The sequence below is a fragment of the Hemiscyllium ocellatum genome, chromosome 9 (genome assembly GCF_020745735.1).
Source record: "Hemiscyllium ocellatum isolate sHemOce1 chromosome 9, sHemOce1.pat.X.cur, whole genome shotgun sequence".
In the NCBI taxonomy this organism is placed as follows: domain Eukaryota; kingdom Metazoa; phylum Chordata; class Chondrichthyes; order Orectolobiformes; family Hemiscylliidae; genus Hemiscyllium; species Hemiscyllium ocellatum.
In genome coordinates, this window is record NC_083409.1 from 6,950,800 (window position 1) to 7,057,107 (window position 106,308).

The following is a 106,308-nucleotide window of genomic DNA, read 5'->3' on the forward strand; positions in this document are numbered from 1 at the left end:
GTGTGTGAGGACCTACAGAGAGAGAACGGAAGCTATTACATTTTGTTGTGTTTCTGGCTGAAAGTCATCTGTTCGTTAGTGCATGAATGTTTGAGTGTTTATCACCTAGAGCTTGAGTCACGAGATATGTGTATTTGTAAATATGTTGAGACCCTGGGCTTCGTTGTTTCTCGTTTACTCCACCAGGGATTCCTGACTCAGACTCCACCTCTGGATTTCGCTGTGCACACTATTGAACCCGGTGAAGGAGTTTTGATCAAACATTGACAACAGCTAACTCTCGAACTTGTGTGGGACGGCCCGTTCCTAGTACTCCTCACCACTGAACGGCGGAGAAAGGCTGGCAAAGGGCCAGTACCCTCTCCAGTTAAGAAAGGAGTCTGGACAGCCGAATCAACACGTGACCCACAAACTCAGACTGAACAGACTTTGAGTAACTGATTATACAGTGGCGACGCGAGCGCGGGGATTATTTAACCTTGTTTTGCGTTTTGTTTAAGTTCTTAGCACTAGTCAGAATTATGCTGCTATTCCTGTTATTTCTGAGTTTTGCTCATATATCTTTTTCAGATGTTGTGTTAATGATTTCTGTTTCGGAATTTCCACAAGTTATAAAGGTCAATGCTTGCAGCCTAGTAGAATGCCCAGATGTAGAGTTTCAAAGGGAATATCTTTCCTCCAAGTTATTTCTTCACACCCTACCCAAGGTTTGGGTCGCAAAAGCCACCGCCTGGCATCACTATCCATAGAGCCCCCTTTAGCCCAGCCCTGAACTGTTTTGACAGGAAGTGTCATCCTATATATTTCACCATTAAAAATGCTTCCTCTGAAGACTCATTTCCTCATAAAAATGTGTCCCAACTCCTTAGTAAAGATTTAAAGATAGAGATGACAGCGTATGGGAAGCGTTTTGTGGGCTGCTGTTTTCGAATTGGCGTCGGACGGGGACAGCCTTTGGGATTCATTGATTCTAAACTGCAACCTTTAACCCCTTCCACTGATCCGAAATCACTAAAAATTATAGAGGTAAAAGACTTGAGACAGACTCTTGAAATAGAAACGGGATACGGAGATGCAAATGCCTGGGTTGAATGGGTTACATATACTGTAAAAAGCCTGAACAAAAGCAATTGCTATGCATGTGCCTCCGGTAGGGCAGTGTCTCAGGTGATTCCCTTTCCGCTCGTGTGTGAGCGAAACAAACAGGGCATGGAATGCATGATAGCCCTATATCAAGATGAGACTGCATGGAAAAATCCGAATTGTGCCTCTTTGTCTTTGATGTTCCCTCTTTTGGAGAAATGAAAGACACAAGCTCCCCCTGTATTTTCGGCTGCTGTTGGAAACCACACGTTGTGTGTGCATAGACAAGGTCGATCTAGAGATTTGGGGGAGCTGAGATTGTGTTCAGTAATTAAAAACGTTACTGAAGCAGTGGAAGGAAGAAACTACTCAGCTTTAAACGTTCCCGGAGCGGATCTGTGGTGGTACTGTGGAGGCAAACTACTGAGACCCACCCTGCCCCCAGATTGGAAGGGGATATGTGCAATTGTACAATTGGCAATTCCATTCACCTTGGCATTTGAGAGAGAACAGTTAGTTGGGAGAAAGGGAAAGGATTAGAGATCGCTGTTACCCACTTCTTTTGATGATAAGATTTATCTTGATTCAATAGGGGTCCCTAGGGGGGTGCCTGATGAGTTCAAAGCGCGGAACCAAATTGCAGCAGGCTTTGAATCGTCCCTGTTCTGGTGGGTTACTATTAATAAGAATTTTGATTGGATAAACTACATTTGTTATAACCAAGCACGATTTATTAACCATACTAGAGATGCAGTAAAGGGTCTGGCGGAACAACTGGATGCCACCAGTCGTATGGCTTGGGAGAATAGGCTGGCCTTGGATATGCTCTTAGCTGAAAAAGGGGGTGTTTGTGCCATGATTGGTTATCAATGTTGCACTTTTATTCCCAACAATACGGCCCCTGATGGTTCGGTCACCCGTGCCCTGGAAGGTCTCTAGGCACTGGCCGATGAAATAGCTGAGAATTCAGGTGTAAATACTGATTGGACTGGCTGGCTAGAGCGGTGGTTCGGTACATGGAAGGGGGTGATGGTCTCAGTGGTGATTACACTTCTGGTGGTAACAGGGATTTTAGTTGCCTTGGGCTGTTGTATAATTCCCTGTCTGTGTGACCTGATTACCCGCCTTATTGAGACTGCCCTGATGAAGGGGGACCCGCGTACAGTAGTGGGCATTCACCTCCAAACTGATGCGGACAATCCTGAGGCTGATTGGGATAGACAGGCCATGATTATGTTGCAGAAATTGCAGACTGTATAAAAAGACAGGGGGGATTGATACAATATGGTTAATGTAATTTCTGCAGTTTCATGCATTTATACACACACACACACATTCAACTCATGCATTCACACACACACACACAACACACACACACACAACACACACACAACACACACAACACACACACCTCACACATAACCCACACACATACACTCACCTACACACACACACATACACACACATACACATACACTCACTCACACACACACATACATACACACACACACCCACACACACACTCTCTCACACTCTCACACACATACATACACACACACACTCACACACATACACACACCTCACACACACTCTACACACCACTCACACACATACACACACACACACACACTCTCACTCACACACACACACACACACACACTCTTGGTATGAGTGGGGTAATGTCTGTACTAAAACTAAGGTTTAAATTATGGGACTAATGTTCAGCTAGGCCATAAAGAAGCATGAACTAGAAGTCACCTCTGTTATGCCAGGAACATAGTAACCCTGGGCAAGATACCAAGGAATGCTTCAGTTAGACACAGAGGGCAAAATACAATAAAAGCTCTTTTTATGACATACAAATAATCAATAAATGCTTTAACCAGCAAGAACATGGAGATAACAAAGGAATGTTCTAACTAGCAAAAATTGTTAAAATAATATAACATTTTAATTAAGGAATTGGCAGAGAAAAGCGTGAAATGTTTTAACCAATGGAATTGTCATTAATGATTTTTAATGTAAGAAAATCCATAGCGTGAGATGTTTTTAACCAATGGAATTATCACTAATGTTTTTGAATGTAAAAATAATGTATAAATATTGGTGCTGTAAAATCTTCCATCGCAACTCTTCCTATCATTTTGGAACTCGCCCAATCTTCGAAGATTGAATAAACATCTGTTGCTCCGTTTTTGTGTCTCGCAGCATTTCGATTTGCCATGGAAAAGCGGTAGCCGGAGGGGATAAGGGCTGGTGCTGAAAGCTTGGAGTTCGCCTCCTAGGACAGGACCTTGTGGACAGTCTCCCTTGAAGTCAAGGGTTAAAGGACAGTCCGCGGTCGGCAGAGTGTGGAGGCAGAACCCGGTTGATCTGAACCATAGCCCTAGTGTAGAGTAATTAGCCGAGTGTCAGGGACTATTCTCCAGAGATTTAGAATACCTAGACAGAATTCACTTATAACAACTCCCACTGGAATCCCCTGGAATACCTGTGGGTTTATTCACGGATAATGGAAGGAGTCATTACTCATTGTCCTCAGTTGAAGTGCACATTCTCCATAGTTACAAGAAGGCAGCTGTTTCACTGTGCCTGAACAATATAACGTCAGAAAGCACACAACACCAGGTTCTAGCCAAACAGGTTTATTTGAAATCACAAGCTTTCGAAGCGCTGCTCCTTCATTAGGTGTACCCGAGTCCACTATCGGCATCCCCACATCACTGAACGGAATGAATAAATGGGGCTCATGAGAATCTAATTGGCTCCATCTGCAGAAACAAGGCGAGAGAGAGAACAGCTTTCGGACCAGGATACTTATCGCACCACAATGAAAATGATCTGCAAGCTTTGATATATCAAAAAGAACTGTGATACACGGAGACTATGTCAGTATTGGGTTTCACAAAGTATGTTTCCTCCATTAAACACTTCCTAACACACTATTTCCATCTTGTTCTATTCCTTATTGACTCTTAGACATTGCCCCTGCTCCCTCACTCCGTCCCAGTCCCAGAGGAATTGATGGCCGGAGTTCAAGACCCCGCACTGTGTGAAGGTTGGTGTGAAATGAGGCCAGTGTGTTGGAGCTTGGGCACCTGCCTCAGGCCCAGGTGTAGGGGCCTGTTCAACAATTTGCACATTGTCCTTTTTCTCTTTCTGGATGAATTAGATTAGATTACATACAGTGTGGAAACAGGCCCTTCGGCCCAACAAGTCCACACCGACCCGTCGAAGCGCAACCCACCCATACCCTTACATTCACCCCTTACCTAACACTACGGGCAATTTAGCATGGCCAATTCACCTTTGAGACTGGGAGGAAACCCGCGCAGACATGGGGAAAACATGCAAACTCCACACAGTCAGTTGTCTGAGTCGGGAATTGAACCCGGGTCTCAGGTGCTGTGAAACAGCAGTGCTAACTGCTGTGCCCCTGTGCCATCGTGCCGTCCACAAGTTGCAGTAATGAACTGGATCAAGTTGCAGTAATGAGCTGGCAACAAGGTGCCTTGTCTAAAACGTTCCCAGCACTGGGCACAGAACTGGCTGTGTAGGAGGAGACAGAGGGCTGTGATGGGGGGATGGTTTTCAGAATGGAGGGTGATGACTCATGGTGTTCCACAAGGAACTCTGCTGTATATGGTCTACATAAATGATTTGGATGAAAGCGTAGCTGGTCTAATTCGTAAGTTTACAATTGATACAAAGACTGGTAGAGTTGCAGATAATGAGAAGGATTATCTAGGAATGGCAGAATAGAGATCAGTTGGATGCTTGGACAAAAAAATGGCAGAGGTATGAATGTGAGGTGATGCATTTTGAAAGAAAATGTACAGGTGAATGGCAGAATCCTTTGGAGTACTGATATGCAGGGGGATCTGGGTGTGTATGTTCACAGATCACTGAAGGTGCCAGCATAGGGAGGTAAGTTTGTAAAAAAAGGCTTATGGCCTGCTTGCCTTCATTGGAAGAGGCATTGAGTGTAAGGATAGACAAGTTATGCTGCAGCTTTATAGAACTTTAGTTCGGCCACACTTGAAATATGGCATACGGTTGAAATATGGTTGCATACAACTGCATACAGTCCAAAAAGAAGGATGTGGATATTTTGAAGATGGTGCAGAAAATGTTTACCAGGATATTGTCTGATATGGAGGAATTGTTATTCTGAAGAAAGATTGGAGAGATTGAGTTTGTTTTCACTGGAATGCAGGAAAATGAGGTGCATCCTGATAGAAGTGGAAAATATGAGCCATTTTCCCAGGGTGGAGGGGTCAAATACTAGGGGGCACAGGTTCAAGGAGCATGGGTTTGAGGGGAATTAATTATAAGGAGATGTAGAAACCAAGTATTTCACGCAAAGGGAGTTGAGTACCTGGAACAAACTGCCAGAGGAGAGGGTGGAAGCAGACACAATAGAATTCTTCAAGAAATATCTGCACTAATGCATGAATAGGAAGGGAATAGAGGGATACAAATCCTGTCGATGACGATAGTTTCAGTGAGGAAGGGCACAATGTGCCAGCACAGGCTTGAAGGGCCGAAGGACCTGTTCCTGTGCTGTATTGTTCCTTGTTCTTTGGTCCCTGCTGTTGAAATGGATTCTCGGGTGCCAGCTCCGTTTGAGGAGCCTGTTCTCATTCTTTTGTTGGAGTTCATGGGTCAGCTGCTCCTTCCTTGCTACGTCACTGATCAAACCAACAGTGCGGAAAGCCTCTTGATATTTTAAATACACTGTCCGCAGGAAAATGTTTGGCCGATGTTTTAAAATTGTTTAATAAGATAATGACATCAATATACCAGTGTTGTTTCCGGCTGGGAATATTTAACATCATAGTCCTTGTTTTAAATGGACTTTCAATCATGATAATCCAGTTTTCAATGTTTCTTTCCCTTTACGTGTTATGAAGAGATTTGCCAACATGTTTTGGTGAGGACAGTGCATCTTCATTGGAGGAGTGGAAGATGATATCTACAGGACACATGCACTAAACAACCCCACCACCCTGTGGCCGACCATTTCAACTCTCCCTTCCATTTGCTAAGGATATGCAAGTCCCTAGGCCTCCTCCACCGCCAAATTGAAGCCATCTAACAACTGGAGGAAGAACACCATGTCTTCCACCTTGAGACCCTCCAATGACACGGAATCAATGTTATAGAGTCATAGAGTCATGGAGATGTACTGCATGGAAACAAACCCTTCGGTCCAACACGTCCATGCCGACCAGATATCCCAACCCAATCTAGTCCCACCTGCCAGTACCCGGCCCATATCCCTCCAAACCCTTCCTATTCATATACCCTTCAAATGCCTCTTAAATGTTGCAATTGTACCAGCCTCCATCACATCCTCTGGCAGCTTATTCCATAAACGTACCACCCTCTGCATGAAAAAGTTGCCCCTTAGGTCTCTTTTATATCTTTCCCCTCTCACACTAAACCTATGCCCTCTAGTTCTGGACTACCCGACACCAGGGAAAAGACTTTGCCTACTTATCCTATCTATGCCCCTCCTAATTTTGTAAACCTCGATAAGGTCACCCCTCAGCCTCCGACGATGCAGGGAAAACAGCCCCAGCCTGTTCAGCTTCTCCCTGTAGCTCAGATCCTTCAACCCTGGCAACATCCTTGTAAATCTTTTCTGAACCATTTCAAGTTTCACAACATCTTTCCGATAGGAAGGAGACCAGAATTGCATGCAATATTCCAACAGTGGCCTAACCAATGTCCTGTACAGCCGCAACATGACCTCCCAACCCCTGTACTCAATACTCTGAATGTTGATGTTACTTGTTTCCTCATCTCCACTCCCCCAGCTTATCCCAGATACAACCCTCCAACTCGACACCACCCTCTTAAACTGTCCTACCTATCCATCTTCCTTCCCATCCACTCCACCCTTCAGTCTGACCTATCACTGTCACCCCTCGCCTCCACGTACCTATTGCAATCTTCACGACATTCCCCAGCCCCAGTTCCCTCCCATTTATCTCTCCGACTCCTCACCCCCTCCTCCCCATTCCTGATGAAGAGCTTATGCTCAAAACGTCGACTCTCCTGCTCCAGGGATTCTGCCTGACCGGCCGTGCTTTTCCAGCGCTACATGATTTCGCTCTGTGCTGTGGTAACAGTATGTTAAAGCCCAGCACAGGTCATCCGTCATCTCAATCAGGTCACAGGGCCGAAGGTTCGTCAGTAATGTCTGGCCCCAGAGCAATAACACTGACTGTCTGGAGACAACCCAGATCAAGTCTCAGTGACCTTCACCCTCAAAGCCCAACAAGGAGGTGGTGGTTGTTAATCTCAATTTTGCCACAGATTAAGTTCTCCCAGAGCTTCATAATTCATTCCAGATTTTAAACAAGGAAGGGATGTTGTGGGGAGACAGATGGGAAGGCATGGAGAGGAAACAAAAAGGAGAGAGAATTGCATTTCTGTTACACCGTTCATGAGCTCAACATGTTCAAAGATGTTTTACAGCTCATGGAATTCTTCCAAAGTCTAGTCATTGTTGTAATGTGGGAACTGTGACAGCACATTTCCTCTCAACAAGCTCCACGATAACAGCAAACTATTGACCAGGATCTCAGGGATAGGACACGGAGTGGAGAATAGGATGAAATGGCAAGTGATACCCAAGCAGCCAATGAGGCCTGAGTATTAGGCTGGGTGGAAGGGAAATGTCAAAGGAAATGGGCTTCTTAAAATTCCTTCATGGGATGTGCGGTTCACTGAATGGGCCAGCATTTATTAATATCCCTAGTTGCCCTGGTGAAGTTGGTGCTGAGTTGCTTTCTTGAACTGTTGCATCCATGTGCTGTAGATAGACTCATAAAGCCCTAAGAGGCGAAATTCCAGGATTTTGACCCAGTGGCAGTGAAGGAACAGTTCAAAGTCAGGACGGTGAGTGGCTTGCATCGAACTTCCATGGATTTGGTGTTTCCATATATCTGATGCCCTTGTCGTTCCAGACTGAAGCAGTCATGGGTTTGGAAAGAATTATTTTAAGGACGTTTGATGCGCTGGTGTTAGTGGTACAGCTGGCTGAAAATTCCCTTTTCTCTTACATCTGTCAAGAGACAACTCCTGGTCAGTGATATCAACAACAACTTGTATTAATACAGCATCTTTAATATAGTAACCATTCAAAAGGTGGGGGCACATGGTGTTTGTGATGGTGACCAAAAAGAGACAAAGAGCTCATTCTAAGAAGTGAGAGGGGTTTTTGGAGGAAATCCCCGTGCTGAGGGCCTGGGGAGATTGAAGACACAGCTGCAAGTCATGAGGGGGGAGGCCAGATTGGAAAGTTTGGGAGATGGGGGAGGGATTGAGGATAACCGAGTGGTCCATTATATCCCCTCACCCACCTGCTGCAGCAGGAGACTGGGGAGAGGAATCGGGAGGCTGGGCAAGGCACCACCCAGAGGCTGGAGGCAGCTACTGCAAGGAGGGTCCAAACCAGTTCTGCCGTGAGAAATTGGAGCAGGAGTATGCTTCCAATGCCAGTCCATCCTTTCTTAAATATAGGGACCAAAACGGCACACAGCACTGCACGTGCAGGCTTATTCACACCCATTAGAATTGGTACAAGGTTCCTCTATTTTTAAATTCCAACCCGCAGCAATAAAGGTTGAAATTCCATTCATCCCCACCCAGTGCCCGAGAGATTGGGGGCAGGGGGGAGTTGGGGAGGTTGGGGGTGGGTTGGGAGGGAGGGGGAATGACAGCAGTCTCCGACAGAAGGAATGCTAAAAATGCTATCACTATAAGAGTGAAAAGGTGGGGTGGGGACAGTGACAGTAACCCCCTCCACAGAGAGAAGGGAAAGTACACTGGCACATTTAAAACTGTATTATCACAAGTGAGAATTCAAACAACCACCCACTCCATCATGAGTCTTCCCACATTGTTGGTTTGATCAGTGACGTAGCAAGGAAGCAGCAGCTGCCCCATGAACTCCAACAAAAGAATGAGAACAGGGTCTTCATACGGAGTTGTTTCCCGAGAATCCAATTCAACAGCAGGGATCAAAGAACAAGGAACATTACAGCACAGGAACAGGCCCTTCGGCCCTCCCAGCCTGTGCTGACACATTCTGCCCTTCCTCACTGAAACGGTATTCACTTTCAGGATTCATATCCCTCTATTTCCTTCCTATCCATGTATTCATCCAGATGTTTCTTGAATGCTGCTATTGCGTCTGCTTCCACCACCTCCACTGGCAGTGTATTCCTGCCCCTCACCACCGTTTGTGTGAAATACTTACCTCACACATCTGTTTTAAACACCCACCAGCTCCCCCCCACCCCCCCCCCCACACCTTGAACCTGTGTCCACTAGTAACTGACCTCTCTACTCTCAGAAAAAGCCTCATATTTTCCACTCTCTCCATGCCATTCACAATTTCATAAACTTCTATTAGGTTGCCCCTGAAACCTCCTGCATTCCAATAAAAACTCCTGTCTATCCAACCTTCCTTCATCACTAAAACTCTCCATATCAGACAGCATTCATGGTAAGTCTTTTTTGTACCCTCTCCAAAGCATCCACATCCTTCTGGTCATGTGGTGACCAGAACTGTATGCAAATGTTCCAAGTGTGGCCAAACTAAAGTTCAGTAAAGTGGGGTAAAACTTGTCTATCCTAATACTCAGTGCTCCTCCCAATGTAGCCAAGCTTGCCATTGACCTTTTTTACTACCTTAGGTGCTGCGACCTTCAGTGATCTGTGAACATGCACATCCATATCCCTCTGCATTTCAATACTCCAATGGATTCTGCCATTCACTGTGCAGGTATTCTGCCACCTGTATTTCATCTTTCAAAATGCATCATTTCACATTTATCTGGATTAAACTTCACATGCCATTTTCTATCCATGCATCCAATTGATTTATGTCCTGCTGTATCCTCTGATAATCTGATCATTAACTGCAACTCCAGCAATTTTTGTGACATCCACAAACTCATCAATGAGACTAGCCATGTTTTCGTCCAAATCATTTATGTAGACCATGAACAGCAAAGGTCTCATCATTGATCCCTGTGAAATCCACAAGACACAGCCCTCCATTCTGAAATCCATCCTTCCATCACTACCCTCTGTCTCGTCTGACACAGCCAGTTCTGTACCCAATGCTGGGAACATTTTAGACAAGACAACTTGTTGTCAGATCGTTACTGCAACTTGATCCAGTTCATTCAGAAAGAGAAAAAGGACAATGTGCAGATTGTTCAACAGGCCCCTACACCTGGGCCTGAGGCAGGAGCCCAAGCTCCAACAGAGTACACATGAAACTGAAGAAAGAGTGGGGTCGTGATGTCTGGCCATATGTTCCTCTGGGACCGGGACAGAGTGAGGGAACAGGGACAATTGTAGCAGAGTCAATAAGGATTAAAGCAAGATGGAGAGAGTGTTTTGGAAAGGGGCTAGAGGAGGAAATAAACTTTTTGCCACCCAACGCTGACATACTCTCCGTGTATCACATCATGAATAAAACAGCACACTGTGAGGCAATCAAAAGTTATACCAAAGTAGTTCTTTTTGAGATATCATAGCATGCAGAGCATTTTCATTGTGGTGCAATTATGTATCCTGGTTCAAAAGATGTACTCTCTCCCTCTCCTCTTATGTACAGATTCAGCCAGTTAGATCCTCACAGAGCCCCAGTTTATTTGCACTGTTCAGTAATGTGGAAATGCCAATGCAGCACTGGGGTACACTTGATGAAGGAGCAGCGCTTCGGTAGATTGTGATTTCAAATGAATCTATTAGGCTAGAAGCTGGAGTAGTGTGTCCTCTGACGTTGTATTCTTCAGGCACAGTGAAACATCAACTTTCTAGTTACTATGGAGAATTTACACAGCTGCTAAAGACTACGGGTAGTGACTCCATCTATTAGCTGCAAACACACCAGTAAGTCATTCCAGGGGATTCCAGCGGGGATGACCAATCAGTTGCTTTGATCTAGTTTCCCAGTTAATCAGGTCATGGCTGACCTGAAATACATTCTCCGTTTGTCCTGTAAACCGTACTGACCTGCGTAAATGGATATTGAAACCCAACCTCAACAGCTTTTCATTTTGGATTGAGGGTTCCAGATTTCCATCACTCTGTCGGAAGGAATTTTTGCTGAAATCATCTGAGTTACAATTTTAACAACCCTCTTGTTCTGGACTCTGGGACTGGAGAAAGCAATTTACATCGACATTGTTCATCATCTCTGGGGAAAAGTCTCGCTGATGTAATCTGTTCCCTGTCATTAACAGTTTCTGATCTGAAGGTGACATCACAGACTGGATACTGAGAGGGTGGATCCTGTTATCGGGCAGACGAGAACTGGAGGGCTGGTTGAACACAAACCAGTCTCCCGTTTAAAGGGAAGGATGGGTTTTCTTGCTGAGGGTTGATAGTCTGTGGAATTCTCTTCTCTATATGGGAATGGAGGTTCAATCATGGAATTGGCTCAAGGTTACAGTAGACAGATTTTTTGATGAACTAGGCAATTAAGTATAATTGGAGGGGATGGGGAAGCAGAAAGTACAGGTGAGACCATAACCAGATGAGCAGTGATCTTCTTCATCGGCACAGCAGCTCCCAAAAGGCCTGCTCCTGCTCTTGGGTCCTATGTTCTGGCAGAGGCTGCAGCAATCCTGGACCCCCATCTTTCCTTTGTCACTCACTGACAGAAATATAATTTTAAAATGAAAATTATTTTCTTGAATAATACCAACTCAATTCTTGTTGTAGTCTTTTTCTTTGTTGGCTTTTAATTTTAACAGGGTTTTAGAAAAATGTCATTTGTCTTATGTTGCAGTGGAGACAGACACAAGGCAGTGAGGCTTCAGAGAACACAGAGAGCTTTCACTCTGTACAACAAGGCTGTCAGCACAAGCATCTGGTGACAGGATTGTAGGGGATGAAAAGGAGAGAGTCACGGAGAAAAGAGACTTTATAGTTCAAAATAAAACCTCTTCATATATTCCCACACTCCAACGAATTAAATTTAGAGGATTAGAAACCCACAATGGTGAGAGTGTGCTGGCTCAGAGGCTAAAAGGCAGACAGCAAGGAGCTGCATTATTCCTTCTTATTATTATTTCTGCTTCGTTATTGGCGGGCTTCATAATTATTGCACACCCCCAGTTGCTTGGACTAAATTCTTTGCTTAGCCAGATCATGGCGTCATTAGAAACGGATCATGTCACAGTGGGGCAGGAATCACAGACCAGTCTCTCTCGCTGAACGAACATTTGTGAACATCACATTCAATTTCATATCTTTTTTGGACAGATTCCAGCGCCTTCATTTCCAGATATTACATGGTTCACCACCGCCATCTCCAGGACAATTGGGGAAAGGCAACGCCCGCCCCATCCCAGGAGAAATCAGGAGAAATGATGTAAAATTAAAATGTTCAAACTGCTGAGGCTTGAATTCATCTCTTGAAAGACTGGAGGTTCGGCCAGAAATAGAACCATGACATGGGTGACCCTGGTTTTTCAGACTGAAAGGTAGGGTGTCCTCCGGATTGACACTGGGATCAGGCACAAAATGAATTACACTCAAAGACCGAACAAACGGCTCTCAAAGCGGGTCAGAAAACTGCAGAGTACAGCACTTGCAGCTATGCGTCCCCATCTATATCCTTGTTGTTGCCCTTCCCTAACTGTCCTGGAGAGGGCGGTGGTGAGCCATGTGTGTCTCAAAGAGGATCAGACAGAGGGACAAGGTCATGTCCTCGGCCTGAGCACAACTGCCTGACCTGCTGTGCTTTTCCAGCGCCACACTTTTTGACTCCGAGTAAACTATCCCTCAGGAGAATGAGCTGTGGCACAAGAGGAAACGTGGGAGTATTGGAAATGCACTGACAGCTTGGTCAGCCTGTAGAGGGGCAGAAACAGATTTGATGAATCAGCTGATATCCTTCCGAGCTTAGGTGCAGTCTCAGGCTTTCAGAGCTACACAGTTTACATTGTTACTGACTTGGCTCCATGGGCAATGCTCCTGCTTCAGAGTCAAAATGGTCATCGGATTGAAAGCCACCTCAGAAACAAGAGCACAGAATCCAGGCTGAGACTGCAGTGAACTCTGGCACCATGTTATGTATGGGATGTTCATTTAAAGCCCCACCAGCACCACTCAGACTACAATCCCTCCACCTCAGGGGGCTCTACAAGATCCCATTCTAAAAGAGATTCCCTCGGGTATCCTGCTCAATATTCAACTAATGCCACCAAAAAGTTTTGTCTCTTCATTCGTTTGCTGATTTTGGGACCTCAGCATTTTGTCTTGTGAAGGTGATTGCACTGTGCAGGCAGCTTTAAATATCCTGGGATGCTTAAAAAAAACTGCACCAACAAGAGTTCTCTTTCCATTATCACGTAAAAGGGGAGCAATGAGCAAGTGAAAATCCACGCTGAATGCAAACATTGAAGCTTCAGCTGAAAGGCTTTTTACACCATGTTAACCTGCTCCCTGGGCATTTCCTTCCAATGTCCGAGATGGTTATCAGGCAGGGATGGAGTCTTGCAGGAGGCTGGAAGAACACAGCAAGTCAGGCAGAATCTGGAAGTGGAGAAGTCAACATTGCAGATATAACTCATCTTCAGAACTGCAGGTGGGGGTAGGGGGAGCTGCAAATCAAGGTGGGATCAGTTGTTTGGGTGGGTGGAGGGGAATGGTGGAGTGGTAGGTATTGAATGATGAACACAGGTAGAGGGTTTGAAGTGGTTGGTTGATGGGAGGAATGAATCCATTTGGTGACTGGAAGGGAGGGTCCGTAAGTGGAATAGACTGGAGGACGGGGACAGGAAAGGGAGTCGAAAGTTGGGAAAGGGAGGCTTTTTGAAATTGGAGAATTCAATGTTGATTCGTCTGGGTTCTAAGCTACACCAGGCAAAAGATAATTGTTTGTTACACCGGTTTGCAATCTGATTGCTTGTGGCAATGGAGGAGGCAGAGGATGGTCATGCCCGAGAGGGAATAGGAAGGGGAATTGAATAGGCAGTGACTGGGAGGCCAGGTCGGCCTTTGTGAGCATGGCTGAGATGCTCAGCAAAACATGCCCTTAGTTTGCATTCGGTCTCGCCGATGCAGAGAAGACCACAATGGGTGCAGTGGGTACAATAAACGAGGTTGGAGGAGATGCAGGTGAACCTCTGTCTGACCTGGAAGGACTGGGGTCCTGCATTGAAATGACAGGCGTGATATGTCAGCAGGTTTTGCAGGGGAAGGTACCAGGGTTTTGTTGGTGGAGTGGATGTGAAGAATGGTGAAAACCAAGGATTGGCAAAGGGAACAGCCCTTGTGGAAGGCAGAGACGGTTGGGGAGGGGAAGATATTCTTGGTGGTGGGGTCTAGCTGGAGTTGTCAGAATTGTTTGAGGATGATACGTTGGATGTGGAGATTGGTGAGCCGTAAGGTGAAGTCAAGGGGGACCCTGTCTTTATTGCATTTTGGAGGGGTGTGTTTAGATTTCGAGAGCAGAGAATGGAGGAGGTGCGGTGGAGGGCTGTCAGGATGGCAGAAGTGGGAAAAGTACGTTGTTCAAAATAGGCGGACATCTGGGACACTTGGGAGTGGAGCATCTCCTTGTTCGAGCAGATGTGACGGAGATGGAAGAATTGGGAAAACGGGACGGTGTTCTTGCAGGATACTGGTTGGGAGAAGGTGTTGTCCAGGTAATTGTGTGAGTCTGTGGGTTTACAGTAAATGTCTGTTCCGAGACAGTCACCAGAGATGGAAATGGAGCGGTCAAGAAATGAGAAGGATTTGTCCAAGATAGACTACGTGAATTTAAGGGCAGGTTGGAAGTTGTTAGCAAATTCGATGAACTGCTCCAGTTCAGCCTGGGTGCAGGATGCAGCACTGATGCAGTCACTGATGTTATGGCGGAAGATTTGGGGAACGGTGCCTGTGGATGTACTGGTGAGGTATTGTTTGATGTAGCCGACAACAAGCAGACATAGCTGGGACCCATGGCCACCCATTGAATTTGGAGGAAATGGGAAGAGTTGAAGGAGGCTGACAGATCACTTGGAAATGTTTGGAAAAGGTTCACAAGGGCACAGTCCAGGCTTCCTGCAAATATCAGCCTTTCTTCTATTGAAGTGCTTCCTCATAGGAGCTTCTCTATGGCGGTTTCAAGTACACATCCTCCGTGGAAATATCACAGACTTTACTGAAATGGAATGAACTGAAAAAAAGAAAAGGAAATGGGAAGAATTAACCAGACAAGGGTGAGCATCAAGAGAGATGGGAGTGTGTGGAAGACTCTGTGCCATGAAAAAATCCCAAAGGAGTTTCACAAGAAAAGCTCAAATCTTTCCAAGGATATAACAGGGACATGACTTACTGACATCAAATAGGTTGAGTGTTAGGGATCCTGCACCTCTGGTGCCTAACTCTATATGAGACATTACAGTCAAGGATGGTTGATGCACAAATAAAGGGTGACTTGATGATGTGGAGTTATTTCATGATCAATGACCAGGGGCATAGATTTAAGGGAAATGGCAGAAGATTAAGAGGAAATATGAGGAAACACACTTTCGTGCAGAAGGTGGTGGTCATTTCTAACACGCTTTCTGTAAGGATAGTTGAGGCAGAAGCTCTCCCATAACATTGAAATATTTCACTGTGCAACTGTGATGCCAAGGCATACAGGGCTACAGACCAAGTACTGGAACATGGAATTAGAATAGTGAGGTGGTTGTGCGACTGGCTTTGGCTCATTGGGCCGAAGGGCCTTATTATGTAGACCTGTTGTAGATGTCTGACTCTGCCAGGACTCCAGCAAAGTGGCTGACCCTTATCTGCCATTTAAAAGGCCGAGCAAGCCACTCAGTTTCAGGGAAGTTAGAGATGGAGAGCAAATGCTGATCTTGCCAGCGAGACCCACATCCCAGGAAAGAACAGACGGCCTCAGTGGTAACACCGTCACATGAACCTGTAGGTTTCAAGCCCCACTCCAGACACTGGTGCACTATCCTGAGGCTGACAAAGACAAAGATGCCATTTGCTGGATGATCAGTTAAACCACTGCCCTCTCAGGTCGATGTGAATATAAGGGCTTTGTGACCATCTCAGAGAAACTCTCCCCAGTGTGCTGACCAATGCTTCTCTTACAACCAATGGCATTAAAACAGATACAAGAGTAAAATACTGCAAATCTCAAATAGTGTGCGAAGGGAACAGGTGCAGCTGCTTTAGAGAGAGTAGGGAGTAATGTTTTGGATTCGGTGATATTTTATCAAAAAAAAACACAGTTTTTGATGACTCTATTTAATTTTAAACTGTTTTATGTTATTTTGTTTTATTTAAATCTTGCTTATGAAATTTCAGCCGGCTTGATTGGCACTGCACCGACATATATCCATTGCCTCCACACTGATCCTCAGTAACAGCTGTGTGCACAATCTACAAGATACATTGCAGAGGTTCAGCAAAGATCCTGAGAGAGCACCTTCCAAACCCATGACCACTTCCAACAATGAAGGACATGGCAGCAGATACACAGGAATACCGCTCTTTGCACGTTCCCTTCCAAGCCATTCAGCATTCTGATATGTAAATATAGAACATAGAACATAGAACAATACAGCACAGAACAGGCCCTTCGGCCCACGATGTTGTGCCGAACATCTATCCTAGATTAAGCATCCATCCATGTACCTATCCAATTGCCACTTAAAGGTCGCCAATGATTCTGACTCTACCACTCCCACGGGAGGCGCATTCCATGCCCCCACCACTGTCTGGGTAAAGAACCCACTCCTGACATCTCCCCTATACCTTCCACCCTTCACCTTAAATTTATGTCCCCTTGTAACACTCTGTTGTACCCGGGGAAAATGTTTTTGATTGTCAACTCTATCTATTCCTCTGATCATCTTATAAACCTCTATCAAGTCACCCCTCATCCTTCGCCGTTCCAACGAGAAAAGGCCGAGAACTCTCAATCTATTCTCGTACAACCTATTCTCCATTCCAGGCAACATCCTGGTTAATCTTCTCTGCACCCTCTCCAAAGCTTCCACATCTTTCCTAAAGTGAGGCGACCAGAACTGCACACAGTACTCCAAATTTGGCCTTACCAAAGTACTGTACAGCTGCAACATCACTTCACGAATCTTGAATTCAATCCCTCTGCTAATGAACGCTAATACACCATAGGCCTTCTGGCAAGCTCTATCCACCTGAGTGGCAACTTTCAAAGATCTATGTACATAGACCCCAAGATCCCTCTGTTCCTCCATCTGATATGAACCCTACCGTTAACCCTGTATTCCGCATTCTTATTTGTTCTTCCAAAATGGACAACCTCACACTTGGCAGGGTTGAACTCCATCTGCCACTCCTCAGCCCAGCTCTGCATCACATCTAAGTCCCTTTGCAGCTGGTTTACTGAAACAGAGACTTCTGATGTTCACATTGTTTTTGCACAGCTGACAGTCTTAAGCATCTTCGAGATGTTTTACTTGACATCACAAGTTAACACTGTCCTCATCAAATACATCCAGGTCAGAGAAAGCATGGGCTAGATAAAGAGTAAAGTTTTCTCTACACTATCCCAATAACCTGCCTTCACCCCTGAAGCTCAGAAGTGTCTCCAAACCAGTCCTGAGAAGGAAGTGAGTTGAAATTCAGGGCTGACAATGACCTTTGTCCTGCCAGCTCAGCCCTGTCCAATTTAAAGTTGTGTCTCTTCTGTGGACTGTCTTGAACACTCTACACACATTCTGATCTCCTGATGCTCTTGCTGAGGGGCGAGGGGAGGGTCACATGGGTGAGGGCACAGGTGAAGAGAGCGTTGGACTCCCAGTCATACCCAGAGAGGGTCAGCAGGCAGCTGACACTGCAGGTGCTGTCCGAAGCTCGCAGGTAGTTGCTGGTCTGAACCCCGTCCGAAATGATTGCACCGTCCTTCTTCCACTGCACCTCCAGCTCATCGGGATAGAAGTGCTTGTCAAGGCACATCAGGGTGGCAGTGCCCTTGGTACTGATCTGCTCTGGGGAGGGGGGCAGCAGGGTCAGCTTGGGCTTAGAGTTGTCACGGCCTGAAAGACAAGAGAAAGGTACATCAACTCTCTCAACAGTAACTGGTAAAATGTTTGAACATTTGTATACACTACCTAGCAAACCTGACAAAAGCTCTGGCATTTTAACAATTGCTTTTTGGGACGTGTACGACACTGGCAGAGCCAGTTGCTGCCCATCCCTAATTGTCTCTGAGAAGGTGATGGTGACGCTGCAGAAAGATTAGGGACAGTTCTGCACCATAATTTAAAGAATGAATGTGGGCAGCTGGAAGGGCTATCAATATGGGAGCATTTTAGTGACAGTGATCGGAACTCAGTGAGACTGAGAATAAGGATGGAAATGGAGAACCATGGAGCAAGTGTAAAAGTTTTTTTTTGGGTACAACCCATTTTACCAAACAGTGTGGTAATTTGATAAAAGAGTACTGGAACCATCGACTTGATGGGAGATCAGTGACAGGGCAGAGGGAGGTCTCCAAGGATGAGACAGAGACAGAGATCATTCAGAATCTTTTCCCAAAAGAGTAAGAGTGGCACTCCCAAAGAGACAGTCTCAGCAAAGATGTGAAACTATCAATATGATATGGAGGCTCTTGTGTCCAATGGGTTTGACATGTTCAGAAGTCACATTACACCAGGTTACAGTCCAACAGATTTATTTATAATTACAAGCTTGTGAAACGCTGCTCCATCTTCAGGTGAAGCGACTTCAGTGCAGAAGGAACAGAGCTCTGAAAGCTTGTGATTTGAAATAAGCCTGTTGGACTATAACCTGGTGTCGTGTGACTTCTGACCTCAAATGAAGCCCAGTTAGAGCACAGTGAGAGAACTGTGTGCAGTTCTGGTCACCACATTGCAGGAAGGATGTGCTCCCTCTGGAGATGGGGACAGTGGAGGATTTTGTCAGGAATGAGGAGTATTAGCTTTGAGGAATGATTGGTTTGGCTGGGACTGGTTTCTTTGGAACACAGGAGGCTGAGGGGAGATTTGATCGATGGTGTGTAAAATGATGAGGGGTCTGGATAGAGTGAGTAGGAAGAACTGATTTCCATCAGCACAGAGGGCAATAACCATGGGTAAAGATTGAAATGAATTGGGGGCAGGGTTAGAGGGGAGTTGAGGAGTAATTGTTTCACCCAGTGGCTGGTGGGATCGGGACCTCACTGTCTGAAAGGGTGAGAGCGGCAGAAACCCTCATCACATTGAAAAAACACTTGGATATTCACTTGAAACACCAAAGACTCCAGAGCTATGGAGCAAGAGCTGGTATGTGGGGTGGAGTTCGACACCTCTTTAACAAACGTCCGATCACTCACAGCTTGGGAGAACTTTATCCAAGAACATTGGAGCAGAGCTGGATCAGCACACTTCAGGAAGGAGTCACGTTGGGTGTCCATGTAGAAGGTTCTAGATTTTTGTATCCAATCTTCCAGCTCAGCACTGGGGTAAGGTCAAATGTGAGAGTGCAAAGATCTCAGTGTCCTTGGATCAGACAGTGTCATTGCTCTTAATGATCCCATGTTCCCTGGAAGATGGAAGCCTGCATCCAATGGGCAAGGGTCAGATTCAGGAGACTCCAACCTCAAAGAAAGTCTTGCATTTATGTTGCACCTGCCTCCACCTAAGGATGTCGCAGTGGCTCTTTCCATCAGACTGTGCTCAGCAAGATCCCAGAGAGCTGGGTGACAATGAGGCGAGGATCCGATTTTTAGTGATGCTAATTAGGGAATCAATATTGACCAGGACACCAGGAGTCACCGTCCTGCTGTCTGTCTAATAGAGCCATGGAATGGCATCTCTGATATCTGAAAGGCTCCCAGTGCATCAAAAGACAGACTTGTATGTCAGGCTCACCCAAAGCATTTACAGAGAGTGAGGGACTTGTCTGGACACTGGTCACTGTTGTAAGCAGAAAACACAATTTGTACACAGCAATATCGCACAAACATAAATGAGATTACGGAGCATGTTCAGTGATGTTTCAGGGATAAATATTGACCTGAAGTCAACCCAAAGAGAAAGCAAATGGGTTCAGTTGCACAGACTGTGAGAAAATGAAAGTCACAGGAAAAGCTGGGATTCGTGGTTAGTGATGGGTTTGATTGTGACCAGAAAGTAAGAGGAAGGGTCAGGATTTGTGAATGTCATACTGTAACAAGGCAATACAGAAGTGCAGGGAAACTTGACAATTGAAATAACTTAAAAAGTCTTTGCATGATAACGCATGCAGCATTCAGAATTAGGTAGACAGCATGATGCCATAAATTGAGATAATTTGAGTTCCCGAGTTAAAAGTGAGGTCTGCAGATGCTGGAGATCAGAGCTGAAAATGTGTTGCTGGTTAAAACACAGCAGGTCAGGCAGCATCCAAGGAACAGGAAATTCGACGTTTCGGGCATAAGCCCTTCATCAGGGATGAGGAAAGTGGGATCGAGGGCGGGTAAGAGGCCAGCACGGGGTGTCCAGGTGGATGGGCTGTATTGGAGGCGGGAGAAGCAGTCATCAGAGAGTGGGCGAGAGTCTTGGTTTTAAAAGTAGGCACGGAGGTGAAGCAGCGGAAGAATTGTTCAATGTCTCGCCGCGTGTTGAACTCATTAATCCGAGGGCGTAGGGGAATGAAGGTGAGGCCTCTGCTGAGAACTGATCTTTCATCCTCAGAGAGGGGGAGGTCTGCAAGGATGGTAAAGAGACGGCAAGGCTGGGAGCTAGGACCTGGTGTTGGACTGGAGCTGGGAGTGGGGGCGGGGTTAGACGCAGGGGCGGGGACAGAGATCGACGTGGGGGCGGGGTTAGACGTGGTGACGAAAATCGGTGCGGGGTCGGGATTAAGCGTGGGGGCGGGGTCACGCGTGTTGATGGAAGTCGGCGTGGGGGCGGGGTTACGCACTTTGAGTTCCCAAGGACTTTAAAATCGTTAAAGAGACGCAGGGCTCAGGAGAGGTTCGTAAAGTTCCCAGAATAATTAATCGGACATAGATTATGGAAAGGGTCAGAAAAATAATTTTAGGCACAGTGCATAAGGGATGACAACGAACAGGAAGGCAGTCAATGCAGGACTGCTGGTGTTGTCCCTGAATGCAGGGAGTATCTGAAATGAGGTAAATGAGCTTGAAGTGCAGATTGGAATTAGAAGGTATGATGTTTTGAGTATCACAGAGACCTGGCTGTAAGGGGTTGAGGGCTGCGATTGAAATACTCAAGGATGCACATCCGATTGACAGGACAAGCTGATGGGCAGATGGGGGTGGGGTTACGTTCTTGGTAAGAAATGAAATGAGATCAATCACAAGAAGGGATTTAGAGTTGGAATGCATTCAATCTGTGTGGTAGAGTTGAGGAGTTGCAGGGGAGAAAGAGCATGATGAGAACTTAGCACAGGACCCCCCAGCAGCAGTCAGGATATGAGGAAGAAAATAAATTAGGTGATAGAGAAGGCCCTGCGACAATAGTCATGAGGGACTTCAATATGCAGGTAGACTGGAAAATTAAGTTGTTTGGGGATCTCAAGGGAAGGAATTAATGATATGTCTACGAGATGGTTTTTGGAGCAGCTTGTGGTAGAGATCACTATGGAAATGGCAATTCTGGATTGGATGATGTTTATTGAAGCAGACCTGATTAGGGAACTTAGTGTGCAGGAATCCCTTGGGGACATTCACCGTAATATGACAGAATTCACCCTGCAGTTTGTGACAGAGAATCTGGAGTCAGATGTACTGGTAATGCAATTAACTTAAGGTAACTACAAAGACATGTGGGAGGAGCTGGCCAGAGTTGGTAAGAAGGGAAGCTGAGCATAAGAGAGAATGGAGCAGCAATGGCAGGAGCTTCTGCGGGTAATTTGGGAGGCAGAGCAGGAATTCAACCCAAGGAAGAAGAAAGGTACTGAGTGGAGGCCAAGGCAACCATTGCTGATGAGGGAAGCCAGGGTCAGCATAAAAGCAAAAGAACAAACATGCAATGTGGTAAAGATTATTGGGAAGTCTTTAAAAAACAGCAGAGAGCAACTAAAAAAAGTAAGGGTGGGTGAGTAAATAAAATATAAGGGTATTTGAGCTAGTAACATAATTAGAATAATAAATTAGTAACATAATCAGAATATTGCAAAAGTTTTCTTTCGATATATGAAAGGCAAGTGGGAGTCAATAATACAAATTGTACCACTGGAAAAGGCAGAAATAGTAATGGGGAACAAAGAAATGGTGGAAGAAGTGCATCGGTGCTTTGAATCAGCTTTCACAGTAGTGTGACAATGCTGCTCATTTCACAAGTTTGAGTTGTCCTTGGATTTTTTTTCAAGAGGGGTTGTAAAGGCAGAGGTTCCAATTTGTCTGGGTTAGGGACTTTGCTCATGGCTAACAGATACTGCCTAAGGCAACAGTCAGGGAAAAGGCTTTTAGGTTTTAAATTAAACACTTGTCCAACAAGAGGAAAGTGGCCAGTTCTTCCAGTTTGCAGTTTGTGACAAACAGTCGGTTGGAAGCTCCTGGATAAAGAAAGTTCTCCAATTCAACATTTTCCAGTGGACTCACTGTCTGAAATTCCTCTCCTGTAAGAACCTCTGTGTTTACATTTACCTTTTCACCAAGGATGTTGCAGCAAATTGGGACAGCTCTTTGTCAAGTTGCATTTTCTCGACAGTTGTGTTTTCCAATAGTTAAGTTTTTTCTAAATTCTGTTTTCTTTTGATTGTGTGTAAATAAATTCTCTTTTCCTTCAAGCTGAGTGGTTTGGCCAGTTGTATCAATCTTGGAATATCCAGGTTACATTTGTTTAGCACAATTCGAAAAGGTAAGGTCTGGGCTGCATTCTTAAAATGTTTCGAGGGGCCTGGTCTGGTCCATAACAATGTCACAGAGTCCTACAGCATGGAGACAGGCCATTTGGACCAAACTGGTCCATGCCAACCAAAATGTCTATTTACACTAATCCTGCACTTGGCCCATATCCTTCTCAATCCTTTCCTTTCCTGTATTTGGCCAAATGCCCTTTAAATGTTATTAATGTAACCACGTCAAACAATCCTATGTGTAAAAAGGTTGCCCCTCAGGTTCCCTTTTATTCTTTCCCCCTAAATTTAAACTGATGCACTCTAGTTCATATTTGCAAACCCTGGGGAAAAGACTGAGTGAAGTCACCCTATCCATGCCTCTCATGATATTATGAGGTCCTCCATCAGTCTCCTACACTCTAAAGAAAAAAGTACTCTCACTTTAACTGAAACCATTGAATCCTGGCAACATCCTTGAAAATTTCTTCTGCACTCTTTCCAGTTTAGTAACATCCTTCATGTAACAAGGTGACCAAAACTGAACACAATATTCCGAGTGTGGCTTCACCAATGTCCTGTATAACTGCAACATAACTTCCCAACATCTGTGGGCAATGCCCTGACTGATGAAGGGCACTGAAGAAAAAGCTCTTTTCTCTGTTCTATCTACCTGTGACTACATTTTCAGAGAATTGCTTACCTGAATTCTAAGGCCCCTCTGTTCCACTATATTCCTTAAGCCCCTATCATTCACCAAGATATTGTTGATAAGTTTGTAGATGACACAAAATTGGTGAAAAGACAGGTGGAGTTGAGGAAGTCGGGGAGATTGCAGAAGGACTTGGTCAGGCTGGGAGAATGTGCAAAGAAGTGGCAGGTGGAGTACAGTGTGGGAACTTGTGAGGTTAGATCCTTTGGTGGGAAGAATAGAGGCACAGACTGTTTTCTAAGTGAAGAAAAATTTCAGAAAACTGAAGCACAAAGAGAATTGTGAGTCGTGGTCACAGTGGTCTATGGAAGCCACGGTGTTGAGAGTATTTAAAACAGAAACAGATAGTTTCTTGATCAGTCAGGAGATCAAAAATTAAAAGGAGAATGGGGTTGAGAAGCACATCACACAAGATCAAATGGCAGAGCAGACTCTCTTCTGACTGGCCTAATTCTGCTCCTATATCTTAAGTATTTTGGGTTTATGGAGAGGTTCCTTGAAACCCTGGAAAATTGGAAGTAAGGTCACTTAGTGGTTAGCCCTGCTGCCTCACAACACTATGGAGCCAGGTTTGATTCTAGCCTCGTTCGTCTGTCTGTGTGGAGTTTGTATGTTCTCCCTTGTCTGCGTGGGTTTCCTCCGGGTGCTGTGGTTTCCTCCCACAGTCCAAAGCTGTGCAGGTTCGGTGAATTGGCCTTGCTAAATTGCCCATAGTGTAGGTTAGGTACATTAGTCAGGAGTAAATGAAGGTTAAAAAGGTAGGGGAATGGGTCTGGGTGGGTTACTGTTCGGAGGGTCAGCATGGACTTGTTGGACCAAATGGCCGGTTTCCATACTGTAGGAATTACGTGATTCTATGGACATTAATAGTACTGGATTGTGAGCCCTGCTGTTGCTGTTTCTCAAAAGAACTTAGACAAAAGATAATCAGGAGTAGTGAGAGTGAGCATCAGGTTGCATGAGGGAACTGCTTGTCCTGCTTCCTGGAATACCATGAGCACAGGAAGTGTGGTCAGTGACAGTAGTTGCAACTCCGGGTTTTGGAGCTTGAGCAGCAGCTGGTGTCAGTGCGGAGCGTCCGTGAGGCTGAGAGCTCCGTGGAGAGGACGTTTCTAGATGTGGTCACTCTGGAGCTTCAGAGTATGCAGGGAGAAAGGGAATGGGGGAGCTGCAGACAGTCCAAAAGGATTAGGCAGCTAGTACAGGAATACCCTGAGTGTATCCCACTCTCCAACCAGGATTCAGTTTGGAATTCTGATGAGAATGATGGTTCATATGGGGAGTGCAGCCAAAGTCCCTGGCACCATGCGGGGCTCAGCTGTACAGCGGGTGCACAGGGAAGACTGGAAGAGAGATAGTGAGCGGGGATTCGAGAGTGAGGGCAATCGATAGCTGTTTCTGCAGCTGCAGATGGGAATCCAGGATGGTGTGTTGTCTCCCTGGTGCCAGGTCAAGTCTGTCACTGAGCAGCTGCAGAGCATCTTGAGGGGAGAAGGGGAACAGGCAGCAGTGGTGGTCTATATCGGTCCCAGTGACAGAGGGAGAAAAGGGACGTGGTCCTCCAGTCAGAATTAGGGAGTTCCAGAGGGAATTAGCAGCAGGAGCTCAAAAATAGGAATCTCCAATATTACCCCCAGTGCCCCACGCAACTGCGAATAGAAGGAGGAGGATAGCACTGATGACAGTGGAACTGAAAAGACAGTCCAGTAGGAAGGGCTTTTGGTGAAGATGGACATTTACAGACCAGATGGGTTGCTCCAGAACAGATCTGGGACTGAGTTCCTCTGGGATGATTAACTAGTACTATTGGAGAGGGTTTAAACTAACTTGGCTGGGCTGTGGGATCCAGGAGGTAATACCAGAGAGGAACACAGAGGTGCACAGAATCCTGGGAGAAATACAGAGCACCAGAATAAGGAATAGAACTTCTTAGCCAGTTTCAGAGTGAGGGACAGAGAGTAATAAATTCTAAATCAGTTTTGGGAATAAGACTGGGAAGATACAGCCACAGAGTGTTAAGTGGAAATCTGATATGTGTCTCTCACGTAGAAACATAAGATAATAAGAACATTAGAAATAGGAGCAGGAGTGGGCTATCTGACCGATCGAGGATGATGGACGTAAGATAGACTGAAGAAGTTAGGACTGCCTTCCTAAGAGAAGAGAAGGCAGAGAGGAGATTTGATCGAGAAATCAGGAGGGGTCTGAACAGAGGAAACCAGGAGAAAATGTTCCCACCTGAGAAAGAATTGAGGGGGAGAGGCCATGCATTGAAAATAATTGGTAAAAGAAACAAAAGAGATGAGTGAAAAACATTTTCAGCCAGTGAGTGGTTAAGGTGTGGAATGCACTGCCTGAGAGTGTGGTGGAGGCAACTTCAATTGAAATATTCCGAAGGGAATAAAACTGTATTTGAAAAGAAATAATGTGCAGGGTGACAGGGAGAAGGCAGGAGAATGACACTCAGTCAAGTGCTCATACAGAGAGCCGGTCCAAACAGAATGGGTGGAACGGCCTCCTTGTGCACTGTAATAATTCTGTGATTGTGTGATTGAGCAGAGTTAAAGCTGGGGGAGGTGGGAGCTAGGTGTCTCACTGTGCTGCTGCTGCTGCTGCTGCTGCTGAGGTCAGTGAGATCAGAGACTGGGACAGGGAGCCAGAGCTCACATCAAACTCTGCCCCGTGTCCGTCACACTGAGACTGGCAGGAGGCTACTCACTGATTTCACTCCATGCTGCAGGAATCGGACCACAGGCTGCAAATGGACAGAGCTCCTCCACACAGTGAGCAAAACTTACTGACTTATATCTTGTTTTTTAAAGGGGGCAATAGGATGATAGAAATACAGCTGGACACCCTGTTATACACAGTGCTCCTCGATCAACTATTTCATTTACTGCAGCTCCTCACTAACATCTGCAGCAATTCAGCATTTGTGATTTAGAAAGTTTCAGTATTGAAAGGGTTAATAACGGAGGATTGCAGTTTACTTAGTCTGAGCTTAGTTCCATTTCCGAACGTAAGCCACAGTGAGAGCTCCCAGTGCAGAGGCTGTACAAAAACCTCAGCTCTCTGCTTCCCCCGTCACTCTCACCCTCTCCCTATCTACCAGTCTGTCGATCACTCTCACCCTCTTTGTTCCCCTATCAGTCTCTCCCTCATTCACATGTCTTTCTGTCTCTGCCTCTGGGTTGTGAACTTTATTTTTCGTTGTTAAATCTTGCAGCTGTTCTTCACATATGGCCATGGAGTGGAAGGGGGAAACCTGAGGCCTTCAGTGAGCGGTGAATACCACAGGGACTGGAGTATGTAGGGGATATTGACAATTCCAGCACTGGGTAATGTGTTCAGTTTCATTTAGATCTAACTGTGGGATATGTCAGTTCAGGCGGTGGGACTGTGTGTCCATTATTATGCATTTTATATAACTGTGGGATGTGTCATTACAGGAGGTGATTCTGTGTGCTTAAGGTTTTTGTATGGCTCTGCATCATTGTGTAGAGGGTAGCTGCTACCGTGCTGACAGTAATAGTCAGCGACATCCTCATTCTGAACGTTGCTGATTGTCAGGGTGAAACTGGTCCCATATCCACTGCCGGTGAGTTGCTGGGAGACTCCTGTGAATCGATATGTTGCCTAATAGATCAGAAGAGTGGGTTTCTGACCTTCTCGCTGCTGGTAACAGTCAACATAGCTGCTAACAGATTGACTGGCCCGACATGTAATTGTTGCGATCTGACCCAGTCCCACTGACAGCACCGGGGGAGACTGGGTCATGATGATGTCCCCATTGATACCTGAGGGGGTCAGAGAGAAACACAGTGAAGTCAGAACTGTCACAGAAAGAGAGTGTCAAATGAGAGATTGTTGAAAACACTGAGCATTACACTGGTTTCTGTATTTTTCCTTCAATCACAAGTCAGTGGAATTGAAGTGAAATGGAGAACAGCGAAAGATTCAAGATCGAAGGAGAGAGATTTGTACCTGCGACACAGAATGCCAGGGGCCAGATCAGCTGGATGTGTCAAATCATGGTGTGTGCTCCTGTCCCTGTGCCTGGTTCCTGATAAACCCTCCCTTCACTGGGCTCTGTTTTATAAATCTGCAGCCCGTGAGATTCTGACTGGGTGTTCCTCAGTATGTAAATGGCATCAGGCAGAGAGAGCCACGTCAGCCTCTCACACTTCCTCTTCTCTCTCTCTTTGTCTCAGAGAGTCATCGATGTGAACAGCAGTGAATGAGGCAATTTGGTCCAATGTATCTGTCTGGTAAACAAAGATGTGATGACACTTATCCCATCCTCCAGGTCTTGGCCCATTTCCCAGGAGGCTACAGCAATACAAGGAAATATCTAAACACTGCTCCATTGTCATGAGAGTTTTGACTCAACCAGCCTTTCAAGCAGTTAGTTCCAGACTCCCACCACCCTCTGGGTGAAAACATTTCTTGTCAATTCTCCTCTCAGTCTGTAACTCAACTGGGCCTGGATTCACTCGAGTTTAGAAGGATGAGACAGGATCTGATTGAATCAGATAAAATTCCAACAGGCCCGAGCAGGGAGGAGGTTCCCCTGGTTGGGGAGTCAGAAACCAGGGACGCAGTCTCAGGGAGATACTGGGTAGACCATTTAGGACCGAATGAGGAAACATTTCTTCACTCAGAGGATGGTCAACCTGATGAATTCTCTACCACAAACGGCTGTGGAGGACAAGGAACTGAATATATTCAATAAAAAAAGAGAGATGGTTGTTTTGAATTTTAACAGCATGAAGGAAATGGGGAGAAAGCAGGAACATAGCACTGAGAGAGGATCAGCCATGATCATACTGAATGACACACAAGACTCAAAGGGCCGAATGGCCTACTCTTGCTCCAAGTTTCTATGTGTCCATGTCTGTGTTACCTTCGATCTTTGCCCCTGGTTATTGAGTCCTTTACTCTTGTATAAAGTGCCTTCCTATGCAACGTATCACTGTGAACAATTATCTTTTACCTCTCTCTCAGGTCCCCTCTCAACCTTCAATGCTCCAAGGAAAACAACACCAACCTTTCCAATGTTTCCGCAAAGCTGGCCCTCCATCTCAGGCAGCATCCTGGGAAATCTCCTCTTCCCCCTCTCAAGTACAATCACATCCTTCCCAGAATGTTGTGACCAGGACCTTTCTCTCTCTCTCTTCCTCTTTCTGTCTGTATCACATCTGCTGCTTTGATCTCTTGACATCTATCTCTCTCCCACTGTTAATCTCTCTGATATTCTGTCTCTCTGACTCTGTCTCATAGCCACTCTCTCCAACTCACTCAATCTTCCTCACTCCGTCTCATAATCTTTCTCCATCTCTCACTGTCTCCGTCACTTGCTCCATCTCTCGCTTCAATTGAAAGCCTCCAAATATTATCTACCCCTCTCTATTTTTCCCTCTGTCTCTCTCTCTCCTTCTCCGCATTCCACTCGGCCTCTATTTCTCTCTCTCTGTCTCGCTTCTCTCCCTTTCTCACAGTGTCCCAGGTGGTGACAGTTGAATTCAAGATAAATCTCTCTCTGCTCTGCCCCACTAATAGATGTTAACCCTTGACCCCAGAAGCATGTCTTCTCCTGGAGTAAAGGCCATTTTCCACATTGACCAGGTTTTGGTATCTCTCAGGAAGATCAACAGATTGTTGTTAAATGAAGGACAGTTTTGTGCTGTTGGCCTATTCTCGTTGGGGATTGGTTTGGACACAAACTTAATTCAATGAAGGCACAGTAGAGAGAGGAGATCCTCAGGCCATTAGTGTGACCTGGAGGGACAGGACAGGCTCTGACCCACTGACCCATACTGTCCATTCACAACATGCTCCAATCCCTTCCCCTCTCCTTCCCCTTCCACGATCAGTCTCTGAGTCAGGGTGTTTTACTGGGATGAGGTTTGGACCATCAAACAGTTACAACAGAAAGGAACTGAACCCCACACCCACCATGGTGTCCACGATGCACTGGACTCTCCAACAGAGTCCAGTAAACATGGACGTCAGTTCACGAGAGTGCCCCATGGAGAGACATGGGCCTCCTTCCCACTGAAGCTCCCAATAGAGACTAGTAAACATGGGCATCGTTCCTGCTTGAGCCTCCAATAAAGACAAGGAAATGTTGGCCTCTTTCCTAGTGGACTCTCCAAAGGAGACCAGTAAACATGGACCTCCTTCTGACTGGATACTCCAAGAAGACCCGGAAATGTGGCCTCCTATTCACTTGTCCTTCTAATAGAGACAAGTGGATAGTTGAGCTTTTGAAGAAATAAATAGATAAAGATAGATCAGGACACATCGTCGACATGGACTTTAGCAAGGCCTTAGACAAGGTTTCCCATGGTAGACTTCTGAGTAAGCTTATATCACATAGGATCCAGGGAGAGCTAACCAATTGGATATAAAATTGGCCTGATGATAGGAGACAGAGGCTGGTGAGAGAGGGTTGTTTTTCAGACTGGAGGCCAGTGACCAGCCTTCTGCCACAAGAATCGATCCTGGATCCACTGTTGTTCACCATTTACATGAACAATTTGGATGAGAAAATAGCAGGAATGATAAGTAAGTTTGTGGCTGACATTAAAATTATTGGCATCGTGGACAGGGAAGAAGGTTATCTAAGAATGCAATGTCATCTTCATCAACTGGGCCAGTGGGTCAACAAATCCAGATGGAGCTTAATTTCGATAATTGCTTTGAGTTGCATTTTGGTAACACCAACCAGGGCAGAAATTACACAATTAATTGTAGAGCCATGGAGAGTTGTTGAACAGAGAGACTGAGGGGTACAGGTACATAGTTTCTTGAAAGTGGTGTCACAGGTAGACAGGATGGTGAAGAAGGTATTTGGCTCGTGGACCTTCACTGGTCAAAGCAGGGAGTACAGGAGCTGGGACATCATGTTACAGCTGTACAAGGCATTGGTAAAGCCACATTTGGATACTGTGTACATTCCTGCTTACCCTGCTATAGGAAGGAAGTTATTACACTGGTTTGAATAAAAGAAAGATTAAAAGGGATGTTAGCAAGGTTGGTGAGTTTGAATTACAAGGCGAGGATGGATAAGCCGAGAGATTTTTCCAGTGAATGCAGGAGATTGAGGGGTGACCTTAGAGAGGTTTATAGAATCATTCGAGCCATAGATAAGATGAATAGCCAAAGTTTTTTTTTCCCCAGCGTAGGAGATCGAGTACGAGAAGGAATAGATTTAAGTTGAGAGGGGAAAGAATTAGAAAGGAACTGAGAGGCAACCTTTTCGCACAGAGGTTGGTGTGTATGTGTAATAAGCTGCCACAGGAAGTGGTAGAGGGGAGAACAATTACTGCACTTCAAGGACATTTGTACAGGAACATGGATAGGAAGGATTTAGAGGGGATTGGGCCAAACGCATGCAGATGGGACTCGTTCAGTTTTGGAAACCTGGTCGGCATTGATGAGTTGAGTAGAAGGGCATGCTGCCACGCTGTAAACCTCTATAACTCTACAATGATGTAAACATGGGGCACCTTCCCATAGGACCAATAAACAGTAAACATGGGCCTCCTTTCCACTGGACTGTCCAGTACCTGAGCTGTGAACCCCACATCCTGTCCATCACGTAGGTCTCTTATTACAACCTGAACAACATTGTTTGTCTCTGCACTACCTCAGCCTCTTGACCACAGAAACCCCAATTCCTACTCGTCCCACCTCCTGACTCTATGATTTCAATGTCCTCTCCCAGCTTCCTGAAGCCACATTCCATAAACCCCAACTTGTCTGATGTGGAGTGGTCCCTTCCCTGTTTTACAACTACAGTTGTTCCAGAATCTGACCTCACTGCCAGCCAATTGTCTCCATGGCTTCCCTCCTCCCTCACTCTGTGCCCTGCTGCAGACTCACATTCCCTCCCTCCCCCTTCCATCTTCTGTCTCTGGTCGCCTGCCCATTGCTGCTTCCTCCATCCCACTATTGACAGCAGAGCCTTCAGACCCCGAGAGCATCCTCTCTGCCCTCCTGCCCTTCATCCCTCCCACTCTCGTTTGTGATATTGAATATACTGTTCAGTTCCATCACTTTTGGTTCGCTGTTCCCTTGCCATTGATTTGCTGACTTATTCTAGTAAATCTAGACTGGTGTGTTCTCTGATTTGGTTCAAGAGTGTTTTGCTTGAGAAAACACTTCTGTGAAATGGTTTGTCTGTTTCTATCAGTCTTTGTGTAAAGGTGAGACTAAGTGTGTAAATGCTGTCATTTCATGGAGCAATCCAGTCAGTCCCACCCTCTCCCCTACTCGAGCCCCAGAGCCTTGCAGGTTTATTTCCATCAAGAGCCCATCCAATCTGCCATTGCAATCACTGAGTGTCTTCACCTGGCTCTCCTGAATGGGCACTGATTTCCAAGTCATTACCAATTGCTGCTGAAAAAACGTTCTTCCTGAGATTACCTATCCCTTGCCCAACAAAACGTAAGGTATTCTCAATGTGAAGATGGGATTTTGTCTCCACACGGATGTGCGGCGGTCACTCTTACTGATACTGTCATGGACAGATACACCAGCAGCAGGCAGATTGGTGAAGGTGATAGTGAGGATGTTTTTCCCTTTTGTTGGTTCCCTCACCACCTGCCCCAGGTCCAGTTGAGCAGCTGAATCAGGTGGAACTTGACCAGCTTGCTCAGTAGTGATGCCTATGAGCATCTCTTTGATGGTGGACTTTGAAGTCCCTTACACAGGGTATATCCTGCATCATTCCCAGCCTCAATGCTCCCTCCAAGTGTTGTTCAACATGGAGGAATACTGACTGCTCAGTTGAGGTTGGAGGGAAGGGCAGTGCTATGTGGTAATCAGCAGGAGGTTTCCTTCGCCATGTTTGACCTGCTGTCATGAGGCTTCATGGGTTCCATAGTTAATGGTGAGGACTCCCAGGGCAATCCCTTTCCGACTATACACACCACTGTGTTGCCTCCCCTGCTTGGTCTATCCTGCCAGTAAAAAACTGAATGAGGGAACAATTCTGTGCAGGTTTCACAACTTGGAGACAGAGCTGCTGCTGGATTCTGTTTCTGATCTCCGAGTGCAGATGTGTGTGTTTGTGAGAGAGTGACTGTCCTTTTTTCCATCACTGTGCTGTTTCTGAAAAAAAAAATCCCAGAACCAGCCTCCTGTGCTGTCAGGTTCCAGGCCGTGCAGACAGTTCACCATTTTCTCCCATCTCAGTAACAAACACCCAGCTGCTCAGAGCTCCTTCTTTCAGTTCCTCTTTTGGTGAAGTGTCAACCTTGCGATCTGACAGTCTTTGCAGTTATTTTTTTACACTGTGGCTTTCTGCTGTGGTCAGAATCTCTAATAATAAGTGTCCAATCAGTGACAATCGCAACAGCTAAGAGCAGTCAGGACTGAGGAGCCAGGCTCACTGGCAAACACATTGGGAAGATCAAAGCCATCCTCTTCAGATCCTGGTATAAATTCCATCCCTCTCCCTGAGCACTATCTGCTGCTAAACCAGACACTTTCCAACCTTGGCATCATCTTTGCGGCTGATCTGAGCCCCATATCCTCCATCTCACAAAGATAAGCCACTGAAAATCTCTGTCATTTCCATGGGACTCCAAATATGACCATGCCAATGTTGTGCTTGGACACATCACAGCCACTGCCCTCCGTAACCCTCATCTCATTCCAAATTCTGCTGCCCATATCCAAACTCGCACCAAATCCCATTCCTCCAACCCCCTGCACCCTGTGCCTACATTGGCTCCTGGTCCAGCAACACCTCGATTTTCAAATTCTCTTCCTTGTTCTCAAGTCCCTTCCTGTCCTCCACCCTCCCTATCTCTGTAACCTCCTCCAAACTGCCTCACTCAGTGTGATCAACAATCTTGGAAATATGGCTGTCTATTCCTTAATCCAAGTCATTTAGAAGTATCGTGAAATGCTGAAATTCCTGCCCAGTTCCCTGGGACACCACTATCCACATTTTGCTCATTGGAGAGCACACACATTATCACCCCTCTCTGTCTCCTACCTCCAAACTAATTTCTGACCAAAAATAAATACTTTTCTCTCACTAGCGAGAATGGGAGAAAGCAGAGGGACATAGTGAAAGGATACTTGTCAGACTGGAGGCCTGTTTCTAGTGGAGTGCCTCAGGATTGATGCTGGGACCATTACTGTTTGTTATCAATATCAATGATTAGAAAACATTACAATAGCCGGTATTGTGAACATTGAGGAAGGTCATCAGATATTGTAGCAGGAACTTAATCAGCTGTGGAAGTGGGAAAAGAAATGATAAATTGAGTTTAATGTAGATAAGTATGAGGTCTTGCATTTTGGAAAGTTAAATCAAGATAGGAGTTTCATGGTGAATGATAAGGCCTTAAGGACTGTGGTGGAATAGTGGGATCTCGGATTTCAGGTGCACAGTTCTCTGAAAGTTGAGTCATAGTTAGACAGGGCAGTGAAGAAGGCTTTTGGCACACTGGCCGTCATCAGTCAGGGCACAGGGTGTAGAAGTTGGGAAGTTATGTTTCAATTGTACACGACGTTGGTGAGGCTCTACTTGGAGTATTGTGTTCAGTTTTGGTCACCTTGTTATATGAAGGATATTATTGAACTGGAAAGAGTGCAGAATAAATTCACAAGGATGTTACCAGGTTTCAACATCTGAGTTTTTGGGAGAGGTTGGGCAAGCCAGAACATTTTTCTTCAGAGTGTCGGAGACGAAAGGGGAATCTTTCAGAAGTGCAAAACATCTTGAGAGACATGGGTAGGGTGAATGCACTCAGTCTTTGTCCCAGGGTTGGGGAATCAAGGACTAGAGGGCATCAGTTGAAGGTTAGAATAAACGGGAACCTGAGGGGCAACATTTTTACACAGAGGGTGGTACTCGTATGGAATGAGCTGCCAGCTGAAGTGATTGAGTCAGGTACATTAACAACATTTAAAAGGCATTTGGACAAATACATAGATAGTATGTAATTTGAAGGATATGGGCCAAGTGCAGGAAAATGGGGTTAGTGTGGATGGATATTTTGGTCAGCACGGTCCAGTTTGGGCCAAAGGGCCTCTCTCTGTGCTGTAGGACTCGATGACTCTATGACTCTATAATTCCATATGTTTCCATGTTTATGAACAGTCTCTCAAACATAGAAACAGAGGAACTAGGAGCAGGAGGAGGCCATTCAGCCCTTCGAGTCAGCTCTGCCAGTCGATATGAACATGGCTGATCATCCAACTTAGTCCCCTGTTCCCACTTTTTCTCCATAACCTTTAATCCCTTTCTTCCTAAGATCTATACCTGTCACCTTCTTGAAAACATTTAATATTTTGGGCTCAACTGCTTTCTGTGACAGAATATTCCACTAGCTTCCCACTCTCTGGCTAAAGAAATGTCTCCTCATCTCAGTCCGAAATGGCCTTTCCCTTTTGTATAAACTGTAATTCCTGGTTCTGGACTTTCCAGTCATCAGAAACACAATTCCTGTGTTTTCCGGTCTTGTCCTGTTAGGATTTTACAGGTTTCAATGTGATTCCATTCAAATTTCTAAACTCCAGTGAATATAATCCTACCAGTCCAGTTTCCCATCAGGTCTAATTGCTGTCCTCCCGGGAATCAGTCTGGTAAACCTTCGCTGCCCTCCCTCCACGACCAGAACATCTATCCTCAGATAAGGAGACCAAAACTGCACACAATACAATCATAAAATCACACAATGTGGAAGAGGCCCTTCAGCCAATTAACTGTGTACCAGCCAAACTGCACTAAACCTATACCAGTCCCACTTTCCAACATGAGGCCCATAGGTTGAATGTTATGATATTTCAACTGCGCACCCATTACTTTTTAAAGTTTAGGGGTTTCCCACCTCAACTACCTTCCCAGGTTATGCATTCCAGACCCCCACCACCTTCTGGGTAAAAAAACACTTTCCTGAAAACAATTTGAAACCTCCTATCTTTGACATTGAACGTGAGCCAACTTGCTATTGACCCTCCCAAGAAGGAGAACAACTGCTTTCTATCCACCCTGTCCATTCCCCTCATAACGTTATACACCTCTATCGGGTTCCCCCCACTCCCATCTCCTCTTTCTCTGCTCTGATGAAGGGCTTATGCCCGAAACGTCGAATTTCCTATTCCTTGGATGCTGCCTGACCTGCTGTGCTTTAACCAGCAACACATTTTCAACTCTGAAGAAAACAACCCGAGCTGATACAATTTCTCTTCATCACTGAGAGGTTCCATCCCACACAACATCGTGGTGATTCCCCTCTGCACCCCATCCAATGCAATCACATCCTTCCTACAGTGTGGTGACCTAAACTGCACACAGTATTCTAGCTGTGGCCTCACCAATGTTCTGCTTAACTGCAACATCTCCTCCTGCTTTTATAACCAATACCTGACATGACAAAGGCAAGTGTCCACTACGCCTTCATAACTGCTCTGTTAACCTGTCTTGCCATATTCAGGGATCAGTGGAGAAGCACCCAAGATCACGTTGTTCCTTTGTGCTTCCTCAGTTCAAAGAACAAAGAACAATGAAAATTACAGCACAAGAACTGGCCCTTAGGTTAGACTAGCCTGCACTGGTCCTTATCCTCCATCGAAATCTGTCATCAATTTTCCAAGGTTCTGATTCCCTTTGCTCCCTGCCCATCCATGTATCTATCGAGATATATCTTAAATAATGCTTTTGTGCCTGTCTCTACAACCTCCACTGGCAACGTGTTTCAGGACCAATCACCCTCTGTGTGAAGAACTTTCCACACATATCTCCCTTAAATGTTTCCACTCTCACCTTGAACTCATGGCCCCCAAGTAATTGATTCCCCCACTCTGGGAAAAAGCTTCTTGCTATCCACCCTGTCTGTACCTCTCATGATTTTGTAGACCCCAATCAGGTCCCCCCTCAACGTTCGACTTTCTAATGAAATTAATCCTAATCTACTAAACGTCTCTTCATAGCTAGTGCCCTCCATATCAGGCAATCCTGGTGAACTTCCTCTGCACCCTCTCCAAAGCATCCACATCTTTCTGGTAATGTGGCAACCAGGACTGTATGCAGTATTCCAAATGTGGCCAGCCAAAGTCTGACATAATTCTAATATGACCTTCCAACTCTTGTACTGAATACCACGTCTGGTGAAGGAAGGTATGCCATATGACTTTTTGACCACTCTATCTACCTGTGTTGTCACCTCCAGGGTACAATGGACCTGAACACCCAGCTCTCTCTGGGCATCAATTTTCCCAGGGTGTTCCATTCACCGTACAGTTTACTCCAGATTTGGATCTTCCAAAATTCATCAGATCGCATTTGCCTGGTTTGAACTCCATCCATCCGTCCGTTTCTCTGCCCAACTGTCCAATCTATCTATATTCTGCTACATTCTCTGACAGTCCCCTTCACTATCTGCTACTCCACCAATATTAGTGTCATCTGCAAAACTGTTAATCAGACCACCTATACCTTCCTCCAGAGCATTTATGTCTTTTCAGAACAAGAGCGGTACGAGCACGGATTCCTGTTCTCCATTTTGAGAAACTCCTTCCACTACTACAGTCTGTCTTCTGTTGCCCAGCCTGTTCTCTATCCATCGACTGAGTACACTCTGGACCCCATATGACTTTTTTTATCAGGCTACCATGGGGAACTTTATCAAACACCTTACTGAAGTCCATGTGTATGACATCCACAGCCCTTCCCACATCAATCAACTTCATCACTTCTTCAAAACATTTTATCAAGTTGGTAAGACATGACATTCCCTGCACAAATTCATACTGCCTATTACTGATAAGTCAATTTTCTTCCAAATGTAAATAGATCTTATCCCTCAGTATCTTCTCCAGCAGCTTCCCTATCACTACATCAGGCTCACTGGTTGATAGTTACCTGGATTATCCTGGCTACCCTTCTTAAACGTTAACAATTCTCCAGTCCTCTGGGACCTAATCCATGTTCAAGGTTGCTACAAAGATATCGATTAAGGCCCCAGCTATTTCCTCTCTTGCTTCCCTCAGTAAGCTGGGATCGATCCCATCCCGATCTGGGGACTTATCCACCTTGATGCCTTTTAAAATACCTTAAACCGACTTGACCTCGAGTAATCAAACATCTATGCCCAACTTCAACATCTGTCATTTCCCTCTCCTTGGTGAATACCGACGTAAGGTACTCATTAAGAATCTCATCCGTTTTCTCTGACTCCACACATAACTTTCCTCCTTTGTCCTTGAGTGGACCAACCCTTCCTCTAGTCACCCTATGAATAAAGAATTTGGGATTTTCCTTAATGCTGTAATGATATTTCGTGACCAGTTTTAGCCCTTTTAATTCCTCACGTCAGATTGGTTCTACTTTCACGATATTCTTCCAAAGCTTTGTCTGTTTTCAACTACCTAGACCTTATGTATGCATCTTTTTTCCTCTTAGCTAGTCTCACAATTTCATCTGTCATCCAGCGTTTCCTAATCCTGCCATTTCAATCCCTTATTTTCACAGAGACATGTCTGTGCTGACTCGAGTCAACCTCTCTTTAAAAGCCTCCCACATATCAAATGTGGATTTCCCTTTAAACAGCTGCTCCCAATCTACATTCCCCAGCTCCTGCCAAATTTTGCTATAGTTGGCTTTTCCCCAGTTTAGCCACCTTCCTTTCGGACCACTCTCATCTTTGTCCATGTGCATTCTAAATCTTATGGAATTGTAGTCACTGTTACCGAAATAATCCCCGACTGAAATTTCAACCACCTGGCTGGGCTCATTCCCCAACACCAGGTCCAATCTGGCCCCTTCCTGTGTTAGACTATTTCCACATGACTCTGTAAAATCCTCCTGGATGCTCCATCTTAACTTCTAACATTAAGTGAATCCCAGTCAATGTTGGGAAAATGAAAATCTTATGTCGCCCACCGCCTTGTTACTCCTACATCTTTCCATATTCTGTTTACAAAATTGTACCTCTATCCCACGTTCACTGTTAGGAGGCTTGTAGGATAGCACCAACATTGTTACTGCACCCTTCCTGTTTTTGAGCTCAACCTATATTGACCCACTGCTCGAGTCCTCCAAAGTGCCCTCCTTCAGCACACCTGTGATATCCTCTCTGACCTGTAATGCAACTCCTCCATCCCTTTTACCTCCCTCTCGAACCCATCTGATATATCTGTATCCTGGGATATTTAGTTGCCAATCTTGCCATTCCTTCAACCACGTCTCAGTAATAGCAATAACACCATACTCCCAGTTACTAAACCAATCCCTACATTCCTCTGCCTTATCAACGACACTTCTCACATTAAAACAAATGCACCTCAGACCATTTGTTCCTTTGCGTTCATGATCTGCTCCCTACCTACTCTTCACCTTAGTCACACTGACTTCAATGTCTAGATCCTGACAGGCTTTAGTTACTCCCTCCTTATTGTCCAATAACCTCCTCACTTGGTTCCCATTCCTCTGCTACACTATTTTGAACCCTCCGCAAGAGCGTGATCAAACTCATTCCACAGGACATTGGTTCCAGTCCCGCCCAGGTGTAGACTGCTCGATTCTTAATTGTTCCACCTCCCCAGCAACCAGTCCCAATGTCCCAAAAATCTGAACCATCTCTCAAGCCACGCATTCCTCCTGCCTATACTTTCATTTCGACTCTGACGAGCACATGGCACTGGTAGCAATCCTGAGATTACTACCTCTGAGATCCTACATTTTAATATGGCTCCTAACTCCATAAATTCTGCTTGTAGGACTTCATTCCATTTATTACCGATATCATCGGTGCCTTCATGAACCATCACAGCTAGCTGTTCACCCACCCCTTCAGAAGGTCCTGCAGCCGATCTGAGACATCCCTGAGCCGTACAACTGGGAGGCAACATGCTATTCGTGTGTCTTGTTTTTGACCACAGAACCGCCGATCTACTCCCCTTACAAAGTCCAAATCAATCATATCCATGGGCCCCCGTCTTATCAAATCCACTCACTACATCCTCAAACAATTCCAGTCGATTTCCCTTTCAACAATCCATGCTGACTCTGTCCAGTTCTGTCACTGTTTTCAAAGTGCTAAGCTATAAAATATTTTATAATGAACTTGGGCATTTTCTCCACTGCTGATGTCTGGCTAATTGGTCTAAAATTTCTTATTTTCCATCTCTCTCTCTCTCTCTCTCTCTTTCAATAAATTAGCTCCCGCCACTCTGTAGGACCTATTCCACAGTTGAGAAACAGATAACCATCAATGTTTCTAATATTTTTCAACCACTTCTTGAAGCACTCCTGACAATAGATTCTTTGGCCCTGCTGATTTAACACACTTTAATTTTCCCAGAACCATTTTCCTCCAACAACTGATTTCCTTCAGCTCCTTCCTCTGATAAAACCCCGCGTTCACCAACATGTCTGAGATTTACTTGAGAATTCATTTGTGCAGAAAGATCCAGAATATATTTATATGTCATCTCTTTGTTCCAACTATAACATTATGACACTTGTGTGGGACTTTCTTGAATGTCATCTGGACGTCCATATAAACAACACATTCCCTTATCGCACACATTAGTGACCTCGTTAAAACATGTAACCAGGTTAATTAAAGATGTCTGAACCTTTTTGAATCCATGCTGACTTACTCTGATCTGTGCATATATGTCAGACATTCTGTCTCTAAAACCAGATTCAATTACTTCCCAACAATAGACATTCAACAGAGATGTTCATTGTGAGTGAGGTTAGTAAACAGCTAGCACTGACATGACGGGCTGAACAGCCTCCTCCTAGAGCCATAGAGTCAAAGAGATGTATAGCATGGAAACAGACCCTTCGGTCCAACTTGTCTATGCCGATCAGACATCCCAAACCAACCTAGTCCCACATGCCAACTCCTGGCCCAGATCCCTCCAAACCCTTCCTATTCATATACCCATCCAGATGCCTTTTAAATGTTGCAATTGTACCAACCTCCACCACTTCCTCTGGCAGCCCATTCTGCACTCGCACCACCCTGTGTGTGAAAAAGTTGCTCCTCAAGTCTCTTTTATATCTTTCCCCTCTTACCCTAAACCTATGCCCTCTAGTACTGGACTCTACCACCCCCGAGAAAAGACTTGGTCTCTTTACCCTATCCATGCCCCTCATGATTTTATAAACCTCTGTAAGGTCACTCCTCAGCCTCCGACACTCCAGGGAAAACATCCCAGCCTATTTTACCTCTCCGTATAGCTTAAATCCTCCAACCCTGGTAACTTCCTTGTAAATCTTTTCTGAACCCTTTCAAATTTCACAACATCTTTCTGATAGGAAGGAGACCAGAATTGAACGCAATACTCCAAAAGTGGCCTAGGTGACCTCCCAATTCCTATACTCAATACTCTGATCATTAAAGGAAAGCATACCGAATGTCTTCTTCATTATCCTGTCTACCTACGACTCTACTTTCAGGGAGCTATGAACCTGCACTCCAAGGTCTCTTTATTCAGCAACACTCCCGAGGACCTTATCATTAAGTGTATAAATCCTGCGAAGATTTGCTTTCCCAAGTGCAGCATCTTGCATTTATCTAAATTAAACTTCATCTGCCATTCCTCAGTCCAATGTCCCATCGGATCAAGATCCTGTTTTAATCTGAGATAACCTTCTTCGCTGTCCACTACACCTCCAATTTTGGTGTCATTTGCAAACTTAGTAACTCTACCGCCTATGTTCATATCCAAATCATTTATGTAAATGACAAAAAGTAGTTGACCCAGCACCAATCCTTATGACACTACACTGGTCACAGGCCTCCAGTCTGAAAAACATCCCTCCACCACCACCCTCTGTCTTCTACCTTTGACACAGTTCTGTATCCAAATGGCTAGTTCTCCTGTATTCCATGAGATCTAACCTTGCTAACCAATCTCCCATGGGGAACCTTGTCGAATGCCTTACTAAAGTCCATACAGATTCTGTCTAACACTCGGCCCTCATCAATTCTTTCTGTTACTTCTTCAAAAAACTCAATCAAGTTTGCGAGACATGATTTCCCATACACAAAACCATGCTGACCAACCCTAATCATTTTTTGCCTTTCCAAATATGTGGACAATCTGTCCCTCAGGATTCGTTCCAACAACTTCCTCACAATCGATGTCTGGTTCATTAGTTTACAGTTCTCTGGCTTGTCCTTATCACCTTTCTTAAATAGTGGCACCAATTAGTGAACCTCCAGTCTTCTGGTACATCATCTGTGACTATTGAGGATACAAATATCACAGTAAGAAGCCCAGCAAACACTTCCTTAGCTTCCCACAGAGTCCTAGGGTACACCTAATTAGGTCGTGGGGATTTATCCACGTTTATGCATTTCAAGACATCTAGCACCTCCTCGTCTGTAATATGAACATTTTCGAGATGTCACCATCTATTTCCCTACATTATATATCTTCAATATCTTTCTCCACAGTTAAACTGAAGCAAAATACTCGTTTAGTACCTGCTCCATCTCCTGCGGCTTCACATAAAGGTCGCCTTGCTGATCTTTGAGGGGCCCTATTCTCTCCTTAGTTACCCTCTTGTGCTTAATGCATTTGTAAAACTCCTCTAGATTCTCTTTAACCTTATTTGCTAAAGCAATCTCATGTCCCCTTGTTGCCTTCCTCATTTCCCTCTTAAGTATACTCCTACTGCCTTTGTATACCTCTAATGATTCACTCGATCTATCCTGTCTATACCTGACAAATGCTCCATTCTTTTTCTTAACCAAACCTTCAACTTCTCTTGTCATCCAATATTACCTACACCTCCCAGTACTTCCTTTCAGCCTAACTAAAATGTACATTCTCTGGACTCAAGTTATCTCCTTTCTGAAGGCTTCTCATTTTCCAGCTGTCCCTTTACCTGCGAGCAACTTCCCCCAAAAAGCTTTTCATAGTTTTAGATTAGACTACTTAGTGTGGAAATAGGCCCTTCAGCCCATACGGACCCTCCAAAGAGCAACCCACCCAGACCCATTCCCCTATGTTTACCCCTTCACCTCACACAATGGTCAATTTAGCTTGGCCAATTCACCTAACCTGCACATTTTTGGACTGTGGGAGGAAACCGGAGCACCCGGAGGAAACCCACGATGACATGGGAAGTATGTGCAACATCCACATAGACAGTTGCCTGAGGTGGGAATTGAACTGTGAGGCAGCAGTGCTAAACACTGTGCCACTGTGCCTGATACTGGCAAAATTAGCCTTCCTCCAAATTTAGAACTTCAACTTCTGGATCTGGTCTATCCTCTTCCATCTCTATTTTAAAATGAATAGAATTATGGTCGCTGACCAAAAGTGCTCCTCCACTTGCACCTCAGTCACCTGCCCTGCATTATTTCCCAAGAGTAGGTTGAGTTTTGCAGCTTCTCTAGGAGGTACAACCACATACTGAATCAGAAAATTGTCTTGTACGCACTTAACAAATTCCTCTCCATCTAAACCCTTAACACTATGACAGTCACAGTCTATGTTTGGAAAGTTAAAATCCCCTACTATAACCACCTCATTATTCTTACTGATAACTGAAATCTCCTTACAAATTTGTTACTCAATTTACCGCTGACTACCGCAGGGGGGCTATAATATAATCCCAACAAGGTGATTATCCCCTTCTTTTTTCTCAGTTCCACCCAAATAACTGCCCTGGGTGTATTTCCGGTAATATCCTCCCTAAGTAGAGCTGTAATGCTATCCATTATCAAAAATGCCACTCCCCTCCTCTCTTGCCTTCCTTTCTGTCCTTCCTGTTGTATTTGTATCCTAGAACATTAATCAGCCAGTCCTGCCCATCCTTGAGCCATGTTTCGGTAATTGCTATGCTATCCCAGTCTCATGTCCATAACCACACCCTAAGTTAGTTTTCCTTCCCTGTTAGGACTCTTGCATTGAAATAAATGCATTTTAATTTATCAGTCTTACATTGTTCTCTGCTTTGTCCCCGCCTTCCCTGACTGTTTGACTTGCTTTTGTTCTCAACTGTACCAATCTCAGATTGAAATCTTTCCTTCCTATGTCCCTGGGTCTCACCCACACATCTTTCTAGTTTAAATCCTCCCGAGCAGCTCCAGCAAATTTTCCTGCCAGTGTATTAGGCCCCTTCCAATTTAGGTGCAATCCGTCTTTCTTGTACATGTCACTTCTACCTCAAAACAGCTTCCAAAGATCCAAAAATGTGAATCCTTCTTCCAAACACCAGCTCCTCAGCCATGCATTCATCTGCTCTATCCTCCTATTCCTGCCCTAACTAGCTCATAGCACCAGAAGTAATTTAGATATTACTACTCTCGAGGACCTCCTTTTAAATTCCTGCCTAACTCTCTGCAATCTCCCTTCAGAATCTCAACCTTTTCCCTTCCTATGTCGTTGGTTCCAAAGTGTACAATGACCTCCTGTTGGTCCCTCTCCACCTTAAGAACATTCTGCATCCTCCCTGAGACATCCTTCATCCTGGCACCATGGAAGGAACACACCATTCTGATTTTTCACTGCTGGCCACAGAAACGTCTGTCTGTACCTCGGGCTAGAGAGTCCCCTAACACAGTCAATCGTTTGGAACCCGACGTACCTCACATTACATTAGAGCCAGTGTCAATACCAGAATCTTGGCTGCTCATGCTAAGTATCCCTGAGCTTCTATCACCCCCTACATTTTCCAAAACAGCATACTTGTTTGAAATGGGAATAGCCACAGAACACTCCTGCACTACTTGCCTACCTCTCTTGCCTTTCCTGGAGTTACGGTAAGAGCCCATGGGAATCCAAGGCAATTTGGCAAATTGGATCCAAATATGAGGCAAGAGTGCTGGTGGAGGGTTGTCTTTGTGATTGGAAGCCTGTGACCAGTGATGTAAGACAGGGACTGGGGCTCGAACCCTTGCTGTTTGTAATGTACATTAACAAATTGATTGTGATTGTTTATTTAGAAAGTTTTCGGAGGCCACACAAATTGCTGGTGTTGTTCATATTGATTTGATTTTTATTTACGTTTATTGTCACGTGTACTCGAGTACAAAAGTATTGGAGTACAGTGAAAAGTATGTAACGTCACCTCACAAGGTGCCATCTTAGGTACAAGGACCTCAGAACAGAATCGTAAGAACAAGGTAGAAAGAAAGAATAAAGTTCAAAGTTACACGTTACACATCTTTTTACTTTTAAGTAGAAAATGAAGAAATAAAGCTGAAAGTTTAAGCATTACAGCATTTCTTAAGAACTTAGCTACCATGGGATCATACTTTAAGTCATCATCTCAAGACCAGAACTCCACGCTGAGGCCTTCCCGGGAGAAGAGACGACCATATACAGAAAGGACCACTATGTGGGCTGAGAGACAACCACTCTGGGCCACTCAGAACTCATTGAACTAGGCCGAGTGACCATCACACTGGGCTGACAGTCTGGCATGCTGGGCTGAGAGGCCACCACATCGAATTGAGAGGCCATCACATCGAACTGAGAGGCCATCATGTTGGACCAAAAGTCTGCCTTGTCTGGTTGGATGGTCTCCCTGCCAGGCCAGGACACTGCCACACCACCCAAGAGGCCACATCATTAGGTCTGCACTGGGTCAGAGGCCTGGCGACTGAGGCTGGGAGTCCAAGCCCTGGAGAAGAAATAAGGGAGAAGGACAAAAGAAAAACACAAAAGAAAAGGAAAAGAGAAGTGGAATAGAAAGAAGAAAAGGAAACAGACAGAGCAGATGAACTCGGTCTGAAGTATCCTACACTGCGACCATCTTGGATTACTGGGTCTCAGACTACAGTCTGATATTGGTCAGCTGGTAAATTGGGCAGAGCAATGGCAGATAGAATTTAATCCTGATACCTCTGAGGTGATCCAACTTGGGAGGTCTAATAAGGGAAGTTTATACACAATGAAAGGCATGTGCCTTGAGTGTCCTTATGCATGAATCACAGAGGGTTTGTCGACAGGTACAACAAGCAATTCGGAAGGCAAATGGAATTTTGTCCTTCATTGCTAAAGGGATTGAGTTTAAAAAGTGGTAAGGTTATGTTGCAGCTGTACAGAGTGCTGGTGAGGCCACAACTGGAGTACTATGTGCAGTAATGGTCTCCTTACTTGGAAAAGGCAATACTGGCACCAGGGGGGTGCAGAGAAAGTTCACTAGGCTGATTCTGGGGTGGAGGTGGTTGGCTTATGAAGGGAGACTGCGTAGACTGGGATATATTAATTGGAACTTAGAAGAATGAGGGGAATCTTATAGAAACAAATAAAATTATAAAGATAATAGATAAGACAGAAGTAGAAACGATGTTCTCACTGGCAGGTGAAACTAAAACAAGAGGGTTTAAGCTCAAAATTAGGGGGAGCAGATTTAGGACTGAATTGAGAAGGAACTTCTTCACCCAGAGGGTCATAAATCTATGAAATTCCTTGCTCAATGAAGAAATTGATGCTACTTCAGTTAATGTTTTAAAGCTAAGACAGATTTTTTTTGAACAATAAAGGAATTAAGAGATACAGTGAGAGCAAATGCCAGGTCTTGCAGTTTAGAAAAAAGACGACAGGCAAGGACAATTTTCTAAACGGTGAGAAAATTCATCAAGCCAAAATACAAAGGGATCTAGGAATGCTAGTGCCGGATTCTCTAAAGGTTGACTTGCAGGTTGAATCTGTGGTTAAGAAAACAAATGTAATATTGTCATTTATCTCAAGAGATGAAAAATGTGTTGCTGGAAAAGCGCAACAGGAATGAAGAAGGGTTTATGCCCGAAACGTCAATTCTCCCGCTCCTTGGATGCTGTCTGACCTGCTGCGCTTTTCCAGCAACACATTTTTCAGCTATGATCTCCAGCATCTGCAGTCCTCACTTTCTCCTAATTTATCTCAAGAGGGTTGGAATGTAAAATGAGATTTGCTACTGAGACTTTATAAAGCTCTGGTTAGGCCCCATTTAGTCCAGTTTTCGGCCCCTCACCTCAGGAAGGACATATTGACACTGGACCGTGTCCAGTGGAGATTCACATTGATGATCCCTGGAATGGTAAGTCTAATATATGATTAACGGCTGAGGATCCTGGGATTTTATTCATTCGAGTTTAGAAGGGGAAATCTAATAGAAACTTACAAGATAATGCATGGCTTAGAAAGGGTGGATGCTGGGAAATTGGTTCCATTCGGTGGGGGTACCGTGGACACAGCCTTAGAGTTAGAGGGGGTCAGTATAAAACATAACTGAGGAGACATTTCTTCAGCTAGAGAGTGATGAGCTGAGTCCATGAAAAGATCAGCTATGGTCTTATTGAATGGCAGAGCAGAGTTGAAGGGACACTTGGCCTACTCCTGCTGCTAGTTCTTATGTTCTTATGTTCCTTGGGAGTAGTGAGGAACAAAGGGACCTTGGTGTACAAGTCCATCAATCCCAGAAGTTATCAGCACAGCTAGGCAGGGTGGTGAAGAAGGCATGTTGTTACCTGACAGAGCACTGGTTAAGTCATGTCTGGAATATTGTGCACATTTCTGGTCGTGACACTGTTTGAAGGATGTTATTGGACTGGACAGGATGCAGTGGAGATTAACCAGAATGTTCCCTCGGATGGAAAGTGTTAGTTCTGAGGAGAGACTGCATAGACTAGGTTTGTTTTCGCTGCGGGGAATCTGATAGAGGTATCCAAAAAGTTGAAAGGCATAGACAAAGTCAATTGTGAGAATCTTTTCCCCATGTCAGACATGTCTATGACCAAAGGGAATAAGCTTACCGTGTGAAGAAGTGGTTTAGAGGGGTTTTGAGGACTGTTTTTCCCCCAGAAGGTGGTAGAAATATGGAATGTGCGGCTTGAGAACGTGGTGGAGGCAGCTCCTCTCACAACATTTGAGAAACATCCAGACGAGCACATAAATTGCCAGGGCATGGAAGGCTATGGACCAAGTGCAGGTAAATGGAGTTTGGTGATTACTGATTGGCATCGACATGTTGACAAACAGAAGGGCCTATTCGTTTGCTGTATGATTCTATGAAAATGATGAGAAGGATGTGGAAGCATTTGTCATGTCGTTAGAGAAGATAGAAACACAAGCGAGTTGGGAAAAACAGGTTGGACCTTGCCTGTGCAAAAATAAACTTGAGAAGCACAAGAGGTTTCTACATCCCTGTCAGAGGAATGTTCTCAGGATCACGAGGAGGTGAAAACGGCTATTCTAAGCACATTTGAGTTGGCTCCAGAAACATACAGACAGATGTTTCAGAACTTACACAAACAGCCTGGACCAACTTCGATTGAGTTTAAGAGAGTTCAACAAAATAATGTTGACAGGTGGATAAGAGCATTAACAGCTCAGAATTCTTACAAAGCTCTCAAAGAAGTTATCCTTTGAGAAGAATTTAAAACTTCCTTCCCTTCTGGAATCAGAATTCATGTCGATGACCAAACGACAGTAAGACAAGCAACTAGAATGGCTGATGATTATAGACTTTGTTAAAACCAAAGCCCTGAATCCAAAGTAGCCAAACAGGAGGCTGGAAGAGCACAACAAGCCAAGCCGCATCAGGAGGTGGCGAAGCCACTTGATGGGAGACTGATCCAGAAACCCTTTTCCCATCAGGCCCAGAAATGGGAGAAAAATAAAAATTGGGAGAGTCGAAGAAAGGTAGATACCCAGGGGAGAGAATGGACAGTAGGGAACAGCCCGAAAATTCTTCCTCAGATTAAGAAGGAAATTGCTGAGGGTGGAAGTGATGATTAGAAGCTGAAATGTTTCTCTTGGAATAAGGTGGGCCATGCATGTTTGGAATGTTGGAAGTTGTGAGGTGAACTCATGGGATTTATAGGAGTTCGTAAAAATGAGTCAGAGAAGGGAACACAGACAGATAACCCCACGGAACAGGTTGCAGCTGTAACTATAACAAAAAGACTGGAGGTAAATTATGTCATTAGTAAAGGAGGTTGTAAGGTAGGTGAGAGGTGGACAGGACTTTTATCAACTAAACCCAGCACCAAACTGTGACTTGCAGGAGCAACATAGTCACTTTTACTGGAGAAAGAATTGATTTTCCCTCCAGAGACCTCGATGGGAGCTAAGGTATTAATCACTGGATTGGTGAAGAATATATTCCACTTCCATTGTATACAGTACAACTGGAATGTGATTTGTTATCAGGAGAAGTAATTGTTGGAGTGGGGAAACCTTTCACTGTTGAGGGAGTCGATTTCCTTCTGGGGAATGATTTGCCAGGTCTAAAGGCAGTAGCTTCCCCGATAATTACAGAATGTCTAAAGGAGGTCCAAGAAACAGAACAATGATGGGAACAGGTTCCTGGTCTCTCTCCTTCGTGTGAGGCAACCAGGGCAATGGTTAAACAAAATCCATCAATAAGGGTTCATGTGACACCACAGCAAGTGAAAGGATCGCTGAAACTTTCCGAAAGGGTGAAGATAATCCAGGTGGAGTGGTGGGTACGATGTCACTAATTACAGAAGATCCAAAAAGCAGATCCTGAAAGAAATAAATGAGCAATCAGCTCATAGTGAGGTCGAGGCCGGAGGGGTTTCAGAGTGTTATTATCTTTAGAATGGAGCGCTGATGAGGAAGTGGAGCCCCCACCCCCACCCCCAACCCCTTCATGGACCCCCAGATGAAGAATAGTCGGTTAGATATTGGCTAGTGGTACCACCCAGCTATCATAAGGACATAGTACAAGGGGCACATGAGAGTCCCATGGCAGGTCACATGGGGTTTAGGAAAACACAGGCATCCAGAAACAGGTATTTTACTGAGCCAAAATTGGATAAAGATGTGGTGCAGTTTTATAAAACGTGTCCTACTTGTCAAGTTATAGGTAAACTTCAACATAAAACTAGCATCCTTAATTCCTCTCCCAGTTTTTGAGGAACCATTCAGTCATGTATAGGTTTTCAAGTAGTGAGTATAATGGAGCAAGGGATCAGAAAAAGCTTGAGAAAAAGAACTGGACAATTCTCAAAGTAAAATTCCTGTTATAGGATGAACAGATTCAGTGGTATTAGAGAATTCAGACACTTTTTTTTTGTATTTGGAAAACGATCAACAGGTAGATTTAGTGAGGTTGCTCAGAAAATACAAAGATGTTTGTATGAGGAGTCATTGAGGACTTTGGTTCTGTACTTGATGGAGTTTAGAAGGATATTTCGGAATGACATTTAAACTTACAGAATACAGAGAGGCCTGGATCGAATGGACATGGAGAAGATGTTTCCAATAATAGGAGAGTTGAAGACCCGAGGGCACAGCCTCAGAGGGAAGAGACAATCTTTTGTTCTTGTCAAAAATTGATTTGTTAAAAAGAATGTTGACACGAACTCACTGATAACTAGAACTAAGCGAGTGTCTGTATTTATCACACCAAATGAATTATACCCAATGGCAAGTTTTGCTATTTGGACTTCGCAATGCTCCAGTCACATTGGAATGATTATTGTGAAAGTGAACAAGGTCACACTCCCCCGCATTACACTCCAACTGCCCAATATTTCTCCAAAGCCCAGCTGTATCTAATATTCAGCAGGATGGACCTACACTGGGAAAGAGGAATTTGTAACTAGAATAATGACACATCTCTGAGAATCACATGAATAACCTCTTTTATTGAAGCTTTCATTAGTTCTATGTTGATTGACACAATGGTCTGGTTTGGGCTTTGCTGTTTGTACAAACCATCTGTCATGTCTTTGCTGCAATGGTTCACATTTACATCATCAAACTCACACTCCAAATATCCTGTCATTATTCTTAATGGGATCCACTGGAATTGACTCAGATCAGACTCCCAGCAGCTCAAATTGAGAGAGGGGTGGAGTTTGGAGAGAGCGAGAGCGCGAGATGGAGTTCAAAGAGAGAGAGAGAGAGAGAGAGAGAGCCGGAGAACTGAGAGAGTGGGGGATAGTGCTTGGAGAGAGAAAGAAGGGTGGAATTCAAAGTGAGACCTGTGCAGCTGAGGCGGAATCAGGGGTGGCTAGTGGGTGGGGGTGGAGAGGGGGGAGAGAGTAAGACAGAGAGATGGAGGTCAAGGAGTTGTATATCAAAGATAAATTATACTCTTTTAAAGACTGCACTGGATGAATGCTGTATGACTCTCTGACTCTATTTTCACTACCTGCAATGCTGCCGAACTTTGTGTCATTAGAAAACTAGAGTATCTGACTTTCTATGCCATTATCCAAGTCATTAATAAATATTGTAAATAATTGAGGTGTAAACACGCATTCCTATTGGACATCACTGGTCACATCCTGCCAATTTCAGCACTTACCTATTATCCCTATTTTCGGTGACCTGTCACTCAACCAATTTCCACGTGTGTCAGTACTTTAGCCTCAATTCTGTGGATTTCTACCTCAGTTGACGGTTTCTTACATGGGACTTTATCAAATGCCTTCTGGAAGTTCCTGTAAATAACATCCACAGACACTACTGCTTCCAGGACTTTTGTATCCTCTTCAAAAAAGTTCAATGAGATTTTTTCAGCGTGACCAACTTGTCATGAATCCATGCTGACTCTCCCTGATTAACTGACCACTTTCAAGGTCTTCAGTTACCCCAATCTTTGATTATAGATCTCAACAATTTCCACACTACAAATATTGGCTTAGTGACCTGTAATTTCCTGTTTTTTCTCTCACATCCTTGTTAAATGTGAAGTGACATTTGCAATTTTCCTATCCAAAGGTATGACTGCTGTATCCAGGGAACTCTGAAAGATTATAGCTGAAAATGTGTTGTTGGTTAAGCGCAGCAGGTCAGGTAGCACCCAAGGAGCAGGAGAATCGACGTTTCGGGCTTGAGCCCTTCATCAGGAATCATTCTGAAAGATTATAGTCAGGGTGTCTACACTGTGATCTGTTACTACCTTTATCACCCTCAGATGGAAACCCAGGTTCTGTGAATTTGTCACTCTTTAGTTCCATTAATTTCCTCATTATGGATATTTTACTGACATGAAATTTTGTTCAGTCCCTATCCCTGATCCTCTGTTAATTCGTTTGGGCCTTCAGGCAAATCCTTTTCTACTGCAAATCTTGAGGTAAAGTATTTATTTAACATGGCTGTCATTTCCACATTGTCACTGACAAGATCCCTCATTTTCAGTCTTTACTGGCCAACATTGCTCCTGACCTCCCAGCTTCCCTTTTATGGAACTGTAACATTTCTCCTTATTGATTTTGATTTCCCTTACATGTTCCCTTTCAGAATCCCTTTTGGTGGCTCTCAGAAGTTGCTTTGTGGCCCTTTGTATCTTTCCCATTCAGCAGAACCTGTTATTTTATTTGCTTTATTGTAAGTCCTTGTTTTTAGTTTTATTCTTTTCCTTATCTCTTTAATTGTCCATTGTTGTTTGTTCTAAGAAGTGGAGCTTTACCCTCTCAGGTATAAACTGGTTTTGTTTCTTGTTGAATATTTTTTGAAATATTCCCCACTGTTCTTCAGTTGTTTTACCCATGAGCAGATTTTCCCAGTTTACAGTGGACAGTCTCTGTCTCATCTCGTTAAAGTCGGCCCTTACCATAATCACAAATTCTAGCAGCTGATTCATGCTTTTCACTTTCAAATGTGATATTGAACTCGATCATGTTATGATCACTGTTTGATAAATGTTCATGCACAAATAGTTGCTGACTAAATCTAGGTCATTATTCATTACTAATTCCAATATTGATGGTCCCCTTATTGTATCCAGGACCTATTGCTGTGAGAAACTATTCTGGACTCATAGCAGCGATTCACGACCTTTCTGACAGAGTGCTTGTCTCTCTCCCAATCTAAGTTAAAGTTAAACGTCCCCATTAATAATACAGTGGCTTTGCTGCAAACTTGACTAATTTCTGTATATGCTGGTGGTGGTGGTGGTGGTGTGTGTGTGTGTGTGCGCACGCGCGTGCGGGGTGGCGGGGCAGTGGGGAGGCATACAATATCTATGACAGTTTTATATCCTTTTCTGCTCCTCAGTTGCACTGAATGCTTTCCCCTCATTATAACCTCCCTCAACATTGAAGTCTTTGTGTTTCTAATGGATAAAGCTGCCCCACCTCTTCTGCCATTTCCCCATGTCTATCCTGTGAACCTTCTAACTGGATAAATTTAGTTCCCAATCCTAACGATTCTGTAAATATGTCTCAGTAATTGATCCTATAGCAAAATCTTTAATTTGAATTTGTGTGTGCAGATTATTGTATTTATTCCTTACACTCAGTGCATTCGTATATTTCGAACTCTTATTTGGTCCATTCACTGGTATCTGTTCCTCAGCACTGATGCTGTATTCACCTCTTTCTTACTTCTCTCTTCTGATAGCTTTCCTGATATTGTCCAAATAGGACCTTTTGCCGATTTTCACTGAGGTTGTTGGTCCCAAAATGCACAAGAACTGGATCCTCCCCCATTTCCCCCACCCCCGCACTCCATTATACTTTCAAGCCGGTTCGAGATGCCCCTTATCTTGGCACCAGGCAGGCAACACACCATGCAGGACTCTCAATCCTGCTCACAAAGGATGTTATCAGTTCCCTCATTATCAAATCCCCCAATTTTCTTTGTGCTCCCCCAGCCTGAATGGCCTCCTGGCCCATGGTGCAGTGGTTTTCTTTCATTCATAGGATATGGGAATCTCTGGCCAAGCCAGCATTTCCTGCCCATAGGGCAGTTAACAGACAACCACATGAAATCAGAGAATCATAGGTTCCATGAGTCCACACCAAAATTCTGAGGAGCATCCCACTCAGATCTATCCCCTTATCCCTGCATCTCCCATGGTTAATACACCTAATCTACACATCCCAGAACACGATGGGTAATTTATCATGGCCAATCCATCTAGCTTTCACATCTTTGAATTGTGGGAGGAAACCAGAGCACCTGACAGAAACCCATGTAGACATCGGGTGAACGTGCAAACTCCACACAGACGGTAGCCTTAGAGTGAATCAAACTCGGGACCCTGGCAATGAGAGGCAGCAGTGCTAACCACTGAGTCACAATACCACCCATTGCTGTGTGTCTGGAGTCACATGTAATGCCAGGTAAGGATGACAGATTTTCTCCTCTAAAGGTTATTAGTGAACTGAATGAATTTTCTCCACAATCAACAATGGATTAACACTCACCGTTAGACTCTTAATTCCAGAACCATTCTTGAATTCAAATTCAACTGATTGCCATGGCAAGATTTGAACCCAAGTCCTCAGAACATTAGCTGAGTTTCTGGATTAATAGTCCAGCGATAATACCAATAACCATTGTCTCCCCCGTGTTAGCCTAGCTAATGATGCCAAAATTGGCCTTCCCCCTGTTTTGACACTTAATTTCTGCTCTATCATTATCTCTTTACTGAATGCAAGTAAAGGGTGGCACAGTAGCTCAGTGGTTAGCACTGGTGCCTCACAGCACCAAGGTCCCACGTTCTATTCTGGCCTTGGCCAGCTGTCTGTGTGGAGTTTGCACATTCTCCCTGTGTCTGCATGGGTTTCCTCTGGGTCTTCCGGTCTCCTCCCACATTCCAAAGATGTACAGGTCAGGTGAATAGCATATGTTAAATTGTCCATGGTTGTTAGGTTCCTTTTGTCAGACGAGGGTGGGTTACTCTTTGGAGGGTTGGTGTGGACTTGTTGGGCTGAAGGGTCTGTTTCCACACTGTAGGGAATCTAATGTAAACTAAATGACTTTGAACCTGATAGAGTTATGGTCACTGTCGCCAAAGTGCTCCAAACCATGCTTGCACATTCTGCAGTGTAACCGCAATAGTTTCCAAAAGCAATCCTTTTCCTCATTGACACAGGGCGCAAGTACCTCATTCCTGGTGGACAAGGAGCTGAGCTCCTACAATACTAAATTCAGTCTGCATCAACCTGCTCACTTATAGTTACACCTTCCTGTCCCTGACCACTGGCCATAATTTGAAGTATTTAACCTACAAGGTGTGACTGTCTCCCCAAACACAGTGTCCAGGTAACACCCCCCCTCCCTGATGTGTGGCAGTGTTTGAAGCTCAGATTCTAGATCATCAACTGGAGTGCTTTGAGCAACCAACACTTGCTGCAGATGTGGTCACTCTGAGCTGCAATGGGCTCCACCAGCTTTCCCATCGTGCAATTACTATACATCGCCTGGCCCTATATGTGGAAATTGTTTGAGGCGGTTTTAATTTGTATTTTTAAATTTCCTGTTAGCCTTTATTTTTTAATCTGTAAAATATTTCTGCCAAGGAGACAGAGAAGGCTCCAGCACAGGAGGAGACTGTTCAGCCCGTCGCGTCAGTGCTGGCTGTTTATTAACCTCATTCACAATGAACATCTCCATTGAATGTTTGTTGTCAGGAAGTGATTGAATCTGTTTTTAGAGACAGAATGACTAACAAATGACTAACTAACATGAACTATTCCGAGAGAGTCAGTATGGATTTACAAAGGTTCAGACATCTTTAACTAACCTGGTTACACTTTGTTAGGAGCTCACTCATGTGGGATACAACGGAATGTCGATGGCTATTGTCCATAGGGAATTCCACAAGACATTTAAAAAGAGACATGGATTCAGATGGAATTTGAGAAATGCATTTACCTTGGGTCAGGAATGGGTCCGGAGCTAGGAGACAGAGAGGAGGGATAATGTGCATGTCCTCCAATGAGCAAGATGTGAATAGTGGTGTCCCCAGGGATCTGTGCTGGAACCTCAGCTTCACACAATATTTCTCAATGACTTGGATTAAGAAATAGAGAGCCATATATCCAAGATTGTTGATCACACTGAATGAGGTGGTTTGGAGGGTGAGATATGGAGGGTGGAAGGACAGGGAGAGGTTTGAGAACAAGGATGAGAACTTGCAAATCAAGACGTTTCTGGACTGGGAGCCAATGTAGGTCAGTGAGCACAGGGGGAGGGAATGGGGGAACGGGACTTGGTGTGAGTTTGCATACTGGCAGCAGAGTTTGGGATGAACCGATGTTTACTGAAGGTGGTGGCTGTGATGTGGGCCAGGACAACATTGGAATGGTCATGTTTGGAGTCCCCATCACATAGCTGAGATTTTCAGTGTCTGACCTTTGTGATGTGGAAGATGTGGGGCTTAGATCAGCCACAAAGATGAGTCTAAGGTCGTAAAGAGTCTGGTTGAGCTGCAGACAGTTCTCAGGGAGAGGGACCTGAAGGGGATGGCTTTGATCTTTTCAATGTGTTTCCCAGCGAGCCAGGCTCCTCAGTCCTGACTGCTCTTAGTTGCTGTGATTGTCACTGATCGGACACTTATTATTAGAGTTTTCTGACCACAGCAGAAAGCCCCAGTGTAAAAAATAACTGTAAAGACTGTCAGATCGCAAGGTAGAAACTTCACCAAGAGAGGAAGTGAAAGAAGGAGCTCGGAGCAGCTGGAAATTTGTTACTGAGATGGGAGAAAACTGTGAACTGTCTGCACTGCCTGGAATCTGACAGTGCAAGAGGAGGTCATTCAGCCTATTGTGTCTGTGAGTGACCCAAGTAGCCCTACTGCTCCTCTCTCTCCCCATAATCCAGCAAATCTTTCCTTTTCAGCTCGATCTTAATTCTCTCTTGTAGACCTGGGTAGACAGCACAAGACTGCCCCTAATCTGGGTTCCAAATTGCTATCTCATTCATTCATTGGGAGACAAACTGCCTGGGCTGGGAAATGGAGCTCAGGATCCTGAACAATCCCTCTCCCCTCCTGAGGGACACTTCATTCGGTTTTGCATATTCACTCATGGGAAGTGGGCTTCACCGGCTGTCCCAGCATTTTCTACCCTGACCCTAGTTACCCGGGAGAGGGCGGTGGGAAGCTGCCTTCTTGAATCACTATTGTCCACAAGCTGCAAGTTGACCCACAATGCTCTTCGGGAGGGAATGCCAGCATTTTAACCCAGCAAGGCTGAGGGAATGGCAATATATTTTCAAGTCAGGATGCTAAGCTTTTCCGAGGGGAATTTGCAGCTCATAGTGTTCCCATGTGTCTGCAGCTCTTGTCCATCGTAATAGAAGTGGACGTGGGTTTGGAATGAAACCAAAAGAAATGCGGATGCTGTAAATCTGAGACAAATATCAAAATTGCTGGAAAAGCTCGGCAGGTTTGGCAGCATCTGTGAAGAGAGATCGGGTCAAACACAAAACGTTAACTCTGATTTCTCTCCCCAGATGCTGCCCGTCCTGCTGAGCTTTTCCTGCGATTTCTATTTTTGTCCATGGGTTTGGAAGGTGCTATCTGAGGACCTTTGGTGAGTTCCTGCAGTGCATCTTATCGATAATACACACTGCTGCTACTGAGCATCGGGAATGGTGAGAGTGGATGCTTTGAGAATGTGATGCCAATCAAGCAGGTTGCTTGGCTCTGGATGGTATCAAGCTTTTCGAGTGGATAAGAAAGACATAGACAGGAATGGATTAGAGGGATACGGGCCAAATGCAGGCAAATGAGACTTGTTCACTTCAGAAAACCTGGTCAGCATGGAGAAATTTGTCAGAAAGGTTTGTTTCTACGCTGTATGACTCTGTGACACTATCAATCTATGAATGTTGTTGGAGGTGTACCCATCCAGACAAGTGGGAAGTATTCGATCACACTCCTGACTTGATTGACAGGCTTTGGGGGAATCAGGAGGTGAGTTACTCAATACAGTATTTCTAGCGTCTAACCTGCTCTTGTAACCACTGTGCTTCTGTGGTGAGTCCAGTTGAGTTTCTGGTCAATGGTACCTCAAGAATGTTGATAGTGGGGATTCAGTGATGGTAATAGCATTGACTGTCAAGGGGCGATGGTTAGATTGTCTCTTATTGCTGATGGTCATTGGCTGGCATTTGCATGACACTGATGTGAAAGACTGCTCCTGAAGTGAAACCTGGATATTGTCCAGATATTGTTGTATTTGAACATGGATTGCTTCAGTATCTGAGGAGTTGAGAATAGTGCTGAACATTGTGCAATCTTTGGCAATCATCCTCTTTTATGAGCTTGAATTTAGTTGCAATATCTGTCCAAAGTCTGTCCTATTTAGTACGGTGATAGTACCACACAACACAATGGAGGGTATTCTTAATGTGAAGGTCAAACTTTGTTTCAACAAGGACTGTGTGATGGTCACTCTTACCAATACTGTCAAGGACAGATGCACCAACAGCCAAAAGATTGGTGAGGATGGGGTCAAGTACGTTTGTCCATCTTTTTGGTTCCTTCACCACCAGCTGCAGAGCCAGTCCCTCAGCTACATCCATTCGGAACCAACCAGCTCGATCAATAATGATGCTGCCGAGCCACTCTCAGTGGTGGACATTGAAACCCCCCACCGAGAGTGCACTCTCTGCTGTCACCACCCTCAGTGCTTCCTCCAAATGCTGTTCTACATGGAGGAGAGACTGATTCATCAACTGAGGGAGCAAGATATCGTGTAATCACCAGAAGGTTTCCTCGCCAATGTTTAACTTAGTTTTGTGAGTCTTCACGGGATCCAGAACCAACTTCGAGACTTCCCAGGGTAACTCCCTCCTGGCTGTAGACCACTGTGTCATCAGCTCTGCTGGGTCTGCCTTTCTGGTGGGACAGGACACATGCAGGAACAGTGATGCTGGTGTCTGGGGCATTGTCTGCAAGGTATTGTTCTGTGAGTATGACTGTGTCAGGCTGTTGCTTGACTAGTCTGTAAGACAGCTCTCCTGAATTTGGCACTAGCTCCCAGATGTTAGTAAGGAGGACGGAGCAGGGTACACTGGGCTTTCTCTGTCATTGTTTTTTCGGTGTCGAGATCGATGCCTGTGGTCCGTCCGGTCTCATTTCTTTGTTGAAACATTGTAATAATTGATACGACTGAGAGCCTTGCTCGGCCATTTCAGAGGGCAGTTAAGGGTCAACCACATTGCTGGGGTACAGTTCCATGGACCCTGCAGTACGTTCTGTCCTCTCCCACTTCCCCATTCTGTATGTGGAAGACTGGAGGTTGCCAGTAGGATATTCAACTGCAGGAGCTATCGCAGTCCCCTGCACAATTCTGTCCCCACATCAAATCCACACAAATCTTGAATTCACATAGCACCTTCAATGTTCAAAACGATCCAAGATGGTTCACCATGTTGCAGTAAGAGGAATGGGGAAGGGTGGTGGATGAACATAAGAACTAGGAGCAAGAGCAGGCAATTCAGCCCTTCGAGCCCGCTCCATCATTTAATACAATCATGGCTGATCCCATCTCAGACTCAACTCCACTTTCCTGCTCACTCTCCAGCGCCGATACAGTCATCGATGTAGCGGAGGAAAAGGTGGGGGTTGGTGCCAGTGTAGTTGCGGAAGATGGTCTGTTCCACATATCCTACGAAGAGGCAGGCATAGCTGGGGCCCATGCGGGTGCCCATGGCAACTCCTTTAGTTTGGAGGAAGTGGGAGGATTCCCCGGTCCCCAACGCCTTATTTTCACTATGGACATCCAGTCCCTGTACACCTCCATCCCCCTTCACGAAGGACTCAAAGCCCTCCGCTTCTTCCTTTCCCACCGCACCAACCAGTACCCTTCCACTGACACCCTCCTTCGACTGACTGAACTGGTCCTCACCCTGAATAACTTCTCTTTTCAATCCTCCCACTTCCTCCAATGCCTGCCTCTTGGTGAAGAAGGCATATGGGATGCTTGCCATCATTAGCCAGGGTGTAGAATATAGGAAGTAGAAATTCTTGTTGTTACCTGACAGAGCATTGGTTAGGTCATGTCTGGAATACTGTGCACATTTCTGGTCGTGACACTGTTGGAAGAATGTGATTGGACTGGAAAGGATGAGAGGAGATTAACCAGAATGTTCCCTGGGATGGAAATTATTCGTTATGAGGAGAGACTGGATAGACTGGGTTTATTTTCTCCTGGGGGAATCTGGTTGAGGTATACAAAAATATGAAAGGCACAGGCAAAGTCAATTGTGAGAATCTTGTCCCCATGTCAGACATGTCTATGATCAGAGGGAATAAGCTTACCGTGTGGAAAAGTGGTGTGGAGGGGATTTGAGGACATTTTCTCCCCAGTGGCTGGTAGAAATATGGAATGTGCTGTTTGAGAAGGTGGTGAAGGCAGGTCCTCTCACAACATTTAAGAAAAATCCAGATGAGCATATAAAATGCCAGGGCATGGAATGCTATGGTGCAGGTAAATGGACTTTGGCGATTACTAACTGGCATCGACACGTCGACAAACAGAAGGGCCTATTTATTTGCTATATGACTCTATGACAGTGAAGAGAAGGATGTGGAAGCATTTTTAATGTCGTCAGTGAAGATAAAATCACAAGTGAGATGGAGAAAACAGATTGGTCCTTGCCCATGCAAAAATGAACTAGGGAAGCACAAGAGGTTTCTACGTCCCTGTCAGAGGAATGTTCTCGGGATCACGAGGAGGTGAAAATGGCTATTCTAAGCACATACGCGTTGGCTCCAGAAACATTCAGACAGATGTTTCAGAACTTACAAACAGCCTGGACAAACCTCTACTGAGTTTAAGAGAATTCAACAAAATAATGTTGACAGGTGGATAAGAGCATTAACAGCTGAGAATACTTACAATGCTCTCAGAGAAGTTACCCATTGAGAAGAATTTAAAACTTCCTTCCCTTCTAAAATCAAAATTCATGTAGGAGACCAAAGGGGAACGACAGTAAGGCAAGCAGCTACAATGGCTAATGCTTATAGACTTTGTTAAAACCAAAACACTGCAGATGCTGGAATCCAAAGTAGACAAACAGGAGGCTGGAGGAGCACAACAAGCCAAGCAGCATCAGGAGGTGGAGAAGTCACCTGATGGGAGACCGATCCAGAAATCTTTTTCCCATCAGGTCCAGAAATGGGAGAAAAATAAAAATTGGGAGAATCTAAGGACGGTAGATAGCCAGGGGAAAGAATGGACAGTACGGAACAGCCCGAACTCATCCTCAGATTAAGAAGGAAATTGCTGAGGGTGGAAGTGATGATCAGAAGCTGAAATGTTTCTCTTGGAATACGGTGGGCCAAGTGTGTTTGGAATGTTGGAAGTTGTAGTAAACCCAGGCGATTTATGGGAGTTAGTAAAAATGAGTCAGAGAAGGGAACACAGACAGATAATCCCACGGAGCAGGTTCCAGCGGTAACTATAACATAAAGACCGGAGGTGAATTCTGTCATTAGTAAAGGAGGTTGTCAGGTAGGTGAGAGGTGGACAGGGCTTTTATCAAAAGGAATAGTGACTCCTTTTTTCTTCAGCTAAACCCAGAACCAAACTGAGAGATACAGGAGTAACACAGTCACTTTTACTGGAGGAAGAATTGATTTTCCCTCCAGAGAGCTTGATGGGAGCTAAGGTATTAATCAATGGGATTGATGGAGAATGTATTCCACTTCCATTGTATACAGTACAAATGGAATGTGATTGGTTATCAGGAGAAGTAATTGTCGGAATGGGAAAACATTCCCTGTTGAGGGAGTCGATTTCCTTCTGGGGAATGTTTTGTCAGGACTAAAGGCAGTAGGTTCCCCAATGATTGCAGAATGTCCAAAAGACGGCCAAGAAACAGAACAATGACAGGAGCAGGTTCCTGGTCTCTCTCCTTCGTGTGAGGTAACCAGGGCAATGGTTAAACAAAATCCATCAATAAGGGTTGATGTGACACCACAGCAAGTGAAAGGATCTCTGAAACTTTCCGAAAGGGTGAAGCTAATCCGGGTGGAGTGGTTGGTACGATGTCACTAATTACAGCAGATCCAAAAAGCAGATCCTGAATGAAATAAATGAGCACAGTCAGCTCATGCTGAGGTCGAGGCTGAAGGAGTTTCAGAGTGTTATTGTGTTCAGAATGGAGCGCTGATGAGGAAGTAGAGACCCCCTCATAGACCCCCAGATGAAGAATGATCGGTTAGACATTGCCTAATTGTCCCACCCAGCTATCATAGAGAGATAGTACAAGGGGCACATTTCCCCATTGTCACTGACAATATCCCTCACGTTCAGTCTTTAATGGCCAACATTGCTCTTGACCTCCCAGCTTCCCTTTTATGGAAGTGTAGCATTTCTCCTTATTGGTTTTGTTATCCCTTACTTGTTTCCTTTCAGAATCCCTTTTGGTAGCTCTTAGAAGCTGATATGTGGCCCTTTTGTATCCTTGCCATTCAGAGGAATCTGTCCTTTTTTTTGCTTTTCTGTCAGCCTTTTTTTAACATTTTATTCTTTCTCTGATCTCTTTAATTGACCATTGTTGTTGGTTCGCTTTTCCCTCTCAGTTATAAACTGGCTTTGTTTTGTGTTGAATGTTCCTCTAAATATTCCTCACTGTTCTTCAGTTGTTTTGCCTGTGAGCAGAGTTTCCCAGTTTACTGTGGACAGTCTCTGTCGCATCACGTTAAAGTCGGCCCTGACCTTAATCTCAAATTCTAGCAGCTGATTCATGCTTTTTACTTTCAAATGCGACACTGAACTAGATCATGTTATGATCACTATTTGAGAAATGTTCATGCACAAATACTTACAAACTAAATCTGGCTAATTATTCATTACTAATTGCAATATTGCTTGTTCTCTTGTTGTACTCCAGAAATTCGCTACCTTTCTGACAGAGGGCTTGTCTGTCTCCCAGTCTACGTTAAAGTAAAACTTCCCCATTAATAATACACTGGCTTTGCTACACACTTGTCTAATTCCTCCATTTATATAATCCAGCATCTCAGAGCTGCTGTCAGGGGGGTCTGTATCCAACATCTATTACAGTTTTAGATCCTTTCCTGCTCCTCAGTTCCACTGAATGTTTTCTCCTCATTATTACCTCCCTCACCATTGAAGCCATTTTTTCCCTCATCAATAAAGCTTCTCCAGCTCTTCTGCCATTTCCCATATCCATCCTGTGAACCTTCTAACCCGATGTATATCGTTCCCAATCTGAATGATTCTGCAACTATGTCTCAGTAATTGATCCGATACCACAATCTCAAATTTGAATATATGCCTGCAGATTATTGAATTTATTCCTTACGCTCCGTGTATTTGTATGTAGAACTCTTATTTAACCCATTCACTAGAATCTGTTCCTCAGCACTGATGCTGTATTCACCTCTTTCTTATTTCTCTCTATCTGTTTAATCAATATACTTCTGATAGCTTTCCTGATATTGTCCAAATAGGACCTTTTGCCGATTTTTGCTGATTTTGTTGATCCCAACACATACAACAACAACTGGATCCTCAACCCCCTCAAACCCCAAGTCTGTTATACTTAAAAGCCGCTCGAGATGCCCTTACCTTGAAACCAGGCAGGCAACACAACATGTGGGACTCTCAATCCTGCTCACAAAGGATGCTATCGGTTCCCCATATTATCAAGACCCCTCTTTTCTTTGTGCTCCCCCAGTCTGAATGGCCTCCTGGAACATGTTGCAGTGGTTTCCTTCATTCATTCATAGGAAATGGACATCTCTGGCCAAGCCAGCAATGACTGCCTGCATGAGTCTGCGAATCATAGAATCCATACCGTGTGAAACAGGCCATTCAGACCAATGAGTCCACACCTACATTCTGAAGAGCATCCCACCCAGACTTGTCTCCCTACCTTATCCCTGTAAATCTGCATCTCCCATGGCTAATGCACCTAACCTACACATCCCGACATTTTCCTCAGTTTAGACATTATAATTTCTGCTCGATCTTTATGTTTTTAAATAATGACTTTGAAACTTACAGAGTTATGGTCACGATCACCAAAATCCTCAAATTACATTTGCCCATTCTCCCGACAATGCTTTTCCTCATTGACACAGGGAGCAAGGACCTCATTCCTGTTGGACAAGGAGCTGAGGCACCTGTAAGGCTAAATCCAGGCTGCATCGACCTGTTCACTTTTGGTCACACCCTCCTGTCCCTGACCACTGGCCATAATTTGAAGTATTTAAACTACAAGGTGTGACTGTCTCCCCAAACACAGTGTTCAGGTAAGTCTCCCCCTCCCTGATGTGCCGCAGTGTTTGAAGCTCAGATTCCAGCTCATCAACTCTGAGCTGGAGTGTCTTGAGCAACCAACACTTGCTGTAGATGTGGTCACTCTGAGCTACAATGGGCTCCACCAGCTTCCCCATTGTGCAATTACTACACATCGCCCGGCCCTGTATGTGGAAATTATTTGAGGCGTTTTTAATTTATATTTTAAAATTTGCTGCTGGTCTTTAGATTTTAATCTGTAAAATATTTCCATCAAGGAGACAGAGAAGGTGCCAGCACAGGAGGAGGCTGTTCAGCCCCTCGTGTCAGTGCTAGCTGTTTACAAACCTCAATAACAATGAACATCTCCATTGAATGTCTGTTGTCAGCAATTGATTCGGTCTGTTTTTAGAGACAGAATAGCGGGCAAATATGAACTGGTTCAAGAGAATCAGCATGGATTGACAAAGGTTCAGACATCTTTAACTAACCGGGTTACACTTTGTTAGGAGCTCACGAGTGTGGGATATAAGGGAATGTCGATGGCAATTGTTTACAGGGAATTCCAAAAGACATTAAAGAATGTTTCACTAAAGAAACATTGATTCAGATCTTACACTCCACAACCATCTGATGAAGGAGCAGCGCTCCAAAAGCTAATGCTTCCACACAAACCTGTTACATTAGAACATGGTGTTCTGTGATTTTTAATATTTACACGACAGTCCAACACCGGCATCTACAAATTATGGAATTGGATGGAATTTGAGAAATGCATTTACCTTGGGTCTGGAATGGGTCTGTTTAGGAGATAGAGAGGAAGGATAACGTGCGTGTGTTCCAATGAGCCAGATGTGAGGAGTGGCATTCCCAGGGATCTGTGCTGGGACCTCAGCTTTTCACGATATTTCTCAATGACTTGGATGAAGAAACAGAGTGCCATATATCCAAGACTATTGATCACACTGAGTGAGGCAGCTTGGAGGAGGTCACAGAGACAGGGAGGGTGGAAGAACAGGGAACAGATTGAGAACAAGGATGAGAATTTGAAAATCGAAGTGTTGCTGGACCAGGAGCTTATGTCAGTCAGTGAGGTTTGTCGTGGTTATGGTGGGGTGGGGAGACGTGGGCTGGGGTATGGCGTGGACTTGGTGTGAGTTTGAACACAGACAGCCGAGTTTGGGATGAGCTGATGTTTACAGAAGTCAGTTGCTGTGATGTGGGCCTGGATAACATTGGAATGGTCACAAAAACATGGTTGAGATTTTCAGTGGCTCATAATTGTGATGTGGAGGATTTGGGCCTCACATCAGAACCAAAGATGAGGCCAAAGTTCTAAAGAGTCTGGTTGAGCAGCGGACAGTGCTCAGGGAGAGGGATGGAGTTTGTACCAGGAGCTGAAGAGGATGACTTTGATCGTCCCAATGTGTTTCACATTGAGTCTGGCTCCTCAGTCCTGACTGTTCTTAGCTGCTGTGATTGTCACTGATTGGACACTTATTATTAGAGATTCTGACCACAGCAGAAAGCCCCAGTGTAAAAAATAAGTGCAAAGACTGTCAGATCGCAAGGTAGAAACTTCACCAAGAGAGGAAGTGAAAGAAGGAGGTCGGAGCAGCTGGGTGTTTGTTACTGAGACGGAAGAAAACTGTGAACTGTCTGCACTCCCTCGCATCCGACAGCACAGGAGGAGGCCATTCAGCCCATCATGTCTTTGAATGACCCAGTTAGTCCAACTGCTCCCCTCTCTCTCCCCTTAACCCAACAAATATTCCCTTTACAGCTCAATCTCCAATTCCCTCTGATAGACCTCATGTCCACAGATTGAGACTGCCCTGAACCGTGGCTTCAAATTGGCATCTCATTCATTCATTGGGAGAAAAACTGCCTGGGCTGGGAAATGGAGTTCAGGATCCTGAACATTCCCTCTCCCCTCCTGAGGAACACTTCATTTGGTTTTGCATATTCACTTGTGGGAAGTGGGCTTCACCAGCTGGGCCAACATTTTTTACCCTGTCCCTAGTTGCCCTGGAGTAGGTGGTGGGAAGCTGCCATCTTGAATTGTTATCATCCACAAGCTGTAAGTTGACCCACAATGCCAGCATTTTAACCCAGCAAGGCTGAGGGATCAGCGACATATTTCCAAGTCCGGATGCTAAGCTTCTTTCAAGGGGAACTTGCAGCTCACAGTGTTTTCATGTATCTGCTGCTCTTGTTCTAAATGGAAGTGAACGTTGGTTTGGAAGGAAACCAAAAGAACTGCAGATGCTGTTAATCTGAGACAAAAATAGAAAGTGCTGGAAAAGCTCAGCAGGTCTGGCAGCATCTGTGAAGAAAAATCAGAATTAATATTTCATGCTCAACCCGAAATGTTAATTCTGATTTCTCTCCAAGATGCTGCCAGACCTGCTGAGCTTTTCCTGCAATTTCTATTTTTGTTCATGGGTTTGGAAGGTGCTATCTGACGATCAGTGATGAATTTCTGCAGTGCATCTTATCGATAATACAGCCTGCTGCTATGGAGCTTCAGTGACGGTGAGTTGGATGCTTTGAGAATGCGATGCCAATCAACGAGTTTGCTTTGCTCTGGATGGTATCATGCTTTTTGAGTGGATAAGAAAGACATAGGATACAATAGACATAGATAGGAAAGATTTCAAGGGATATGTGTGAAATGCAGGCATATAAGATGAGTTCACTTCAGAAAACCTGGTCAGCATGTAGAAGTTTGGCTTAAGGGTTTGTTTCTGTGCTGTATGACTCTGTGACACTATCAATCTATGAATGTTGTTGGAGCTGTACGTGTCCAGGCAAGTGGGGAGCATTTGCTCACACTCCTGACTTGGTTAACTGACTCTGGGGGATCAGGAGGTGAGTTACTCGATACAGTATTCCTAGCCTTTAACTTGCTCTTGTAACCACTATGTTTCTTTGGTGAATCCAGTTGTCTTTCTGGTGAATGACACCTCAAGAATGTTGATAGTGGGGATTCAGTGATGGTAATAGCATTTATTGACAAGGGGCGATGTTTAGATTGTCTCTTATTGGTGATGGTGATTGGCTGGCATTTTCATGGCACCAATGGGAAATGTCACTTCTCAGGCAAAACCTGGATGTTGTCCAAATATTGTTGCATTTGCACGTGGACTGCTTCAGTATCTGAGGAGTTGAGAACAGTCCAGAGCATTGTGCAATCTTTGGCAATCATCCCCATTTACGAGTTTGCCTTGAGTTGCAATATCTGTTCGGAGTCTGTCCTATTTAGTACGGTGATAGTACCACACAACACAATGGAGGGAATTCTCAATGTGAAGGTCAGACTTTGTTTCCACAAGGACTGTGTGATGGTCACTCTTACCAATACTGTCAAGGATCGAGGCATCTACAGACACAAGATTGGTGAGGATGGGGTCAAGCATCTTTTTCCATCTTTTTGGTTCCAACCGCAGAGTCAGTCCCTCAGCTACATCCACGAGGAACCAACCAGCTCGATCAGTAATGCTGCTGCCGAGCCACTCTCAGTGGTGGACATTGAAACCCCCCACCCAGAGTACAATCTCTGCTGTCATCACCCTCAGTGCTTCATCAGGAGAGACTGATTCATCAGCCGAGGGAGCAAGATATCTTGCAATCACCAGGAGTTTTCCTCGCCCATGTTTAACCTGGTGCCATGAGGTCCAAAGCCAACTTTGAAACTGTCTTTCTGGTGTGACAGGACACATGCAGGGACAGTGATGGTGGTGTCTGGGGCATTGTCTGTAAGGCATTGTCTGTGTCAGGCTGTTGCTTGAGTCATCTTTTTTAGATTAGACTTACAGTGTGGAAACAGGCCCTTCGGCCCATCAAGTCCACACCGACCCGCCGAAGTGCAACCCACCCATACCCTTACATTTACCCCTACCTAACACTACGGGCAATTTAGCATGGCCAATTCACCTGACCCGCAAATCTTTGGGCTGTGGGAGGAAACCGGAGCACTCGGGGGAAACCCACGCAGACACGGGGAGAACGTGCAAACTCCACACAGTCAGTCGCCTGAGTCGGGAATTGAACCGGCTCTCAGGCGCTGTGAGGCAGCAGTGCTAACCACTGTGCCACCGTGCCGCCCACATGCCGTCATCTGTGAGACATCTCTCCTGAATTTGGCACTAATCCCAAATGTCAGTAAGGAGGATGGAGCAGGGTAGACAGGACTGTTTCTGTCATTGTGTTTTCAGTGTCGAGATCGATGCCTGTGGTCCATCCCATCTCATTTCTTTGTTGAAACATTGTCATAATTGATACAACTGAGAGCCTTGCTCGGACATTTCAGAGGGCACTAGAGAGTCAACCACATTGCTCGAAGACAGTGCCGTGTACCCCGGCAGGAGATTCCGACCTCCCCCACTTCTCCATTCTGTATATGGAAGGACGAAGCCTGCCAGCAGGATATTCAACCGCAGGAGCTATCACAGCCCGTACGGAATTCTGCCCCCACATTAAATCCACACGAATCTTGAATTCACATAGCAACTTCAATGTCCAAACATTCTCACTCCTTGGTGTGAGACAGGGAAGGGACCACTCCATTTCAGAAAAGACTGACCATGGAAGGGGAAGGAGACGGGAAGGGATTGGAACATGCTGTGAATGGACAGGATGGGTCAGTGGTCAGAGCCTGTCCTGTCCCTCCAACTCACCTGAGGATCTGAGGATCTCCTCTCTCTGCTACGCCTTCACGGAATGAGGTTTGTGTCCAAATCAGTCCCCAGTGAGAATAGGCCAACAGCACAGAACAGCACAGAACTGCTCTTCATTTGACCAGAATCTGTCTATCTTCCTGAGAGAGACCAAACCCTGGTCAACGTGGAAATAGGACCTTCCTCCAGGAGAAGACAGGGGTCAAGGGTTAACATCCATTAGTGGGGCAGAGCAGAGGGAGATTTATCCTGCATTCAACTGTCACCACCCAGGACACTGTCGGAAAGAGAGAGCAGTGAGACAGAGAGGGAGATGGAGTCAAAAATAGTGTGTGTGTGTGTGTGTGTGTGTGTGTGTGTGTGTGTGTGTGTGTGTGTGTGTGTGTGTGTGTGTGTGTGTGTGTGTGAGAGAGAGAGAGAGAAATACAGAAACTGAGAGAGAGAGAGAGAGAGAGAGAGGGACGAGCATCTGATACAGTGTAAGATATGTGAGGGGACCAAGAGAGAGGTAGAAATGGTGAGGTTGAGGGATAGAGAGAGAATCAAGATGTGAGACAGTGTGACTGAGAGGGTTGGAGAGAGACAAAGAGACAAGGAGAGAGAGAGAAAGAGACAGGATGTGTGTGAGACTAAGCATGAAGAGAGTTGAGAGGGAGGGTAGGGTTGAGTGTGAGAGAGAGAGATGAGTACAGGTAGATTTATAATGACACAGAGAGAGGGAGAGAGACTGTAAATTGGGAAGTAGAGAGGGAACGAGAGAGAAAGAGGCAGAAATAGAGAGTGACAGATAACAATTGAGGGTTTTAATTGAAGTGAGAGAGGGAGCGAGTAACAGAGACAGTGAGAGATGGAGAAACAGATGATAAGATGGAGTGAGAAAGCATCAGTGAGTTGGAGAGTGGCTATGAGACAGAGTGTGTGTGTGTGTGTGTGTGTGTGTGAGAGAGAGAGAGAGAGAGAGAGAGAGAGAGAGAGCGAAAATGAAAGAGATTAACAGTGGGAGAGAGAGATAGAGATAGTGAGAAAGAAATGGCAGATGTGAGTCAGAGAGAGAGAGATGGACAGGTCCTGGTCACCACACTCTGTGAAGAATGTGATTGTACATGAGAGGGTACAGGGGGATTTCCCAGGATGCTGCCTGACTGTGAGGTTTGAGCAGTGAAGGCTTAAAAGGGACCTGATAGAGAGGGATAAGATTATTCAGGACAGTGATAGTATGGGTAGGATAGCACTTTTTTCATGAGTAAAGGACTTAATAACCTGGTACAGAGATTGAAGGTAACACAGACATGGACACGAAGAAACTTGGAGCAGCAGTAGGCCATTCGGCCCTTTGAGTCTGCTCTGTCATTCAGTATGATCATGGCTGTATCAATTTTTGAATGCCATCATTTCTTCGAGGGTCGGTTTGGGCTTGTCAGGTCAAATGGCCTGTTTCCACACTGTAGGCATTCTATGATCTATGGCTGATCGTCTCTCTTAAAGCCATATTCCTGCCTTCTCCCCATTCTCTTCAAGCTGTTAAAATGCAAAACAATAATCTCTCTCTTTTTCTTGAATATATTCAGTTCTTTGTCCTCCACAGTCTTCAGAGGTAGAGAATTCCACAGGTTGACCACCCTCTGAGTGAAGAAATGTATCCTCAACTCAGCCCTAAATGGTCTACCCTTTTCCCCCTGAGCCTGTGTACCCTGGTTCCAGACTGGCCAACCAGGGGAAATATCCTCTCTGCCCAGCCCTGTTACAATTTTATATGTTTCAATCAGATCCCCTCTCATCGTTCTGAACACGAGGGAGTCCAAGGCCAGGCGAGTTGGAGAGTGTGAGGAGAGTTGAGAAAAAATGTTTTCACCAAGACGGTGGTGGGAGTCTGGAACTCACTGTCTGAAAGGCTGGTTGAGTCACAAACTCTCATGACAGTGGAGCAGTGTTTAGATATTCCCTTGTGTTGCTGAAGCCCCCAGGGTAACGGTCCAAGAGCAGGAGGATGGGATTAGTGTCATCAGATCTTTGTTTACCACCACAGACACAATGGGCCAAATGGCTTCATTCAGTACTGTTGACATCACTGACTCTGAGACAGAGAGGGAGAGAGAGAGAGAGAGAGAGACAGAGAGAGAGAGAGAGAGAGAGAGAGAGAGAGTGTGTGTGTGTGTGTGTGTGTGTGTGTGTGTGTGTGTGTGTGTGTGTGTGTGTGTGTGTGTGTGTGTGTGTGTGTGTGTGTGTGTGTGAGAGAGAGAGAGAGAGAGAGAGACAGAGAGAGAGAGAGAGAGAAGAGGATGCGTGAGGGACTGACGTGAGTCTCTCTGCCTGATCCCATTTACATACTGAGGAACACCCAGTCAGACTCTCACAGGATGCAGCTTTATAAAGCAGAGCCCAGTGAAGGGAGAGTTTATCAGGAACCAGGCACAGGGACAGGAGCACACACCATGATTTCACACGTCCAGCTGTTCTGGCCCCTGGCATTCTGTGTCGCAGGTACAAATCTCTCTCCTTCCACCTTGAATCTTTATCTGCTCTCCATTTCACTCCAATTCCACTGACTTGTGATTGAAGGGAAAATGCTGAAACCAGAGGAATGCTCAGTGTCTCCAACAATCTCTCATTTGACCGGCTCTTTCTGTGACAGTTCTGACTTCACTGTGTTTCTCTCTGACCCCTCAGGTATCAGTGGGGACATCACCATGACCCAGTCTCCCCCACTGCTGTCAGTGGGACTGGGCCAGACAGCAACCATCACCTGTACGGCCAATCAAAGCATTCGCAGCAACCTTGCTTGGTACCAGCAGCGAGAAGGTCAGAAACCCTCTATCCTGATCAATTTTGCAACAAATCGATTCAGAGGAGTCTCCGATCGATTCACCGGCAGTGGCTCAGGGACCAGTTTCACCCTGACAATCAGCAACGTTCAGAATGAGGATGTCGCTGACTATTACTGTCAGCAGGGTAGCAGCTACCCCTTTACATTCGGTAAAGGAACCAAGCTCAGAATGAGTAAGTAAACCTCAATCCTCTGTTATTAACCCTGTCAATACTGAAACACACTTTCTAAAATACAGTTACTGATTTGTTGAAGGTGTTAGTGTGGAGCAGCAGTGAATGAAATGGTTGATTGAGGAGCACTGTGTCTAACAGGGTGTCCAGCTGTATTTCATTACTTTCATGCCCTCTTTAAAAAATGCAAGATATAAGTCAGTAAGTTTTACTCACTCTGTGGAGGAGCTCTGTCCATTTGCATCCTGTGGTCCCATTCCTGCAGCATGGAGTGAAATCAGTGAGTAGCCTCCTGCCAGTGTCAGTGTGATGGACACGGGCAGAGTTTGATGTGAGCTCTGGCTCCCTGTCTCAGTCTCTGATCTCACTGACCTCAGCAGCAGCAGCAGCAGCAGCAGCAGCAGCAGCAGCAGCAGCACAGTGAGACACCGAGCTCCTACCTCCCCCAACTTTAACTCTGCTCGATCACACAATCGCAGAATTGTTACAGTGCACAAGGAGACTATTCCATCCATCCTGTCTGGACTAGCTCTCTGAATGAGCAATTCACTGAGTGTCATTCTCCTGCCTTCTCCCTGTCACCCTGCACATTGTTGCTTTTCAAATAACAGTCTCATTCCCTTCGGAATATTTCAATTGAAGCTGCCTCCACCACACTCTCAGGCAGTGCATTCCACACCTTAACCACCCACTGGCTGAAAATGTTTTCCCCCATCTCACTTTTCTTAATATTCCAATTACTTTCAATCAGTGGCCTCTCGGTCTAAATCCTTTCACAAGTGGAATCATTTTCTCCCTATTTACGCTGATCCAGCCCCCTTCTGATTTTGAATTTCTGGAACAATTCTCCAAAGACTTGGAGGTGCCGGTGTTGGTCTGGGGTGGACAAAGTTAAATATCACACAACACCAGGTTATAGTCCAACAGAGGTTTTATTTGGAATCACTAGCTTTCGGAGCGCCCCTCCTTCATCAAACGGTTATCAGCGGCGCTCCAAAAGCTAGTGCTTCCACATTAACCTGTTGAACTATAACCTGATGTTGTGTGATCTGTCACTTTCTCCAAATAAGACAGTCCCAAATTCTCCAACCTATCTTCATAATTGATATTCCTCATCCCTGGAATGATCTTTGTGCATATGTTTGCCAGCTCTACAAAACATTCACCTCCTTCCTGCATTATTCACATTATTTATGTTCCTCATGATTTTATTAACCACTATAAGGTCAATCCTCAGCCTCCGGCACTTCAGGGTGAAAGACCTCAGCTTTTCCAGCCTCTAATGGTCACAGATTCAGACAGCGTGGAAACAGATCTTTCAGTCTAACTTCTTCATGCAAACTAGATATCCAAAACGGACCTCATCCCATTTGCCAGCATTTAGCCCACATCTCTCTAAACCCTTCCTATTCATGTACCCATCCAAACATCTTTTAAATGCTATAATTGTATCCGTCTCCAGCACTTTCTCTGACAGCTCGATCCGTACATGCACCACCCTCTGCGTGACAAGTTACTCCTCAGGTCCCTTTTGGATCTTTGGTCTCTCATCTTAAACCTGTACCCCTTTAGATTTTGATTCCCTTTCCCAAGACAAAGACCTGGGATATAAACCCTGTCCATGCCCGTCATGATTTTACAAACATCTATAAGGCCATCCTTCAGTCTCCGATCCTGCAGGAAAAGTAATCCGTGTACTGAGCCTCTTAAGACAGCTCAAACCGTCCAGTTCCAGGCAACATCCATGTAAATCTTTTCTGCAGAATTTTAACAGTATCCTTCCTATTACAGGATGAGCAGAATTGTTCACATTATTCCCAAAGTAGCCTCACCAATTTCCTATACAGCTGAAAATGATGTCCCAACTCTGACACTTAGTGCAGTGACCAATAAAGGCAAGTGTACCAACACCTTCTTCATCTCCCTGCCTCCCTGTGACTCCACTGTCAAGGAATAATACCCCTGCCCCTGCCCCTGCGCCTGCCCCTGCCTCTGCACCCCGAGGCCACTTTGTTGAACAACACTCCACAGGGCCCCACCATTAACAGTATAAATCCTGCCCTGGTTTGACTTTCCAAGATGCAACATCTCACATTCATCTAAATTGAACTTCATTTGCCACACGTTTAGATCAGAGTGGTGCTGGAAAAGCACAGCAGGTCAGCCAACATCCGAGCAGCAGGAAAATCGACGTTTCAGGCAAAACCCCTTCATCAGGATTTCTCTAGCCAAAAGGCGGATTTTTCTGCTCCTCGGATGCTGCATGCTGTACTTTTCCAGCACCACTCTGATCTAAACTCTGGTTTCCAGCACCTGAAGTCTGCACTTTTGTCCATTTGCCACACCTCTGCCCATTTCCCCAAATGATCAAGGTCCCACTGTACTCTCAGATAAGCTTCTTCACTATCCACTGTGCCACCAATTTTGGTATCATTTACAAGCTCGCCATTATTCCTATATTCACATTCAAATAATTTATTTAAGTGATGAAAAGACATGGACCCGGCACCAATCCTTGTGGCACACAGCTGACATCTGATCTCCAGTCTGAAAAGCAACCCCTTACCACCACTCTCTGTCTCCTATCTTGAAGTCTTTTTTTTTACCCAAATGACTAGCTCCCGATGGACCCCATGTGGCCTAACCTTCCTAATCAGTCTATCATGTGGAACCTTGTTGAATGCTTTGCCGAAGTCCATATAGACAGTGTCTACTGTTCTGCCTACATCAATCTTCTCTTCAAACAACCTCAATCATGTTATTGAGGCACGATTACCATGCACAAAAATGCATTGGTTGTCCAAATGCATGTAAATCCTATCCCTTAGAATTCACTCCAATAACTTGCCCAGCAATGACATCAGGCTCACTGGTTTATAGTTCCCTGGATTTTCCTTACAGCCTTTCTTAAACAATGGTGAATATTAGCCTACCTCTCTGGTTCTCCAGAACCTCACTCATGGCTTTCAATCAGAAACATACCTCAGCAAGGGGTCCAGCAATCTCTTTCCTAGCTTTCCACAATGTCCAGGGGTACACCTGATCAGGTCCTGGAGATTTATCTACCGTCTTCCACTTCAAGAAATCCTCTTCTGCAATGTGGACTTGTGTCAAGACATTACTATTTACTTCCAAAGTTCCCAAATTTCCATGTCTTTCTCCATGATAAATATTGACCTGGAATATTCATTTAAGACCTAAACCATTTCCTGTGGATCCACCCAGAGCTACATTGTTCATCTTCATGGGGCCCTATTCACTCTCGAGTTACTCTTTTGCCCTTTTCTTATTTACCATAATTCTACCACTTTTGCCCTTGAGTAAGTTCAGGAATTGTTTGCCCTCCTTCAAATGTATCTCGACTATACCTGGTCCACATCCTCTACTATTCTTTTCAGGACTTTCCTGCCAACCTTTGATCCCACTTTATTCAGATCCATTACATCCATATCCTATAGAAGCTGGCATTTTCCCAGTGAAGATGTTTGACCCTGAAAAGGCCTTTGTTCTTTTCTACCGTCACCCTCAACTTTGTGATACAATGATCACTCTTCCTTAAGTGTCCTCTCACTGACACTTGATCCACTTGGGCCTCCTCATTCCCAAGATCCAGATCTAGCAGAGCTTCCTTTCTGGACTGGAAACATGCGGCTGAAGATAATTCACATAAACACACTCTCACGACTCTGGCCCCTGCCTGTCCTTCACACTGCTACTACCCCTGTCTATATTCAGAAATTAAAGACATTCTCCACCACCACCCCCATCCATTTATAATAATTATAATATTTGCAGGTCTCTGTAAATTCCTTGCAAATGTATTCCTCTAAATCCTTCCCACTGGGTGGTGACTTATTGACTGCACTAATGATTCTGTGGACCTTGGTGTTCCTCTCTGACAGTCTCTCCTGGCTCCCACAGCCCTGCCAAGTTAGTTTAAACCCTCTCCAACAGCACGAGTAGATCACCTCAAAGGAGTTCAGTGCTATCTCTGTTCAGGAGCAACGCCGTCTGGTCTATCCAGGATCCATGTCCCCCATAACCAGTCCCAATGTCTCAAGAATCTAAAACCCTCCCTCCTGGATCCTCTTTCCAGCCCCACAGTCACTTGTGTTATCCGCCTGCTCCTCTTGTCACTTGCGTGGGGCACTGGAAGTCATCTGAAGATTCCTACTTTTGGGTTCCTAATGTTCATTCCCTTCTGAGCTCCCTAAATTCTGACTGCAGGACTACATCCCTTTTCTCCCTCTGTCACTGGGACCGATGTGGACCACGGCTGTTGCCTGTTCCCCCTCTCCCCTCAGGATGTTCAGCGGTCGCTCAGTGACATCCTTCACCCTGGCACCAGGAAGAAAACACACCATCCTGGATTCCCATCTGCAGCTGCAGAAACACCTATCGATGCCCTCACTCTCGAATCTCCTTTCACAATCACTCTTCCAGTCTTCCTTATACCACCACACTCACCGCCACCCCCCTCCACCCTACACGAATACAGCTGAGTCACCAGTAGTGCCATGGACTTGGCTCTGGCTGCACTCTCCAGATGAACCATCATTCTGATCAGAATTCCAAACTGAGCACATCTAGAAACGTCCTCTCCACTGAGCTCTCAGCCTCACGGACGCTCCGCACTGACACCAGCTGCTGCTCAAGCTCCGAAACCCGGAGCTCCAACTGCTGTCACTGACCACACGTCCTGCTCACACGGTATTCCAGGACCGGGGAAGGATTCTGAAATTCCCACATAGATGCACACCCTCTCCACTCTTTGTTTGTCTCTTGGCAAAGTTTTGATGACAAACAGCTCCAACAGGGCTCACAGTCCAGTGGGTTCAGTGTTCCAATGTTTTGGGAAAACTCTTCAGATGACTTTAAGAAATAGGAGCCGAAATCAGCCATTCAGCCCATTGAATCTGCTCTGCCATTTGATCTTGACAGATATGCTTCCCACCCCCATTCTCCTGCCTACTCCACGGGAACATTTCATCCCCTTAACAATCATGAACCTATCTATCTCTGTCTTAAAAACACTCAGTGACTTGGCTTCCACTGCCCTCTGTAACAATGAGTTCCACAGATTCCCCACCCTCTGGCTGAAGAAAGTCCTCCTTATCTCAGCTCGAAATGTTGGCCCTTTATTCTGAGCCTGTGCCTTGATTCCCGAGTCTCTCCTGTATTTTGAAACATCTTCTCCACATCGACCCTATCCAGGCCAATCTGTATTCTGCAAATTTCAATAAGATCCCTCCTCATCTATCTAAACTCCATCGAGTACAGACCCAGAGTCCTCAACCATGCCTCATATGACAAGCCTTTCATCCCCAGGATCATTCTTGTAAACCCCTCCAATGCCAGCACATTGTTTCTTAGAATATGGGTCCCAAATCTGCTCACAATATTCCAAATGCAGTCTGATCAGAGCCTTACACAGCATCAGCATTACATCTCTGCTCTTGTATTCTGGGGCGATTGAAATGAATGCTATCATTTCATTTGCTTTCCCAAGCACAAATTGGACCTGCCTGTTAACCTGAAGAGAAACCTGAATGAGGTTTGTGCTTTAGATTTCCAAAGGTTTTCCTCATTTAGAAAACAGTCTTTGCATCTATTCTTCCTCCCAAAGTGCATACCCTCACACTGTCACACATTATATTCTATCTGCCACTTCTTTACCCACTCTCCGAGCCTATCCAGGAGCTTTCAAAGCCTTCCCACTTCCTCAACACTACCTGTCCCTCCATCTATCTCATGTCACTTGCAAACTTAGCATCAATGTCTTCACTTCCTTCATCCAGATTGTTCATGTATAACGTGAATAGTTATGGTCCTAACATTGACACCTGCGGAAATCTACTCATCACCAGCGGCCATTGTTCCTCACGCTCTGATTTATGCCAACCTGCCAGTCCTCGGTCCATGCCAGTACATTGCCCCTAACACTGTAGGCACTTATCTTATGTCAAATGCCTTCTGGAAATCCAATTAGATTACTTTCCCGGACTCTCCTTTATCTGACTGGCTCATTGCCTCCTCAAAGAATTCTAACAGATTTGCCAGGCATGAAGTTTCCTTGATGAAGCCATTGCACTTCCTGGACCTCTGCAATTTCATCCTTAAATTGAAGTCTAAAACCTTACCAACAACTGAGTCCTGGCTAACTAGCCTACAATGTCCCATCTTCTACCTCCCACCCTTCTTAAACAGGGGTGGTATGTGAGCCATTTTCATGTCCCTTTCCCCCACCAAATCCGTCCCCACCCCACCTCCACACCCCGACTCCATTGATTCCTGAAAGATCATCACCAATGCCTCCACAATCTCCTCAGTGATCTCCTTCGGAACATTCGTCCAGTCTGGGTGCGTTATCCACATTCAGACCTTCCAGCTTCCCCAGTCCTCCTATTTAATGATGGCCACTACACTCCCCTCCGACCCCTGAAAGTCTTGAATTACTGGCACACTGCTGGTGTTTTCCATGGTGCAGACTGATGCAAAGTATCTATTCAATTCCTCTGCTATTCCTTCATTTCCTGTTATTCTTTCTCCAGCCTCATTTTCCAGTGATCCATAGTCTATTTTTGACTCCCTCTTCCTTTTTATACTCCTGATAAAACTCCTGCAATCTTCTTTTAAATTACTGGCTAGATAACTCCCGCATTTCACCTCATCCACCCTTAATGCTTTTTCAGTTATCCTCCGCAGGTTTTTAAAGACTTCCTAATCCTCTGGCTTCCCACTATTCTCCACCACATTGTGTGCTTTTTCTTTTGCTTTTGTGCAGTCCTTGACCTCCCTCATCAGCCAGGTTGCCTCGTTCTCCCCTTGGTATGTTTCTTCTTTTTGGGGATGGATTCCTGCTCTGCTTCCTGAATTAACCCCAGAAACTCTGCTGTTTTCTGCCCCACCATCTTACCTGCTCGGCTCCCCTTCCAACCAACTCTGGCCAGCTCCTTCCTCATGTCTTTGGAGTTACCTTTACTCAATTGAAATACTGTTCAATCTGATTGCAGTTTCTCTCTCAAACTACATGGGGAATTCTATCGTACTATTGTCACTTATCCATAGGGATACTTTCACGTTAAACACACTAATCATGTTAGCCTCAATACACATCACTGAATCCAGACCTGCTTGTTTCATAATGGCTCAACCACAAGCTGCTCCAAAATCCATGTCGTCGACATTCCATGAAATCCTTTCCTTGAGACGTGCTATCCAATCCACCTATCCACTGAAGTCTGCCCTGACATTTGGTGTATGACTTTTCTGTCTCCTGATTGATTTCCTTCCCCACACCCTGATTACTGCTTGGAGACCTTGTCATAACTTGCATCAGATTCTTTATTTCTTGCAGTTCCTCAGCTCTACCCACACAGATTCTACGCCATCTGACTCCATATCACTTCTTGCTATTGATTTAATTTAATTTCTCACGAACAAAGCAACTCTTCCCCCTCTACCCATTTGCCTGTCCTTTTGATAGGACATGCATCCTTGGATATTTAGTTCCCAGCCCGGATCCCCTTACAGCCATGTCTCTGTGATACCCACATCATCGTACCTGCCAGTTTCAATTTGCACGACAAGCTCATTGTGTATACTGTGTGCATTTAAGTATAACCCCCTCAGTCCTGCATTGACTGCCCTCCTTCCCATTATTGTCCCCTTATCTGCTGTGCTTTACGTTCGATTCCTGATCCTTTCTGTACTCTCTGTCCTTTTACATCTTCTAGAAACTTGAATAATCTTTCGTGAGCACTCCTCCACTTTAACTTGTTTAAATTCCTTGGAAATTTCCCTCGATTTGTGGCATCACTTTGTCGACCTTACTCGGAATGCTTCCTGCATTTAGATATAAACTCTTTAAGTTTGTTCCATTATTGATTTTCCCTGCACTTTTATGGTTCCTTTGATATTCAAAAATTCCATCCCTTTCTTTTATTTTCTGGTAACAATCAATCCCATCACTAACCAGCAATCCTACCTTCTCCTTTACCTTCCATTTTCTCATTTTCCATCCAACTGACTCAAATAACTTTCTCTTTGGGTTGAGTTCAGGCCGATATTTATCATTGAGCCAACATCATTATTGCTCTTTGCTCTCATTGCTTCTAGTGGGATCTTGCTGTATAGAAACTGGCTGCCACGTTACTGACATTGCAACTGTGACTGCTTGTCAAACAAAACTGCCTGTAAATGTCTTTGGGAGAGCCTGAAGTGTTAAGGGCTGGATTGAAATACAATTAGAGTCATAGAGATGGACAGCACAGAAACAGACACTTCGGTCCAACTCGTCCATGCTGACCAGATATCCGAAATTAATCTAGTCTCATTTGCCAGCATTTGGTCCATATCCCTCTAACATCTTCCTATTTACATACACATGCCTTTTAAATGTTGTAATTGTACCAGCCTTCACCACCTCCTCTGGCAGCTCATTCCATACATTTAACACCCTCTGAATGAAAACGTTGTCCCTTCGGTCCCTTTTAAATCTTTCCCTTGTCACCTTCAGCCTATGCTCTCCAGTTCTGGACCACCCCACTCTGGAGAAAAGATCTTCTCTATTCACCCTATCAATGCCACTCATGATTTTATAAACCTCTATACGGTCACCCATCAACCTGCAATGATCCAGGGAAAACAGCCCCAGCCTATTCAGCCTCTCCCTTTCACGCAAACGCTCCAACCTTGGCAACATATTTGTAAATCATTTATGGGACATTTTAAAGTTCACAATATTTTTCTCCAGCAAGGAGAACTGATTTTCACACAGTATTCCAAAAGTGCCCTAACCAATGTCCTGTACACCCGCAACAGCTCCCAACTCCAATAATCAATGCACTGCCCAATAAAGGAAAGCAAACCAAATGACTTCGTCACTCCCCTCCCTACCTGCAACTTCATCTTCACGGAAATATTCTTAATTTTTTGGATGAACTGAGAGTCTTTCAGTTGTGAAAGATGCCATTCCATGGCACTATTGGATGAAGAGCAGGCAGTTCCCCCTGGTGTCCCTGGTCAATATTTATCCCCCAGTTAAAATCACTCAGAATGTATTTCTCTGCTAATTATCACATCGTGTTTAGCATCTCGCTGTGCACAGTCTGCTGGAAAGATCCAGTTGGACATCCTGAGTTGGGGACAGGTGCTACATCAGTGCAAGTCTTTCTTTAAGGTTGGAGTCTCCTGATCCGGATCCTCATCCATTTTCAGCGCACTCTCACCTTCCAGGGGTCATGGGGTCATTAGGAGCAGTGACCCTGTCTGACCCTTGGACACTGAGACTCTTTGCAGCCTCACCCTTGATCTCAGCCAAATAGTGTGCAGCAAGGTTTGAAATATAATCCAGGACATTCTTCGCAGACACCGAACGTGACTCTTTCCTGACATGTGTGGATCCGAGTCTGCTCCAAAGTTCTTGGACAAAGTTCTCCTGATCTGTGGGTAATCGGAGGTTTGTTAAAAAGATATCACGCTCCATCCCACTTTCCAGCTCCTGCTCCATAGCTCTGGAGGTTTCGCTGTTTCAAGTGAATATCAAAGTGTTTTTTCAATGAGATGAGGGTTTCTGCCTCTCCCACTCCTACAGACAGTGAGTCCCACATCCCACCAAGCTCTGGGTGAAAACAAACACCCTCAACTCCCCTCTAATCCTGCCCCCAACTGATTTCAATCTCTCCACATGGTTATTGCCCTCTGTGCTGGTGGAAACCAGTGCTTCCTACCCACACTGTCCAGGCCCCTCATCATTTTACACACCACCATCGAATCTCCCCTCAGCCTCCTCTGTTCCAACGAAAACCCTCCTAGCCAATCCAACCATTCACCAAAGGTCAAAGTCCATTTCAGACAAACTCTTCCTCTGTCCTGGTCTCTCGAGAAATCACATTCTTCCAGCAAAGTGGTGACCAGAACCGTACACTGTTCTCTCACTGTGGTCTGACTGGGATTTTATACGGTTCCAGAATAAACAAACTCCTTGCTTTCACAGTCAACCAATAATGAGATAAGGGAGGTGATAGTCTAAAACATAGAACATAGAAAAATATAGCGCAGTACACGCCCTTCGGCCCTCGATGTTGCGCCGATCCAAACCCACCTAACCTACATGATGTTATTGCTGAACTGCTAATCCAGAGATCTAGGTAATGTTCTGGGGACCAGGGTTAGAATCCAGCAGATGGTGGCATTCAATTTCAATCAAAGGAAATCTGCAATTAAGAGACTAATGATGACCATGAAACCATTGTTGATTGTCAGGAAAAAGCATCTGATTCCCTTATGTCCTTTAGGGAAGGAAACTACCATCCTTACCATGTAACCCCAGACCCACAGCAATGTGGGTGACTCTAAACTGTCCTCTGGGCGATTAGGAATGGGCAATAAATGCTGCTGATCCAGCAATGCCCTCATTCCATCAAGGGAAAAAGAAAAACAGTTTATCCCATGTGTCGTCTTAACCATCTCACTGGCCTGCATTCATTAATCACTATGGCCACATCTTCCACCTCCACACACATCTGACTTCCAGCTTCAAAATGATGAGAGACATTCCTTCATTATCTGAGAAACAGATAGAAACATCAAACACAGGAGCATCAGTAGGCCATTCGGCCCTTCAAGCCTGATCCGCCATTCAATATGATCATGGTTGATCATCCAACACAATCCCCTGTTCCTACTTTCTCCCCACATTCTTTGATCCCTTTAATCCTAAGAACTATATCTAATTCCTTCTTGAATACACATTGCATCTAATTCCATTTTGCTGGAAAAAGGGATGACCATTATTGGGTTGTATTTTGACCAGTATGGACACAATGGGCTGATGGGCCTTTTGGGTCCCTATGACTCTATTATTATATATTATGAATAACTGGGTACCAAGGGCTGACCCCTGTGGCACCCTAAGTTGTAATTACCTGCCATTCAGAAAAAGACACTTTTCTTTCTGTGCTGCCTGCCAACCAGTTCCCAATCCATGTCAATACATGAACACCAATCCTCTTGTTCATTTGGTCAAGATCTGGGAGTCCCACCCTTACTCATTGTGGGAACAGATTCTGAACAGTCTGTCTCATCCTTCGAGGGATCCCACTTCCCTGACACTGATTTCCAATCATGGCATTGGTTCGGATCCACTTTTACCAAAGAACCGCACAGTTTAGTAAAATGAAAACTTTTACAATTGCTCCATGGTTCTCCATTTCCATCCCTCGTCTCAATCTCACTGAGTTCTGATTACTGTCACTAAAATGATCCCCATTGATAGCCCTTGAAGATGCCCACATTCATTCCATAACCGTTGGTCCAAGACTGTCCCTTCTCTCCCTGCTGCTTCACAATCACCTTTTAAGGGGCAAGTAGGGATGGTAATGAATGCTGGCCCTGCCAGTGATACTCAGATCCCAAGAAGCAATTTGAACAGTGTCTGTTCTTTTGTTGGGTTTATTCTGTACTGACTAAAAATGTTCAAAAAAATTGTATTGCCAGTGAATATTGTGAGGGTTGAATTCCCTTCAAATGGAAGGGATTAAAATTGTTTCTCTTGTCTTTCAGGCCGTGACAACTCTCAGCCCAAGCTGACCCTGCTGCCCCCCTCCCTGGAGCAGGTCAATGCCAAGGGCACTGCCACCCTGGTGTGCCTTGCCAATCACTTCTATCCCGATGAGCTGGAGGTGCAGTGGAAGAAGGACGGTGCAGTCATTTCGGACGGGGTTCAGACCAGCCACTACCTGCGAGCTTCGGACAGCACCTACAGTGTCAGCAGCCTGCTGACCCTCTCTGCGTCTGACTGGGAGTCCAACGCTCGCTTCTCCTGTGCCCTCACCCACATGACCCTCCCCTCTCCCCTCAGCAAGAGCATCAGGAAATCAGAATGTGTGTAGACTGTTGGATACAGTCCACAGAGGAGACACAACTTTAAATAGAACAGGGCTAAGCTGGCAGGACAAAGGTCATTGTCAGCACTGAATTTCAACTCTCTTCCTTCTCAGGACTGCTCAGGGAACCCTCTGAGGTTTGGATGTTAAAGCAGGTCATTGCGACAGTGTCGAGGGATCTTTACGCTATGTCAAACCCCATGCTGTCCCTGTTCTGGGAGTGTTTGATGGGGACAGAGTTGACTTCTGATGCTAAGTAAAATCTCTTGAAGTTGCTGAAGACTGTCAGCTGTACAAAACAATGTGAACCTCAGAATTCTCTTCTTCAGTAAACCAAATCTCCTTCCTGTTTAGCTGTCAGTTCCAATTTAAGGTTTTGTCACTTATGGGACAGCATTCTCATGTTATTGAGCAAACCTCCACAAGTGTTTTCCTTAAGCTCCATTGTGGCTTTGAATTTGAGCAGATTCCTCTGTCTGGGCTGTTAATTACAGGATTTTTTTCTGTCAATGTGAATCTGAAAAATGGAATAAAGATGACGATTCAGTCTCTGTGTCTGTGTGCTTTGGGAATAGATGACCTTCCACGCCGCCCAGTAGATTTTCTGCATTTCAGCAGATCATTGCCAAGATTGGCTGGTTGGCCTGTCAATCAATTAAATCATCCATCATTACTCATTTTCAAATGATCCCTTTGATCAGGAATTTATGTAGATTGCAAGATTCCAAAAAGAACAGAAACTGAAAGCTGTTAGGACTCAATAAGTACAATCTGATGTATTCCCTCCAGGCCCAGCTGATGGGATCGCACTGTGCAATCTCTGCTGCTGAAACAATCTTTGGCCATTCACTGACATTGTCAGTTGTGTCTCTCTGAGGGTAAAACAAGGACTGCAGATGCTGGAAACCAGATTCTAGATTAGAGTGGTACTGGAAAAGCACAGCAGTTCAGGCAGCATCTGAGGAGCAGGAAAATAGACATTTCGGGCAAAAGCCCTTCATCAGGAATATCTTCCTGCTCCTCGGATGCTGCTTGAACTCCTGTGCTTTTTCAGCACCACTCTAATCAAGAATGTGTGCCTCTCTGAGTGTGAGTGTTTAACTGAATGCTGCTTGGAGGAGTCTCTCTCAGTGTGGATTTGTTACTCAGAGAGACACCCACAGGCAGCGTTCAGTAACGCACCCACATTCGGAGACACCTATCTGCAGCATGGAGTGTGATCATGTTCCTCAGTGCTACCTATCTCACAGAGTGAGTGTGTTACTCTGTGCTGTCTGTAGGTGTCTGCCTGTAGTATATGTCTCCGAGTGATGGATTGAGAATGGGCTTTATTCTGGGGATTGAAGATTAGGCTTTAATCTTCTCAAATCATGAATGGAAAACAGTTCTGCTGATTCAGTCTGAGATGGCAGCTCATTCAGATGGCCAAAGTTAAAAAAACACGCAACACCAGGCTATAGTCAAACAGGTTTATTTGAAAGTAGAAGCATTTAGAGCACTGCTTCTTCATCAGGTAGCTGGAGGGGCGGGATCATTGGACACAGAATTTATGGTAAATTCAGATGGCAGCTGAGAAAGGTGAAAACTGAGAGTGTATTCTCAGTAAGGGAGGGATTCCAGAGGCAGTGGGCACTGCACTCACGAATGCAGAAATGTCGATTTTCCTGCTCCTCAGATGCTGCCTGACCTGCTGTGCTTTTCCAGCACTACTCTAATCTAGACTGTGCTCCCTAATGTGTTGCCCAATTACAGGTGACTTTCTGAATCCAGGGTCAATCGTGGCTGCCTGCTCAGCCAATGCTGGCTCCCCATAGTCATATTTCAGTGGTTAATTAACCCAAAACAAGGTGCAGCAATATCACCTTCCAGGGAGGGGAGCTATCTGAGGGAGAGAGGTTGAATTCTTGTCGCCCCAAGAGAGGTTGCGGTGGATTAATGACAGGTATGACCACCATGAAGATGCCACCTTCTCTCCCCCTGCCCCAGCTGTGATGACCCTCAGGTTAAAAGTGTGATTGCTCTCGGATAATGACCACATTCCTGGGTGATGGAGGGAAGGTCAAAGTCTCCCAAAGGCAGCACAGGCTGGATCGAAGGTGAAACAAGAGTAAGCATGGGGAGATTGAGGGTGACAGAAGGAGGGGGTTGTTTGGCAGGTTGTTATTCAGAGTCAGGTCCCAGATTATCAGTCCTTCTGACTTGCCCCTTTTTACCTGTCAGCCAGGGCTCCCTGATTGGACAAAGTTAACTGTCCCTGTCAGGGAACTCATATTTATCAAAAAGAATAAAACATTTATTGAACAACGAGCTCAAGACCTAAATGACAAAATGAATGGTTTGAAAGATTTCATTATGGACACCGCAAATGAGATTTAGTGAAGAACATTTTCACTCAACGGGTGGTGGGAATCTGGAATGGACTGTCATAAAATCCCTACAGTGAGGAAACAGGCCATTTGGCCCAACATGTCCACAATGACCCTTGTAAGAGTAATCAACCCAAGACCCAATCCCTTATCTTATTACTCTACTTTTCCCCTGACTAATGAGCCGAACCTATGCATCCCTGATCACTGTGGGCAACTTAGTATGGCCAACTCACCTAACCTGCACGTCTTTAGATTGTGGGAGGAAACCAGAGCACCCAGAGGAAACCTACATAGACACTTGGAGAATGTGCAAACTCCACATAGACAGTTGCCTGAGGCTGGTATTGAACCTGGGGCAAAACACCCAGACCGGCCTTGACTTCGCTCCAACCTCTGCCTCCACTTCTGGCCCCTCCCATTCTGCAACCAACACTTAGACTACATTTCCCAGAGTCACCCTGAGTCCAACTGTCTACCTGCAGCCAGCCTGCCAGCACACTCGCTCTCCCTCCTCACCCATCCAACCCCACAACGCACCCTATTCCTCCACTTCTCCTTCTTCACCTCATCCGCACCTTCCCATTCCCACACCTCACTCCACAACCCACCTCCGTTCTCTCCCACACCCATTCTCCCCCATTCTCATCACCCTTGCCCCCTCTCCTCCTTCAGCCATCTCGGACCACCCTGAAAATCTCGTTCCCCCAACCCGAGCCTTGCCCCTTATTTGCTATCCCCTCACGACCTCGAACTCTCTGAGGCCAAAAAGTCCATCCTGAGAAAAGGGCTCACATTCATTCCCCACCACAAAAAATCCCGCACCCACCAGGATATGTAGCTCTTCTTCCGCCGACTCTACCTCCGTGTCTTCTTCTTGAACAAAAACTCCCAAACTCCCTCTGAGGACCCCTTCTCCCACCTCCAAACTTCATTGCTGACCACTGATGTGACATCAGCCGCCTCAATTTCTCCACCACCCCACCCTCTCCAACCACCCCTCCTCCCAACGTGCAGCACTCCACTCTCTCTGTACCAACCCCCGGTTCACCATCAAACCCACTGACAAAGGTGGTAGTCTGGGGAACGGATCTCTATGTCCCAGAGGCCGAAACCCAACTGTCTGACACCATGTTCTACCTCCCCCTTGCCCATGACCCCACCGTGACCCATCAGGCCAAAATCACTCACACTGTCAGTGCCCCCATTGCCTCCAGTGATCTCCCCTCCACTGTCTCCAATCTCATAGTCCCCAGCCCTCCAATGCCCAGTTCTCCCTGCTCTCCAAGATCAACAAACCCAACTAGACTGGCAGACACATCATCTCAACATGCTCCTGCCCCACCGAACTCCTCTCATCCTACATCAAATCCATCCTCTCCTCCTTGATTCAGGCACTTCCCACCTACATCCGTGACACCAAGCATGCCCTCCATCTGTTCAGTAACCTTCAGTTCCCAGGCCCCCAGCACTTTACCTTCACTATGGACAGTCCTTATATACATCCATACCCAACAAGATCAGCCTCCTGGCCCTCTGCTTTTTTTCTCTCCAACAGATCCATTTACTCCCCCTCCACCAATACCCTCCTCCATCTGACAGAACTGCTCCTACCCCTCAACAACTTTTCCTTTAACTCCTCCCAGTTCCTCTAAATCCAGGGATGGCTATGAGTACCTGGATGGGCCCCAGCTCCCCCTGCCCCTTTATTGGCTATGCTGAACAGTCCCTCTTCAGTGCCTACACAGGCACTGTGCCCCAGCTCTTCTACCATTACATTGATGGCTGCATTGGTGCAGTGACCTGCACCCAGGCTGAACTGGAGCAGTTCATCGTCTTCGCCCACAACTTCCACCATACCCTCAAATTCACTTGGTCCACTTCGGACACCTCCCTCCCCTTTATTGACCTTTCCATTCCCATCTCCGGTGACAGTGTTCAGATAGACATTTACTGCAAACTCACAGATTCCCATTATTACCCGGACTATACTTTCTTACACCCATTTGCCTGCAAGACCTCCATCCCATTCTTCCAATTCCTCCGCCTCTGCTCTTTCTGCTCGGATGAGGAGACATTCCATTCCCAAGTATTCCATATGTCCACCTATTTCGAAAAATATACTTTTGCTCCCTCTGTCACCCCTCGCACAACCTCCATTTCCCATTCCACTGCTCTAAACCCACACCCCTCCAAACAAAATAAAGACAGAGACCCCATTGTCCTCACCTTTCAACCAAACCAACCTCTATATCCAACACATCATCCTACTCCGCCAAGCCCAACAAGATCCCACCACCAAGAATTTCTTCCTCAAGTTACCCCTGTCTGCCTTCCACAAGGACTGTTCCCTTTGACAATTCTTGGTTTGCGCCACTCGCTCTACCATTTCTCCTGAACGCCCAGGTACCTTCCCCTGCAAACGGAAAGGATACAAAGCCTGCTGGTACACCAACCCCTGCACCTCTATCCAGGCCCCAAACAGTCCTTCCAGGTGAGACAGAGGTTCACCTGCCTCTCCTCCAACCTAATTTACTACCTCAGGTGCCCGCGATGTAGTCTTCTCTTCATTGGGAAAACCAAATATAAACCGAGGCAGCGGTTTGTCCTGCATCTCAGCTGGGCCTGTAGTGGCCGACCAGATCTCCTAGTCACCACCCATTTTAATTCCCCTTTCCACTCCCTTTACTCCGGGTTCAATTCCCGCCTCAGGCGACTGACTGTGTGGAGTTTTCACATTCTCCCCGTGTCTGCTTGGGTTTCCTCCGGGTGCTCCGGTTTCCTCCCACAGTCCAAAAATGTGCAGGTTAGGTGAATTGGCCATGCTAAATTGCCCATAGTGTTAGGCGAAGGGGTAAATGTAGGGGAATGGATCTGGGTGGGTTGCGCTTCAGCGGGTCAGTGTGGACTTGTTGGGCTGAAGGGCCTGTTATCATACTGTAAGTAATCTAATCTAATCTAATCAACATGACCATCCTTGGCCTCCTCCATTGCCACAATGAACCAAACCGCAAATTGGAGGAACAATAACTCATCTTCCGCCTGGGCAGCCTACAGCCCAGAGGATTCAACACTGTGTTCTCCAATTTCAAATACTCTCCCTTCCCATCCCCTGACTCCCTCCCCAGCCCCTCCCATCTCTTCCACTCCTCTCTGCCACCAAACAGATTCATTCCTTCCATTGACGAACCAGGTCGTGTCCTCTGCCTGTCGTCATCTATCCCCGTTCTCCACCCTGCCTCCGCCACCCCCTTTATCTGCAGCTCCGCCTGAACCCACCACCATTCCTGAAGAAGGGTTACACCCAAAACATTAAATTCTTAACCGCCTGATGCTGCCTGGCTTGCTGTGTTCCTCCAACCTCCTGCCTGTCATTGAATGGAACCAGCAGGAAAGGGCTGAACAATCAAGTGTCAGGGCCATCAACAAATGGGGATGTGACACACTACAGACAGATGCATTGTGACAGTCAATCACAAAGAGAAGCCCAAACTGGAAATGAAACACTAACGCACAGTGGACGGAATTCAATATCAGAATGTGTGAGATCATGCACTTTGTTCGGAATAATCAAAAGATTGACTCGTATTTAAATAGTGAGAGATTCCAACAAAGTGCAGTACAGAGTGATCTGGGTTGTATTGTGTATGGTATACTGAAAGTTAGTGCAGGTGCAGGAAGGAATTGAGAAGGCGAATGGAATTTTCACCTTTATTGTCTGGGGTTGGAATTTAAAAGTAGAGAAATCTTCTTAAAACTTTATAGGATGTTAGTGAGCCGGCATTTGAAGTATTGTGTGCAATTTTGGTCCCTGTATTTAAGTAATTGGAGTCCTACATCTGCTTCAATTTCTCATGTTCTTGTGTGCTCCAGTGTCCTTCCCTCACAGCAGAACTGGTTTGTCCCCTGCCTGCAGTAGCAGCCTCCAATCTCTGGGTGGTGCTGCCATATGATCTGCCTTGGCCAGGCTGTCACAATTCCCAAATCACAACAATGCCTGGGCTTTGGAAGCATTGAATTGGCTGTAAAACATCTTCAAACATCCAAGCTCAAAAATGGCATAATAGAAATATAATTCTCTCTCCTTTTATGTTTTGTTTCCAAGCCTTCCCACCTGTCATCCAACAACATCGCACACTTGTGTAAAATCTAGAATGGACCATGAATCTCTGGGAGAACTTACTTTGTGACAACACTGGGTCTAATGACAACATCCTAAGTGGGCTTTGAGGGTGAAGGTCAATAGCAGTCTCATTGGGACTTGATCTGAATTGTCTCCAGTCAGTCAGTGCTTTTGTCTGGTCCACACAGTACTGACCAACCTTAGACCCCTGTAATCTGATTGAGATGAAGGGTGAGCTGTGCTGGATTTCACACATGCTCACACACATGGTGAAGCAGGGATTCCCCATTTCAGAAGAGTAAATGGAACGAACGAACTGGGTGGATGTGACATCTCCACCTGTCCCTAAGAGAGTGGGGACAGGAACAGTAATATTCTCACACAGAAAGATGGTAAAAATCTTAACCCACAGAGGGAGAGGAAATAGGAAAAGCAACGCTCCATAAAGACAGGGGACAGTATCTGGCTGTTCCCCATTTTCTTGTTGTGTTGTGATCTTGCGAAATTGGTTTGGTTTATATTTTCTTAGTTGTATTTAGGTTTGATGAGGTGATTCATTAACAAGGATTCCAATTGCATATTTCCTGTAGCAGCAGATCCATTGATGATCACATTTTCATTTGGAGTTTGCCCATGTTTCTGTCCAAGCTGATACAGCATGGTCTACCAGTGCTGCTCCTATTGGGCTAAACCATCACACACGAGGGAATCTGATGGACACTTTCTCCTTGTGTTGACAAAGGGAAAGATTTGGTTTTACTGCGATGGTGGCCAGAGAAATTAGTCAGTGGATGTAGTTCCAGCTGAGCAGAATGTTCTGATGTTCATGATGGGATTAACCTCGACAGTTCCCACTTCCCTTTACACCGACAGTGCGGCAGGAAGTCACCATGCAGTGGTCTCCTGGCTCACACTGAAAAACCAAGTTGATGGTATAACTGCAGAGAGCACGACAATGGCTTGAACTCACCGAACAACCAGAGGCTTCAACCAACAACTGGGTCACAGGCAAATGACATGTTGTATAAACTCTCAGTTTCTCGGAACATTCATTGACAAACATAACTACAAAATGGAACAGGATATTGTTTATGAAAATGGGCATTGCAAAAATAAAATCCAAACACGTTATAGATAATCTATAAGACTACAGCATTTTCTTTGAAAACTGGACGATAATGAGATGAGAAATCAAACACCCATCCACTCAGTCACACGGTGTTGAAGATGCACTGTCCTCATCATAACAGGTTTGCAAGCATCTGAATAACACGTAAGGGGAGAGAAACATTGCAAACTGTATTATCACGTGAGAGGATCCATTAAAACCTAGAACCATGATGTTAAATGCTCCCTACCATAAACAACACTGATGCATTCACATCATTGGAATGTTAAATGATTTAAATCTCAAGTGGCATTGATGATTTTTTTCCAAGTCCATAGCAAGGAAGCAGCAGCTGACATATGAACTCTAACAAAATGATAGCAGCCAGTGAATACAGAGCTGACTCCAGAGACAAAAAAAATCAACTGCCGAAATCTATACAGTGCTGGGAATATTTTAGACAAAACAGTTTGTTGTCAGCAAGTTACTGCAGCTTGAAAACTGCAGTACGGTCAGAAAGAGAAAAAAGGACAAAGTGCAGATTGTTGAACAGGCCCCTACACCTGGGCCTGAGGCAGGAGCCCAAGCTCCAACGCACTGGCCTCACTTCACACCAATCTTCACACAGTGCGGGGTCATGAACTCCGGCCATTAATCCCTCTGCACTGTCTCTCTATGGGTCTCTACAGATTGAGCTGAAAACGTGTTGCTGGTTAAAGCGCAGCAGGTCAGGCAGCATCCAAGGAACAGGAAATTCGACGATTCCTGATGAAGGGCTTATGCCCGAAACGTCGTATTTCCTGTTCCTTGGATGCTGCCTGACCTGCTGCGCTTTAACCAGCAACACATTTTCAGCTCTGATCTCCAGCATCCCTGCAGACCTCAATTTTTACTCTTTACAGATTGAGCCTGTTTGCTCCAAGCAGAGTCCCAGGTGATTTTTTTTCCTGATCAGGGACAATGAAGCACTACCCTCTAGTGGTGAAAGGACGGTTGCTGAGGATTATGGGTAAAGTCCCCTTCCATTCGCGCCCACACAAATCAGCAGCCACTTCAGCTGCTTTATTGAAAACGACAAGCTTCAAGGCGCTGTTCTTTCAACGGTGGAACTGGACACAAGATCAAATGAGTTAATGGCAGAAGAAGGAGATTCATCCTCTCGAGCCTGCGCCCCATGGCTGACCTGATTATTCCACATTCTTGCCTTACTCTGATAGACATTTGAAAGCAATGATTGTCTACATCACTACAAGCATTCTGAGGTTTCATTTCTATGTTTGATGAAGAGTTCCAACGATCTATGACATTATTCAAGAAAAAAAACCTGCTTATCTCGGTCTTCAATGAGGGAACTTGTTTTAATTTGTGATTCTCTCCAAAAAGGAAGCTTTCTTTTCACATCGACGCTGTATTCTATGTTCAAGTTGATATGACATCTGGTTTAATCAGCTACTCTGTTATGGGAACAGCTGCCTATCCTGCCACCTTCAGTGACTGATGCAGATAGACTTCCAGGTCCTACTGCCCCTACACCCATCCATACTTGCACCCTTTAGATTGTTTTGTCTCTCCACGTTTTCCTTCCAAAATGGATCAGTGACATGTCTTTCCATTAAGTTGTTTCTGCAGCCATCTGCTCATTCCATTAACTTATCGGCATCCTTTTTGAAGTTAGACACTATCTTCTTCATCTGCTGAAATACATCCAAGTTTCATACCATCAGCAAATTTTGAAATTATGCCTTGTTCACTCAGGTTAACATAGATTAAATATTTTAAATAACTTTTAAAAAATGAACTATTTTATAAACTATTGTAAATCAAACCTCAAATTAATTGCCCATTTCTAGTTACTCGGACTGAGTTCTGAGCCAGATTAGGGGACCGTTAAGAATGAATCTTGTCACTGTGTGACTGGAATCATAGACCGGGTGATGACTGGGTTCCCTTGTCCAAACTACATTCAGGAACATGACATTGAGTTTCATAGTTTTTTTGTTCAGATCCCAACGCCTTCCTTCCCAGTTATTACATGGCTCACCATGGCCCTCTCCAGGACAATTAGGAAAGGGCATCAAATAGCAGCCATTTTTGTGCCCGCCCATCCCAGGAGAAATCAAAATCAATGAGATACTCTTCAAATAATCAAACTGGTGAGGCTTGAATTCATCTCTTTGGAAGACTGGAGCCTAGGCTGGAAATAGAGCCATGACATGGGTGAATCTGATTTGTCAGACTGAAAGGTGGAGTATCCTTCGGACTGACACTGGGATCAGATACAAAATGAATTACACTCAAAGACCGAACACATGACTATCAAAGCGGGTCACCAAACTGCAAAGAGCAGCAATTTATCTGGGAGACCTCAACAGGTATCAGTGGGTGTAAGAGCATTAGGCCGGCAAGTGTCAGATAATGTTGAACACACCAGAAGCACAGTCACACAGAAAGGAAAGCAATTGGGATAGAGCAGGGAAATGGGAATAACTGAATTTCTCCACTGAGAGCTGGAAGAGGTTTTCTCCGTTGTAACTCCTCTGAGAATGATAAAGTTTGAAGGGCCGTTTATTTTATAAACAGCACTGCAGCGCGGAAGAAAGGATGTCGAGTGACATATCTCCTTTAACTTGGAGACAGTATCAGAAATAAAGGTCAATGCGATTTTAGATTGAATATTGAGAGTGAGGAGATGGAGGGGAGAGTGACCATGGCAACTGTCCTGAAGAATGGTTCGGTCATGGCGAGAATGGTGCACAGTTAGGGGCTGCTTTGAGGGACAATACATAATGGGACATGGACAGGGGATCTAGGGTCACAAGAGATGTGCAGGCTAGCAAATGGAAAATACCATGGAAAATGCACGATAACGGAAATAGGATGGGTGGGATGGCCTTCAAAGGGTCGGTATTGGCTGGCTGGGCTGTGTGGCCTGCTCCACTCTGTAGGAATTCCTTGATTCTGTGATTCTAAGAAGACCAGAACAGGATTTCGAAAGTGGAGGGAGGGTATTCTGATGTTCAAAAATTCTAAAACAAATGAACACAGTAAATGTAGATTTACTCTCAGCGCAGACAAACTGAAAGGCAAAATGACATATTCTCCAGTCATATACAAGGTACAGAAAAGAGATCAGCAAAAAACATTTTGATGTAGTTATTGGAATTGAATGATGAATAACGGTAAACAGAGTGCTCCATCCAAAAAAAGACAGAATTGCTTTTTAGAATTTCAACAGGCCTGAAGCAAAAGAGGAATTCAGGATCAAATAGTCACTTGAGAATATAGTACTTGAGTGAGACAAAACCCTTCTTGTGAAAGCATTTCATTTTGCCTTGCTTTCTCTCCATGGATGCTGTCTGACCAGCTGGGATCTCCATTTATTTACTGCGTTATTTCTTACAAATTGTCTTGTTGTGTGCAAGACAAAAGCTTTGACAAAATGTCTTTTTTTCAGCAACACTTGAATTTGGATCAGATTGGAGAGAAAGCAGGGCCATGGAATAATCTTTCCTTGCAGGGATGGAGGGAGTGTGTGTGTGTAGAATCTCCCATGGGCATGGTTCTCCTAGCTGCCACCACATCAGGAAGGCTGGAGCTTGATGATCGAGCTGAATGGACAGGGCTCACTCTCACATTCCTCAGGGCCATGGAGCCTCTTGTGATGGGAGCATCTGCTTGGTGTTAGGGCAGACAATGACATTGCAGTGGGATTGGAAATGGGACAACTCGACATTGGATGCTGCACAATGGCTGCACTGACTCTTCTTCTCTGCCTGATCCCTCCCCACACACAGGAGAAGTTGGATTAGGAAACTGTTCTAAAGGGCTACAACCCACTGCAGCACTCCCAACCTGCAAAAAGAAGAACAATTCTACAAAGACTTTGCCAAGAACAGATATTCCCGCAACTTCATCCACAGATGCATAACAGACAAACATGCCACGACCTAACACACTAGCCACGCTACCTTATATAAAAACATCACAGAACTCCAACCACTCACAAACTGCCCAGAAACTGACAGCCACGCTCAAACAACCCACGAGAACAAAAGGCCCAATACCCACCATGTGAAAGACAGATGTGGTTTACAAGAATCCATGCAACGTTTGCACGAAACACCTCGGACAAACAGCCAGACAACTAGCCATCCACATCCATGAACACCAACGAGCCACTAAACCACATGAGCAGCTGTCCCTAGTAACTATACACACAGATGACAAGGACCACAAATTCGATTGTGTCAACACTATGATCATAGGACAAGCTCAACAAAGGGCAGCCAGAGAATTTCTAGAGGCATGACACTTATCCATGAGCTCCATCAATAAGCACATTGACCTAGACCCAGTATACCGACCACTGCAATGAACATCAGGAACCAGTAACTTGAAACAGCAGGAATGAAACCAAATAAATTCCAGAAGACACAGCACAACAGCACTTCACAGGAAGCTCCAAAGCTCTGAAGGTGTCACCTCGACAGGGGACAAAATGTTTATAAATCAACTTCCCAGCTCGGTGAGCATACCCACAACTACAGCAAGAATGGAGGATTTTCCTGTCCTACGTTGCTCTCCAAACCCTTACGTGCCATCTTCATAGTCAGATCTTCATGCCCCTCACTACACATGGAATTGGACTGCCTGGTCCTGAGCCTTATAACATCCTTCTGGAATAAAGTCTCCAGGTATCTCTGCACCTCCCTGCTGTGCCACTAATACTTTCAACGTAGCCTCCAATCCAAACGCCCCGTGTGGGAGTTGTTGTAGATTTATCCATTCACTTCAGATGTATTTAACCTGAGTCACTTTAACTCAAAAAAGAAATGTTGATCTCATTTACAAATGAAAGATATCCATTCCTCTATTAAACCAGTAATTGTCTTTAGTTTCTGAATTAAGTTTTAGTGCTTTCCATTTATTGACCTTCCCGAATGGGGGTGTCCCGAAGCAGTACAAGACGAGATGAGGATATAGATGGGCTGGAGGGTCAGATGGGCTGATCAGTAACAAGTGGAATTTATTGAGATACATGTGAGTCAGTGGACTGAGCTCTCCCTGACCATACAAGTGAGTTGAGGGCAGAGTGACAGCAATTGACATCAAGACCACTTTGATGGTGTGTGGCATCAAGGAGCCCGAGCAATGCAACAGCTTTTCACCTCCTATTCCAGGGAAGGGATCAACATCTGGATCCCTCTGAGCAAGTCCTGGGAATTCTGTCATCCCAAATGGATACGTCCTCCTCCTCAGTTCCCACAAACAGCAGCAAGTCAGTCACACATTGTCCAAACCCTTTCGGGGAGCTGACCTGAACTCTCACAGCCCTGTGCCATGCTCTGCTGGAAGATGGAGGGACGATTGGGGAGCCCTTGGCACAAACAACTCCATCAATATTGTTGGTCTTTAAACGTGAAGGTGAACTTGTCCTGATCCTCAGCCTTCCCTGACCCGATATGGACCAGAACACGTTCAAAATGACCAACTGTGTGAAGACCCACCGCCAGTCTGACAGCAATGAGCGATTCAGCTCTGAACACTCCATCAGTGAGCTCACTCCATTATGTTCAGATACACTGCCATTGAGTACCCAGGGATCACATCCCTCCACTCCAGGGTTTTGATAGCCCTCCCATCACAGAGTCCCCCGTGAACCCCTTCGGTTCGTTCTCCACTGGAGGGGGCTGATCCCAGTGGTTTTGATGGATGCATCTGTGTGTGAGATGTAATTATGTTTGTGTGTGTATATATATATATATATATATACACACACACTCAATATCTTCCCTGTTCTCCACCCACACACCCATGGACTCGGGCTCTTCCCCTTTCATCGTACAGCATCAGTCACACGTATTCAGTTCACCCTTCAGAGCACCACCATGGTGGATGGGGGGTTATGGAATGAAAGGTACCCTACCCACTCTGGATTTGAATCTTCCCCATCTACACTCTGAGTTCAGCTCAATCTCAGCATCATTCTTCAATCTTTCTGAACTCCAACATACCTTCCTTTTCTTCCCCAGTTATTGGGGATGATTTTCTCAGGACCCTGCATTCCTGCTGAAAGTGGAATTCTGTCCCTCACTGTAGTATTACCCTCCTGCTCCCGGAACCCCATTTCCCTTTCTATTCTCCCCTCGTGTTCCGTGCCTTGAGGGTGGAGGTTAACACTTCACACACCCTTTCCTGAGGCTTCAGCTCGGGCCCATTTCCAAAGCACACACGAGACAGAGACTGAATCTTCTTTATCTTTATTCCCTTTTCCATAATGACATTGACAGAAACAGGCTGCAATTAACAGCCCAGGCAGAGGAAGCTGCACAAATTCATATCTACAATGTAGCTTGAGGAAAACACGTGTGGAGATTTTCTCAATAACATGAGAATCCTGTCCCTTTAAACAGTGAGAAAACCTTAAGTTGGAACTGGTGGCTGAGCAGGAAGGAGATCTGGTTTACTGAAGCAGAGACTTCTTAGGTTCACATTGTTTTTATACAGCAGACAGTTTTCAATATCTTTGAAAGGTTATGCTTGTTATTATAACTCAACACTGTCCCCAACAAACAGTCTCCTGGACAGGGACAGAATAGGGTTAGCTCCAGAGTAAAGCTCTTTCCGTACTGTTCCCATCAAAGACACGGAGGTCAGGGGCAGGATAAGAAACAGAATAAAGCTGTCTCCACACTGTCCTCGTCAAACACTCCCAGGACAGGGACAGCACTGGTTGGGTACAGAGTGAAGCTCTCTTTACAGTGTCACAGTAACCTGCCTTAACCCCTGAACCTCAGAGTCTCCCATAGGCCAGTCTCAAGAAGGAAGAGTGTTGAAATTCAGTGCTGATAATGACCTTTGTCCTGCCAGCTCAGCCCTGTTCTATTTAAAGTTATGACTCCTCTGTGGACTGTCTCAAAAACTCTACACACATTCTGATCTCCTGATGCTCTTGCTGAGGGAAGAGGGGAGGGTCACGTGGGTGAGGGAACAGGAGAAGTGAGAGTTGGACTGGCAGAAGTATCAATTTGAATATTTGTATCGAATACCTAACAAACCCAATGTTTTTTAAATTCCTTTTTGATTGTGGACATTGATGACTCCCACCCAGAGTACATTCTGTGCCCTCATTACCCTCAGAGCTTCCGCCAAGTGCTGTTCAACATGGAGGAGAGACTGACTCATCAGTCAAGGGCGGACAAAACATGGACATCAGCCAGAAGTTTCAGAGAATCAGAGAATCATAGAGTGAAGAAGAGCTCCCTCATCTGATCATGTCGGTCCCACCCAGGCAAAACTAAATCTACTCTCCATCTATTTTCCAGAACTGGGCCCAAAGCATTCAATGTTCGGATATTTCAGGTGCCCATCCAGGTATTTTTAAAAGGTATATTTGTTATATATTGACCGGGACACCATGGGGATCTGCTCTGCTCGTCTAATAGTGTCATGGCATCTTCTACTGCCCACTGAGAGGGCAGATATCAGAGCATCCCATCTGAAAGATAGTCTCTGAGCACTGAACCTCTGATAGTGTTGCACTCCCATAGTATTGTTACACCAGCAGTGCAGCACTCCCTCAGCATGAACTATCTGATAGTGCAACACTCCCACGGTATTGACTTTCTGACAGTGCGGCATTCCCTCAGTACGAACCCTCTGACAGTGCGGCACTGTCTCAGTACTGATCTTCTGACAGTGCAGCACTCCCTCAGTACACACCCTCTGACAGTACTGCACTCCCTGAGTACTGACCCATCATGAGTGCAACACTCCCTCAGTACTGACCTTCCAATAGTGTTGCACTCTCTCAGTGCTATTCTTCTGACAGTGCTGCACTCCCTCAGCGCTGCACTGCACTCTCAGCCCGGTTAATTTGCTTCAGTGTTAGAATCATGTAATTATGGAATCCGTACAATTTTGAAGCAGGCCATTCACTCCAATGAGTTCACACCAATCCTCCGAAGAACATCCCACCCAGATCCAAACCACTGCACTATCCACTTGCTCCCTACCTGACTGGTGCATACTTATCAAAGACATGCAGTCGTTATTCCTTGAATAAGCTCCACATTTCAGTTGTGCCCATCCCCTGCAGTTTCCTTCCCCATCCTATTCATCCTAAATCTTGCCTAATCTCATCATAGTAGCCTTTCCTCCACCAATAACCTTTGCCCTGCAGTATATATCTATCTCTTTCCATTGCTCTGGTAAACAAAACCAAATTGTGGTCACGATCATCAAAGTGCTCACCTACCTGCAAATCTAATAGCTGGCCAGTTTCATTAACCAGCACCAAACCCAACGTGGCATTCCCATTCTGAGAAGGAAGGTGCTGGGATGAGTACAAACAAAAACCATGAAACTCAATGCCATGTTCACAAATGTTCTTTAGGCAAGGGATCCCAGTCATCAGCCGGTCTGTGACTCCAGTCCCACAATGACACAATTCATTCTTAACGGCCCTATGACCATCCTCAGCAAAGACCTCAGTCTGATAAGCTGGAGACGGCAATAAATATGAGGCTTGTCAATGACATTAATGCCCTGATAATGAATAATGCTGCTATTTGCAGTCTGCCTTTTAGCCTCGGGTCCACCACTTTCCCTGTTATGGGTCTCTAATCCTCTCACATTAATTCATTAGGTGATGGCAATATGTGGGCGGCACGGTGGCACAGTATTCAATTCCCACCTCAGGCTACTCTCTGTATGGAGTTTGCACATTCTTCCCGTGTCTGCGTGGGTTTCCTCGAGGTGCTCTGGTTTCCTCCCACAATCCAAAAATGTGCAGGTTAGGTGAGCTGGCCATGCTAAATTGCCCGTAGTGTTAGGCGTGGATTTGTTGGGCCGAAGAGCCTGTTTCCACACTGTAAGTAACCTAAAAAGAAATGCGTTGAGCTTTTACTTTGAACTGTCAGGTCTCTTTTCTCTTGCTCTCTCCTCCCACCTCCTTCCAAGCCTTTCACCAGATGTTTCCCATGACAGCCTCGCTGTGCAGAGCGAAAGCTCTCTGTGTTTTCTGAGGCCTCGCTCTGCCTTGTGTCTGTCCATCTCCAATTTTCATTTACTCAGGAAGGTAAGGGTTACAGAATTTAGTAGTAATATGTTCCAGGTCAGCCATGGCCTGATTGACTGACTGGGGAACCAGGCTGAAACAACCAAAAAATCATTCCCACTGGAATGGCTGCTGTTTCGTTCAGATGCTCATGGCCTGGGACTTGACGTCTGGTTCTCAGCAGCGGTACCAGCACTCTATAGCCACTAGAGGGCAGCTGTTTCACTGTCCCTGAACAGAACAAATGAACTGGGACCCTGCTCGGGTCGAACCAGTTCAATCTGGGGAAATGACGGGAGAGAGAGAGAGGGGAAAAGCTTCTGAACCAGGATATTTATCCCATCCCAATGAAATGTCCTCTTTGATATGATTGTCTTCAAAGTGTATTTTTTTATTCATTCTCTGATACACGTAGACAATGTCAGGACTGAGTGGGACAAAGTTTATTTCCTCCTCTAATCCCTTTCCAACACAGCATCTCCATCTTGCTTTACTCCTTATTGACTCTTCTACAATTGTCTCTGTTCCCTCAATCTGTCCTGGTCCCAGAGGGATTGATGGCCGGAATTCATGACCCCGCACTATGTGAAGGTTGGTGTGAAGTGAGGCCAGTGTGTTGGAGCTTGGGCTCCTGCCTCAGGCCCAGGTTTAGGGTCCTGTTCAACAATGTACATAGTGTTTTGGTTTTTCTTTCTGATCACAGACATTTTAATTCTGCTTAACAAACTAGTGATGGAAATATGTCAGTGCTGGGATCATTTAACATCTTGGTCCTAGTTGTTAATGGACCCTCACGCATGATCATACAGTTTTCAATGTTTCTCTCCCCTTACGTGTTACGAAGAGCTTTGCAAACATGTTTTGATGAGGACAGTGCATCTTCAACACCGTGTGACAGAGTGGGTGGTTGTAGGAATTCTCATCCCACTCCGTCCAGCTTTCAAGGAAAGTTCCCTCCACTGACTCATATCTTTGGCCGCCATTGCAGCAAAAGCAAATCCCTCCCTTTGCCCGCACAAAGGCAAAATGCCTGTCAGATTCTATTGTGTGTGATGGTTTAGTCCAATAGGAACACTACTGGTAGATCATGCTGTATCAGCATGAACAGAAACCTGGGCAACCTCCAAATGAAAGCATGACCTTCAGTAGATGTGCTGCCACACGAAACGTGGAATTGGAATTATTGTTACAAATTACCTCATCAAAGCCAAATAAAACTGAGAAAATATAAACCAGACTAACTTCCCAAGGTCCTTCATCAGAACACAACAAGAAATTGGTTAACAGACAGTTACTGTCTCCTGTCTCTGTAGAGTGTCACTGTAACTGCCCCCTCTCTCTCTCAGGGGAGTGTAGTTGTTCCTCTCCCCTCCCTCTTTGGGGAAATGCTATTTTGAGCATCCTTTTTGTCTGAGGATGAGACTGTTCCTGTCCCCCAACTCTCTCAGCATCAGGGAGGGGCTTGAAAGCCACCCGGTTTGTTTATTCCAATTACTTTCTTGTGAAATGGGTTCCCTGCTTCACTATACTGACCCGTGTGTCAATACACGGCACAGCTCACACTCCATCTCAGCCAGATCACAGGGTCTAAGTTGGTCAGGACTGTCTGGCCCCAGAACAATAACACTGACTGACTGGAGACAACCCAGATCAAGTCCCAATGAGAGTGTTATTCACCTTCACACTCAAAGCCCACCAAGAAGGTGGTCATCAGTCTTAAATGTTGTCGCAGTGTAATGTCTCCCAGAGAAGTAGGAGTCAGTCCAGATTTTAAACAAGGAGGGGCTGTTGTGAGGAGACAGATGGGAATGCATAGAGAGGAAACAATAGGAGAGAGAATTGTATTTCTGTTACGCCATTCATGAGCTCATGATGTTCAGTGCTGTTTACAGTCAATGGAATACTTCTGATATGGAGACAATATTGTAATGTGGGGAATGCATCAGCCCATTTACTGTCAGCAGGCTACCACATTAACAGGGAGCTATTGAACAGGACATTGGGGCTAGGACACGGAGCAGAGAATGGAAGAGGCTGGAAAATAAAACCCAAGCAGCCAGTGAAGCTTGAGTATTGGGCTGGGTACGAGGGAGAGATGGCAAAGCATAGGGGCTTCTTAAAATTCATTCATGAGATGTGGGCATCACTGGCTTTGCCGGCATTTTATACCCATTTCTAGCTGCCCTGTGAAAGTGGTGGTGCACTGCCTTCTTGAACTGCTGCAGTCCATGTACTGTAGGAAGAAACACAATGCTCTTTGGGAGGGAATTCCAGAATTTATTTCCCAGTGACAGTGAAGGAATAATGATGTATTTCCAAGTCAGGGTGGTGAGTGACCTGAAGGGGTAGTTTCAGGGTGTGCTGTCCCCATATGACAGTTGCTCCTATCCTTCGAGATGGAACAATTGGTGGGTTTGGAAGATGCTTCCTTAAGGAAGCTTGGTAAGCTGGTGGTGATGGTATAGCTGGCTGAAAATGAACGCCTCTCCACAGCCAGTGGTCACTCCCTTTCCTTTTATATCAATGAAAACAGTCAACAAATACCTCCTGGTCTGTAATAACAAAATAACAATTTCTATTGATAAAACATCTTTAATGTAGGAACCATCCAAAAGTTGGGAACATATGGTGTTTTTGTTGATGACCAGAAGCAGACAAAGAGCTCGTTATAAGAAGTGAGAGGGGTTTGTGGAGGAAATTCCTGTACTGAGGGCCTGGGAGACTGAAGACACAGATGCCAATCATGACGGGGAAGGCCAGATTGGAGAGTTTGGGAGATGGGGAGGGATTGAGGATAACAGAGTGTTCCATTGCATCGCCTCCCCACTTGCAGCAGCAGGAGACTGGGGAGAGGAATCGGGAGGCTGGGCAAGGCACCACCCAGCGGCTGGAGTCTGCTACTGCAGGCAGGCTTCAAACCAGTTCTGCTGTGAGGGAATGACACTGGAGCAAACAAGACCATGAGAAATAGTAGAAGGAAGTGGACTCAAATGCCAGCCCATCCTTTCTTATATACAGAGACCAAAAGTGCACACAGTACTCCATGTGCAGGATCACTAACATCAAATAGTCACAGGGCAAAGTGGGGAAACTTTAACAAACATTAAGAATGTTTCTCTATTTTAACATTCAAACCCCTAACAATAAAAGCCTCAATTCCATTCACCTTCTCAAAGACTTGATGCACCTGCACTAGCTTTTTGTGTTTCATGCATAAAAACACTCAGACCCCTCTGCACTGCACTTTGTTAGAATCTCTCTCCATTTAAATAATAATCTGTATTTTGATTATGCCTACTGAAGTGCATGACCTTCCACTCTTTGTCTTTAAACTCCATCTGCTGCGTAATAGCGTTACCTTTCTAGTTTGGTCCTCTCTGTGTGATTGTCCGTCTCTGTATATCTGCCTGTTCCATGTCACATTCCCATTTGCTTACAGCCGAGAGACTTGGTTGTCCAGCCCTTTTCTGCTGGTTCCATTCAATATTGATCAGCTTCCTCGAGACAACGTAGCCCAGCATGTCATCCCCTCCTTCAATCGGGATTTTCCTTGCTGTCCTCTGATGGCACATTCGAGGCTCGGAGAGTTACTTCATGACTCGCTCCCAGACTCTGTGACAGATGGAGGTGATGGGAACAGAGAAAGATCCAGGCTCTGTGACTGGGGAGTGAGGGAGAGATACAGGTTCGAGACTCCGAGACTGGGGAGTGAGGGGGAGACCCAGTCACAGGCTCTGTGACTGGGGATGAGGAGGAGACCTAGGCCCAGGCTCCATGACTGGGGAGTGAGGGGGAGACCTAGGCCGAAGCTCCGTGACTGGGGAGTGAGGGGTAGACTCAGGCCCAGGTTCTGTGACTGGGGAGTGAGGGGGAGACACAGGGCTCAGGCTAGTGACTGGGGAGTGAGGAGGAGACTCCAGGCCCAGGCTCCGTGACTGGGGAGTGAGGGGGAGACTGTTGGATGATGGTGAGCTTGAGAGACAAGTGACACTCAGCATGTGACCACCTTCAATGACTTTTGAAATTAGTTCCAGGGCAAGATTTAGGGCTCATCTAGAAGACTGGCTGTGTGACAACAGGATTCCCCTCACTGCATACACCATACTGTCAAAGTTCAACATCATTCCCAAATCTCTGGCACAGGCCTTGAAACTTCATAATTCTGGTTGGAAGCTGAGAGCCTAGACTCATCATGCTGTGTACCCCAACAGAAAGGCCTGTGTGTGATCAGTTATACTGCATGGTGTGCGCACTGATTGGGTGCCCAGGAGCTGGGCAATTGAATGCAGCTTCATTGCCAGAGCAAGATGTGCTTCCTCCCATCTCACCTCCTCCAGCGGCCTGAAATTGGGAAAGAGTGTCCAGATGTCCGATCATATTATCCGGAAGCTTGGAGGTCAGCCAAGTGAATCTAACAGAATATGAATTCCCTGATTAGGTCGGATAATCTGATCCAGTCAGGGAGACATGGCTGACAGAAATAAACAGAGTCAGAAGTCACATGACACCAGGTTATAGTCCAACTGATTTTTTGAAATTATTCACTTGACTAAGGAGCAGCAATCTGAAAGCTTCTGATTTCAAGTACACGTGTTGGACTATAACCTGGTGTCGTGTGAATTTTGACTTTGTCCACCCCAGTCCAACACTGACACTTTACATCAGAAAGAAACAGGAATGTCAGACATCCCGTTTGCTCTGAGAGCTGTCTCGGAAGGAACTGGATCAGTGTCAAGGACCCTCCACACAACGGGATACTGGCCCCTGTGCAGTTGTTGCAGTAACAGTGGGACCCACACTGACAGACACACACCTACAGACAGCATTGAATGACAGTCACACCCACACTGACCACATGCCGACAGATAGTTTTGGGTAACAGACACACTTATATAGGGGCATGTCTGCTGTGAGATCCTGACTGATCCTTTCTCTGAATTAAGATTTCCCTCAGTTCAGTTTTGAGCTGTCACTGTGAGGAAAAGGGTCAGGTGGGAGAAGTGAACGTCACGACTCCAGTGTCCAGCATCTGTGACTGACCTAAGTTCGTTTCAGGTGTTACCCAGCAGCAGCAGAGATGGAACAGTGCGATATCACGAGCTGGGTCTGGACAAACAAAGTAAAGAGGAAATGCCTCAGATTGTAATGATTTAGCCCCAGCAGCTTTCAGTTTCTGTTCTGTTTGGAATCATGTAAACTCAATAGATTCCCCAACAAAGGGTTCATTTGGAAATGATTGATGATTGGCTGTCAGTCCAAATTTCAGCCAATGTGTCATTCATTGACAGGCCAAGCAGCCAATCATGACAATCATTTTGCTGAAATTCTGCCAATCTCGTGAGGGGGTGGTGGAACAATTCCAAAGCACTCACAAGTCAGAGACTTAATCTTTTTCATCTATATTCCCTTTTCCCAGGTTGACATCAACAGCAAAAACTGTAATTAACAGCCCAAACAGAGGAAGTTGTACACGTTCACAATCACAATGGAGTTTGAGGAAAACACTTGTGGAGCTTTTCTCAATAACATGAGAATCCTATCTCTTTAAACAGTGACAAAACCTGAAATTGGAACTAGTGGCTGAGCAGGAAGGAGACTTGGTTTACTGAAGCACAGACTTCTGAGGTTTACCTTGTTTTGTACAGCTGACAGATTTCAGCAACTTCAAGTGATTTTACTTGGCATCACAAGTAAATCCTGTCCCTATCAAACACTCACTGCACAAGTTCAGCGAGGGTTAGATACCGAGTAAAGCTCGTTCTCCATGGTACCAATGAACTGGCGTGAGCCCTGAACTTCAGAAGTGTCTCTGAGCCAGTCCCGAGAAGGAAGAGAGTTCAAATTCAGTGCGGACAATGACCTTTGACAGTCCAACTCAGCCCTGTTCTATTTAAAGTTGTTTCTCCTCTGTGGACTATGTCAAACACTCTAAACACATTCTGATCTCGTGATGCTCTTGCTGAGATGGGAGGGGAGGGTCACATGGGTGAGGGCACAGGAGAAGCGAACGTTGGACTCCCAGTCAGACCAAGAGAGTGTCAGCAGGCTGCTGACACTGTAGGTGCTGTCCAAAGCTCGAAGGTAGTTGCTGGTCTGAACCCCGTCCGAAATGACTGCACCGTCCTTCTTCCACTGCACCTCCAGCTCATCGGGATAGAAGGGATTGGCAAGGCACACCATGGTGGCAGTGCCCTTGGCATTGACCTGCTCCGGGAAGGGAGGCAGCAGGGTCAGCTTGGGCTGAGAGTTCTCACAGCCTGAAAGACAAGAGAAACAATTTTAATCCCTGCCATTCAGCAGGATTTTAACTCTCCAAACATTAACTAGCAGAACTATCAGTTTGAACATTTGTATCTAATACAGAACATACCTAACAAAAGAATGGACGTTTATTAAAATTCATTTTGCCGGTGCAGTTTGAAGTCCCCCACCCAGTGTACATCCTGTGTTCAACGTGGCCGAGAGACTGATTCATCAGCCGAGGGAGAACAGCACATGGTAAACTGTGGGAGAATTCATAGAATCATACAGAATACAAGAGGCCCTTCGCCCCATCAGGTCTATGCCATC

At 45.3% G+C, this 106,308-nt stretch overlaps 1 gene segment (V, D, J or C); it reads left to right on the top strand.

Annotated features, from left to right (window-relative positions):
• Positions 1-26,364: 26,364 nt before the first annotated feature.
• On the top strand, positions 26,365-83,586 carry LOC132818578 (Ig kappa chain V region Mem5-like). The segment is given in 3 exon segments: positions 26,365-26,394; positions 70,866-71,195; positions 82,761-83,586. Coding segments are annotated over 3 exon segments (681 nt in total).
• Positions 83,587-106,308: the final 22,722 nt, after the last annotated feature.